Source organism: Atractosteus spatula, chromosome 28 (genome assembly GCF_055471065.1).
Source record: "Atractosteus spatula isolate fAtrSpa1 chromosome 28, fAtrSpa1.hap1, whole genome shotgun sequence".
NCBI classification, from domain to species: Eukaryota; Metazoa; Chordata; class Actinopteri; order Semionotiformes; family Lepisosteidae; genus Atractosteus; species Atractosteus spatula.
This window is the reverse complement of record NC_142733.1, coordinates 2,813,754-2,933,052: the sequence shown is the minus strand read 5'-3', so window position 1 is coordinate 2,933,052 and position 119,299 is coordinate 2,813,754. Positions and strand designations below refer to the sequence as shown.

At 54.0% G+C, this 119,299-nt stretch overlaps 6 protein-coding genes across 8 annotated transcripts; 3 read left to right on the top strand and 3 right to left on the bottom strand.

The window, feature by feature from the left end:
• Positions 1-724: 724 nt before the first annotated feature.
• LOC148813735 (protein unc-13 homolog A-like) lies at positions 725-61,208 on the bottom strand. Its single transcript, XM_088907911.1, has 44 exons — positions 60,848-61,208; positions 53,277-53,306; positions 52,369-52,468; positions 51,023-51,140; positions 50,419-50,542; positions 49,924-49,994; positions 49,603-49,657; positions 48,473-48,502; positions 48,008-48,221; positions 46,174-46,293; positions 44,804-45,436; positions 44,563-44,653; positions 42,083-42,129; positions 40,081-40,159; positions 35,070-35,075; positions 34,796-34,867; positions 34,399-34,618; positions 34,070-34,297; positions 33,516-33,657; positions 33,021-33,190; positions 32,809-32,924; positions 32,544-32,707; positions 32,017-32,167; positions 31,660-31,728; positions 31,238-31,327; positions 31,013-31,147; positions 29,916-30,049; positions 29,547-29,632; positions 28,938-29,064; positions 28,677-28,773; positions 28,421-28,564; positions 28,076-28,153; positions 27,895-27,972; positions 27,146-27,234; positions 26,903-27,055; positions 26,556-26,679; positions 17,730-17,759; positions 15,857-15,913; positions 15,683-15,763; positions 14,317-14,464; positions 11,080-11,136; positions 7,384-7,476; positions 6,422-6,581; positions 725-4,309 (listed from the first exon to the last, which is right to left on the bottom strand). The coding sequence occupies exons 1-44, from the start codon at positions 60,867-60,869 to the stop codon at positions 4,024-4,026; spliced, it is 5,319 nt and encodes a 1,772-aa protein (XP_088764037.1). The 5' UTR covers positions 60,870-61,208; the 3' UTR covers positions 725-4,023.
• A 2,653-nt stretch (positions 61,209-63,861) lies between these two features.
• On the bottom strand, positions 63,862-72,155 carry hmg20b (high mobility group 20B). Of its 3 annotated transcripts, none has more exons than XM_088907910.1 (10): positions 72,088-72,155; positions 69,461-69,513; positions 69,159-69,309; positions 68,881-69,084; positions 65,800-65,920; positions 65,611-65,666; positions 65,421-65,496; positions 64,962-65,177; positions 64,732-64,864; positions 63,862-64,636 (listed from the first exon to the last, which is right to left on the bottom strand). In XM_088907910.1, exons 2-10 carry the CDS (start codon positions 69,499-69,501, stop codon positions 64,624-64,626), a joined length of 1,011 nt encoding a protein of 336 aa, XP_088764036.1. In that variant the 5' UTR covers positions 69,502-69,513; positions 72,088-72,155; the 3' UTR covers positions 63,862-64,623. The 3 variants fall into 3 exon arrangements, with proteins under 3 accessions (XP_088764036.1, XP_088764034.1, XP_088764035.1); XM_088907908.1 differs by lacking the exon at positions 72,088-72,155 and adding an exon at positions 70,147-70,188; XM_088907909.1 differs by lacking the exons at positions 63,862-64,636; positions 72,088-72,155 and having other exon boundaries at positions 64,728-64,864; positions 69,461-70,171.
• Positions 72,156-72,182: 27 nt separating this feature from the next.
• LOC148813733 (BTB/POZ domain-containing protein 2-like) lies at positions 72,183-78,127 on the top strand. Its single transcript, XM_088907907.1, has 9 exons — positions 72,183-72,741; positions 73,150-73,269; positions 73,872-74,028; positions 74,369-74,474; positions 74,554-74,751; positions 75,081-75,273; positions 75,848-75,935; positions 76,065-76,211; positions 76,286-78,127. The coding sequence occupies exons 1-9, from the start codon at positions 72,200-72,202 to the stop codon at positions 76,445-76,447; spliced, it is 1,713 nt and encodes a 570-aa protein (XP_088764033.1). The 5' UTR covers positions 72,183-72,199; the 3' UTR covers positions 76,448-78,127.
• A 2,014-nt stretch (positions 78,128-80,141) lies between these two features.
• LOC148813732 (elongation factor 2b) lies at positions 80,142-88,419 on the bottom strand. Its single transcript, XM_088907906.1, has 13 exons — positions 88,318-88,419; positions 86,149-86,363; positions 85,689-85,870; positions 85,306-85,517; positions 84,908-85,086; positions 84,718-84,823; positions 84,041-84,293; positions 83,530-83,725; positions 83,050-83,416; positions 82,099-82,452; positions 81,310-81,492; positions 80,856-80,988; positions 80,142-80,537 (listed from the first exon to the last, which is right to left on the bottom strand). The coding sequence occupies exons 1-13, from the start codon at positions 88,318-88,320 to the stop codon at positions 80,344-80,346; spliced, it is 2,577 nt and encodes an 858-aa protein (XP_088764032.1). The 5' UTR covers positions 88,321-88,419; the 3' UTR covers positions 80,142-80,343.
• Positions 88,420-95,683: 7,264 nt separating this feature from the next.
• Positions 95,684-105,971, top strand: creb3l3a (cAMP responsive element binding protein 3 like 3a). Its single transcript, XM_088907356.1, has 10 exons — positions 95,684-95,825; positions 97,309-97,422; positions 97,771-98,044; positions 98,234-98,385; positions 98,745-98,855; positions 99,004-99,110; positions 103,686-103,754; positions 103,849-103,933; positions 104,051-104,147; positions 104,585-105,971. Exons 1-10 carry the CDS (start codon positions 95,805-95,807, stop codon positions 104,914-104,916), a joined length of 1,362 nt encoding a protein of 453 aa, XP_088763482.1. The 5' UTR covers positions 95,684-95,804; the 3' UTR covers positions 104,917-105,971.
• A 9,867-nt stretch (positions 105,972-115,838) lies between these two features.
• Positions 115,839-117,250, top strand: rxfp3.2a (relaxin family peptide receptor 3.2a). The gene has a single exon (XM_088907744.1). It carries the CDS (start codon positions 116,024-116,026, stop codon positions 117,248-117,250), a length of 1,227 nt encoding a protein of 408 aa, XP_088763870.1. The 5' UTR covers positions 115,839-116,023.
• The last annotated feature ends 2,049 nt before the right edge of the window (positions 117,251-119,299 follow it).

The window sequence follows — 119,299 nt, the reverse complement described above, 5'->3', positions numbered from 1 at the left end:
TTATACCCCCCTCCCCCCGCGCAGCCAGGCGTGAGGCGATCAGCTCCAATTACTCCCTGTGTCTGTGCTGGCGCGCGATTCAGTCGCGAGAACAAAAACCTGCGTGGAGCTGAGCCATTGCTCTCGGCCTGCACCTATCAAGGAGGAGTTCTCTTCAGCCGTAGTCGTCGTGCCGCAGGGATCGCGGCTTCTCTGATGCACTTGTCTGCTCGTCAGAAGACTATAACAGTTAAGGATCTGGGGTGTTCCTGTTCTGCAGCTGGGCAGCATAGCCCTGCTTATACTACCAGCGTTCTGCTGGGCCTCAGTTTACTGGTCTAGCCCTCCATTCCGCGGACTAGCTGGGTTATCACACGCACGGGCACCACTAAGCTTTGTCAAGATGGAACCGAATGCCTCAGCACAGTCGCCATATCAAAGTGTCTAACCAGTCGCTTTTAAGCCTCTCCCAAAATGGAGCCCAGAAACTATCCAGCTGTTAAGAGGGACTCATGTTTGGCAGAGCCTGGAGCCCCAGGTTCAGTTTTTAGGTTCAGGGGAACCTTCTGTCCCGTGTGGTTGCCCTGCTCTGCCCCGTACCTGAAGTGTGCTGCGTCGCAGTGGGGGGGGCCTAGCCAGGACCCCGCAGAGTCAGGGCGTCGGCGTGTCCACTCGATCTCGGCAGAGACAGGGGAGCGCGCGCGGGTTTGTGAAGAGAGAGAGAGAGAGAGACGCGGCCTTTCCCTTTTTGTTTTTCCACTATTTTTATTAGGATTGGAAGCAGATGCACAGCAAGACTGCACTCCCCCCCCCAGCCCCAGCCCCCCCCCCCCCGATGATGCCAATCATCCTCATCATGATAAGAAGAAGAACAACAATAATAATAAAAAAATTAGAAACATTTTCAGTATAAAAAAATTCTCTCATGCGCGTACCATTTGTACCACTACACATCCGTAATACATATATTTATATATTCACAAGGCTGAAAAAAATAAAAAATTAAAGGTCATTCTTTTAAAAAAAAGACGACAGTTGACTATCGACACCGCGGAGGCGTGCTGGCACAAGACGGTGTTTCCCATCATGCACTTCTTCTATATACAAGGGCTGCGTCGCTGCGCAGGTGTAGGCGTGTGTGTGTGTGTGTGGGGACACTTGCACCGAGCTCCTCCTGGCAGGGAGTCTCGAGGGCCTAGGGGGCGCCAGCGCTGTACTTGTGTGCGCGGCTGTGTCAGGGAGACGCTGGGTGGAGGGGGTTTGTGCTTGAGTGTGGGCGCAGCTCTCCGCACACACGCCGGAGGCTGTTGGGAAGGGTTTGGGGGGGGGGGGACTGGGGAGGGGGGTGTCTTTCCTTCATGTGGCATTCAGCACAGCCTGTCTCCAGCGTTCAGGGCTCTTACCTCTGGTGCCTGTTCTCTAGTGGCTGCACACTCTCGCTCAGCGGGCTGGGGGGGCAGCTGCAGCAGTCTGTGCAGATGGTACAATTCGTCAGATCTCAGGTCCGGTGAGGACAGACATCAACAGGGTGTTTAATAAATGCATAGAGTTCAGCTGAGAGAGACGGGCTGACCTTTCACCTTTGATCTTTGATGTTAGCGGAGGAGTGCCCGTATAGTTGAAGAGTAAGGTTGCTGAATGACATATACTGCCATCTTGTGAAAGCCAAGGCCGATAACATTTGAAATAAGAAACGTTGAAAGTCCCTTGTTAGGTTTCTGCGAGCAGCATTCTGCGGTTTTTTTCCCCAGCGTGTGGTGTTACTAGAGTGGATTAACATAGCCGAGCTGTGTGAACGTGCCCGCTCTGCTCGCAGAAGCCACAGGGTCGTGTGGCCTGCGTTTCTGCACCTTGGCACAATTAATCTTAGTGAGTTCATTGGTGGCTCAAAGGGAACTGCATGCTGCTTTTTTGTTGGGGGGGGGTCTCTTAACGTCAAAGGAGCTATAAGATGTTCCACAGGCCTGGAGCGAGGCAGTAAGGGAATAATCACCCCAGGTAAACCAGCGAAGGCTGGAAAAACTCCAACATTGGAGCCATCTCCTGTTTCAGCCTGGGAGTTGGGAAGCGCTGGCGTTAAACTGGTGCAGGTGCAGAAGCGATGAAGAGCGGATTCTGACTGGGATGGTGATTGTGAACCTGAGAAATCTCTGCAGCCCTATTACAGACTGGAGATGCACTCCCACAGGCTGACCGCAGTATGGCCCGGAGAATTCCTCCTCTCCGCTCTCGAAGGAGAAAGATGGCGAGACACCAGTCGTAGTGTGTGTATCGTTTCTATCCCCCCCCTTCCCAGGAGACTGTGCAGAGACTTTCCCTGGGTGTAAGACTGCTCCTGCGTGCAGCTGCCCCATCAGTACTCTGAGGAAAAGGACAGTTTTGGAGATTAAACCACCTACAACCTGGTCTCTGTTTTCACATAACGCAAACACCACAGTCCAAAACTCGACTTTAAAGCACTTGTGTTCCAGCAGTTGGACTGACGGAGTCGTGTTCGGGGCAGCGGGTGGTCACGCAGGCTGGCGGTGTCATCGGCTTGAGGTGGTGGCGCGAGCGCAGCTATACCGCCTGCTGGACCAGACCGCCGCTACTCTGCCTCAGTCTCTACGCTACGGGGCCAGAGCACGTGCTGCTGGCTTCCAGAGAAGCTGCAGTTCCCTCCGGTGTCCACCAGGGAGGCAGTCTTCAGCTCCCAGCTCAGAGTCCTCCAGTCCTCACTCCATCCTGTGCTTTCAATTTCCTGACGGCTGCCGGGTCTGGCGCTCTCGAAAGCCCGGCTGTGGCTGGCAGGGGGGGGGGGTTGGTGGATCAGAACCAAGAAGGCACTACGTCTGACGTAGCCCATTGTAGCCTGGTAGGGGGCGCTAGTTGTGCTTTTTTTTCCCCCCCCCCAAAAGAGTGAGACTGCAGTACAGAAATTAGTGGCCCCGATGGTGGGGCGCCCTTGCTGTTCTGGCAAGTTGTTGGGGTGCAGTCCCCCAGAACACAGCCGCTCACTGCAGCTGGATAGTCTCCACACCCTGCAGCCCCCATTTGTCTGGGAGGGTGGAACTCACTCATGCACACGTGAGGCATGTTTTCAGCTCAAAGGGACTCTTTCCGATTAGAAACGACATCGACGAACAATAAAGACACAGGTTTCCATCTCAACCAGCCTTGCTAGCTCTGGGCAGGGGGGGTGCGTCTGTAGACATACGTGTACGAAGAACACACATGCACAGAAGGACTCGAAGAGCCTCGGGCTGCCCGTGCACAAGGGGAGGGTGCGAAAAAGAATCACAGTGCTTGGAGGCGCCATTTCTTCATGCAGAACTTGCACAAGTTTTAAAGGAAACCTTTAAACCAAGGGTGGTGTGCCCCTGAACAGGCAGGCAATCAGACAGACACTAGATCGAAGGGACCTACAGACCAAACACATCCACATTAAAGTGTAAAAAAAAAAAGTCAAGAAGATCAAACAATAAAGAAACCAACTGGTAATTAGAATTGCCTTTTACCTATTCTTATTTTTTTAGAGTATCTTTTGAATAAAATGCCATTTCCGGGGATGGATCGTTATCTTCATGGCTATTGAGTTAAAGAACGTGCACAGCATGAGCCAGCCGCTCCTGGGACAGGAACAGGAAGTGTGAAAGGGCCTGGCAGCACAGGAGGCTGATGGGAAATGTAGTTTCGGAACCCCCTCGTGTCTTTCATTGTTTTGGTTTTTTTGTCACCTCCATTACTGCATAGCAGAGCCGGAATTTGCATAACCGTGGGGAGGGGGGGGGGGGGGAAGCGCTGTGCTCCCAGGAAAGCTCACCTGGTGCAGGTGGCAGGACACAAGGCAGCGAGGGGAGAGGGAGAGGAGGGAGAGGAGGGAGAGGAGCCGCTGTGCGGGCACTGCATGCAGCGTTCCTGCCTCTGGCGAGCGTACTCTGCTGACGTGATTTGTGTTTTTTTTTTGCTTTTCTTGAACCTTTTTCTAAAAAGTTGCGTCTTACGTCGTTGTGGCTGGAAATAGGAGCAGCTAGAAAACGTGTGTCCTTCCCTCTGGGGCGTGCTCTAGCTCCCCTCCTCCGCGGAGCGCGTGTCGGACTTGAGCTTGACGAACTCCTTGGCCACCTCGTCGTTGTTGCGCTGCGACAGGATGCGCAGCACGGTCAGGCCCGTCTCGTCCATGTGCACGCGGCGCGCCAGGGGCAGCCAGCAGGCCACGCTGCCCCGCGCCGCCAGGTCCTTCAGCTGCAGCACCGCCATGCCCACGGTGCGGTCCTCCCGGGCGAAGCAGTAGTCCTTCACGCACACCTGCAGCTCGTAGCACTCCGGGCCCGACTCGCTGCTCAGGGTGCTGGGGGAGAGCAAGGGGAAGCCGGGAGCTTCAGGCACATGCAGATCACTTCCAGCTCAGAGCACACAGCGCAACAGCACATCTCCACACTGCACTGACACACACACAACCACACTCACAACACGGAGACCCAGACACACAACCACACTCACAACACAGAGACACAGATACACAACCACACTCACAACACGGAGACACAACCACACTCACAACACAGACACACAACCACACTCACAACACGGAGACCCAGACACACAACCACACTCACAACACGGAGACCCAGACACACAACCACACTCACAACACAGAGACACAACCACACTCACAACACGGAGACCCAGACACACAACCACACTCACAACACAGAGACACAACCACACTCACAACACAGAGACACAGACACACAACCACACTCACAACACGGAGACCCAGACACACAACCACACTCACAACACAGAGACACAGATACACAACCACACTCACAACACGGAGACCCAGACACACAACCACACTCACAACACAGAGACACAGATACACAACCACACTCACAACACAGAGACACAACCACACTCACAACACGGAGACACAGACACACAACCACACTCACAACACAGAGACCCAGACACACAACCACACTCACAACACGGAGACCCAGACACACAACCACACTCACAACACAGAGACACAACCACACTCACAACACAGAGACACAGACACACAACCACACTCACAACACGGAGACCCAGACACACAACCACACTCACAACACAGAGACACAGATACACAACCACACTCACAACATGACCACACTCACAACACAGAGACACAACCACACTCACAACACAGAGACCCAGACACACAACCACACTCACAACACGGAGACCCAGACACACAACCACACTCACAACACAGAGACACAGATACACAACCACACTCACAACACGGAGACCCAGACACACAACCACACTCACAACACAGAGACACAGATACACAACCACACTCACAACACGGAGACCCAGACACACAACCACACTCACAACACAGAGACACAGATACACAACCACACTCAAAACACAGAGACACAGATACACAACCACACTCACAACACGGAGACCCAGACACACAACCACACTCACAACATGGAGACCCAGACACACAACCACACTCACAACACAGAGACACAGATACACAACCACACTCACAACACAGAGACCCAGACACACAACCACACTCACAACACAGAGACACAGATACACAACCACACTCACAACACGGAGACCCAGACACACAACCACACTCACAACACAGAGACACAGATACACAACCACACTCACAACACAGAGACACAGAGACACAACCACACTCACAACACGACCACACTCACAACACAGAGACACAACCACACTCACAACACAGAGACACAGACACACAACCACACTCACACACGACCACACTCACAACACAGAGACACAGATACACAACCACACTCACACACGACCACACTCACAACACAGAGACACACACACACCCACACTCACACACGACCACACTCACAACACGGAGACACAGACACAACCAAACTCACAACACAGAGACTCACACACAACCACACTCACAACACAGAGACACACACACACACACACACACACACACACACACACGACCACACTCACAACACAGAGACACACACACACACGACCACACTCACAACACAGAGACACACACACACGACCACACTCACAACACGGAGACACAGACACAACCACACTCACAACACAGAGACACACACACACACACACGACCACACTCATAACACAGAGACACACACACAACCACACTCACAACACAGAGACACAGACACACAATCACACTCACAGCACACAGAAACAGACACACAGCATCACTCACAGCACACACAACCTCTCTTGCAACACACAGACACAAAACCTCACTCACACCCCTCAGAAATAGACACACAACCTCACTCACAGCACACAGACACACAACCTCACTCACAGCACACAGAAACAGACACACAACCTCACTCACGACACACACACACACACACACACACACACACACACACACAGAACCTGAAACAATCCAACTCACAAGTTGAAGGTCTCGTTATACTTGGGCGCCCAGCTGTTGTTCTTGGACTTGGTGGCGAACTTCCTCTTCCTGTCGCTGAGGTGCGGCCCGACGATGTGCACCTCCACAAACGGGCGGAATATTCCGGAGGTCTGCCAGCGCAGGTCATTGGCTGCAACAACTGTGGGAGTGATTAGCAACACTCAGACTTGCTGCTGGGCGCTCCTGTGGGCTCTGCCCACGCTGGCACGCACACAGCTCTGGGGCTCCTCGGTTTCCCCTGTTTTGAGTGGGATCCTAGATCTACACTGCGCTCCCCTTGGGGCCCCCTGCACGGCCATCTTCCATTTTACTGGGGTCTTTTCATCAGCTGTTAATCACCAGGCACTGGACTATTCAATTAGACTCCGTGCTGCTCCCAACACCCTCTAGTTTAACTGCTGAATGATCTGCCTGCTGGCACTGGAGTATTCAAGCCCATCGACTCGATGAGGGCCCATTTCCAATAGACACTAAAACATGAACTCGAAGAGACACTGAACCCCTAACTCCCAGTCTTCCGATTAATAAGCACCATAACAGTCCGTCTGTCTCCTGATGTTAACATACAGGGTGCATTCAGGATTCACCCTGTGCCATCTGGACTCCTGCTTCACTGATCAGCGATGCCCAGCTCCTTCAGCTCCTAGCTCAGATGGCTCACCCTGTTGATCCGCAGTGCCTTCATCCTCAGTGAGTCTGGCAAACTGTCTAGACAATAGCCACCCATCCGGCACCTGTGCTACTCCTCCTACAGACACAAACTGTTATCTAGATCATCCCTCACTCGCTGATTCCTGCAGGCTTGGAGTCTGTTATGAAAAATCCCTGTCATTCACCCTCTCCTAACAGCCTGGTGTCTCGTTCCTCCTGTCTGTCCTTATAGGCTCCACAATCCAACCGGGACGATATGTTAATTGCTTCATCAGCCCAGACAGACTCACCCTTCACTGTGATCTTGTGCTCCCCAGTGTTGGGGTGGGTGAAGATCTCCACGTGGATCGACACTTCTCCCACAGGGTCGTCCACGCCTGAGCCTAACCAGGGGCGGGGGTCAGAAGGTCAGAGGTCAAGTCAGAGACAGGTACAGTAGGATATGTTGCTAGAATAGTCTCTCGGCCAATCGGAACACCTCCTTTCAATTAATGCCACCCACTCAGAGACAGGAAGGGGGCAGTGTCCTTCACTGATCCCTACTATGATTGCTATTGGAATTCAACTGCAGATTGTCAATATTTTAACGTCTTGAACTCCTTTTGGCTGGCGTCTCGCCCAGGGCGTGGCTGAGAGGAGGTGTCGTGAACCGTGATTGGCCGGTGACAGAATCATACAGTAGTCACGGCTATGGTTTGGGATCTTTGGAAACCGATATCATAAGATAGAGTGCAACCCGGAAACACAGGAGACAGCAATAATAATAGATTCAATGGATTAATCCATAGACTGCTGAGATCTGTTACAGCTTTCAAAGTAACGACTGTGGGACTGAGATTGATGTTCCGGCTGCCCAATCCATAGCCTTGATTTATTTCTGTTAGCCAATGGGAGCCTCACTAGGTGCAGAGCGAGGTGGGATGGTAAAAGGAGGAGGGGCTTGGGGGAAGGAGAGTCGAGTTCTGATTGGATGTTGGGGTTGACCTAGAGTTTTCCATAGGTTCACCAAAGCAGGCAAGCTAAAGGCAAAGTTAAAGTCACATGCTCAAACATATTCCAACCTCCCCCCCCTCCGCCCAGAGCAAGCACAGAGAGCAACAGCCAGCATCCAACATTCACTGCCCGGTCCACAGCCCGGCCCAGGTCCAGCAGAACTTCCTCGGGGCTCCTGCTGGAGTGAGAACAAACAGTCGCTCCTGGACCCTACAGCGCCAAGGACCCGAGAGCTACTAACTCACAGCTCAACAGTCCCAGAACCCCGACTCACAGCTGGTCTTCCCCAGTAGCTGACGAGAGTCTTGGGGTACGGCAGGCTGCAGGGGGGTGCTGTTGACCCCTGAAGGCTGCAGCTGAAGAGCAAGCCCCCGGGGGTTCAGGTGGCCTGGGCTAGGCCAGACCGGACCGCGGCCCGATGCTGCCGGCTCAGAGGGCCGGGGGGGTACACATGCAGAGGGGCCCAGAACGAGGGCCCGGAGTCAGGCAGCGGCTCAGGCTACCAGGAGGGGGGGATGGAGAGGGGCTGGGCAGCGTTCGAACCCTGCGGCAACACCCCGACTCCACGCTGACGAACCCAACACAAGGCCCCCTGCTTCCAGTCTGAGAACCTGCTGCCCGCAGCCCAATAAAAAACAGCTGATGCCCAAAGTACCAACAGCCGTTCCCAGACATCGTTAAGAAACTAAAATCCTACATCTCGGAGAGGCCCGACAGCCAATTAATCATTCAGAAACAGACTGACTGACTGAGCTACGGTGTACCACCTATTTAGCTACATTCTTAGGGGTTTTCTATTTCCATTCTGCAGAAACCTCAGGCCCTGAGCCATCAGCAGTCTCAAATGTTTCCTGTCTGAGTCTGGAGGAAACGAGCTGACTTGGCGTTTGTTGGGTATCTACGAGTCTGGTGGGGTCGATAGTCAGCCCCCCCCTCCCCTCCCCCCAGCTGCAGGCAGCGAGACAGCAAGTGGATTTGAAAATGACCCTGACTGCCATAGTCAGCTCTTCCAGCCGGCCCATCTTCTGATTAGGCTCCGGAGAACGGATCAATCAGGGCCGACAGCTGCAGGGCTCCGGGGTTAGTCCTCACACATCCGAAAGGAGCTATTTCACTAGCGATGGCTCACGTATCCCCCCCCTGAGGCTGAGTGGCCACCCCCACTGGCTTAGAAGATGCACTGCTGTACTGCTGGTGGAACGTGCAGTTTAACGATATTACACTCAATACATCAGCACGCAAACGTTTAGCTTGCCAGCAGGGGGCAGCGTGGCCTGTCACGCTGTGAGGCTGTTTGGCTGAGCTGCAGTCTTGTCCACTGCCAGGCCAGTAAATAACGGCCGGCTGGACCAGCCTTCCTCCCCTACGCTAATGGACTGAAAAGGGCCAGGACCCTGTGCCAGGGACAGAAAACATGATTTTGTCCAGTGACTCGGCTCCCTTTGATCGATTGTAATTTACGCTAAACGAGCTGTTCGAGCGACTCGGCCATGTTTGCCAGCAGGCCGGCTCTCTGGCCAGAGACCAGCAGGCGGTTCAGCTCCGGAAGGAGAATAAACAGCCGGGATTCTCCAGCCTCGTCCCGAAGGACCCGCTCCGCGAGCAGGCTCCAGACAAGACAGCTGCCTCTTCCCAGCAGTCCGCCGTTGTCTTAGTCCAGCAGATGTGACACTTGAAACAGGGTGTCTGCAGGGGCACATCTGGCCAGATTCAGTCCACAAGCTTTAACAATTAACCAGCAAGAGGCTGCTTTTAGAAACCCATGTAAAAATTTGAATTTTAAGTAGGTAGCTGGGTCAGCAGCTAATTGAATTTGATTTTGTTTTGGGGGGACACAGTTATCCAGCCAGCCCCAACAATATGACGCTCAGGGTGTGGGTATCTTCAGGAGACATGCGCTGGCGTGTACCTACAGCCTGTCAGGGTGTCCTGTCTTATGGTTCTCTGTTGTTTTAGGGTTCCAACACCCCCATCCCCAAGCTAAAAGAACAGAGCCCCGTACCCAGGGGGAACGTGGGCGCCCCCCTCCTGTCAGACTGAGCACACTCCTGCTTTCCCGTCATTCAGACATTCCGCACAATCCAGGCAACATCACTGTGCTTCCAAGGCCTGGAGAGGAACAGACCCTGAGAGAGCACGCCCTCGGCCAAGTGCAAGGTCCGCGACTCGCACACCCACACACACGGCTGGCTGTGCGGATGTGTACGGCACACAGGCGCACGCGAGCGTGGATCAAGCTCTGTGCGCCGCACAGGGACACAGCGCACAGAGCAGAGTTGTGGATGAGTGTGTGTGTGCATGTGTTCGTGTGTACAGTACGTGTGTGTGTCTGCGCGCATGTGTGCATGTGCGTGTTTTAGTACCAGCCTCTGTGTGTGTGCATGTCTCTCTGTGTTTGTGTGTCCTCTGTGTGTGTGTGTGTGCATGTCTCTCTGTGTTTGTGTGTCCTCTGCGTGTGTGTGCATGTCTCTCTGTGTTTGTGTGTCCTCTGCGTGTGTGTGCATGTCTCTCTGTGTTTGTGTGTCCTCTGTGTGTGTGTGCATGTCGCTTTGTGTTTGTGTGTCCTCTGTGTGTGTGTGTGTGTGTGTGTGTGTGTGCGCATGTCTCTCTGTGTCTGTGTGTCCTCTGTGTGTGTGTGCATGTCGCTTTGTGTTTGTGTGTGTGTGTGTGTGTGTGTGTGTGTGTGTGTGCGCGCATGTCTCTCTGTGTCTGTGTGTCCTCTGTGTGTGTGTGCATGTCCCTCTGTGTCTGTGTGTCCTCTGTGTGTGTGTGTGCATGTGTGCATGTCCCTCTGTTTGTGTGTCCTCTGCGTGTGTGTGCATGTCCCTCTGTGTTGGTGTGTCCTCTGCGTGTGTGTGCATGTCTCCCTGTGTTTGTGTGTCCTGTGCTTGTGTGTTTACTGTGTGTGCAGCGGAGTCTCAGGGAGGGTGCTGCTGGGCTGGTGGGGTCTGTGCTCTTGGAAGCCTGTTTTTTTTGGGTGCTTGCACACGTACCCTTTTCGGGGTACACATCCTCGCTAAGTGTGTACCTCACCCCCTTGCCTCCGTGCACTAGCAGGGAGGGGGGATGAGGGAGTGCCGGGAGGAGAGAAGAAAAAGAGGGAGAGAAGAAGGAGACATGAGAGAACAGAGAACGCGATGGCACACTTTCACAGCGACATCCTGCTCCACAGAGCAGAGCCAGTCAGGACAGGCCTCAGCCTTCCTTTGCTGTGTTTTAACTGGTCTCTGGTCACATAATTCTTACAGCTGAGCTCACATGTCCCAGAGAGCACACCTGTGCTGTGTATTTCAGCACTGAACAAAACACACCCAGAGCTCATCTGGTCTCTGAAGCAGCAGGCTTCAGTTATTGGACCAGGTGCCTGTGGACTAGCTGCCTCTTGACTGATGAAACAGGTCTGTGAGACTGTGCTGAGTCCAGGTCCCAACACAACAGAAAAATCCAGTTTTGAAATTAATTATCTCACATTCAAAATGTGTATACCTTCACTTATGACTTGAAAACAGTCCTCTGTAGTTTAATCCCAAGAAGTTACATCTATGACAAACTACATACAACAGCATAACGGGTCAAAATTACTTCACAGCGATGCCGAGTGGATCACATACAAATTCGCTGCTATTAACTCTCCAAGAACCTAAATTCATGTCAATTTAATTGTGTTTTGTTCAATATTCCACCCTTGAGAAGACATTGCAAAGTTTGGTTTGCTAAAAAGAGAAAAAGATTAAAATGATTGGACAGTCTCGATGATTACAGTACTATTACTCAACAAGAGTGATGGGGAAGAAGACTTCCTATCTGGAACAGCCTGGGATAGGCTCTGTGATTCACCTGGGACAGTCCATCTGACCCTGAGACACACCTGGGACAGTCCATCTAACCCTGCAACACACCTGGGACAGTCCATCTGACCTGAGACACACCTGGGGCAGTCCATCTAACCCTGCAACACACCTGGGACAGTCCATCTGACCTGAGACACACCTGGGACAGTCCATCTGACCCTGAGACACACCTGGGACAGTCCATCTAACCCTGCAACACACCTGGGACAGTCCATCTGACCTGAGACACACCTGGACAGTCCATCTGACCTGAGACACACCTGGGACAGTCCATCTAACCCTGAGACACACCTGGGACAGTCCATCTGACCTGAGACACACCTGGGACAGTCCATCTAACCCTGAAACACACTGGGGACAGTCCATCTAACCCTGAAACACACTGGGGACAGTCCATCTAACCCTGCAACACACCTGGGACAGTCCATCTGACCTGAGACATACCTGGGACAGTCCATCTGACCCTGAGACACACCTGGGACAGTCCATCTGACCTGAGACACACCTGGGACAGTCCATCTGACCCTGAGACACACCTGGGACAGTCCATCTGACCCTGAGACACACCTGGGACAGTCCAGCTGACCTGAGACACATCTGGGACAGTCCATCTAACCCTGAAACACACTGGGGACAGTCCGGCTGACCTGAGACACACCTGGGACAGTCCATCTGACCTGAGACACACCTGGGACAGTCCATCTGAGCCTGAGATACACCTGGGACAGTCCATCTGACCCTGAGACACACCTGGGACAGTCCATCTGAGCCTGAGATACACCTTGGACAGTCCATCTGACCTGAGACACACCTGGGACAGTCCATCTGACCCTGAGACACACCCGGGACAGTCCATCTAACCCTGCGACACACCTGGGACAGTCCATCTGACCCTGAGACACACCTGGGACAGTCCAGCTGACCTGAGACACACCTGGGGCAGTCCATCTAACCCTGAAACACACTGGGGACAGTCCATCTGACCTGAGACACACCTGGGACAGTCCATCTGACTCTGAGACACACCTGGGACAGTCCATCTAACCCTGCGACACACCTGGGACAGTCCATCTGACCCTGAGACACACCTGGGACAGTCCATCTGACCTGAGACACACCTGGGACAGTCCAGCTGACCTGAGACACACCTGGGACAGTCCATCTAACCCTGAAACACACTGGGGACAGTCCGGCTGACCTGAGACACACCTGGGACAGTCCATCTGACCTGAGACACACCTGGGACAGTCCATTTGAGCCTGAGACACACCTGGGACAGTCCATCTGACCCTGAGACACACCCGGGACAGTCCATCTAACCCTGCGACACACCTGGGACAGTCCAGCTGACCTGAGACACACCTGGGACAGTCCATCTGACTCTGAGACACACCTGGGACAGTCCATCTAACCCTGCGACACACCTGGGACAGTCCATCTGACCCTGAGACACACCTGGGACAGTCCATCTGACCTGAGACACACCTGGGACAGTCCATCTGACCCTGAGACACACCTGGGACAGTCCATCTAACCCTGCGACACACCTGGGACAGTCCATCTGACCCTGAGACACACCTGGGACAGTCCATCTGACCCTGAGACACACCTGGGACAGTCCAGCTGACCTGAGACACACCTGGGACAGTCCATCTAACCCTGCGACACACCTGGGACAGTCCAGCTGACCTGAGACACACCTGGGACAGTCCATCTAACCCTGAGACACACCTGGGACAGTCCATCTAACCCTGCGACACACCTGGGACAGTCCATCTGACCTGAGACACACCTGGGACAGTCCATCTAACCCTGAGATACACCTGGGACAGTCCATCTGACCCTGAGACACACCTGGGACAGTCCAGCTGACCTGAGACACACCTGGGACAGTCCATCTAACCCTGCGACACACCTGGGACAGTCCAGCTGACCTGAGACACACCTGGGACAGTCCATCTAACCCTGAGACACACCTGGGACAGTCCATCTAACCCTGCGACACACCTGGGACAGTCCATCTGACCTGAGACACACCTGGGACAGTCCATCTAACCCTGAGATACACCTGGGACAGTCCATCTGACCCTGAGACACACCTGGGACAGTCCAGCTGACCTGAGACACACCTGGGACAGTCCATCTAACCCTGAGACACACCTGGGACAGTCCGGTTGACCTGAGACACACCTGGGACAGTCCATCTGGCCCTGAGACACACCTGGGACAATCCAGCTGACCCTGAGACACACCTGGGACAGTCCAGCTGACCCTGAGACCCTAAAGGGAACCTACAGTCTGTCTCTACAAATCACAGCTCTGACACAGGAGCGTCAGTCTGCCAGAGACAGCAGCTCACAGAGAGGGGGTCCGGCTCACCCTGTGCGTTCTGGGACTGGACGAAGGTCTTGATGAGCGTGTCGGTGGCCTGTGTGTAGAGGGACAGGGCGTAACGCAGGGACTGCAGGTCAGGGCTCTTCTCCAGGAACGTCTTCTTCAGCCCCACGCCTCCTGCGTGGAAGTATTGCTGCAGACACAGAGCAGAGCAGACGAGTGCTGGAAGCCCTGCTAATTTCACTGCGTTTTCTCTCGCCAACAAAAAGGACACAACAGCTGCAGCAAAGTCCCGCAGGTGTTTCACTGTGAGCCTGTCAGCTGGCCACATTTCAGGTGGTGTGTCATGAATGGATTCAGCTGGTGGAGAACTGTCAGTGTGCCTGTCACTGTCAGTCACTGTTAGTGCGTCGCTATAAGTGTGCCAGTCACTGTCAGTCACTGTTAGACACTGCCAGTGTGCCTGTCACTGTCAGTCACTGTTAGTGCTTCACTATAAGTGTGCCAGTCACTGTCAGTCACTGTTAGACACTGCCAGTGTGCCTGTCACTGTCAGTCACTGTTAGTGCTTCACTATAAGTGTGCCAGTCACTGTCAGTCACTGTTAGACACTGCCAGTGTGCCTGTCACTGTCAGTCACTGTTAGACACTGCCAGTGTGCCTGTCACTGTCAGTCACTGTTAGTGCTTCACTATAAGTGTGCCAGTCACTGTCAGTCACTGTTAGACACTGTCAGTGTGCCAGTCACTGTAAGTCACTGTTAAACACTGTCAGTGTGCCAGTCACTGTAATCCACTGTTAGTCAGTGTGTCCTGTCACTGTAATCCACTGTTAATCAGTGTGTCAGTCACTGTTAGTCAGTGTGCCAGTCATTGTAATTTACTGTTAGTCAGTGTGTCAATCACTGTTAGTGTGCCAGTCACTGTCAGTCAGTGTGTAATTCACTGTTAGTTTCCAGTCACTGTCAGTCAGTGTGTCAATCACTGTTAGTGTGCCAGTCACTGTCAGTCAGTGTGTAATTCACTGTTAGTGTGCCAGTCACTGTCAGTCAGTGTGTCAATCACTGTTAGTGTGCCAGTCACTGTCAGTCAGTGTGTAATTCACTGTTAGTGTGCCAGTCACTGTCAGTCAGTGTGTAATTCACTGTTAGTGTGCCAGTCACTGTCAGTCAGTGTGTCAATCACTGTTAGTGTGCCAGTCACTGTCAGTCAGTGTGTAATTCACTGTTAGTGTGCCAGTCGCTGTCAGTGTGTCAATCACTGTTAGTGTGCCAGTCACTGTAAGTTACAATTAGTGTTCCAGTAATTGAAATTCACTGTTAATCAGTGCGTCACTGTCAGTCACTGTTAGTCAGTGTTAGTCAGAGTGCCAGTGTGCCAGTCATTCTGTCTCTCAGGTGTTGTGCTCATACCTTGATGGTGTCCAGCGCCAGCTCCACCACAGCACATTGCTTCGGAGAGAGAGACTTGGGCTCTTCCCGCACCATGTGGTCCTGAGAGAGAGAGAGCGAGCGTCTCTTTAGCATTTCTCACGCCGGGCAATACCGTGCTTCTACATTCATGTGAAAGAAACCAGTCTCCTGTACCTTGAGCTTGGACAGCTGACCCAGCTCCTTGGCGGCGTTAAAGATCAGCTGTGTGCCCTGGAGAGAGAGGTGAGCAGAGTGAAGGACTGTGATGCTGGGGCAGTGTGCTGCTCGGACTGGCACACAGACTGCATGCCACACAGCGCCACCAGGAGGTGACACTGGGAGAGTCGAGAGAAAGACATACACCCGCGCACTCACCCACACGTAGGCACAATCACACACAACACTAACCCACAAGTAAGCACAATCACACACACTCACCCACAAAATCATATACACACACTCACCCACACGTAGGCACAATCACACATACTCACCCACAAAATCACACACAACACTAACCCACAAGTAAGCACAATCACACACAATCACATACCAGGGCACTCAACAGGCCACACAATCACACATGTAGGCACACAAGGTTGTGCTTCCATTCTTGTACACATTGCCCACTGACTCTCATTTTATGTTTAATTACTAGTCTACACAGCAGGGTTCAAGTACAAAGAAGAACGTGCTTCTAAAGTCAGTGTTTCGTTTTTTAAAAAGTATCATGTGTCTTTGAGGTCCTGTTACTGTGTTTAGACAGACTCATCATGCATGCCACACATGCATACACACGCACTCACACACATGTTCACACATACGCACACTCATACTCATACACACGTTCACACGTTCACACGTTCACACTCACACACACACAAGTTCACACATTCACACGGGTTCACACACATACGCACTCACACACATGCACACACACATATACACAGATATACAATCACACACACATGTGTTCACACATACTCACACATGCACACACACACACGTTCACACATACACAATCACACACATACGTTCACACATACGCACACTCATACTCGTACACACGTTCACACATTCACACTCACACACACATACGCACTCACACACATATACATATACACAGATATACAATCACACACACACACACACGCGTTCACACATACTCACACATGCACACACACACGTTCACACATACACAATCACACACATACGTTCACACATACGCACACATGCATGCACACACGTACAAATGCACAAGTAAGCATGCACAGCACGCACACAGTCACACACACACTCACACGCGCACAGTTACCTGCCCCTCTCTCTCAGACAGCCCCTCCACACACACAGAGAGACAGACCACCAGCTAACCCGCACACAGGGCGTGCATACAGGCACAGAGCAGCAGGGGGCGCTGCGAACAGGAGAGGTTACAGAGGTCGGACGACAGCGTGGGCACACAGACGGGACACAGAGCTGGAGGAGCAGCTGACCGGGGCGCCTGACAGTGGGTCCGATGGGATGGTGGGATTCATGGATATATCACCTCATCAGGAGCCCTGCACACACTGGTGACCCTCTACATGTCAATCGATACGAAATCCTGAATCAACACGAGCAATACCTGCACGGGAAGCAAGGTCTTGATGCTGTTTGCATCTCAGGGGCAAATCTACAGTCAGTCAGGGTGGCCGACGGGCTCTGAGGACGGTCACTGAGTACTCCTGTCCCAGCCCAGACTGGTGTCTCTGTCAGACCTTGATGCCCTGACTCCTGGGCTTGATGACAGAGGTGGGGCGGGGCAGTTAGCAGAGAGAATCAGAATCAGACACCTGTCTGTCTCTCCCACCCTCAGAGCAAGCACGCTAGCAGTGTTCTTCTCATGTTTTAAATCAATTAACTACATACAGTGGCCAACTGTGTCCACCAGAATTCACCCAAAGGCCAGAGTAACAGAAGACACAGAGAAGAAAAGGAGGGACACAGAGAGAAAGGCAGATGGGGGGGGCGACAGGACACATTGAGCTACAATGTGAATTCTTACATCGCTGTGACACGCAAGCTTCACCCTGCCCTGCAAAGAGAGGACAATTAATGACATCACGGAGAGTCGACGAGCCCCGCCTCCAAGCCCTGATTGGCTGCCCGGGATCTGGCTGCCTGCTGCTTCACCACCTGTCCTCTGAGCTCCCGCAAGCCAGCTGGCACCGCGCTTTTCCACTGCGAGCCTGCTCGACCAATCAGCGCTGCCCACCGCGGGTTTCTCACACCTCATCGGGGTTTTTTTTTAATGGAAGTGCAAATGAAATATTTTACAGAACAGCGAAGAAACCCTCAAAATGCTTGCAGAGCAGCGGCTTACAATATCCCTCTGAGAAAGAAGAGATGCACTTCACTGCTTCTCTGTGCAGTTTCCTCATTACAGTCAAAGCAAGTGAACGCTGTGAAAATGAGGCTGTTGCTCTTCTGGAAGGAAGGGGGCTCTATTAACCCTTCAAGCACAACAGATCCTTTCTGAAGAGCCTGTCGGTCAGTCAGACAGGAGGTCAGACACCCAGACGCCCTGTCCCCTCGCTCATCAGTGCCCACAGCACTGCGTCGGCCTGAGACCACTGGGATGACTGGACATACTGCAAAGCAAGACGGCCCTCGCCCAGAGACATTTCCAACAGAGCAGAAACCAAGCCATATCGTTGTCTTAGCAAGCATTTCCAAACCTGTGTTGTAAACCAGTGCCTTAGCGAAATGCAAACCATCTCAATACGCCGGTCTTTCAAGTGGAATGCAAAAAAAAGACACTGGAATTCATCAGCAGGGAAATGTAAAGACCTTTAGCAGAGTGAGTAGTGGCGCCTTATTTACCCTCTGTAGAGAGACCAGGGGGTGTGGACCCCCCTCTGTAGAGAGACCAGGGGGTGTGGACCCCCCTCTGTAGAGAGACCAGGGGGTGTGGACCCCCCTCTGTAGAGAGACCAGGGGGTGTGGACCCCCTTGTGACCCTCTGTAGAGAGACCAGGGGGTGTGGACCCCCCTCTGTAGAGAGACCAGGGGGTGTGGACCCCCCTCTGTAGAGAGACCAGGGGGTGTGGACCCCCCTCTGTAGAGAGACCAGGGGGTGTGGACCCCCCTCTGTAGAGAGACCAGGGGGTGTGGACCCCCTTATGACCCTCTGTAGACCAACCTGGGGGTGTGGACCCCCCTCTGTAGAGAGACCAGGGGGTGTGGACCCCCTTGTGACCCTCTGTAGAGAGACCAGGGGGTGTGGACCCCCCTCTGTAGAGAGACCAGGGGGTGTGGACCCCCCTCTGTAGAGAGACCAGGGGGTGTGGACCCCCTTGTGACCCTCTGTAGAGAGACCAGGGGGTGTGGACCCCCCTCTGTAGAGAGACCAGGGGGTGTGGACCCCCTTGTGACCCTCTGTAGAGAGACCAGGGGGTGTGGACCCCCCTCTGTAGAGAGACCAGGGGGTGTGGACCCCCTTGTGACCCTCTGTAGAGAGACCAGGGGGTGTGGACCCCCCTCTGTAGAGAGACCAGGGGGTGTGGACCCCCTTGTGACCCTCTGTAGAGAGACCAGGGGGTGTGGACCCCCCTCTGTAGAGAGACCAGGGGGTGTGGACCCCCCTCTGTAGAGAGACCAGGGGGTGTGGACCCCCTTGTGACCCTCTGTAGAGAGACCAGGGGGTGTGGACCCCCCTCTGTAGAGAGACCAGGGGGTGTGGACCCCCCTCTGTAGAGAGACCAGGGGGTGTGGACCCCCTTGTGACCCTCTGTAGAGAGACCAGGGGGTGTGGACCCCCCTCTGTAGAGAGACCAGGGGGTGTGGACCCCCTTGTGACCCTCTGTAGAGAGACCAGGGGGTGTGGACCCCCTTGTGACCCTCTGTAGAGAGACCAGGGGGTGTGGACCCCCCTCTGTAGAGAGACCAGGGGGTGTGGACCCCCTTGTGACCCTCTGTAGAGAGACCAGGGGGTGTGGACCCCCCTCTGTAGAGAGACCAGGGGGTGTGGACCCCCTTGTGACCCTCTGTAGAGAGACCAGGGGGTGTGGACCCCCCTCTGTAGAGAGACCAGGGGGTGTGGACCCCCTTGTGACCCTCTGTAGAGAGACCAGGGGGTGTGGACCCCCCTCTGTAGAGAGACCAGGGGGTGTGGACCCCCTTGTGACCCTCTGTAGAGAGACCAGGGGGTGTGGACCCCCCTCTGTAGAGAGACCAGGGGGTGTGGACCCCCTTGTGACCCTCTGTAGAGAGACCAGGGGGTGTGGACCCCCTTGTGACCCTCTGTAGAGAGACCAGGGGGTGTGGACCCCCTTGTGACCCTCTGTAGAGAGACCAGGGGGTGTGGACCCCCCTCTGTAGAGAGACCAGGGGGTGTGGACCCCCCTCTGTAGAGAGACCAGGGGGTGTGGACCCCCTTGTGACCCTCTGTAGAGAGACCAGGGGGTGTGGACCCCCCTCTGTAGAGAGACCAGGGGGTGTGGACCCCCTTGTGACCCTCTGTAGAGAGACCAGGGGGTGTGGACCCCCCTCTGTAGAGAGACCAGGGGGTGTGGACCCCCTTGTGACCCTCTGTAGAGAGACCAGGGGGTGTGGACCCCCCTCTGTAGAGAGACCAGGGGGTGTGGACCCCCTTGTGACCCTCTGTAGAGAGACCAGGGGGTGTGGACCCCCCTCTGTAGAGAGACCAGGGGGTGTGGACCCCCCTCTGTAGAGAGACCAGGGGGTGTGGACCCCCTTGTGACCCTCTGTAGAGAGACCAGGGGGTGTGGACCCCCCTCTGTAGAGAGACCAGGGGGTGTGGACCCCCTTGTGACCCTCTGTAGAGAGACCAGGGGGTGTGGACCCCCTTGTGACCCTCTGTAGAGAGACCAGGGGGTGTGGACCCCCCTCTGTAGAGAGACCAGGGGGTGTGGACCCCCCTCTGTAGAGAGACCAGGGGGTGTGGACCCCCTTGTGACCCTCTGTAGAGAGACCAGGGGGTGTGGACCCCCTTGTGACCCTCTGTAGAGAGACCAGGGGGTGTGGACCCCCCTCTGTAGAGAGACCAGGGGGTGTGGACCCCCTTGTGACCCTCTGTAGAGAGACCAGGGGGTGTGGACCCCCCTCTGTAGAGAGACCAGGGGGTGTGGACCCCCTTGTGACCCTCTGTAGAGAGACCAGGGGGTGTGGACCCCCCTCTGTAGAGAGACCAGGGGGTGTGGACCCCCTTGTGACCCTCTGTAGAGAGACCAGGGGGTGTGGACCCCCTTGTGACCCTCTGTAGAGAGACCAGGGGGTGTGGACCCCCTTGTGACCCTCTGTAGAGAGACCAGGGGGTGTGGACCCCCCTCTGTAGAGAGACCAGGGGGTGTGGACCCCCCTCTGTAGAGAGACCAGGGGGTGTGGACCCCCTTGTGACCCTCTGTAGAGAGACCAGGGGGTGTGGACCCCCCTCTGTAGAGAGACCAGGGGGTGTGGACCCCCCTCTGTAGAGAGACCAGGGGGTGTGGACCCCCTTGTGACCCTCTGTAGAGAGACCAGGGGGTGTGGACCCCCCTCTGTAGAGAGACCAGGGGGTGTGGACCCCCTTGTGACCCTCTGTAGAGAGACCAGGGGGTGTGGACCCCCTTGTGACCCTCTGTAGAGAGACCAGGGGGTGTGGACCCCCTTGTGACCCTCTGTAGAGAGACCAGGGGGTGTGGACCCCCCTCTGTAGAGAGACCAGGGGGTGTGGACCCCCCTCTGTAGAGAGACCAGGGGGTGTGGACCCCCTTGTGACCCTCTGTAGAGAGACCAGGGGGTGTGGACCCCCTTGTGACCCTCTGTAGAGAGACCAGGGGGTGTGGACCCCCCTCTGTAGAGAGACCAGGGGGTGTGGACCCCCTTGTGACCCTCTGTAGAGAGACCAGGGGGTGTGGACCCCCCTCTGTAGAGAGACCAGGGGGTGTGGACCCCCTTGTGACCCTCTGTAGAGAGACCAGGGGGTGTGGACCCCCTTGTGACCCTCTGTAGAGAGACCAGGGGGTGTGGACCCCCTTGTGACCCTCTGTAGAGAGACCAGGGGGTGTGGACCCCCCTCTGTAGAGAGACCAGGGGGTGTGGACCCCCTTGTGACCCTCTGTAGAGAGACCAGGGGGTGTGGACCCCCTTGTGACCCTCTGTAGAGAGACCAGGGGGTGTGGACCCCCCTCTGTAGAGAGACCAGGGGGTGTGGACCCCCTTGTGACCCTCTGTAGAGAGACCAGGGGGTGTGGACCCCCTTGTGACCCTCTGTAGAGAGACCAGGGGGTGTGGACCCCCCTCTGTAGAGAGACCAGGGGGTGTGGACCCCCCTCTGTAGAGAGACCAGGGGGTGTGGACCCCCTTGTGACCCTCTGTAGAGAGACCAGGGGGTGTGGACCCCCCTCTGTAGAGAGACCAGGGGGTGTGGACCCCCTTGTGACCCTCTGTAGAGAGACCAGGGGGTGTGGACCCCCCTCTGTAGAGAGACCAGGGGGTGTGGACCCCCTTGTGACCCTCTGTAGAGAGACCAGGGGGTGTGGACCCCCCTCTGTAGAGAGACCAGGGGGTGTGGACCCCCTTGTGACCCTCTGTAGAGAGACCAGGGGGTGTGGACCCCCTTGTGACCCTCTGTAGAGAGACCAGGGGGTGTGGACCCCCCTCTGTAGAGAGACCAGGGGGTGTGGACCCCCCTCTGTAGAGAGACCAGGGGGTGTGGACCCCCTTGTGACCCTCTGTAGAGAGACCAGGGGGTGTGGACCCCCCTCTGTAGAGAGACCAGGGGGTGTGGACCCCCTTGTGACCCTCTGTAGAGAGACCAGGGGGTGTGGACCCCCTTGTGACCCTCTGTAGAGAGACCAGGGGGTGTGGACCCCCCTCTGTAGAGAGACCAGGGGGTTTGGACCCCCCTCTGTAGAGAGACCAGGGGGTGTGGACCCCCTTGTGACCCTCTGTAGAGAGACCAGGGGGTGTGGACCCCCTTGTGACCCTCTGTAGAGAGACCAGGGGGTGTGGACCCCCTTGTGACCCTCTGTAGAGAGACCAGGGGGTGTGGACCCCCCTCTGTAGAGAGACCAGGGGGTGTGGACCCCCCTCTGTAGAGAGACCAGGGGGTGTGGACCCCCTTGTGACCCTCTGTAGAGAGACCAGGGGGTGTGGACCCCCCTCTGTAGAGAGACCAGGGGGTTTGGACCCCTTATGACCCTCTGTAGAGAGACCAGGGGGTGTGGACCCCCCTCTGTAGAGAGACCAGGGGGTGTGGACCCCCCTCTGTAGAGAGACCAGGGGGTGTGGACCCCCTTGTGACCCTCTGTAGAGAGACCAGGGGGTGTGGACCCCCCTCTGTAGAGAGACCAGGGGGTGTGGACCCCCTTGTGACCCTCTGTAGAGAGACCAGGGGGTGTGGACCCCCCTCTGTAGAGAGACCAGGGGGTTTGGACCCCTTATGACCCTCTGTAGAGAGACCAGGGGGTTTGGACCCCTTATGACCCTCTGTAGACCAACCTGGGGGTGTGGACCCCCCTCTGTAGAGAGACCAGGGGGTGTGGACCCCCTTGTGACCCTCTGTAGAGAGACCAGGGGGTGTGGACCCCCCTCTGTAGAGAGACCAGGGGGTGTGGACCCCCTTGTGACCCTCTGTAGAGAGACCAGGGGGTGTGGACCCCCCTCTGTAGAGAGACCAGGGGGTGTGGACCCCCTTGTGACCCTCTGTAGAGAGACCAGGGGGTGTGGACCCCCCTCTGTAGAGAGACCAGGGGGTTTGGACCCCCTTGTGACCCTCTGTAGAGAGACCAGGGGGTGTGGACCCCTTATGACCCTCTGTAGACCAACCTGGGGGTGTGTGCCCCTTATTCGCCCTCCTTAAAGAAAGGAGGGTATGTACCCCTATTTGCCCTCTATGAAGAGCACGTAGAGGGACTGTACCCCTATTAAAGAGCAAGCTGGGGGTGTAAGTGCAGCAGGGCACAGGTGGCGCTGTTCGCGCCTGATAGCGAGGGCCCAGAAAGAGCCCCAGCGTGCTCAAGTGGACCCCAGAGACATGGGCAACACTGTCCTGGATGGGCGAGGAGGGAGCAGGGGGACAGGAGGGGGGTACCTCACATTGAACCCCAATGCCGCAGTGCTGATCACCGCAGCGGTGAACCAGGTGAGCACACAATGCAGAGACCGACACCACGGGGACAGACCGGGAGAGAGAGAGCGCCCCCTTCAGAGCGAGCGCGAGAAACAGAGAGAGCGGAGAGGGAGAGGGGGGCCGACTGGCTGGAGCAGTCAGGAATGCACCATGCAGCTGGGGGGAGGGGGCAGGTTCCCCCCCCAGAGAGAGGGAACGAGGCGGAGGGAGAGAGAGATGAGGGGGGTGGGTGGGGGAAGAAGCAGGGATGAGTGGACTGGGAGAGGAGGACAGCGGAGGAGAGGGGATGAGAGGAGGTTTAACTGGCGAGGGGGGTGGGCTGGGGCATTTGCAGAGAGGGGGGGTATTTGCAGCCACACACAACAAGGACTGACCGACTGCACCGAGGCACTGCGGACAGACAGACAGACACACAGAGTGCCGTACTTACAATCATCTGTGGAGTGCGGGCAGAGGCAGCGAGATGTGACAACCAGAGAGAAGGGTCAGTGACACAGCAAAGAGCCCCAGATCAGCCGCAGGCGGGGGAGGGGGGAGAGGGGGAGCGGCCGGCCCGTCTCCCCCCCCCTCGCTGCCGGCGCCCTGTCGCCGCTCCGCCCAGCCCGTCTTTAGAGCCCCTTCTCCACGCCGCGCAGTGAGCCCCCCAGGCTCACTGTCCGGCTGCCCGTCTGCAGCCAGGCAACATGGCTCTAAAGGGGGACAGCTGTAAAGGCCGAGCCCCGTGTCCGGCCCCCCTGACCACACTTTCGCCCTCCTTGCTGGTCACCGTCTGCCGCGCCCCCCCCGGTCTTCCTCCGACCCCCCTCACACCCCCAGCACAACCAGTCTGTCCCTGCCCTGCGGCCCACTGCTTCTCTACACTCTATGGAGCGCCCGATGTAGGAATCCAGCCACCAGGGCGGCGCTGTTGCGAGGCAAGCCAAAGAACCCCAAGACAACATCTCACCCATCCACCCCTGGAAGATCCTACCCAGTATAGTGTCATCTCCTGGAAGTCCTGGTTTCCCCTCGGCTAATGGGTAAGATCTGAATTAAACCCCCGTCCCCTGTAAGAAAACTACCCTCCAACCCGAGCCTTTCCCCAGGGACCTGGTATTTAGAATGAGCCTGTTATTATCCAGTACCTATTCCAGCTTTCTGACATTGTGATCTATAACAGAGACTCTTAATTGCAGACTTCCCCTCAAGTTCTCAGCATCTGAACGTACTGTATCTGCTGCTAACTGTCTCATCATTATATAGGTCTCTTTCCTTTACCATTGAACCGGCGGAGGAACACCTTAGCATTGCTGTAAGGGATGGTGACGCGGCAGCAGTGACCAGAGGAAGAGGGATACGAGAGTGTGAAAGCATGCCGGGACACCTTGAGGCTGAGGAGCATTCTCCGACAGGAAGCCTGAGCAGGAATTCACATTTAACTTCCTTGCAGTTTTTTGAAGCCCAAAATCAGGGAGAGATATGGGGCTCTTTTAAAAAAAAAAAAGAGAACAGAAATAAAAAGTAAAATAAATACCAGGGTGGTTTCTAATCCAGCTGTCACAGGTATAGTCTGGGATATTAAGTTGCAGTTCTCTCTTTTTCAAACTTATTTTTAGGATTAAACTCCTGCGGCCAAACTAATTTCTTGATTGTCTGTCTGCTATACCCGTGTGACTGCTGGACTGGAAGACAGCCTGTAGCTGGGGACACAATGACATGATGCGCTTCCTGTAAGGTGTGAGGGGAGGAATCGATCTGATGGTGCACACTTGAAGGGAAGGGGTCTCTCTGTACAATCTGAGGACTTTTGTCAGTGTTTGGGGGGGCGTGTGGGGGGTTTTGGGGGGGGGGGTTCAGAACTTGTTGGCTCATGAGTTTCCCCATCCACTGCCCTGAAGCTCCAGTTGTGCAATCTCAGGAGCGTGTGAGACGTCTGGATTTTTCGCTGTGGGTGTCTGTATCCTTCTGGGTTTTGCTTTTGCCTCGTTCAAAACTCAGAAAACAGGGGATTTAAAAGAACAAAGGAGAAAAAAAGTATTTAGAAGAGGTCTCCAGCTGGCAGATCCCGGAGAGGATCAGACTCGCTGCACAACGGGAGTCTGGTCTGGTTCCACCTGACTGCACTCCAGGCCCGGGCTCGGACACTGCCCGTCCTGGGAGCGAGGTGCAGGTGCTCTCTCCAGATCCCCCCCCCAGGGCCCGTGCACAGCCTGGGCAGTGCGCACGTGGTGGGGGCAGAGACGCCCTGCTCAGGCCGGCTCTCTCTGAGCGGGCCTGACACAGAGAGCCGAACACGAAGTGTGAGTGCCCACTGCCAGGGTCAGAGTGCGCCACGCAACCACAGACCCTCTGCCAGGGGGGGCCAATCGCCTGCGGAGGATGTGTGGAGGACTGTTACGCGCAACACTGACTCTGCAGACCATGACTCTGTCAGGACTGCAGCCGGGTCAAGCTCCAGCCTTGCAGAACCCTGATCTTGAGGAATGCTAAGCCGAAGACACTACTTTTTGCCACATTCACAGCTTTGCACGCGAGCAGCTTTTTCTACAGGAAGATGCTTGTTCTTCACTTAAACAAACCCTCTCTGGGAGCATCTGAAAACCTGCTGCTCCAGCCCCCTGTGAACACCTAGCGGGTCAGGTCGAGTCCAGGCAGGGGCTAGAGTTAGTGTTAGGAGTGGGGCTGACCCTGACTGGCCAGGTCACTCTGCGGGGTTTCTAAGGGGACGAATGGCAGAGGCGTGCTTGAGGGTATCCGTGTGCACTCGTCTGTGCTCACCGTCTGGTCTGTGAGGGGCGGCAGTACGATGGTCTTCTCCATGGTGTTCATCACCAGCTTCCACAGCTCCTTCAGCACACGTTTCAGCACAGTCTTCTCGCAGATCTTGGCAAACAGGGTCAGGCTGAGGGAGGCAGAGGAGAGACAGGAAAGGGGGAGACAGCAGATTGAAACCCCGCCTACAAAACTCACACTGGCGTTTCACCCAGGGAGAGCCTTGCACTCTCCGTGCTACAGCAAATGGGATCATCTTTAGTCGTCTCAACTCCCTCTGCAGGACTGTAACCTGTAACCTGTAACCTCTCGGCCCCTGAGTGTGTGACTGTGTATGCGCAGTCTGCCCTCACTTGCTGTCCAGGAAGTCCATGATGGGCTGCAGGACGTTGTCAGCGTCCTGGGCCACACTGCTGCAGGCGCTGGCCGGCACGTTGCCTGTACCCTTCACCTGGCTCAGGATATCGCCCATCTGCTTCACGCACTCCTCGATGTGGGGCTGGAAACTGGGATGGGGATGTAGAGCAGGAAGAGGGAGTGAGCAGGAGGAGCTGGAGAGAGCGCCGGCCTTGCGATCTCTGTCCCTCATCCCTCACCTGGTGGCAAAGACCCTGCTCAAGTCGTCCAACACGTTGTTGAGCTTCACCTGCAGCTCCTTCAGGATGTCGCTGGCCTCCACGTTCAGCTGCAACACAGACGCACAGAGGCCTTCAGAGACAGGCAGCCAGGAGGGATGACTGCACAGAGGACAGGCCTGGCTAGTCCAGCATAGCCCAGCCCAGCCCGGCCCAGCCCGGCCCAGCCTGGCCCAGCACAGTGCAGCCCAGCCCAGCACAGACCAGCCCAGCCCAGCCCAGTCCAGCCCAGCTTGGCCCAGCACAGTGCAGCCCAGTCCAGCACAGACCAGCCCAGTCCAGTACAGTCCAATGCAGCGGGCAGGTCTGGCCCAGCCCAGCTCGGCCCAGCACAGTCCAGCTCAGCCCAGCACAGTCCAGCCCAGCTAAGCACAGCTTGGTGCATCATAGTCCAACCCAGCCCAACCTGGCCCAGCTCAGCTCAGACCAGCACAGTCTAGCCTAGCTGGGTCCAGCACAGTACAATTCGGCCCAGCACAGTCCAGTCCAGCCCAGCCCAGCACAGCACAGCGGGCAGGCCCTGCCCAACACAGCACAGTACGGACCGGCCCAGCCTGGCCCAGCACAGCACAGCCCAGCACAGCCCAGCACAGCCCAGTTCAGCCCAGTTCAGCCCAGCCCAACCCAATCTGGCCCAGCCCAGCCCAGCCCAGCCCAACTCAACTCAACTCAACTCAACTCAGCCCAGCCCAGCCCAGAGCGACACTCACGTCTTTGCCTCCCATGGCCTCGAACATCTTCTCCAGCTGGACGCGCAGCTGCTGGATGTTGTTGATGAGGATGCAGGGCTGCGGAGACACAAGACGGCAAGCGGCCGTTACACCGCACGGCTCGGACTCGCCGCCTCGCCAAGTGCCGGCATCGCCGGGGGGCCACGAGATTGATACTCACCACTTTCTCCTTCGAGCAGTAGCTGGCGAAGTCCTTGGCGATGATGTCAGCATAGGAGAGCAGCACGTTGCTGATGGTCTGAGGGAGAGAACGGGGAGAAATAATCAGAAACAAACACCCAGTCATTTAGAAAGGATGGAGAGATCCTAAGGTCCAGAAGGAACCAGGGGATGAACTGTGGCTTTAATAGTGCAGAGTGACTGACCCCAGGACACCAGGTCCAGCTCTTTCTGATGCTGACACTGTTTGACACCGCAACAAGAAACTGTGCATTGTGGGTAAAAGGATGAGTGACGCATCTGACTAGGCCACACAGTGGGTGCTAGGGGTCACGCGGCGCCTCACCTTGGCGAATCGCCTCATGTAGTGCCCCACAATCTGGGGGTCCGGACACTCCAGCTTCTTAATGATCTCGAAGCTCTGGTTGAGCTGGGAGAAGACATCCACCACCGAGCAGGAGAACAGGGCGTGCTCCGAGGTTTGCTGGAACTGAAGGAGAAGGAAAGTGAAGTGAGTAGGGAGCAGGACAGGAGAGTGGGGACAGCAGGGAGGGAGAGAGAGAGGGAGGCAGGAAAGAGAGGTGTGGGGGCGTCGGCTTTACCCCATCCTTCTTGTCCCGCTCCAGCGCCCCGTGCAGGAAGTCCCGCGAGACTTCCTCGTTCTCATCCAGCCACTGGATCACAAACGGCTCGAACCACCTGTGAACAGGAGAGCATGATGGGATAGGATGGGGAGCCGGCCAATGACACGGCTGGCAGATCAAACCTTTCAAATGTGAGGAGTGGCCACCGCGGCCCAGTGAGGGCCATCCTACTCCCCAGGCAGTGGCGGCTCCTGTCCGCCAGCAGGGGGCGGTACTCACGTGGGGTACTCGGGCACGCGGCTCTTGAAGAAGGGCAGGTCCTTGACGTACTCGTTGTACAGCCACTTCACCTTGAAGTGCAGGTTCATGTAGTCGGCGCTCTTGCACAGGCGGTTCTTGTCGTGCTCTGAGATGGGAAGAGGCAGACAACACACAGGCACACACACAGACACACAGACACACACGCACGCACGCACGCACACATGCAAACACGCACGCACGCACGCACGCACATGCAGCCTGGTGAGCAACATCAGTAGAAACCTGATCTCCAATCTGAAGCTAACAGCTTAAACCACTCGCTAACCGACTATCATCCAAAGCCCGGATACTAAATAAAAACTCTGATTGGCCTTCCCTTCGCAAATCCTAGAAACCCCCCATCCCTGGTGGCCATTTTCCACTGCGCGGATGTAAGACCTCCAGCAAACAGGAAGCCAGCATACAGCACTGTCGTGGGAATTTTGGGCTTGGATACTGGTTCAATGTGGAGCCAAACTGGACCTCGGGCTACAACAACACCAAAAGAACTGACTCATCTGGTGAGAGGCAGAACAAACCCAAACCCCACGGCTCCCCCTAGTGGCAGGGCAGGAGCACTCCACTCACCCTCCATGGCATATTTCATGTCTTGAGCGAACAGGTTCCACATGACCTCAGCGCTGATCTTCCCCACGTTGAGCTCCTGGGGGAACCTGCAGAAAAGAGGGCGTTCCAGCTGAGCACAGGGACTGGGAAGATTCTCACTTACTGGTGTGAGTGGCTTTCAAACACCATGAGGTGACCATGACCATTGCATCCACAAGCAGCACACCATCTGTGACCTGGAGTTTCATCAGCTATGTAGTCTCCACCATTATTGATTCTGGCAAGTACGTTCATGCAAGTATAGTGATCTTACACTGAAGAGCAGCCATACTGTATAATGAATAAAGGAAACCATACAGGCCACGGCAAAGATGCCAGGGGTTAACTCACTGGTTGAGGCAGGGAGTGTAGGAGTTCTTGTCCTCCTCGATGATGGACACGATGAGCGTGATGAGTTTGGACCAGAAGTCCAGGTTTTTGATGCTGGGCCCCTGTTCCTCTGGGGGCAACTCCCCTTTCTTTGACTGTTGGGAGAACAGGCAAGGGACAGAGTCACCCACAGACTGTGCCTGGACACAGAGCGCAGAGAACGTGGCACAGCCAGAGTACAGGGGAAAAGCAGGGGTGAGACACGGTACACTGAAGCACAGCCACAGAGAGAGGGAGGAGAGAGAGGACAGAGAAGAGAAGACAACCCACCAACAAGACTCTGGCTCCAAATATTTAAAAGTGGCAGACCTGGCTGCCCAGAGAGGACAGGCTGTGCTCCCACTGCCAGCGGGGAGAAACAGAGACAGAGGTGCACTTCCTACTGCACTGTGACAGATATTCTGGGATTAGAGAAACATTCTTCCCTAAATTTACATAGCTAATCCCAGAATTCCCACACCTGCTAGAATCACAACAACTCCCAATCCTACTGGGAGAGGGAGGAGGGAACTCAGTTGAACTGGCAGCCCAGTATGTGATCTCCTGTCACAGCCTGATGAATAGTGAGCCTGTCTCCCAATAATGCTCCATATGTTTATATGTAAATATCTTATGATGTGTCTTTATTGTAAATGTCTGTAATTGTCTATAGATTTTTGTTTTATGTTAATTGTATTTGTTTTGCTTTGGTAACACTGATTGTACTCATTGGTCATGCCAATAAATTATCTTGAATTGATAAGTGAATTGAGAGAGAGGGAAGAGAGAGAGGAGAGAGGATAGAGAGAGGAGAGAGAGAAGACAGTGAAGGGAGAAAGGGAGGAGAGTGGAGAAATAGGGAGGAGGGAGAGGGAGGAGAGAGAGAGAGGAGAGAGAGAAGACAGGGAGGGGAGAAAGGGAGGAGAGTGGAGAAATAGGGAGGAGAGAGAGAAGTGAGAGTAAGAAGAGAGGGAGGAGAGAGATGGAGGGAAAAAGAGAGGAGAGAGATGGAGAGAGGAGAGAGGGAGGAGAAAGATGGAGAGAGAGAGGAGAGAGGGAGGAGAGAGAGGGAGGCTCACCGGGTCGCTCTGGTACTCTCGGCTGTACAGCTCGTGACAGTTGTTGAAGATGTACTCGTACGTGGAGTTCAGGCAGGCCTTGACACAGTCCTTCACCACCTGGCTGGCCCGGGGCGGGCTCTGCAACTCCTGAACCTGGGGCACGGAGAGGGAAAACTGTGAGAAAGGAGAGAATGGAGAGGAAGAGAGAGGAGGAGTGGAGAGGACTGGGGAGGAGAGGCTTACCTTCATTCTGAAGAAGGTGATGCTGGTGAGCAGGTCCACAGTGGACTTCAGATCCTGCAGCCTCTCTGGACTGCTGGCAGGGAAGTTGTTCTGTGCAAACAGACAGACAGGTGGACAGACATGGGTGCACACTGTCAGACAGAAGGCACAAAGTGAGCTGTGGTGGATCCAGTCTTAATTTTATAAACATAGCTCCTGCCTCCAACCCCAGTAAACCACAGCTCCCAGTGCCTAAACCACTGAACACTTGTCCCTGTGCGTGCTGTTAAAATCAGCCTCTGCAAAGGCTGCTGGGTCATTGATGGGCAAAGTCTTGGGAGCAGACTACTGAGCATCCTGGGATTGGCAGCGGGGAGGCAGGGGTGTTGGTTGAAGTAACTGTCCTGTGTTCAGAGAGTGTGTGACAGTGTGGTCAGCCTTACCCTGTACATCGAGAGGTCAATCCTCAAGGAATTGTGCAGCTGGTCCAGGAGTTTCACAAACCTCTCCTTCTGCACAGGACAAATTACACAAAACAATCAGTCAGCGCAGCATATATGACCACTGTGTTATTACACTCTTGCAGTAGGCAGATCCTGAAAAGTGAAGGGTTGTCTTTGTGAGTACAAAACCAGGCGGTTCATCACTCGCTTCTGGCTGGTTTGTATTTATACCTGTGTGTTTACACACTGTATATATCTAAATATGCTCATATGCATGTATTGTGGAGTTTGGTCCACTGCCTCTGTGACTATGGCTATGTGACTGTAAAGTTGAGGCAGCGAGGCAGTGGAACGTACCCCGAAATTGGAGGCAGAGAAGCGGTCAGAGGCAGAGACATTGGTGGAGGCGGTGGTGTGGGCGTAGTAGGCGTTGATGTTAGCGAGCAGCGTGCTCATCACCGCAGGCACGCCTGGGCACATGTACTTCGAGGACAGGCAGGCAAAGTGTCTGTGGGAAACAAGGAAAATACAGTTTGAACTGTAATCTGTGGACGAGGGTCCAGAAGTGCCTTCATATCCCTGAGGGCATCTCAAGAACTGCAAGCCTGTACGTCTGCTCAGGCCTGCACAGTGTCAGCAGCCTACGGTTTAGGATCCTTCTCATGGGCTCTCCCATAGGGGCACAGTCCAGGACCCAACAAGCTCAGAAGAAGCTCTTCTTGATCTGCACATTGAGCAAAGTGCACTTTAGGTTACACTTAGTGGGTGAAGAGATACTCCTATGATCCTGCAGACTTGATTCTTTACCTTGGCTGCCTTGTGCTCGTGACACCTGGTTACAAGATCCCAGAGCATCCATACTGTTTCCCTGACTCCACACTCACGTCATCGCCTGGTAGATGGACTCCACGCCGTAGCGCATGGCAAACTCATCCACGATCTCCTGCGCCGTCTCCTCATAGTAAACCTTCCAGGCATCATCCCCCTTGGCGTCTGGGATCCTCACCACACCAGTATTTTGAATGTCTGTCACGTAGTGGAACAGGTTCTGCACAGGGGGCACACAGGCAGAGAGGGAGAGAGGGCTGGTGGAAGAGTCTCACTGAGGCAGGCAGATCAGAGATGACTGTCTCAGTGATATGTGCTGACCTCGTGCAGACAAGTGTACTGTACGTGATACGGCGCCACCTTCTCCTCGCCCTTGATCTCCACGCTGATGTGCAGCCGGATTGCCCCCGACACTGCGGACTTGTCTGTGCGCTTGTCTGAGCAAGAGATGAGACACAGATTCATCGTCCACCCCTCCATCACCTGATCATTCCTCTCTCCCTGCCATCCCACCCCTCCTCCGTGTGACTGACCCAGATTGTACCAGACATCCATCTCTCCGCTCAGCGTCCGGACCTCGATGATGGTCTGACCCAGGAAGTCGTCGGACTCCCTCTTGAACCGCTGCTTCACTCGGGACTTAATGTCGTCGTCCTCATCCCACACTCGAACCTTGATCCGGTCCGAAGAGTTGTGGCATTCGCTGAGAAGACGCAGAGAGAGAAGATGAGAGGGCAAGAGACGAGAGTGGGGGGGGAGGGAAAGAAGGAAAGAGGAGAGAAAGAGAGAGCAGGGAATGCAAAGGTTTTCCAAAACTTCCGGACAAGAACTATGGGGTGACACCTAGCCAGCACCCAAAGAGCAGCGCTGTCACGTGGACCAAGAGCAAGCTGGCATGTTGCAAACCTGGATCTTTCAAGGCCTGCAGAGAAAGTCCACAGCCCAGCGCTGGGGATGATAATGGCTGCACTGCTGCAAAGGGTCACTTGCCTTTGGGGAGGGGCTGTTGTGCCCTGATCTGTACTCACAAGTGGAAGTTCTCCTCCCAGACAGGGTTCAGGTTCCCGTAGATGGTTTTGGTCCTCTTCTTGGTCTTGCCCACCTGCACGGTAACATAGGGGTCGCTGGAGCCCGTCTTGTCCTTGGCCTGTAGACCCTGGGCACAGACCACTGCAGGGGATGGGCAGAGGCGCCAGGAGGTTAGCGAGCTACTACTTACAAACCAAATGTAAGATTCCTATGGATGTAATGTAAATCAATCTAGCCTTCATCAACACACCATCATTTTCCTTACTTAAGGCCCCCCCCCCAATCCTGACATGGCCTCTCCTTCTGGGATTTATCCTCTCCTTCCTGGCATGGCTTTAGTCCAGACGTCTCAGCTGGTGCTTCCTCGACGGGTCCTTACTGCCTCTTGCCTTCAGCCCTACTTTCCTCCACTCTAACATCTCTCCCCCTCTCTCGTGCTGTCCCTCACTCTGCTCTTCTGTCAGGGAGTCCACCCCTCCTCCTCTCTCTGACTCGCGGACCACCCCTGACTCCCGACCCCCCTGTCTCCCTTCCCTCCCCTCCGCCTCCTCACCGGTGATGCTGATCTTCGCCGACCACTTGGAGGTGCCGTCCAGCACACTCTGCTTGATCTGCTTCATCTGCTGCGCGTGGGAGGCCTTGGGCACCCCGAACACCTCCTGGATCAACTCGAAGATCTCCGGCTTGTTCCGCTCCCGGATCTTCATCCGGTCCTTCAGGACCATGATGATGTTCTGGGTCCGGTCCTCGGCTCCGTGCTTGGAGCTCTTCTCCGCCGCCCCTGGGTGCGAGAGAGAGGGGGGATAAGGAAGTGAGCGAGAGGGAGCTGCGGACAGGGAAGAGCGCGAGACCGGAGTCTAGAGGTGTCTCTCTCTCTCTCACTCTGCAGGCAGTCGGCGTTGAGCAGGTCCTGGCACTTCTCGTGGCACTTCACCCCGCACTCCGTGCAGCGCATCCCCTGCCGCGCGATGCCCCACAGCAGCCCCTCGCACTCGTAGCAGTAGGTGGGCGTGGTGGCCGTCCACACCTCGAAGTTGTGCGGTGTGGTGCAGGAGATGGGGTAGATCAGGGCCTGTAGCGTCTTGCGGTACACGTGGTTCTTCTGCAGAGACACCATCACAAAGTCAGACGGACGGGCCATCATGCGTTCAGAAGTCCCGGGTCGCCATCAGGTACCCGGTTAGAATCGGGCTCACGGCCCGACGGCCAGACCTACCAACTCCCACGCAAAGGAGTCGGGTGAACGGATACAGTGTGGATTTCAGACAGACACACTCACCAGCTCCTCGTTGTTCAGTGTGCTGGAGGCCAGCGCTGAGGTGATGCCTGCCTTACGAGACTGGACCAGGGACTGCGGGGAGACAGAGAGAGTGTGCGCGAGAGGGTGTTGGAGTGAGCGCCTCACTTGTGCCACCCGTGAAGCTGCATCTCTCTTCAAATCCCAGACTGTGTTCATGCACTCCCATGAGGGAGCTGTCACGGTCAGCTCCGGGCTCGAAGCGACCGCTGTTACCAACCTGAGCAGTTCTACCGGAAGGTAAACGAGTACTCACCATTGCCTGGGGCCGGCCAGGAGGGGTGAGGAAGAAAAAACAGAAGCGTTAGACAAGCAAGCTCTATTCCTGCAGCTCAGACAAAACAACACCAACAACGACAGACAGGGAGAAACACAGGACAGCCGGAGAGTGTTAGGGAACGGGAGGAGAAAAAGAGACAACTGATGAAGGGAGGGGCAGGGACTGAGAAACAGATATACAGGAAGACAGAAGAGATACAGTGAGGAAAGGCGCAACTGAGAGAGAGGAGGAGAGAGGGGAGGGGGAGCAGGTGCCTTTCAGGCAGACTGCCCAGGCCTCAGACACGTTTACACTGGTATGTACCTGTAAGCATGGCATCATTACAGAACTTTATGTGTGATTTTTTTTACCGTTAAACTTTGTCTGAGACTGTCCACTACCAGGCTGCAGAACTCTAACTCTCCATGGCCCATATGACTAATTGGCATCGGGCAGTAAACGTGTCTGAGACTGCCAGGGCAAGGCAGCGAGAGGCTGGGGCCCCCTAGTGGTGGGAGGAGTGAAAGCTGGAGCCACAGTGCAGCAGCCCTGATCTACACTGTAAAAAGATAACTAAGCCTGGGGAAAATCACTTCTCGGCCGACCTACCACAATTTAGTATTCTGATAATTACGATATCTGTGACCATCCCTCTGTTTGTAAATAACCACTTTTGCCTGCTTGATTTTATTTCTTTGGAAAATGAAACTGGAATAATTTTACCTGAAGTTCCATGCTTCCTGGTGTTCCAGGCGAAAGAAAACAATATAAAAAAATCTGTAATGAACTAAATCAGTTGAGTCATTGGATAATTAAAAATAAGAGGGGTGGAGGGATAGGTGTGGCTCAAACTTCCCTGTCTCCCAGATCTACCAATCAGCAACAGCAGCGAGTCAGCCAATCAGAATCCACTCCCACTCCCAGCCAATAAGAGGTCTCTCTTGCTGCAGTGATCGATGATTCAGGGCGTGGCAACGCTGGAGTCCCTGCAGCGGGTGCGTTCCCTAAACTGACACCCCTGATCTGTGTGTGTTGAGCTGCTCTGTGAAAAGCACGCTCATAATCTAGGGATGCCTCAGCAGGACAATAAAAGGAATCATTTTAAATTTCCTGCATGGTTTGCTCATTTTTACAGCAGCTTTCTTCGCCTTGTCATGTTTCTCTGCAGTTTGTGTGGCAGCTGACTGTACCTCAATGCGATGCACTTCACAGTGATGCATTTCTTTTCTCTGTTAGCACGATTCCCCAGAAAGGATCTGTAAGGTAGGCACCCTGGTGTACAGGTCAGTGCTTCCCAATCTTGGCTATAAGTGGTACCATAGATTCTTTGAGTCACCTGTTGTCCTCACTCATAGAGCCTTGGGTACATCAGGAAGGGATTTGATAGAGGTGTCTGAGTCGTATACTACAGTGCTGTAGGGCCTGTAATAATAACACCCTGCTGGCTGGGTTGTGGTTCTGTCCAGAATGGATTCTGTTAGCACTGCAGGCGGGTCACTGGTGACGCACTGAAGCTTTACTTTTTTATAAATTTAGAATCACTAATTGGTTTTGTTACAGTACATCCACCTGATTTTGAAATCGTGAATTATGTGCTTTTCACACCTTGTTGCTCGGCTAAAAACCCCACGATCGCACTTTTGAGCCAATCATCTTTTAACACATCACATCCAGCTCCGCCCCATACTGGAAGAACAGCTCTGATTGGAGGAGAGGTGTCACTCACAGCACTGCGAGCCTGCAGGCCCCCAAGAGGCTGCAGGGATCACTGTGAGAGTAGAGTCCTCCCTGCAGACTGACCTCACCCCCAGCAGTGCTCAGGCAACTGTGCGCCACCACCTGGGGAATTGCTATCACAGTCCACTAGTGATAGGGCCCAGGCTCGAACCTACAACCACAGAGCTCAGCCTGTACTGGTTGAGCCACTAGGAGGCCGACACCGAAGACTTCTACCTCAGTGTTGGCTCTTCACGGGGCTTTTGTTTCTAAATTCGTTTACTGGTTCCTAGGATTTGAATTTTCAATTTATCTAAAACAACTGCCGTTAAAAGGATGTTTAAAATGAGATCCTGTAAACCGAAGAAGATGTAAAAGAAAATAATTCTTTCTTCAAAATCCCACAGCACAAACAAATCTTCTGTTATTTTTACTGTCACTTGTGCTGTGGAATTCAGACTTTATTGGTGTATATACAGTATAACTTAGTCTCTAAAAGTGGAAATGGGAATGGAAGCCACCAGAGAGCAGCCAATCGCACGATGTGCCACAAGTCACATGACAGAGAACAAAGTCACATAGGAAGAAAATCGCTGTCTCCTTCAGAGGGGCGTGGCCCTGCACTGCCCAGCCACACCCCGTATGGCCAGGCCATCCTCAGCCTGGCACTGCAGTTAACACAGGGGGGGCAAGGGCCCTCCTCCTGAAGAGACAGTACAGGAAAGCGCACAGAGACACAGAGGCAGAGAGAGAGGGACAGAGCGAGAGGAAGCTTGGGTTCCAGAGATCACACTGGTTTAGGGTTTGGCAGCACTCAAAATACAACAACTGACCCACTGCTTTCAAACATACAGCACATACGAAAAAATAAATAAATAAAAAGAAATCAAGGGGGTAAGACAAAACGCATAACATCTGGTTTCAAAACCCAGACTTAAGGGGGTGTGAGGAGGTGAGATACAACCCCACAGTCCTGCCCTGGAAGTGGGGAGTCCTGCACAGCTCAGGTCCTGGTTTGGCCTGTAGGTCTGACTGTGCAGCACAATAATTCCTGCCTTGCCCTGAGCAAGCAGGACCAGACGGAACAGGACAGAGCCAGGATTCCTCTACACTGGCTCATGATCTCCAGGCTCATGAGCTCTGGTGACCAGTACAGAAATGTGCAACTTCATAATCCTGTAACACACAAGGGGTCAATTGAGTTGTCATTCACTGTGACAGCCAGCATTTATCTGCATCGCTTTTTGCTGTTTTGACTTGCAAGATTTCCATGGCGACCAGCTGGAATCCAAACTTCCTGTCAGTGCTGCCCAGGCAGGAAGCCAGCATGCAGCGGGGGGGGGGGGGGGCGTGTCCACAGATGACTGTCGCTCGATAAAGGGGCGGCGCCCTTCTCATGGGCAGGTGGCACAGAGTTCTCATCAAAGTTAACGTTCGATCTCCTTCAATCAATTAATCAATTAAAGACAAATCGTTAACTTCGGCTTTTCCAGGAAGACTATGGAATTGATTTCTTGGGTGGTTTCTGTTTTTCTGTGGACATTATTTTCACTACGTCTTAAATATTGCTCTTGCTCCAATTTGGCTTATGCCAGATATGTGCTGACCCACGAGGAAATTGCTCGTAGCTGAGTGTTAATGCGTCACAGACACAGGCTGGATACTTGATCAGACACATGAGAGAGAACCGCAGTGTAACAGCTACTTCTATGAACGTATTGCATCATCCATATGTATTGGAATCTATAGTTCTAAGGTATTTACTAAGATCCATAAGGACATAAGAAAGATGACAAATGCGACGAGGCCTTTCGGACAATCTGGCCCATCGCGCTGCTAGTAAACAATTGAACTGCGGATCTCGCCTGGTCTTTTCTTCCAAGGAGCCCGAGGGTCAACAGCACAGTTGATTGTCCTGTTCCTGACCCCTACAACTCTTTGTGCTCAGTAGTCTCAGTTCTCACTGCCCCTTCCTGTGACTTGCATCCACCTGCTGACGCTGGAGAAGGCCAGGACAGCTCTGGGATTCTCCACCCTGCCTCTGTGCAGAGGTTATTGCCGGGAGCCAGCTGGATGGGATGGTAGCAGGCACGAAGGAGTATGAGAGGCGTGTGGCCTGGCTGTCTCAGGCTGGGGGAAGGGCTCGCTAGCAGAGTTTCTGTGGCCAGGGAGGCTGCCCTGCCCCTTTAAGCACAAGCTCCTCCTGTCCTGTGGTGAGCTCACCAGGTCGCTGACAAAGGGGAGGGACTTGCGGCGGGGCTTAATGTCGGGCATGCTGTCAATGCTACGCAGGAAATTAACCGCGGCTCCTCTGCTCACACCGCCACACAGCGCAAAACCCAAAACCAGAGAGACACACAGAAACATCCACAGGGTCAGAGAGCAGCGACACACAGCTCAGGAAACCAGGAGTCAGGAAAAGAAGAAAGAAAAACGATAAGGCAGATCCAGAAAAACCAACACGAAGCTAAAAAATAAAAACAGAAGGCGAGTGGGCGAGTCTCCCGACAGCAGCCGTTCCTGCAGAGGAGAGTCTGTGATCCAATCAGCCGGGAGGAGGGAGGGTCAGTGAGCCAATCAGGCGGGAGCGAGGAGAGTCTGTGAGCCAATCAGGTGGGAGGGAGGAGGTTCAGTGAGCCAATCAGGTGGAAGGGAGGGGAGTCAGTGAGCCAATCAGGTGGAAGGGAGGGGAGTCAGTGAGCCAATCAGAAAAAGAAAGAGGAGAGGGGGGTCGCTGGGTTCACAAGGAGCTCAGAAGGATGTGGAAATTTCAAGGGACACTTGAGAAGCCCTTGAGCCAATCTGAACACAAAAGGAGACATCAGTGAGTCAATCAGTAAGCAAGAGCAGAGGGTCACTGAACACACCAGTAATTACCGGCACCAGGGGGTGCCAGGATCCAACCAGGAGAGAGCTGAGAAGCCAATGATCTGACAATGAACTGAGTGGGACGAGCCATTCCAAAAAAAGGGGGGACAATTATCGTACAAAGCCAATCGAAAGAAGAGGAGGATTTAGTTAACCAATGCGGGCTGAAATGGTGTGGTCAGTAAGCTAATGAGAGGAAAAAGGAAAGAAAATCACAAACTGTAAGTTCAGAAAATGCACAGAGAGAGAAAGAGAGGTTGGTAGAGAGACCGCAGAAGGGACGAGAGTGTGGGAGAAATGAGATGAGCTTCAGTGAAGGGGGAGGTTAGTTTGGCACAGTAAGGACGGGCGCTTCTGGCTCCTAAGGGGAAGGATATTTTTTCAGGGTAAGAAGACGAGGGGGATGGGGTGTCATAGCTCTCACCAAGTCTCTAACTAGAGGGATGGCTTTCCTCTTTCGGAGGTCCGGCATGCTGTCTATGCTATATAGAGCACCGCCTGGCCTGTGGAGAAACAGCAACACCACCGTAAGGGACCCCAGACACCCCCCTGGGGCACTCAGACTGGGGTACAGGGACAACAAGAGCCCGCGTGAGTTATACAGCTTACAACATTTAACCCGTAGTAAAATGTTCTGGGGTAATAATAGATTGAACCAAGCCCCACGTTCAAGACAGATTTAAGGGGCAGACTTTGTAGGGGGAGGAGGATAACCCAACAAATACAAAACCCAAGAGATTTTCCACCTGAGCAACTTCCCCCAGATAACAGAGGCTTTAAGCAACACCTGACTCTGAAAAGAGTTTTAACAAGGAGATTTCAGACTTACCTGTGTGAGTAATATAGACAGATAGCACAGGGAAAGAATGAGTCAGCACCCTTTCCTCTTTCTCACACACATAACAGGGGAGGCTCCTCTTGCTGGATATGTCCTCATGACATTCCCACATAGTCGATACCTGGGTGCCTCAAAAGGAGCAGCTAATTGTTCCTGTAGGCAGTGTGTTATCAGAGGAAAGGAAACTCTCGTTCTCCGCGATTCGAAGATTAAGGCTGCCAAGACGTTACGACGCAGTTGGTGTGAGCAGTGGGATACTGCTCACAGCTCCATGGCAGATGAGCATTGCCTGTATCCAGATCCACCCAAGACTCAGCAATGGGTGTACCGGTGAGGGTGGGTTTATCTTGGGGGATCGGATCCAGTGGGGGTTATAACACCCTCCTGATTCATTCACAATTCAAGACAATTACATAATTCTTCAGGCCCCTGGGCAGAACATTTATGAGGGTCTGAGACAAGTTTCGCTTGTGATCAGCAGTGTCACAGCTGGAGAGAGAGACTGGGCTAACAGGTTTAGAGATACAAACATGCAAAATGGCTTTCCCTGTTGACATAGCTCTCGATGATCTTTACGAACAGCCGTCTAAGGACTTTAACGAAGTGTGCCAATGAGACAACGTAGTGAAACGTAGTCTCCTCAGCACTGCTACAGTGAGACAGGCTGGGAGAAGTCTTAAACCACCTCTTCCCATCTCTCAAGCAGCCTGCCTCCCTCTCTCTCACTCTCCCACGCACTCTTTCCTGCTCTCTGTCATGACACTACTGAGATCTGGGCATCGAGACAGGCAGCTGCCTCACAGCAGAGAACTGGAAGGCAGTGAGGAAGAAAGGGAGAGAGAACCGTGAGTGTGCATCGATCTGCTACTCTCTTACTCTACTACAGCAGCACAGCACTGACCACGGAGATGCAGCACTGAAAACATCACAACATTTCATCACCTCAAAATGAATCTGACAAATATAGATTTTTGTTTCAATTCCTCATGAGAGGAGAAAAAGACCAGCAATCTTAAACTGCATTTTGCATCTTTTGCTACAAGAGCTCACTGCATTTCAATAGCAAAGTATTACACACTTGTCCCGACTCTTCACAACAGCATGCTATAAACCCAGCTGTGTGTTTGGAAGCAATCAGACACCACCACTCATGCACACGTCTTTAAAAGAATTTCACAATGAACCCACAGACTACCAGTCAGAAGACACTCACTTTAGTGTGCATAGCTGCACCCCAGCTTTGCACTGTTCCAGTTACATCTCCAAATAACTGAACCAGACTGAGCAAAACCAGGGTCTGGCAGCTGGCACTTGGGGGTGCACTCCCTCAAAGATCAAGAGGGGTGACCGTCACCTGAACCGACAGACACACCATGAGCCTCATCATATATAACTATAAGATTCCCACCCCTTCTATGGGCACTTACAGGACAGGTCTCTGGGCATAATGAGCAGCAGGTAGCCTGGCTACAGTACTGTGCAGTACTGAATTCTACACTGTGCTGCGGTATTTCAACTTGTCTGTTGTTGATCCCAGACCTGTGGTACCCTACTGCCTGGAGATTTGGAAGTGAAAATGGAGACTTACCCGCCTTTAAACCACAGCGACTGAGAGCCAGCTCCCTCTCCTCGGGCCTGCAGAGAAAGAGACAGATCAGGGAGGGAGTGTCATTCCCCTAGACTGTTAGTGGCACTAGGGGGTCAGCACTTACAGTCTGACTGACTCTCTGACCTCAACCAGGAAGAACACTTTTCTTAGAGTGACAAATAGTGTGCTTCTGGCTGATCATAATAATAATTAATAATTGCTTACAATATAGCACTTTTCTGGACACTCCACTCAAAGCGCTTTACAGGTAATGGAGACTCCCCTTCAACACCACCAGTGTGCAGCCCCACCTGGATTATGCGACGGCAGCCATGGTGCGCCAGAACGCTCCCCACACACCAGCTCTCAGTGGGGAGGAGAGCAGAGTGATGAAGCCAGTTCAGAGATGGGGATTATTAGGAGGCCATGATTGGTTAGGGCCAATGGGAAACTTGGCCAGGACACTGGGGTAACACCCCTACTCTTTTCGAGAAACGCCCTGGGATTTTTTATGACCACAGAGAGTCAGGACCTCGGTTTTACATCTCATCCAAAGGATGGCGTCTGTTTACAGTATAGATTCTCCTCTTCCAGCAGATTCCTGATTACCGAATGGAACTGACTTTGCTTGTAACAAACCAACAGATCAGATCAATCCTGCTGAATATCCCAGCCTGGCAGTCTACTCAGTACTACAAACATTCTTTCAATATTTCTACTTACATTTACTTCTTTAAACCAACTGATTTTTACATTTCAGTGGGGACAGTTAACAGCAATTACAATCTCACTTTTGTACTTAATGAAACATGGCTTCTTTTTTGCAAAACAGCAGTTTCTTTTTTAATATCATGTGAAGCCTTTTGTTTAACCAAGAGCATAAACCCTGTATTTAAATCTCATTCACAGCACTGTTCCTTCCCCCAGCTGTGGGCGGGGAAAACATCCCAAAAGGCCAATCACACAGCCGTCAGCCTGGCTTGATGGCCCAATCAGCACACAGGGCCTCACACACACCCACCTGCCAGCCTGCTCCAGCGCCCGCCAATGACAGAGGACAACATGAAAATCGCTATGGAAACGTCAAAAAACTGGAAAAAAAAACAACAGAAGCGAAACAGAGATGGGGAAACAAAATGTTTTTAAAAAAAGGGATGAGAGACAAAAATGTGCATAAAAATAATAATGATAATAATTATATTAAAACAATAAGCACAACCAAATCAGAAGAAGAAGCAGGTGAGGCAGGGCAGTCAGGGGGGAGGAGGCCGAGCAGGAGGTGTATGAAGGGCCACAAACCCCAGATCGAGGACAAGATCTGAGACTGGAAAATCACAGCGGGGAGCCAGCTGCCCTGCTCCTCATCCTCAGCCGGCCAGCGTGCGGGCCGAGCGATCCCTCGCCTGCAGCCAGCGGGCACGTGTGAGAGTGAGCGGGCGAGCTGCAGGCCGCCTGGAGACAGAAGGACGACCGGGGGGCCGCAGAGGTGGGAGAGACAGAAACAGACCGGAGAGACCAGAAAAGACCGGAGAGATGGAAAGAGACTGGGGATACTGGAGATACTGGAGAGACTGAAGAGATCGGAGAGACCAGAAAAGTCCGGAGAGATGGATAGAGACTGGAGAGACCAGAGAGATGGATAGAGACTGGAGAGGGACCAGAGAGATGGATAGAGACTGGAGAGACCAGAGAGATGGATAGAGACTGGAGAGACCAGAGAGATAGATAGAGACTGGAGAGCGACCAGAGAGATAGATAGAGACTGGAGAGGGACCAGAGAGATAGATAGAGACTGGAGAGGGACCAGAGAGATGGATAGAGACTGGAGAGACTGGAGAGATGGATAGAGATTGGAGAGACCAGAGAGATGGATAGAGACTGGAGAGAGACCAGAGAGATGGATAGAGACTGGAGAGAGACCCGAGAGGTTGGAGAGAATAGAGATACTGGAGAGATGGATAGAGACTGGAGAGATTGGAGAGACCAGAGAGATGGATAGAGACTGGAGAGAGACCAGAGAGATGGATAGAGACTGGAGAGAGACCCGAGAGGTTGGAGAGACTAGAGATACTGGAGAGATGGATAGAGACTGGAGAGATTGGAGAGACCAGAGAGATGGATAGAGACTGGAGAGAGACCAGAGAGATGGATAGAGACTGGAGAGAGACCCGAGAGGTTGGAGAGACTAGAGATACTGGAGAGATGGATAGAGACTGGAGAGATTGGAGAGACCAGAGAGATGGATAGAGACTGGAGAGAGAACAGAGAGGTTGGAGAGACTGGAGAGACTGGAGAGATGGATAGAGACTGGAGAGATTGGAGAGATGGATAGAGACTGGAAAGACTGGAGAGACCAGAGAGATGGATAGAGACTGGAGAGACTGGAGAGGTAGGAGCAACAGAAGGGATGGGAGAGATCAGAGACGTGGGGGGAGATGGGAGAGACGGGAGCTGGGCTGGGCCTCGCGCGCCCGTCTTACCTCCTGCAGCTGCAGGCGGACCTTGTTGAAGACGCGGTGCCAGTTGGCCTTGGCTCTTGACGTAGAGTCCAGGGCCTCAGCCGCAGCGAAGCTGGGAGTGACAGGGGGGATAGGGAGGGAGCAGGGAGGGGGGAGGGACAGAGCTTTAAGACCTGTCAACACAAAGCACTGGAAAGCTTATTTCCCATATACACGCCCCTGTGTTCTCCAACGCTTTCCTGCGCTGGACCCATGGGCTCACCTGTCTGGCTTCTCTGGGGGGAAAGCGGGGGCACTCTGGGTGGCAGGGGGCTCTTCTTTGATGGGGGGAGCCTCAGCAGGGACTGGAGCCTGGGGTACCTGGGCGGGGGTCTGCGAGGCGGGGGCCGGGGCAGGGGGATGCTGTATCTGGGCCTGGGCCTGGGCCTGGTGGAGTGAGGCCTGTTTCTCCAGGGGCGGGCGGGGGGCGGCGGGGGTCTCGAGGGCCGGGGCGGGGGTGAAAGGCGGCTCGGGCTCCTCCCGGGGGGCGTCGGGGGGGTACAGGTCCTCGTCGTCTTCGTACAGCTCCTCCTCGTAGATCTCGTCCTCCTCCGGCTCGTAGAGCTCGGCCTCTTCCTCGTCGTACAGCGCCCCCTCCTCTCCGCCGTCCTTGGAGTAGCCGCCCTCGTCGCTGTACCCCTCCGCGGGCTCGTCGGGGTCCCAGTCCGGGGGCAAGGAGTCCTTGCCGTAGCTGACCGAGCTGTGGCAGGAGTGGTAGGAGTCCTCGGCCTCGGGTTCGTCGTACAGCTCCGAGCCCTGCAGGCTCTCCCCGTCGTCCGGCTCGAACTCCTCGCTCAGCTGGGAGCTGCCCTGGCTCAGCTCGGCCGAGGAGGCGTAGCGGCTGCTGCCTGTGGGGCTGCGCCCGGGGAGACAGAGGGCCAGAGGCGGGGGGGGGTCACGCGGAGACTCAGGCCTCCGCGTTGACCGCCACGCGCTCCCGGTTAGCAATCACTAATCATTCTTAAGAACGCACGAGACCCCCTACGCGAGAGAGGGCGTCTCTCTCCGGTCGCTTCAGAACAACCCGCTGGGGCCGCCCGCTGACCTGGCGACGGGATACAACTGGCCCACGCCAGGAGAAGCCCACAGCCCCCAGCCTCCACATTCCCAGTCTCGGTCCTTCCCGGTCTCCCAGCTTGTCGCAGTTGACCGAACCCTCCTTTCCCAGGTACACGTTCATTCCCGTATCATAACTTATTAAATTTCAGGAAAAAGAGAACAATGTCCAGCCCACCACCTCCTACCACCCAAAGAAAGGTCATCTGCAGGGTGCTTCGGAATAAAACATTTTATCATCGACCTCCAGCCCCTCAGATAAATCCGAAAAACACGAACAGTTACATGAATAAGTAAGTGGCTTTTGCATCTGCTACCAGCAGGAAGGAGGAGAGCACACATACAGATACAGGGAGAGCTATGGAGGCGGTCCAGTACTCGGACAGCGGGAGAGAGGTGGACACCGCGGGGACCAGCGCATGCACACAGCAGGGATGATGGGACACGTCCACCAACGACACCACAGCAGGACCGAGCCACAGGCTGGAGCAGCGGGGGGGGTGGGGGGTGGGGGGGGATCGCGGTGCGGTAACCCACCTATCAGAGAGTGAGTGCCTACTGTCTAGAGAGTACTGGCGGCTGGTCCGCCGGCTCGAACCCGAGGCCGACTCGAGATCGCTGCGGCCGTTGGTGGCGGAGTCTAAGCTACCATAGCGTCTGGCAGAGGGGGGGGAAGGCAGGAAAGGAGGAGCGTCAGTATGGACGGGCCACACGCACAACACGCGCAGCGCCAGCTGAGCGAGCTCTCGGCTGCACAGAGGCCCCTCTGTGAGCTCTGCGACAGCAGCGAGGGCCAGGGGCCCCGGGAGCTGAGTTCTGGGCATCTGGGGTCCAGTTCTCTGATCTGCTGAAGTGTGCGAGGAGCTGCAAAGCCAGTTTTTACTGGTAGACAGTTCTCCCTGTTTATAACAATCCTAAGAAGGAGCTGTAGTACTCCTGTAACCAAAGTAAGGCCGTTGTCTTGTTTTTATGAAGCGGGACATCTTGTTGGTCCTGGTTTACCACATTCAGCAGTGGTGACCCCTCCGACTGTATTGATCTACTCTTTCAGCTCAGCCCCAGGCAGCCCAGATGGTTCAGTGGACTGAGGCCCAGGGAGTCAATAACCCCACTGCCACAGCAGAGCTCCTGCTTGAGCACAGAGAACTGCTCGTCCCCTCTCTCGTCACCCTGAAGCCCGGAGACTCCATGCAGCAGAGAGCTTCACCGATCGCTGAGCGCATTCGTGTGAGCACTGCTTTCTGAGCACATGCACACACGCGCGCACGCACGCACGCACGCACGCACGCACGCACGCACGCACACACACGCGCGCAGAACAGTCCCGCACACACGCGCTCCGCCAGGGGTCTGGCCCTGGGTTTGTATACACAGTCAGGAAGGACTGCAGACTTGTATACAAACTGCAGAATCTCCACAGCACGTGTGTAGGTGCTCAGGGGACTGACAGGCTTGTGCACCATGTCCTTGGGATGCACAGGGCCTGAACGCCATGCAGGGGACTGATAGAGGCTGGATTCTGCAAGGGGCTTGTGTACAGCAGACACAGATTTCTGCAGAGCTTGAATACAATGTCCTTGTTCTCGATAGAATACGCCTGAACTGTTTTCTACAGGATTAGCATACAACAGAGGCCTCTATACATCTTATGTACAGTGTCAAGGGTTTCTATAGGGTCTGTTTACATGTCAGGAGCCTCTATATGGCCTGTGTCCGGTGTTGAGGATGTCTAATGGTCTTACGTACAGTGTAAGGGGTTTCTATAGTGTCATTCTCTGACACTGCAGTGGCACTTCAGAGACACTAGGAGTCAGCGTTCACAGTCTATGTTCTCAGGAGCCTCTGCATGGCCTGTATACAGTGTTGAGGGTCCCTATGGTGTCTACAGTGTCAGGGGCTTCTAGAAGGTACAGTGTCGGGGTGATTTCAGTAGAGGTTTACAAGCTGTGATGAAAAATTGTTACTTACAAGTTAAACCAACAACCAACAAAAAAGATTTCAGACCCTGTGTGACTGTGCAGCTGTCATCAGCAGTCACCTGCCCCTCCTCTCCGGAGGGCATCTCCATCCACTCAGGGACTTCGAAATACAACGACATCAAAAACACTGGATCAAATTAATATCAAATCCAAATCTTATAGAGGTTTACCATAGTAAATCTGCTGTTTTGGCAGTTTTACCATTCTTTTACCATGCCCATACCATACCAGGGCAGTACTCTGCCCTGGTACCCTTCATTGCCAGGCTGAGCCTTCTCTCTGTTGGGCTTAACTGCCTTGTTGTCAGCTTTTACCATGGTACACCACGGTAACATCTAGAGGGGAGGGTCAGCCGTCCAGGGGCAAAGGGAACTGGGTGTTGCTTGTGCTACCTCATCGCCCTCTGGTGGTCGGAGTAGTCCAGCTCACAGCTGTGCATGGAGTCGGTGTAGGAGTCGCGGGAGCTCTGGTGCTGGTGCCTCATGGGATACTGGTGGACCGAGGCGTTGGGCTGGGAGGTGGTGTAGTAAGGCGGCGGGATGCTGTTGCTGGTCTCGCTGCGGTAGTCGCTGTCCCTGTCATCCACGGCGCTGTCGGGGTCGTCGTCTGCCGAGAGAGACAGCGCGCGGCTCGTGAGACAGTGCCTCTGGGGCAGCTGCAGACACAGACCGACACCGCACCTCTGGGATAGGGAACATGCGCCCCAGGAGAGGATCCGGCTTCGGGCCTATGGGATCCTCAGGATGTTCTCTCGGAACAGACTCGTGTCAATACTGAAGGACTGACTGACACACTGACTGCCTAACAGCCCAGGGAGAAACTCTTCTGATGAACAAGGAGCAGAGAGAAACACTCACTCTGTTGGTCTCCCCACAGATTCCAGTTACCTGCAGAAAAAGAGAAGAACAGAGGAGACACAGTGGCAGACATCGGCACCTGAAGCACTGCCATCCCCCGTGTAACAAGAGCAACAAGTACTGTCAGAGACACAGCTCAGATTCCTCCAGGACACCTCCCTCTGAATTAGCGGCACCACATTTGTCCCATCAAAGGTATTCTAGTGAGCTAAGCAGGACAGGCTGCTGGGAATGAGATCTGCAGACAGCGAGAGAAACAGCTCAGATCAGCGCACCTACAGAGCTCTGCTCGATCCCTCCACCGCTGGCGTGGAATTGAAAGCAGAATCACGACCTTGCGGCGCTCCAGCGGGTCGATGTCACCGATGGAACACAGCCTGAGAAAATCAGGGAAAGACGCCCTGGCAGCCTGGCAGCCTGGCAGCCAGCCGCTGGCGGAGAGCCGCCTGGGACTCACCATGCCAGGCGCAAAGCTGGGACTGACCTGCGGCTCTTGGCCGGCTGTGTCTGCTCCGCTGCACCCCCCAGCCTCATCACGGGGGGGGAGGGGGGCAGGCGGGCAGCACCCCCATGTGGCTCAGCATTGGGAGATGGGCGCTCGGAATCCCGCCTACCAGCGGGTCCAGGAGAGACCCGATGGCATCGGCTTCATCACGGCGTCCTGACCATCTGAGTCCGGGGCTCGGCGTGCCTGGCCTCGTTACTTCGGTTTTATTCCCTGTCCCTGTTCCTGATCCCGGATTTTAACCGTGTTTGTCTTCTCTTGGATGGATCACCCGGTTTTGGACCCTGGACTACGCCCCGGATTTTCCCCTTGGACTGCCTGGACTTGTTTGCCATCGCCACGCCCCCCGAGCATCGGATCGCCGTCATCACGCCCCCCTGTCCGTCAACCCATCCTGATCCTCCCCGTCTCCTCCCCTGATGTCCTACTCCACTTACTTCCGGATTATACCGTCTGCATAGGGTCTCGAACTACGCTTCCCGGGAGCCTGGACCAGCTCCCGTTACACCACCAGCAGGCCAGGGTCTCCGCTGGCATTAATAATCTCCTGGCACAGGGGCGAGCTCTGGCCTGCCAGCACCCTCCCCGGACAGCAAGAGAGAGAGTGTGGAAGAGCGATACTCACAGCACTGTGTGCCCGGGACGGGGAGGGGCCTCTCCTGCACTTCCTGGTAGGTGTACTGATGATACCGACAGAGACAGAGAGAGACAGACACTGTGAGCCACAGGCAGCAGCAGCAGCAAACCAGTACAGGCTGAGCCCCTGGCAGGAGCAGGAGGAGACACAGGCCTAGCGCTGTGATCGTTTTGTGCTTTTCGCAGCTCATCGGACAGTAAGAATTACCAAAGGGAGCAGACCAAAGCCCTCCCCACGTGTCTTGGCATTGAAAGGCCTTGTAGGCAGAGAACTACCCGATTCTAGACAAGGGTGAAGAAACCAGCTCACATCCTGGTCTCTCATGGCGTTCAGCTGCTCCAGTTTTTTGGCCCAATAGCGTGCTTCCTCTTCTGGGATATCTGGACCACAGACAGGAACACAGGGAAATGTCAGAATGGTATAAAGAAGGAATGAAGCCCATCAGAGCTCACTCTTCTGCACACAGAGGGGCATTCTTTTACATACAGTCTTCCACAATGACCACTGTCCTCTATACTGAGCAACACTCTCATAGAGGTGACCACTGACCTCTACGCTGTCTTATACCACCTGTGTTTTTAATGTGTTGTATCCTGCTCTGATCTTTCCACTGAGTCCTGGGCTAATGTTTAAAACCCTCACAAGGAAGGACTTAGGAAGTCTTTTCCTCTGCAACCTGTCTGTCCAATCTATTGAACTACATTTTACTGTGTTTTGAGAAAAAACCTCCTTCTGCCCTATAATCAACATGACCTCAGACAACTACCGTCACACATGAGCAGCAGGGAAAAGCTCTGCACTTACCCAGTGGCAACTCGAAGCGCGTGTCCAGCAACACACGATGGAATGTAGGATCCTTCGTTCCACAGATTTCATTGTCTGCCATGATGACCTGGGAATCAAGGGTCAGCCACTCCCCTGGGCCTTCCTATTGGAAGAGAGAAAAACAGACACTCCCCTAAGCTTTTCTATTGGAGGGAGGAAAAAACAGACACTTCCCTAAGCTTTCCTATTGGAGGGGAGAAAAAAAGACACTCCCCTAAGCTTTTCTATTGGAGGGAGGAAAACAGACACTCCCCTAAGCTTTTCTATTGGAGGGAGGAAAAAACAGACACCCCCCTAAGCTTTCCTATTGGAGGGGAGAAAAAAAGACACTCCCCTAGCTTTTCTTTCGAAAGGAAGAAAAACACCCACATTTTTTAAGTCCTTGTGACAGAAGACTGCTTGTTTGTCACTGCACTTACACTGTACACTGCTGTAACATCAGCTTTCTGCACAGGTCTGTACAGAGAAGGAGCTCTTGAAACCAAAAAGCGACGATCAGGGCTGCTGGCTGGACTGGCAGACAAGCCGATGGACGGGAAAACAGGTCTCAGCGCCAGTGCGAGAGCACACAGGGGGACCGTACCTCGTTTGACTGCCTGATGTTGCGCAGGGGGATCCACACGGTACCGACCATGGTGTCCCAGATCAGGCCCTTGTTCCAGACCTCCACCGTCAGGCCCAGGTCTAACCTGTTGATCTCACTGCGGGGAGAGAGAGTGGGGACGCTGAGGCTGGATAGCAACGTGTTACTGCACCAAAAAAGTCAGGACCTATTTACACAGAAGGGCATTTACTGGAGTGATCTGAACCCACAGCTTCCCAGGCACAAGTCCTGGACACTAACCTCACTCAACACTGCCACCTACAGGGAGGCAGTGTGATGTAGCCGAGAGAGTGAGAGGCAGGAGTGGAAGAGTGACAATCACACACACATTCCAGTCCTTCACAGCCACTGGTCCCTGTTCTTCACTGCCGGGCTTTACTGAATTAATTATTGACCTAAGATGTTAAATCATCTGTTTTTGTAAGTCTTAATCAGTTGCTTATTGATAATCATCTGTGAAACCTGCAGGACTGCACCCCCCTCATGGCCCTGGTGCTATTGATAAAGCTCTCGCTGCGCCAGGACTCTCCACAGCTCTCCTCCGTCAGATCACACAGCCTCCAGGAGCTCACGTTCCAGCCCCTGTAAGGATGGGCTGGAAACAGGGAAGGAAGGCTTCCCTGCCAGCAGCCATATCACCCTGCAGCTCCCAGCTGGCAGCCCCACTGGAGCCCAGCAGGTGTGAGCCTGGTCAGTACCTGGAGGGGAGACTCCTGGGAAAGCTAAGGCTGCTGCTGGAAGAGGTGTGAGTGGGGACAGTAGGGGGCGCTCACCCTGCGGTCTGTGTGGGTCCTAATGCCCCAGTATAGTGACGGGGACACTGTACTGTAAACAGGCGCCGTCCTTCGGATGAGATGTAAAACCGAGGTCCTGACTCTCTGTGGTCATTAAGAATCCCAGGGTGTCTCTCAAAAAGAGTAGGGGTGTTACCCCAGTGTCCTGGCCAAATTTCCCCCTGGCCTTTACCCATCATGGCCTCCTGATAATCCTCATCTCTGAACTGGCTTCATCACTCTGCTCTCCTCACACTGATGACTGGTGTGAGGTGAGTGGACTGGTGCACTCTGGCTGCCATCACATCATCCAGGTGGGGCTGCACACTGGTGGGTGTGTGGGGGATCCCCATTACCTGTAAAGCGCTTTGAGTGGAGTGTCCAGAAAAGCAATTATTATTAAGGCTGGAGTAACGAACCATGGACTGGAGTGAGGAGTGAGGAGTGAGGAGTGAGGAGTGATGAACCGGAGTGAGGAGTGAGGAGTGATGAACCGGAGTGAGGAAACATAATGGCAACTTCATTTGTGAGACACAGGAGGCCTCAACTTACAACATGAAGTCCTGCTCCCAGCACGGCTGGCTCCCGCGAACCGCGATGGTGGTGCTCTTGACATTCTGCACCTTGAGAGACACGTACGTGTTGAATTTCTCTGCAGGAGAGAGAAGGACAGACAGAGGTGCTTTCAGAAGTTAGAACAGCAGAGTTTCTTTAGTTGTAAGAGCTTGGCTCAGAGTCTGACCAAGGCACTGCAGTTCCTCCATGTGTCAATTGCATTCAGGTGGCTGGGATTCCCACTGTGCACAAGGTGCACAATTGCAGCAGGGTCCCTGGGGGCAGCGGTGGGATAAGTCAGCCAGGGCTCTTCCTGAGAAACAGCCTCCTGGGATTGACAGAGCGCCTGCTGGCTTCGAGTGAGGTCATGAGAGACCGGCCATCTCCTCCAATCAGAGCCGTCTCTGTGGAGCTCACAGTGCATCACGTGACGAACGGCTCTGCAGGTGGGCGTGTCGCAGGAGCTCGCACAGGTGTCAGTGCGCGATGAGCTGCTGATTGCAAATTTCGTGGCTCAAGCGAAATATGTAATAAGCGAAAAATGATCAGCGTTCCCTCAATTATAAGTAACAACAGCAAAACAAGGATGCAAGGCGTCTTCTAGCAGTTAGGAATGAAACCAGGAAGCACGTCTGCAGACATGAGCGGCCCAGCTGTGCTGTGGAAACCAGCTCTCTGGGCACCTGTAGACAATGAGACTCTGGACAAACGTCTCACTAACAAAGTAATGAGAGGATTGGAAAAGTGTTCATCTCACTGGCGCCCCTATGCCTTGCGCTGATCACCAGATCTCACTGCCGGGATGGGGACGAGGTTAGCCAAACCCCATATTGTAGAAAAGGAATGAGAACGCTGTGACCTAACGCAGTAGACCATGCTGTGAAGGTGTGTTCTCAGCCACTCACCTTGGGGCCCATCTAGCTTGGCTTTCTTCACTGCAAAACAGAGAGAAAGAGAGTATCAGAGCAGGGACGCACTCATCTGGGCCCGCAAGCAGGCCGGATCCAGCACCTTGAAAGACTCCTACTGGACTGAGGGCAGGCGTCTGCTGCAGCACTGGGGCCAGGGCACAGCAGTCTGATCCGCTCCAGGTTTTACAGTGCTAACAATCAGACTCCCAGGGCACAACAGTCTGATCCAATCCGGGTTTTACAGTGCTAACAATCAGACTCCCAGGGCACAGCAGTCTGATCCAATCCGGGTTTTACAGTGCTAACAATCAGACTCCCAGGGCACAGCAGTCTGATCCAATCCGGGTTTTACAGTGCCAACAATCAGACTCCCAGGGCACAGTAGTCTGATCCAATCCAGGTTTTACAGTGCTAACAGTCAGACTCCCAGGGCACAGCAGTCTGATCCAATCCGGGTTTTACAGTGCCAACAATCAGACTCCCAGGGCACAGTAGTCTGATCCGCTCCAGGTTTTACAGTGCTAACAATCAGACTCCCAGGGCACAGCAGTCTGATCTGCTCCAGGTTTTACAGTGCTAACAATCAGACTCCCAGTGGGGCCCTACTGACAAAACCCTGCGTCCCCTTCACACCCTCAATCCAGGCCGGCAGCAGAGGGAGGGGCCGGGATTTCTGTTAACAGAGCCCCGCTTATAACAGCAGAACAAAAACTGTCAGTAATACCTGCAAACCCTCTCCATCCACTCCTCTCGCTAACTCGAGCAGATCAAAGGAGTCAGGAGAGAGAGAGAGCGAACTCCCACCTCCTTATCTCTCGGCACCTGGGAGCTTTCAGAGCTTAAATCCCAGAGCAGATGGAGCTGTGGGATGTCGGAGACAATGGGAAGCCAGATTGCAGCAGGAAAGCTTCCAGAGGAAAAGGCCTGATAGTCTTCAATGTGGAGAGGAAGGCAAATTGAATTGATCTTTTACAGAGCGTGCTCCTACTGCGCTGCGCTTCATGGCCCCAACGTCAGCAGTAATACTCCAGCAGGGAATTCATACTCCCAGCCCTGGGATTAGTCCCCTGCAATGGCTCCACATGCACTCCAACACATCCACAGATGAGCTCTCCAGTCTCTGACTATGTGAAAGAGAAGTCAGAGACTCCATTCAAGGTTTGTTCTGTACACTGTCTCTGGGCAGGGACAGCATTCAGACTCCCAGGGCACAGCAGTCTGATCCACTCCAGGTTTTACAGTGCTAACAATCAGACTCCCAGGGCACAGCAGTCTGATCCACTCCAGGTTTTACAGTGCTAGCAATCAGACTCCCAGGGCACAGCAGTCTGATCCACTCCAGGTTTTACAGTGCTAACAATCAGACTCCCAGGGCACAGCAGTCTGATCCAATCCAGGTTTTACAGTGCTAACAATCAGACTCCCAGGGCACAGCAGTCTGATCCACTCCAGGTTTTGAAGTATTGACTACTCAGACCTCTGCACACCATTTGAAGTTAAATGCAATCTACAGGGCGAAAGATCAAACAGTACATGTCATGAATGGAAAGGGGATTTTGTCTGTGCTATGAGCAGACTTTGAGCTGGCCAGCACTGGGGCGATGCTGCTCCCTCCCTCTTTCACTCCTCTGCCTCACTCCCACGCCCGGAGCTGCCATGTGATGTCTTTCACACACACGCTCTCTCTCTCTCGCTCGCTCGCTCGCTCGGTCTGCTCAGCGGAGCCAGCGAGTGAGGGAGCCAGCGAGCGAGCAGCGCGCCACATCTCCTGCCGCTAAAAATAACCGCCGGGCCACAGCAGAGGGCAGAGGAAAGTCCCCACCATCGGGCACAGGGGCAGCCGGCCCGGCTTCTCCCGGACCGGTCCCCTCCAGGAGCAAGAGCGCCCCCCTCCCCTGGGGACCCAGACCCCCTGGTTCTGCTCACATCAGCTCCTCTATATTTAGCCACACGAGGCCGGTGCTGTGATGGGCGTTTCCGGCGATGGGTTGAATCGAGCCCCTGGAGCGCTCGGCGAGCTGCCGGCGCAGGTCTCGGAACGCCACACCCCCCTCTCTGACAGAAAGAGCTGTTTCCACTGCTCCATCGCCACATTTCGGCTGCAGGGGGCTCTTGTGAAAACACAAGGATGGGTAAACGAGACCCATCTAGCTTGGAGACTCAACTTCATCAACATGGCCGGGTAGCTGGTTCCAGACTCCCAGAGCTCTTTGGGTAACCATCTCACCCTGCAGCTCCCAGCTGGCCGCCCACTGGAGCAGGTGTGAGCCTGGCCGGTACCTGGAGGGGAGACTCCTGGGAAAGCTAAGGCTGCTGCTGGGAGAGGTGTCAGTGGGGCCAGCAGGGGGCGCTCACCCTGCAGTCTGTGTGGGTCCTAATGCCCCAGTATAGTGACGGGGACACTAGACTGTAAAAAGGCGCCGTCCTTCGGATGAGACGTAAAACTGAGGTCCTGACTCTCTGTGGTCATTAAAAATCCCAGGGCGTTTCTCGAAAAGAGTAGGGGTGTTACCCCGGTGTCCTGGCCAAAATTCCCCCTGGACTTTACCCATCATGGCCTCCTAATAATCCCCATCTCTGAACTGGCTTCATCACTCTGCTCTCCTCCCCACTGAGAGCTGGTGTGTGGGGAGCAGACTGGCGCATCATCAAGGTGGGTGTGGAGGGGATCCCCATTACCTGTACAGCGCTTTCAGTGGAGTGTCCAGAAAAGCACTATAGAAGTGTAAGCAATTATTATTATTACTATTATTAAAGCACTGTCTTCCTGTTCTATTTCCATTTGAAATGAACTTCCACATAGTTACCTCATATCCTTCGGTTGCACAGTTCATTCTGAATCAGAGGCGTTGACTCTGTCTGACCGCTGTGCCCCGGGACTCTGATTGACAACACTGTAAAAGCTCGAATGGACCGGAATGCAGTGGGCATTCAATCTGTTCTCTGGACTGGCAAAGCTCAGTTATATATCTGAAATGACTGAATCTTGACTGTTTTCTTCTAAAAAACAAATCTGTGGAAGAACATTTTGGTTCAGTCTTATAATGACTACAGGCACAGTCAGCACAGCACAGTGCAGTAGCTGGGCCAACACACAAACCTTCAACAAGGAATTGCAGAACCAAATGACTAATCCCTGCTGCTCCAGCTTGATCACGACAGGCAGGATTAAAGTTGGTGCTCTCATTGTCCTTGTGTGCTTAGTAATGTACAAAGTGTTTAGTGTATGAAGCTACCACAACACAAACACAGAAGAGCCAGAAACATTGGACCAGGGAGAAGAATTAATATGCAACATGAAAACAACCTTTTTGTGACTCAATCTTAAACGTTCAACCCATCCAGCGACAGAAAGGCACTTGTTCCTGTCACTGGCCACCCCAGCCTGCGGGCCCATGCAGGCACAGGGTGAAGCCAGAGCACATGGAGAAAACCCACACAACCGTGTGGAGAACATGCACACTCCACACAGAAGCGCCACCCCCGTGAAAATCAGTTCCCAGGAGCCAAGAGCTGTGTCGAAGCAGCACTAACATCCCGGTCACGCATAATAAAAGTTTAAAAATATCTTTGGAAAAAAAAAGCTGCAAAGAATCACAGCTTTCTGGAGAGCGAGCTGCAGCACAGAACAGGTGCTGGAAACTCTCTCCTCTCGGGGGGGAGGCTTTACAGCCTGAGAGATGGAAGGGACTGGATTAGTGCAGCTTCATAATGAATCACTCTAATGGTGCAGGCCTGTGACACACCACAGTACACTGCCCATTGCCCAGTGCCCACCACCACACACTGCCCACCACCACATACTGCCCACTGCAACCCCCTGCCCACTGCCCAGTGCCACACACTGCACACTGCAACACACTGCCCATCGCCCAGTGCCACACACTGCCCACTGCCCACTGCCCACCGCCACACACTGCCCACTGCAACCCCCTGCCCACTGCCCAGTGCCACACACTGCACACTGCAACCCCCTGCCCACTGCCCAGTGCCACACACTGCCCACTGCAACACACTGCCCACCTCCCACTGCCCACTGCCCACCACCACACACTGCCCACTGCAACACACTGCCCAGTGCCCAGTGCCACACACTGCCCACCGCCACACACTGCCCACTGCAACACACTGCCCAGTGCCCAGTGCCACACACTGCCCACCGCCACACACTGCCCACTGCAACACACTGCCCACTGCAACACACTGCCCAGTGCCACACACTGCCCACCGCCACCCACTGCTTTCCACTTCCCAATGCCCACTTCCACACACTGCCCACTGCGTTCCGCTCCAGCTGTCCCGGTGGACAGCAGGACGGCAGGAATGACAGACAGAAAGAAGATGAGGATGAGGCTGGAACTCTGCCTGCTGACTGATGGCGACAGCATCAGTCTCAGACAGCAGCTCTCCCCTCAGCGCACAGAGCGGCACAGCCGCGCCCTGTGAACCGCCAGATCAAACACGGACAGCAGGAGCCCGCAGAGAGGAAGATGAACCCACCCGCGTGTTTTCTTGACTTACAGAGGCAATCGGCTCAGCCTGCTCCCGGCTCATCCGCTCGCTGACGTCACCGTGCTGCCGAGCGGCGCCGCGCGTCTCTCTCTCCGAGTGGGAGCCAGAGAAGGGAGGGGGGGGGGACTGTCACGGCTCCTCTCTCTGTTTTTGTGAATGAAAGACGGCCGCCGCCGCTCGGCTCAATTCACAACGCGGACACGGCGCCTAATCCCACAGTCCGGCTGCAGGGCCGCCAGCGGCCGAGACTCCCATTCAGAAAAACAACCCCCCCTGCAGCCACGCCCCCCACCGCACAGACCCCGCCCACTGAGGACCCGGCCTGCGGCCTGCACTACCGGCGCGGGGCTTCATTACACCGAAATAGAGGTGATGAGCAGGATGGTGGCAGCTGGATTTTTACAAGCATTTTTTTTTCAAGTACAGCCAGCTCCCCCCTCTGAATTCCTTTCCTCTTTTCCTCCTCCTCCTCCTCCTCTCCGACCCACTCAAGCGCCGCGCGACGGGAGCCGTGTCTTTATAGCGCCCCCCGTGGAGCGGGGGCTCGGCTCCGGCGATGCTGCTTGACAGAGCCCGGCTGGGGGGGGGGGGCGTGTGCCCGGGCGGAGTGGGGGGCACGCCGCCCAGGTCCGGCGATCACACGAAGCTGGGTGGGGGTGTCACGCTCTCCGGGGGGAGGTTTTGTAAATGCCAAAGGCTGCAGAGCCACTCCAAACCACGCCAGATACAGGATGCTCTAGTTGGAAAGAACTACCAACAGAACCGTACACGCCTAACGTGAATATATAAGTGCTAAAAAAGGGTTTCGGGCAGAGTAACTCACTAATCTCCCGGCTCGCAAAGGGGCAGTCTGCCCCGGACGTGCAGCGGTCGTACATGCCCTGCCCGTGCCTGAAGCTCACAAGGAAGGCGAGCGAGGTGACGAGGCCACTCAGCCCGTCTGGGTGCTACAGCCTGACAGCAGCCGGGGCTGCAGCGGTCCCACACTGACCCCGCCCTTGGCGTCACGAACGGGCCCCTGGACCATGAATGGGCCTGCCTGTGTCTTGATTCCTAGAGATTGCACCGTCCTTTATCACACCTCTGTGTTTTAATGCGTCTTACTCTGCTTTTACCATAGTATACCACAGCTCAGTCTCTTTTGTCTTTGGGCAGCGCGGGGAAAGACTGACAGGCGTAAAATTAGCACTGAATCCAAGTCAAGGCACCTGACATTAAATCTGTTGTATTTACTTAAAATCCTGAAAGATCTGACCCAGCCAACGACGCAGTTTAAGGGAAATTCCCTAACTGCACCTTGGGATCCACCTGGATGTGGCTGCCAGGGATCCCAGGATGAGCCGGCGGGAATCTCGGGTGTGACCGCACGCGTTCTCCTGCCGGCGAGGGGCTCGGGCTTGTACCCCGGTACGGCGGGGTGCGTTACTGGAGCAGTCTGACTGAGACCCCTCGATCTTTCAGTCACGACTTGACTTGCGATTTCAGGCTTGTTAAATATCTAGCTCGCCCGCACACGCACACGGCGGAGCTCCCTGGTCTTCGGGAACAGGTTTCCCTGCGCTTCCGTCTGGAGCGCGACTCTCGGCTTCCTCGCGCTCTGACACGCGGGTGAAACGCGTTTCAGCTCCATAAATAGCCTCGCGAGGACAGGGCTGCCCGCGGAACCTTCCTTACGCAACGCAAAGTCCGTCTGAACTGAGCGCCAGTACCTCTCTCACAGGCTCGGTTCCGTGACAGAACCCGCCGACGCCTGAACTGAGCGCCAGTACCTCTCTCACAGGCTCGGTTCCGTGACAGAACCCGCCGACGCCTGAACTGAGCGCCAGTACCTCTCTCACAGGCTCGGTTCCGTGACAGAACCCGCCGACGCCTGAACTGAGCGCCGGTACCCCTCTCACAGGCTCGGTTCCGTGACAGAACCCGCCGACGCCTGAACTGAGCGCCGGTACCTCTCTCACAGGCTCGGTTCCGTGACAGAACCCGCCGACGCCTGAACTGAGCGCCGGTACCCCTCTCACAGGCTCGGTTCGGTGAGCGAACAGTTGCCACAAAAGACACTGAAATATAATAATAGTTATAAACCTGTAGATTCTCCTCAAGACGTCTCAGTCTATAATACCGGGAAAACGATGGTTTCAGGCGGTTAAAAATATCCTATTCATAAACGAAACCAGATCGGGGACCCCTGATTCCCGTCATGGCAATAGGAACCCCGGAGGGCGTGATCGTGCTGACTGCGAGAAGGAGACGGTTCGGGTAGGAGCCAGAGGGACGGCAGCGATATCAGTGACGACTGGACCCGACCGGAAACCGACAACACCCCCAGGATTCCCTCCCGAGCAAGCCCGGCGCAGGCGCGCGCTCAGCGCTCCAGGGAGCGGCGGAGCCCGGCGTCGCCGAACCGGGGCTTCTGTCTGCCCGAACGAGCCCGGGACCTGGCGGCGCGACACACGGACGGACCGATCCACAGCGTGGGACGTTCAGAACCAACCCACCCCAGAAAGCCAACCGGTGCCGCAAGCGTCCTCCCGGGTCCCTTCAGAACATTTCTCTGCTAATAATAACATTAATAATACTACGCCCCCCCCCCCCTACGTACGCTAACGCTAAAAGAAACCACATCGCCATGTCCCTGGACCCGGAGTTCGCGCATAATTCTGCATCTCACTTCATACACCCATTACAATATTGAGATCAGAGCCCTCGGTGTTTTCGAGTCAGAGTACTTAAATAAATACGAAATAATTAAGGTCACATCAGCGCGATGGAGCCGACCGTCGAAATCCCCCGTCCTGTGAACAGCGCACAGGAGCGCCGGTGATTCTCCTGCTGGGCTGGACTTCAGCGCTGTTACAGCCCGTCTTTTACAGACAAACATTCACATCGCGCCGCGCCAGAGAGGGCAAACAGGGCTGAAAGTCTGAAGAAAACACAAGCGACGGTCGGCGATTATCTTTCTGCTTTCGAGCAATTAACCTCGGCCGGGCGAGTTTATGTAATGGACAGCCAGGGGCTGCGGGCGAGATATAAAACCCCAGCCGCCCGGCTCTCACCTCCGACACACAGCAGTGACATCGCCTGTTCCTCCGCTGATCGCAGCCGGCTGTCCGCTCCAGGGGCTCCACGGGCTCCCCGCTTCGGTCGGGAGTCCAGATGGCAGGGATTTCGTGAGAGGGCGTGTGTGTTAAAGCCCTGTAATGTATTTATATACACGGATGCCCCGTTATTGCAACAGTGTCCGAGTCCGAGTCCGAGTCCGAGCAGCGTCGAGATTTATGCAGCCTCTCGCCTCTCGCTCTCTCTCTCTCGCTGTTTCGATTCCTCGCTCTCAGTCTCAGCCTCTCTCTCTCTCTCTCGCCTCAGCTCGCCGCTCTCCGGCTCACAGCCATCTTGTTCAGCACCGCCAGCTCGGAGGACAGCTCCTGACGTGACGTCACGCCGCGCTGATGAGAGGCAGCAGGCGGCGCGGGACAGCTGACCCGGGCTCGCGGCGCCGAGCACTTGCGTTTCTTAAAGGCGCACGCTGCAAGCAGAAACATGAATTAAATGACTAAAACCACCATTGATTAATATGAAAACCGGTGCACCGCTTTCTCGTAAAATATCGAATCCCCTGATTTATAAAGCAGCATTACCACCTTGTGGTGGAGCTATGCACGGCCGGGCTGGGGTCAGTGCTGGGGTGGGAGACCAGGTTGCAGCAGTAAGTAGCGCTGGTGGACCAGTAGGTGGCGCTGTTCCCTCTGGACCAGCTTTTACCAGCAGAATTTGCACCAGTATTGTGACCGATGAGACTGCAGCACTCAGATGGGAAATGAAACTGAGGTTCTATCTGGTCATCACTGATCCCATAGCTGGATGTAAAAGACGGTGTTAACCCTAGTGTCCTGGCTAAACTCCCCCCCCGGACCTGGACAGTCTGGCCCCCTGAACTCTAGTGGTGAAACAGCTGGGCACACACCCACACTAGTGCACTATTGCACATGTCCTCTGTGCTGTAGAGGGGCTGGAGCCCCTGTACGTCCTGCTCTCGTGATTAGCAGTGAAGACACAGGCCATCCAAGCAGCAGAAGCAGTGTGACGTCAGTATCGTGTGGCTGGCTGTGACATCCCCACTGAAGGAAATTAGACACATCAGCTTTGACCTCTTCAAAGATCTTTCTTTTTATATATTATACACACACACAGTCACTTTTAGTGTGTGTCAGCAGCGTTCTAAATCCATGAGTAAGAGGATTTACCTTTGCAAAGGAATTCTGGTGCATAAAGCGTTGTCAGTACTTCACTATATAAATAAAACTGTCAGATCTGGTCCAGATGTCCGGCGTAAGATCCGCAAGGCCGATTAATAGTCTGGTGACTCACCGAGCTTCCCGGAGATGCGCCACTTATAATTCAAGGGGGGGGGGGGGGGGGAGTAAGAGGAAACAGGGAGCAGGGAGAAAGGGGAAAAGCACAAGACAGAGCAGCCAAAAGGAAAGATTTTTTCTGTCTATTTCATCAAGCACCCTGCAGCAGGTAAACCCTGGAGCGGAGCAGAGGTGCTGTGCATTGGGAGCCTGATCTTCAGCCCTGAAATGGGACAAAATACAACTACAGGAGCCCACTGGAGGAAAAAAAAATTATGACATTTTCATTAAATTACATTTTCTGAATGGGAGCTGTCGAAGGTTCGGCGGCCATTTCTATGTAAAACTCACAGTAATCACAGGGGCTGCTCTGATTGGCTGGCGTGGCCATGGTGGGTGGGCTTTCCTTTGTGAGAGTCCGATCTAATGGCTTCCCAGGGCCATCAGTCATACCTTGAGCACCATCCCACTGGTGATCAGGAATTCTCTGGTGTTTGCGAGGCATCCGATGAGCCCAGTGTGCACACACCTCCCTGTTCGGGGGTCCCAAGGGTCATTCCAGCAGAGCAACAACTATTGATTATCGATAGTCAATTACAGATTAAGTGTGAAACGAAAACGTGGACTTTGTTATACGAGCCTACTACAGTATAGTACTTTGCTGAGGCAGTTTGTGGTTCCAGTGTCTTTTATATATTAAAAGATCAACCATGATTCTTATCCTTGAGGCCCCATTTTTTGTGTACTGTTCTGGTTTGTTCTTTGTGTGTTCTGGACTGTGAGTAACTCTTCTTAGTGCACTTCTCACTGTACTTAATTTATTGTATTATTATTGTATCATTCGTTACTGTTGCTGTGTTGTCTGTGTTAAGCTGCTGTTGCACTGTAATTTCCCTCACGGGATCAATAAAGTATCTATCTATCATGTCGTTGTGATACTTTGATCAAGCTTAATTAACCACAATCATTTCCTGAAGTAGGTCTGGGTAGGCCACTTCATGCCGTCCACAGCTCTGAAACTGGTGGAGATTTCAATCTGCCAGGAATGCTAAATAGTTATTTAAACTGTGCCATTTTGCCAATAATAAACAAATGTCACAGTCACCCTCAGCAGGAACAGAGAGCAGGAGGCAGAGCGGCCTGCGCAGGCGGGTTCCTCGCGGGGTCCCCCAGAGTGGCTCGCGCAGGTGGGCTCCTCCCGGGGTCCCCCAGGGCGGCCCGCGCAGGCGGGCTCCTCTCCCTGCAGGACCTTGGGGCCTCGCCCTCACTGGGGCGCCCTGACCTGAGCACACCAGTCCCAGAGGGACAGACAGCGTCTCTCCCTCCTGCACACACACACCACAACTACTGGTGAATGCCTGCACGGCCGGCTGCTTCTCACAATAGGCTGTAAGCAGCTGTGCACGCAGACCCGTGGGACTGTGCCTCAGGTGCACCCCCAAACTAGGAGAGCCCCAGTGCTGGGCCCTCTGACCCGGTCCACGTCTTGTGCAGATACCCTGCACGCCCACAGCAGGAAAGAACAGTCCAGCATCCCTCCACAAGTCACCTCCTCCTCCAGGAACAGCAAGCTCACACACAGCTGCCTGGCCGAAACGACGTCCTCCCCTCTCACACACTTGAAGATGCACAGCTGCCGCTGGGCTGGGCTGATCTGGTCGGTGAGAGGGGCGAGGGCTCCCCCTGGCGGCCACTACCAGGAAGCACTCGACTTCAGAGTCAGTCATTAAACGTATTTAATTTTCATCAGAATTGATTTTACACCACTTGATTTCAGATGGTCATCCATTTATAAAGGTTTAAACAAAACAAAAAGACATGCAAGCGTTTACCGTTATATTGGAAGAATGCCTCCTCCTCCCCTTACCCCTTGCACCGCAAAGCGATGTAAATTCACCCACACCAACAGAAATTAAAAATCTAATGCATATCAAGGCCTGGGACTTCCCTTCTGTACAGGAAGCGCTCGTCGTCTCCTCGCTCCTGAAGGCCTGCAGCCCAACTGGACTGACAGCAGCGCTCCCAGCACACACACACCGTCCTCCAGCCTGCTGGGCAAGTCTGCACGAGCCTCCTCCTGCCCCCAGGTCTCCCCCCCTGCCCCCCACAATACCCCCTGGAGTAAAACAGCAGCTCGCTGGGTCTCGGCTCCGCCCGTGACCCCCCCCTCTCTCGCAGCTGCTGGGGCTAAGGGCCCGGTGCAGAGAGGGAGGGAGGGACAGGGGTGGAACTGGACAGCAGCGTGCGTGACCCCCCCACCCACCCCCCCCTGCAGAGTTCCAGCTGCCCTGGTGCTGCACTGATCGCCCCCCCTCCCCCCGGCGAGGGCCTGCCAGACCCTACTCTCCCTCCCGGAGATCCTCCGTTCCCCTGGTGACCCCGGCCCCAGGAGGCGGGGGGGCGTGCGGTGGGTCGGCTCCGGCCTCTCCGCTGCAGCGGGTCGGGCTGGTACTCGGCGGCGCCCAGCCGGTCGGCGCTACTCACAGCTTCTCACTGAGGGCACAGACAGGGCAGGAGGTGATGGGCAGGCGGGGGGGGGGGGGGTCAGGGGTGTGGGCTATCGGCCGAAGGCGCAGGCTCACTCTCACCTGTCGAAATGCGCCAGGATGTCCTGCAGCTGGGCGATGAGGGTGCGGTGCTCGTGGGGGCTGCTCTCCAGCACGCTGCACAGCCGGCTCATGTATGCATCGAGCGTCCCGAAAGAGGGGGTCTCCCCTGAGCCTGCGGGGGTGGGGTGGGGAGGGAGAAGGTCAGAGGGGGAGCCAGGCCACATGCACCGACCTGACCCCGGCGGCGGGGCAGGGAGGGGCGGACCGACCTGGCAGGGGCACGGCGGACAGGCTGGTGGCCAGCGTGTGTTTGATGGCCAGCAGGTGTCGCTGCAGGGCCTGCGTGCGCCTCTCGTCCTGCCCCAGCTCCGCCTCCAGCCGCTCCTTGGCGCCGTGCATGTCGGCGATGTGCTTCTGCAGCGCGGCGTTCTGCTCCTCGAACTCCATGTTCGCCTTCCGCAGGCGCCGCAGCTCCGCCTCGCGGGCTGGGGGGGGGGACAGAGACACAGACTCCCGCTGCTTAGCAGGCTGATCCACTCCGGGTTTTACAAGCTACCGACGAAGCTGCAACACGACAGATTTATTTGAACTCCATGCAGATCCAGTCACAGTGTGGTAACAAGCAGGAAGCTCCCCGCAGCTACCGATGTGTTGTAGTGTGTGACGCTCTCAATAATAATTCCTTCACTCTCTGTGCCCTCAGCTTTGCTAGTCCACAGGAACCATACCTTTGTTCTGGTCCAGAAACTCCTCTGTAAATATCGGCACATCAAACTTCCAGAACCTGTCGGACAGCTCCGCGCCCTGAAGGACAGAGGAAACTGGCTCAGTCTCCCTCCTTCTCTCCCCACCACCTCCCCCTCTGTGTTGCCCTCTCTGGGTCCCCACCTCCCCCTCTTCCACACCCTTCATATTCACCTTGTGCCCTGTGGGTCCGGAGCCTGTGGCGTTGATGATTACAGATGCTGACTCTTCTGGAAAAGACAAGCAGACAGAGGGAAGCAACTCGTTTTCCCAGCTCCCGCTGAGCTCCGGGCCCAAGCCAGGTGACCCGGCCGGACAGGAGGAGGAATATCACGAGCCAGCCCTGCAGGGATAGCCACCGACCTCGTTTGACCTTCTTGTCCTGGATCTTGGCAGCGCTGAGCCGGAACGCCTCGCTCTGCTGGTACTCCTTCAGCTCCCGGACGTACTGCTGCTTCTCCCGCTCAGCCTCGTCCAGGTACCGCTGGGCGCAGAGGGGCGGACAGAGAGCAGCGAGAGGGAACGCAAATCCAAGTCAACCAAACCACACTACTTCACCCACTGGGACACACAATACAAACAGGGACGCTACAGAACCCTAAACAGACAATACACACTGAGCAGGGTGAGACACAGCAAGGAGCAACAGACCCTGACCACAGCCTGGCCATAGAAACTGGGCGACACAGGCAGACCTGGCTGCCCAGAGAGGACAGGCTGTGCTCCCACTGCCAGCGGGGAGAAATAGAGACAGAGGTGCACTTCCTACTGCACTGTGACAGATATGATGGAATTAGAGAAACATTCTTCCCCAAATGTACAAATCTAATCCCTGAATTCCCACACCTGCCAGAATCACAACAGCTCCCAATTCTACTGGGAGAGGGAGGAGGGAACTCAGTTGAACTGGCAGCCCAGTATGTGATCTCCTGTCACAGCCTGAGGAACACTGGGCCTGTCTCCCAATGATGTTCTATGTGCTGTATGTAAATGTCCATAGATGTTGTATTTTCTGTATATGCTTTGGCAACACTGAAATTCAGTGGTCATGCCAATAAAGCTGTCTGAATTGAAATGAAACTGATCAGAGACAGCACAGAGTGCAGACAGAGGCAGAGACAGCACAGAGCGCAGACAGAGAGACAGAGGCAGCACAGAGCGCAGAAACACCAGAAAAGCACTACGAGAACTATCAAACCAAAAACACAATGCAGTGAGATGGTAAAACACCACAAACACACTCTCAAGAAGAAAACTCTCAGAAATCAAGGAGTCAATAAATCGAAATTATTTCTGGAAAAAATGAAATCATTTAAATAAATCAAACCCAGAAGAATTAGCCATCAGTTGGATCAGTCTGAAAAACCTATTTTATGAAAAAATTGAAAATATCTGAATTGGCTATAAAAGACAACCAAAACCCCTTAGACTCCCAGATCACAGAACAGGAGCTGCTCCAAGACAAACTCCAGACCCTCAGACCACGAAAGGCCTGTGGCCAAGACGAAGTGGACAACGAGATGCTGAGACACAGCAGCTCGAAGCTGCAGCAGGCCCTGCTCAAACTCTTCAAACTCGTCCTGAGAGCTGGCTGGTTCCCTGAGCCCAAGAATCAACAGCTGATCACATCCATCTATAAGAGTGGAGACAGACTTGACCCTAATAACTGGAGCACTGAAGCAACCTGGGAAAGGTAGTGTGTAATACCATGAATACCCGATTGTCTGCTTTATTGATTGCAAAAAAGCTTTTGACTTAATTTGGCACAAAGGATTCTTTTACAAACTCCTTCAAAGTAGTTAGGAGATCAACTCTACGACGTAATTAAGTCGATGTACTCGAAGAACAAGTGTGCAGTGAAAATCGGAAACAAAAGGACAGAATTCGTCACTCAGGGTCGTGGGGTCAGACAGGGCTGCAGCCTGAACCCAACACTGTTCAATATCTATAAACAAGTCTATCAATGTTCAATTTCATCAATGAGTTAGCAGATATGTCGGAACAGTCTGCAGCTCCTGGTCTCACACTACAATACACACAGATCAAGTTCCTGCTCTATGCAGATGCCCTGGTCCTGCTGTCGCCCAAAGAACAGGACTTGCAGCAGAACCTGGCACTGCTGGAGCAGTACCGATAGACCTTCATGCTGACAGGCAATCTGGACAAGACCAGAATTGTGGTTTTCTACAAGAAGGCTCTACAACATCAACCCCCCTATAAAGATTTTGCTGCGAATACTTGAAAGTGTAATCCAACCAATTGTAATATAAGACAGTGAGGTGTGGGGTCTCCTCATAGACCAGGAGTACACTTAATGGGACAAACACCCCATAGAAACTCTGCACGTGGAGATCTGTAGAAACATCATCCATGTGCAGAGAAAAAAAAGAGTAATAAAGTATTGGCAATAATTAAAAAGCAGCAACCAAAACCCCTACCACAACAAGGCCCTGCTGAGCCAAGAGCTGAGCCTAACAAAGAGCCCTCTGAGCCAGCTGGTCCTGAGGGTCACTGACCTGAGCCACACCGACACCAGCCAGCCTCAGGACAGCACTGCTAGAGCACCTCAACTCAGACTCAACCACATCACAGCACAGATCAAACAGCGATTTCTCACACACTGGGACACTCACACACAAACTGGAATGCTACAGAATCCTAAATAGACAATACACACTACCTGAATATTTGACCAACATAAGTAACAGCAAAAAGAAACAGACCCTGACAGTACAGGCTCGGTGACCACAGCCTGGCCATAGAAACTGGGCGACACAGGCAGACCTGGCTGCCCAGAGAGGACAGGCTGTGCTCCCACTGCCAGCGGGGAGAAATGGAGACAGAGGTGCACTTCCTACTGCACTGTGACAGATACTCTGGGATTAGAGAAACATTCTTCCCGAAATTTACAAATCTAATCCCAAAATTTTCACAACTGCCACAATCACAACAACTCCCGATCCTACTGGGAGAGTTGAACTGGCAGCCCAGTATGTGATCTCGTCAAACCCTGAGGAACAGTGAGCCTGTCTCCCAATAATGCTCCATATGTTTACACATAAATATCTTATGATGTGTCTGTATTGGAAATGTCTGTAATTGTCTGTAGACTTTTTTATGTTAATTTTCTTTTGCTTTTACACTGATTTTAGTCATTGGTCATGCCAACAAAGCATCTTGAATTGAAATTGAATTGAGAGACAGAGACCAGAAGACAGCACAGAGCACAGCCAGAGACCCCGAGACCACGCAGAGCACAGCCAGAGAGACAGACCGAGGGAGACGGAGACACACAGAGACAGAGCAGAGCACAGCCAGAGAGACAGACCGAGGGAGACGGAGACCAGAGACAGCGCAGAGACAGCACAGAGACAGCACAGAGACAGCACAGAGACAGACAGCTCAGCTCAGCCGCCCCGCGTGGCACCCCGCCCACATGCTCACCTGCTTCTCCTGGGGGGCCAGGCGGCTCCACTCGGCGCCCAGCCTCTTGGTGATCTCGGGGAAGGGCAGGTCGGGGTGCTGCGCCCGGATCTGCTCCCGCCGCTCGTTCAGGAAGCGCACGTACCCCGTCACCGGCGCCTTCGGCCCGTTCGGCAGCACCTTCTTCCTCTTCTTGCCCTTGGGCCAGCCACGCTTCTTCACGGGCTGGGGGGAGAGAGGGGTCAGTGTGTCTGCCCCGGGGCGGTCAGTCACGAGCGCGCCCGGCAGTCCGTCCTGACCTCCTCCTCGGGGGCGCGGCCCGGCTGGCCGGCGGCTGGTCCCTCGCTTTCGGGGGGGTTGTGGGCACGATGGGTCCCCACCTCCGTCTGCTCCAGCTTCACCCCGCCAGCGATAAACACCCCCCCATTCATGGCAGAGCTCCGCGAGGGGCTGGGGAAGAGGGGGGTGGGGGGGGGAGAGGGATTACCAACCGAGACACACCTGAGGATCTGAAACGACTCAACCCAAGGAAGAGACAGAGCTGCCCCTGCCCTCACCCCAAGCTCTCACCCCACCTTTGCCCCAACTCCTGCATACTCACTCAGTGGCGCCGCCCTGCTGGTGCTTAGTGTTCTGAGACATCCCTGCACCTGTCTGGAGAGAACAGACACAGTCACAAACACAGAGCCCCCCCCCCACACACACACACACACACACACACACACACACACACACACGTCCACTCAGGGACAGTCAGGCCGCAACACGGAGCTGCCGAACGGACCCCCGACCGCCAGAGGTGAGGAGGTCAGACCCGCACAGTCTTCTCGCTAGAAAGCCGCTCCCTCCGCCCACAGAACGGCGCCCGACCAGCAAACACCCCAATTTTAAACAACATCGCGACTGCGCCCCAAACGGTTCCGCGCTGGTCCCAATTATAATAATTAAGGTAGACAGGGTACAGAGGCTCAAATATGAAAGGCAGAATCCATCACGAACTTGTTATATAACTTAAATATAAATTAGTCACAGCAGTTTGTATCTTTTTTTCTCCATCTGCTACAGCACGGCCCCCCTCACGGTGGAGTTATAATAACCAGGCTTTTAACAAAAGAGCACATAATCCTACGCTTCGTCTATCTCTCACGGCTAAAACCGAACCTGTGAGGCCCTACAGCGGGTCTCAGCTCGGCCGCTCGAAGTTTTACAAGTTCTCTATGGAGAAACCACGTTTTTTTTCCACACAGATAATTCAATAAAACACGGGGAAAAAAACTTCACAGTTACCTCTCGACAACCCACAGCTTCTCGCTATCCGCCCTCTCAACCAAACTCCGGGAAGGCAATTATCATACCGCCCTGAGCCATTCCATTGGCTCTCCCGGATATCCGAAACTCTGATTGGCTCTGAGGGTCCGCGGAAGGCGGGGTGTCTGCCTCTTATAAAAAGTAATCGGGAAGCCTGGATTGGGCAAGAGCGATTAAGCACGCGTTCTATTGGGTAATATGGGTGTCAGTCACGGAAAAGGTTCACCATATGGTTTGTCTTTTTTTGTTTTGGGTCTTGAGAATTGCGAAATGTGATTTTATAACAAATACATTTTTACATTAAATAGGATTTCAACTTCTGGTTGAGATTATTTTTTCTTTTGTTTTTGCGACATAGAAATTTATTTGGTAATAAAGTTATATGCTCTCAGTGCGTATGCAGGTTCTCAATTCTAATATTTAAACCTGAGATTTTCTTGAAACAAAGTCAATAAAACTTTTCTAAGAGTAAAATGTATCCCTACATTTTTGTTTTCACGTAACACAAAACGGTAATATTTTAGCCCCACTTTACATATACAATGTATATATTATCCAGTATATAAATATGTCCATAATCCCAGTCCTGGAGGTCAGTGTGTCTGCAGGCTGTCCAGTCCTGGTCCTGGAGGGGTCAGTGTGTCTGCAGGGTGTCCAGTCCTGGTCCTGGAGGGTCAGTGTGTCTGCAGGGTGTCCAGTCCTGGACCTGGAGGGGTCAGTGTGTCTGCAGGGTGTCCGGTCTTGGTCCTGGAGGGGTCAGTGTGTCTGCAGGGTGTCCAGTCCTGGTCCTGGAGGGTCAGTGTGTCCGCAGGGTGTCCAGTCCTGGTCCTGGAGGGGTCAGTGTGTCTGCAGGGTGTCCGGTCCTGATCCTGGAGGGGTCAGTGTGTCTGCAGGGTGTCCGGTCTTGGTCCTGGAGGGGTCAGTGTGTCTGCAGGGTGTCCAGTCATGGTCTTGGAGGGGTCAGTGTGTCTGCAGGGTGTCCAGTCCTGGTCCTGGAGGGTCAGTGTGTCTGCAGGGTGTCCAGTCCTGGTCCTGGAGGGGTCAGTGTGTCTGCAGGGTGTCCAGTCCTGGTCCTGGAGGGGTCAGTGTGTCTGCAGGGTGTCCAGTCCTGGTCCTGGAGGGTCAGTGTGTCTGCAGGGTTTTCCAGTCCTGGTCCTGGAGGGGTCTGTGAGTCTGCAGGGTGTCCGGTCCTGGTCCTGGAGGGGTCAGTGTGTCTGCAGGGTGTCCAGTCCTGGTCCTGGAGGGGTCAGTGAGTCTGCAGTGTGTCTGCAGGCTGTCCAGTCCACTAGGTGTCTAACACTGTGGACCCCTGCTCTGAACCCCAGGAGGGAGGCTGTGACTTGCCCCAGTCGGTGCTCTGGGGTGCTCTGCTGGGTGACTTGCCCCAGTCGGTGCTCTGCTGGGTGACGGAGGGTTTGGCCTGGGGTGACCAGGCCGGCAGTGTGAGCTCAGCCACACCACTTCCCAGCTACTGAACCTGGATCCAGCCATTACAGTGCTCTTCCCTTACATTCAGAACTGACCCTTCATTGTTCAGTCAACCCAGATTACTTCTGTAATTAAAGAGTACCGAAGGACTTGCAAGGCTATCCAGGGCTCAGCAGGAGCTTCCTCGCTCTCCAGAGGAGTTGGGCCAGGGCAGGAGCGCTGTGTCACCACCATCCCACCCTCTTCAACTGTGCAGCCTGCTCCTGGCTTCCCTTCCAAAGCAACGTGTATTTTAATCCTAAATTTGCTCTGAACACCAGAATCACTAGACCTCTCTGTGGTACAGCCCGCTCCTGCCCTGATATCCGAGTCCACCGTCACTCCCGAGGTAACAACCTCTGCATAAAAATTACACGATGACGATGCAGAGCGTGAATTTGACAGGAGGGTGTTGTTGCACTAAACGCCGAGAAATATTTAATCTCATCAAACCAAGGCACGGCGTCTGGCTTGCGAGCAGATCCCTGGCCACCCCCCTAGCCCGCCGCTGTCCTCTCTCCCCGGCGATGCGCTCCGACTCCGATCCCAGCCGTGCAGTGCGGCGATGCGCTGCTGCGCCTGTCTCTTCCATTCCAAGATGGCTGCGGGTGGGAGCGGCGGTGGAGCTCCGTGTCTGAATTTCTCCAACCCCGGACCCCTCGGCAATGTGCAGTCGAACAACAGCGCTCAGGCCTCGGCCAACAGCGCCGGGGCATCGCCGGGGCCTGCGGGAGGGGTGCAGGGAGCGGGCGGGCACTGCAATCCTCAGCCGGGCCCCGGCGCAGGCGGCGGTGCCGCAGTTGGCGCTACCCCGGCGACGCAGAACGCTTCCTCGCAGGGCGGCTCGGCTCAGGGCGCCGGCGCTGCGGCCGCGGCCGCCGGGGAGACGGCAGCCGCAGTCTCGGCCTCGGTCACGCCGTCCTCGCTGCCCTCGGCTCCTGCAGCGGCCGCCGCCGTGCTGGTGTACCGGGAGCCCGTGTACAACTGGCAGGCAACGAAGAGCACGGTGAAGGAGAGATTCGCCTTCTTGTTCAACAACGAAGTCCTGAGCGACGTGCATTTCTTGGTCGGGAAGGGCATGGGGGTACAGCGCATACCTGCGCACAGGTGAGCCGGCTGCGACATGCAGCACAGACGGTGACTGCGCTTTAAAAATATATTGTATGATAATCACGGCAGAACTCTGCGTCTTGCGTACGGATGTTTTGCTGTGATTATTATGCGCAGTATTTTAGCTAAAGGACCGGACATTTCTTTTAAAAAAGCGTTCTGTGGCAGATCATGTTGACAGTTATATACTATTATTATAAAGACTGCCTGTGTTCTGGGTGAGGACCATGCTGAGGTCTGTGCACACACGCAGACTCCAGGGCAGAAATAGTCCGAGCTGCAGGTGAGACTGTAGACAGTGGAGAATGACACGAATGTCCGAAACAGGACCCGACCCGACCAGCTGTCAGGTGTGGCGCGTGTTTCTGCAGGACATTTTCGGATTCCCCTGTGTGTCTGTGGCAGGTTTGTGCTGGCCGTGGGCAGCGCCGTGTTTGATGCCATGTTCAACGGGGGAATGGCCACCACTTCCACTGAGATCGAGCTGCCGGACGTCGAACCCGCCGCCTTCCTAGCGCTGCTCAAGTGAGACTCGGTCACCCCAGCCCTCTCGCTGTCCGCCTGTCTGCCCCTGCGTCAGTGACTGTGTGTCTCTGCCCCTGTGTCAGTGACTGTTTGTCTCGCCCCCTGTGTGTCTCTGCCCCTGTGTCAGTGACTGTGTGTCTCGCGCCCTGTGTGTCTCTGCCCCTGTGTCAGTGACTGTTTGTCTCGCGCCCTGTGTGTCTCTGCCCCTGTGTCAGTGACTGTCTCGCGCCCTGTGTGTCTCTGCCCCTGTGTCAGTGACTGTTTGTCTCGCGCCCTGTGTGTCTCTGCCCCTGCTCCAGCCCACGCCAGTGTCTCTGCCCCTGCCCCTGCCCTTGTCTCCGTTCCTGCCCCTGGCTCTGCTCCAGCTCACACTCCTGCCCCTGACCCTGGCCTTGAAGTCTAGAGCTCTAGTGTTATCCTCGCTGCACTGCCTGTGCCAGGCATGATCTCTGCGCTGCATGTGCCAGGCATGATCTCTGCGCTGCGTGTGCCAGGCATAATCTCTGCATTGCGTGTACCAGGCATGATCTCTGCGCTGCGTGTGCCAGGCGTGTTCTCTGCTCTGGGTGATCCAAGTGTGTTCCCTGCGCTGTGTGTGCCAGGTTCCTGTACTCAGACGAGGTGCAGATCGGGCCGGAGACGGTGATGACAACACTCTACACGGCCAAGAAATACGCGGTGCCGGCGCTGGAGACTCACTGTGTGGAGTTCCTGAAGAAGAACCTGCGCGCCGACAACGCCTTCATGCTGCTCACGCAGGTACAGCACAGCGCGTGGCCCTCTGAGCGCCTGCACGGAATACGGTGAAACAGCAAGATTGTAAAATTCTCATTTTGGGGGGGGGGGTGGTTGTTGTTCTGATGTGGGCAGAGGCAGTGGCTGCTCACTTAATTTTCTTAAACTTTAGTGGCTTGGCAGTCGGGCCTCGGTGTCCCGTTGCTCTGTGAGCGCCGAGTCATGTCTTGGTGCTCTGTTGCTCTGTGAGCGCTGAGTCATGTCTTGGTCCCCCATTGCTCTGTGAGCGCTGTGTCAGGCCTCACTGCTGTGCTCCGTTCTGGTACCCTGTGTCGATGAGCTGTGTTGCTGTGTTGTGCTGCAGGCCCGGCTGTTCGACGAGCCCCAACTGGCCAGCCTGTGTCTGGAGAACATTGACAAGAACACCGCCGACGCCATCGCGGCCGAGGGCTTCACCGACATCGACCTGGGTAAGACCCGGTCTGCCTGCGGCGCCACAGGTGGCCGCGCCGCGGGTGAGTGACTCCGGCTCCCTCTCGCCTCCCGCAGACACGCTGGTGGCGGTGCTGGAGCGGGACACGCTGGGCGTCCGGGAGGTGCGGCTGTTCGGGGCGGTGGTGCGCTGGGCCGAGGCGGAGGCCCAGCGGCAGCAGCTCCAGCCGACGCCGGAGAACAAGCGCCGCGTGCTGGGCAAGTCCCTCTCGCTCATCCGCTTCCCGCTGATGACCATCGAGGAATTCGCCGCTGGTACGCCTGCCCGCTGCCGGCCCCTGGTCCCGTTTCCGCCGTGCTTCCTCCGAGACGGGCTGGAGAGCTTCAGCACCAGAGAGGAAGGACCTCTCTGGTCTCCACATTGTGTGGCCTTGTTTATCCGTACAGCTGTTTGTGAATTAATACAGTAAATCAGTAATTTACCTTATTGCATCATGGGAAGACAATGATAAAGAATACCCAGGAGATGAGTGAGTTCTCATGCTATTGATCAATCGATCAATCAAGTTCTCAAGTACTGGTTTCTTGTAGCTGGTCGACCCACCTGTCTCTCTGCTTCGTTCCCTGACTCTGTCCTTGCCCAGGTCCGGCCCAGTCCGGCATCCTGATGGACCGGGAGGTGGTCAGCCTGTTCCTGCACTTCACGGTCAACCCCAAGCCACGGGTGGACTTCATCGACCGGCCGCGCTGCTGCCTGCGCGGGAAAGAGTGCAGCATCACGCGCTTCGGCCAGGTGGAGAGCCGCTGGGGCTACAGCGGGACCAGCGACCGCATCCGGTGAGCTAGACTGGGGCTCCTGTGCCACAGGGCTGTCCCAAATCCTGCTGCCCTCTGACCCCTCCCTCCTTCTGGGGCTCCTGTGCCACAGGGCTGTCCCAAATCCTGCTGCCCTCTGACCCCTCCCTCCTTCTGGGGCTCCTGTGCCACAGGGCTGTCCCGAATCCTGCTGCCCTCTGACCCCTTCCTCCTTCTGGGGCTCCTGTGCCACAGGGCTGTCCCGAATCCTGCTGCCCTCTCACCCCTCCCTCCTTCTGGGGCTCGTCTGCCGTAGGGCTGTCCCGAATCCTGCTGCCCTCTCACCCCTCCCTCCTTCTGGGGCTCCTGTGCCACAGGGCTGTCCCGAATCCTGCTGCCCTCTCACCCCTCCCTCCTTCTGGGGCTCCTGTGCCGCAGGACTGCCCTGAATCCTGCTGCCCTCTGACCCCTTCCTCCTTCTGGGGCTCTTGTGCCGCAGGGCTGCCCCAAATCCTGCTGCCCTCTCACCCCTCCCTCCTTCTGGGGCTCCTGTACCGCAGGGCTGCCCCGAATCGTACTGCCCTCTGACCTCTCCCTCCCTCTGTCCCTCTCTCAGGTTCTCGGTGAATCGCCGGATATTCGTCGTGGGGTTCGGGCTCTACGGGTCGATCCACGGACCCACGGATTACCAGGTCAACATCCAGGTCCGGCTGAGTCCCTGGTATCTTGTGATGAAGGGGAGGGAGGGGATGAGGTTCTGGGCTCGAATGTCAAAGCAGAGTGCAGCTCCGCTGCTCTGTAACCTCTGTTTCTTCCTGTGCGTGTACCCCCAGATCATCCACACGGACAGTAACACCGTCCTGGGTCAGAACGACACCGGGTTCAGCTGCGATGGCTCAGCCAACACCTTCCGGGTCATGTTCAAGGAGCCTGTCGAGATCCTGCCCAACGTCAACTACACTGCCTGCGCCACGCTCAAGGTGTGTGTGGGCATCCCGGGGGGCTGATTCTGTGGGCGTCCACGGAGGGGTTCTGACCCAGATCTCTCTCCCAGGGCCCGGACTCCCACTACGGCACCAAGGGGCTGCGGAAGGTGACCCACGAGTCGCCGTCGACCGGCACCAAGACCTGCTTCACGTTCTGCTACGCCGCAGGAAACAACAACGGCACCTCGGTGGAGGACGGACAGCTGCCGGAGGTTATCTTCTACACATAGTGACCCCTGACCTCCGGGGTCACCTCTTCAACAATGACCCCTGGCCTCTGAGGTCCTCACAATGTAGTGACTCTTGACCTGTGAGGTGGTCACCTAGACACAATGACTTTTGACCTCTGCAGGTTAAATCTGTGCACGACACACATGAATACATGATGACCTTTGACCTTAGAGGTCATTTTCTCTGGCTAGAGTGGTGAGGGGTGGAGGGGGTGTGGGGTCACCGTTTACAGCTAATACAGCTGCTGGGTGGAAGACTGAGGGGTTATCTTCTTGCAGTTGTGACCTCTGGGGTTAGAGGTCATCTAGAAACCCTGACTGACCGGCACAGATGTTGGAGTGAGGGTGGGGGGGGGGTCTGGGGACTCTCCTGTGATCATAGTGAACCCCAAAGGCTGCAGTCTTGCTGCTACTAGCAGCCTCTCAAGTGAGCTGGTCACTCTGTCACTGTGTTGTTCTGCATGTGACCGTCAGAGGGAAACTTGAGTTCAGCTGAGCCCCACCTGTGCAGTTACCCTAGATCATAGAGGGGGTCCCCTATTCCCCCTTGTCCTTGGCATCTTGAGTTAACACAGGTGTTCATTTTCACAGTTTTCTTTGCCTGAGCATCTACACACACAGTGTGCCCTGGGGTGTGAAGACACTGGGCTTGAAATTTTTAAATCAGACCCACAGATCCAGAACCTTAACTTTTAAATGAAGTAAAAGGGTCCATAGAACCCATTCTACTCCTGACCATGGGTTTTGCCCGGGAGGAGGGCGTTCGGTTATCTCAGTAGCAGAACAAGTGGGTCCAGCTCAGTCTCCAGCAGAGAGGCCCGTTGGCGCTGCTGGGGTTCGAGCCGAGGGGCTGTGGCCCGTGGGGGTTTTGTTGTCGTGAGCGCCCAGGGAAGGCCCGTGAAACGATCTGCTTCTGCCCCCAGCACAAGGGAGCAAGTGGGACGCCGACCTGCGTGGCGCGGTGTGGCTCTGCCTGCTGGGCTCTGCTAACCACGCCCGTGTTCTGATGAGCTCATCTGCAAACGTGAGAGCCGCACGCGCAGGAGGGACACAGAACTCCCCCCAGCCACCACAGGCTCCAGTGTTTTTTTCAGAGGGGCTCTGAATGACTGAATTGAATGTGTCAGTTGCTTTATTAAGGAAAGTTAACATCCTCTCCAGATCCCTTTCCTTGACTGTTTAAAAGCCTTCTGTCAAACCTGCAGGATGGGCCTGGACTCCCCACCACAGAGACTAAAACTACATAATGACAACGTACATGAGCAGGCAGTTAAATTAGCTGAGCTGGATTCTGGTTCGTCTGGTGGGTGAGAGTTTTGGGGTAAGAGGAGCAGTCTTGCACACCTGTGCTGCAGGTAGCTCAGGTGGTGTTGTGCATGCCATGATGAGAGATTTAGATACATCTATACTCTGCTTTATGTGTACTACTCCATTTTTATGCATCAAGCAGCCTTCTTGCGGAAGAATATTGAATTCTCTTCATTAGTACTTGAGAATGTTTTTTTTTTAGTCGATCCAAAGCTCGCAGCTTAATGGTAGAAACTGACAATCTCACTTTCTCCTGAATGTGTAAGAAATGTTTGTGTGCTGTTTGAGTTATGTAATTGTCCTTTGTAAATGCTTTATGTGTGCTCAGTCAAAACTGTAAATATTCACTGCAAATATTAAAAAGTTACCTGGTGACTGGTTATCCAAGTGCTGAAACCTCACGTAGCAAGAGATGAGTCTCTCGTGGTAGGAGAGTCTCATCTTTCTCCAGCCCAGAGAGACCCCTGTAGCTGCAGATTTGTGTTCTGCTGGGCCCATAATCACCAGGGCAGGCCGATGCCAGTGTGTGATCTGTTTCCCGGTTTTGCTTTCTTTCTGTTCTGCACATTCCTTAGGGAAAAACACTCCTCTAAGTCAGTGGTTCCCAATCCTGGTCCTGCTGTTTTTCATACCATTCCAGCATCATTAGATAATTATCTCCAGCTCCCAGCTGGCAGCTCACTGCAGCCCAGCAGGTGTGAGCCTGGTCAGTACCTGGAGGGAGACTCCTGGGAAAGCGGAGGTTGCTGCTGGAAGAGGTGTTAGTGAGACCAGCAGGGGGTGCTCACCCTGCAGTCTGTGTGGGTCCTAATGCCCCAGTATCGTGACGGGGACACTGTACTGTAAAAAGGCGCCGTCCTTCAGCCAAGATGTAAAACCGAAGTCCTGACTCTCTGTGGTCATTAAAAATCCTGGGGTGTCTCTCAAAAAGAGGAGTGTTACCCCAGTGTCCTGGCCAAATTTCCCCCTGGCCTTTACCCATCATGGCCTCCTAATAATCCCCATCTCTGAACTGGCTCCCTCACTCTGCTCTCCTCCTCACTGAGAGCTGGTGTGTGGGGAGCAGACTGGTGCATCATCCAGGTGAGTGTGGAGGGGATCCCCATTACCTCTGAAGAGCTCTGAGTGGAGTGTCTAGAAAAAGCACTATGTAAGTAAACAATTATTGAAGACCTAATTAATCAAAAGTTTCTTCGAATTGAATACTTGCTCTTTGTTTTCTGGGATTTTATTTCTTTTACAAAATACAACAGTTAAAGCTCCAACGTTTCTTAGCTGGGAACTGTTCAGACTCATCTTCCTCTTATTAAAGGTCAACAGCAGTCCCAATTTCACAGATCAGTCACTAAATCCTGGAAGCAAAAATTAATTGACGCTATAGAAAATTTTAAAAACTTTGCATTAAGCACAGAATCATAACCTTTGTGAAAGTAGCGTGAGCTGCCGTGTCGTTGCAAAGCCCTGGTCTCGAGAACCTCACCAGCATTGTTGCCTTGTTCTGAATCAATATGGTGCTGGGCATACCTGCAAACTGTCTATTTAGTGCTGTAAATAGTGTGTACATTTTCCTTTTATTGTGGTTTGAAATGCACTCGTCAATGCGGATTCTAATCCTGAGATAGAGTTGCAGTTCCCCATTAAGTCAATGAAAGAGGTTTGATTGTGTAACCAAGGGATCAGCTGGACTAGGCCACAGGAACGATCACACCCAGAAGTTACAAAAATAAAGTCCTATAGAACATTAAAACAGGATGTTTTAAGTTGACTCCTGCTGTAATTATATTGGACTAGTAGGGAGTGTTTTTTCACACATCTACCAGATGGTGCTCTTCAAGCATGTGGATCAAATATCCAACTACAGTGTAAGCGAGCAATGGGCCTTTAGCCCAGCGCTTATAGACAGCCTAGCATCCAGCAACCCATTGTGGAGAGATGGTAGAGCATAAATTATAACATAAGTTAAGGCTTCTGGCACTTGTTGTCCCTTGCACACTTAAGAAACCATAGCCCCATATCCACCCTCTCCACACACATCATCAAACCTGTTTTTACGGCTGTTTCGATTAACCCATCCCTCAATTCACAAACACCCAGTTTCTTCACCCCTGAAGCCACCACCAACATCACAAGATCTCTCAACAGCCTCCTCGCATCAGTAGTTTTAAACTCCTGCACTGATGGATTCGGTGCTCTGGTAGGGGCAGTCATGTCTGTTTCCTAGATGTGGCACAATTCAAAACTTCTACACACACAAGGAGCCAGTTGTTTGTAAATCGAGGGGTGTATTTCCCCACACCAGGATGGAAACCCAGACCTCTGCTCACAACCTGACACCCTCAAAAGCTCTGGGTAAGATCTTAAGAAAAAGACCAGAGAACATCTCCAGTTTTTATGTTCATTTATTGTTTATTTTTTTCTCCATAATTTGTTTTATGTAGCCGTTGAGTTCGTCTGGATTTCTCCATTTTGGCAAGTCAAGTGTCTGTGATGCTCGCGGTGGTCTGTACAGTCCTGGCCCTCACCCAGGCGCAGTGGAGGAAGATGAAGGGGGCAGGGGAGGTGGGGTGGGGGGTGCCGGGGGGGGGTCATTACAGTTTGTCCAGGAAGTTGTCCAGAGCTGGGATGCCCTCCTTCAGCCCCTTGCGCTTGCGTGTCTCGGCCACGACCTGGGCGGGCTTGCTGGTGGCCTCGTAGGGGTCCCCGGGCAGCACCTGCCAGTGGTCGAACACGCACTGCGGGAAGGCCTGGCCTCCGGTGTTGGAGCGCAGGTCGGCGGTGAAGCCTGGGAAAAACACACGGTGTCAGGAGTGTCGGGCTTGTCTGTCACGGGCTGAGCCGAGGACACTGGAATAAATCTGAACCTGCTCCCAGGGTACCAGCCCTACATTTGCAGTTACTACACCTATCTAGTGCAAACGGACAAAGACATTGGAACAAATAAAGATTGTAAGGGCTCCATAGCTGAGATATGGACACTAGTTAGGTATTCTGGGACGATGCTGCAGAGAGATCTCTAGCTGGCCTTGCAGTCAGAGCATCACTACCTGGGGCAATGGCTAACCGTCTCAAAGTGCATCCAAAGATCAGCATCAACACTCACCGAAGGACTCGTTGACGGGCAGGTAGGCCTTGACGATGAACATGGGCGTCCCTGCCACCTGCGACTCCTCAAACACGTGGCCTCTCTTCCTGTTCAGCACACCATAGATTCCGCCCACAACCTGCTCAGGGCACTGCGATTGGACAGAACAGAAATTCAATCCCAACGCTCTCGGCAGGCAGAGAGCCCCGCCCATACAGGACCTGTCGGACTGGGGGGCAGCAGAGCAGATTTACAGCAGGGCTACTCAAGTCAAAACGACTTCAGACCAGTATCCGAGAACGTCAACAAAACACAAAGCAGCCTGGCTGCAGACAGGAAAGCAGTGTTGAATATTTTCTAACACTTCTGCCTTTTAAAGCAGAAGTGACTAACAAGGAGGTTGATTGGCCCAACAGGATTTCACAGGCAAAGTGACTAAAAACTAGACGGGTAAGAATGCGATCAGACTCACCTGGATCTCCACCAGGTAGATGGGCTCCATGAGGCGGGGCTGGGCGGTCAGCTGGCAGGCGTACAGCACGCGGCGGGCTGTGGGGATGATTTGGCCGCCGCCGCGGTGGATGGCGTCCGTGTGGAGGGTCACGTCGTGGATGTCGAAGCGCACAGCGCGCATGTTCTCCTCGCACAGGGCGCCCTGCCGCGGGGGGGAGGAGGGGCTTAGTCACATGGCCAAGAGCCCCACCAGCCTCATTCACAGACGAGGTCTCTGGTCTCGGTTCTGGAGAACCTAACCCAGTAGGTCAGCACTCTCGGAACAAGCCTCCTGAATGTCAACTCCTAACGCTGGTGCATCAGGTAGACTGTTCAGCCCTCGGGAACCCGAGTCCTTGACTGAAGGACACTCGGGTTTTACTCCCAAAGCTCCAATTACCATCAACCGACCACAACTCGACAGTGCCGCGTCGTTAGAAGCTGTACGATTTGTCACGTATAAAACTAGATGGGACCAGATCGGATCACTCTCACGAACATCGCCACAGCACTGACCAGCAACAGGAAAAACTACAAACTGGCAGCATCTGTGAACCCCCTACTACCAGGTCCCAAGCTCCTCGCAGAACCTTACAGTGGCTTGGACAGAGCGTCTAAAAGCTGGACGGCCAGGTTTCTTATTCTTAAATCCCTGGATTAGCTGCTCAAGTGACAAAAATCATTCCAGGTCTTCTAAAGCTAAATTAGAGTGACCTACAGGTTCCCCCTGGGACCGGAGCCATTAGCCCACCTCCCCAATCCCTCTTACCTCCTTGGTAGCCCACTGGAACCCAGCCACCACACTGTCCTTGATCTCATTCAGGTACTGCACTCCCTTGGTCACGTCCACCAGCACGTTGGGCCCGGTGCCATCGGGCCCGAAGCACCAGATCTTACGGGCCTCGCCCACATCCCACTCGTACTTGTCGGCCAGGTAGCGGGCCCGCGCCTTCAGCTCCTGGCGCGCGGTAACGTCGCCCTTCTCGATGTCCTCGGCCAGCCCCTCGGGGAAGGGGCGGGCGCGCATGTACAGGCGGTTGTGCTTGTTGGGGGACTTGGACAGGCACATCTGGTTGGACTCCTCGCTCACCGTCTCTCTGTAAGACACCACGGGGTCCGATTTCTGCAGGGGGAGAGAGAGGGAGAGGATGAGTCAGGACTGATGCACACCACCGCCGGCAGAGCTCGGGCACACGGCTGTGCGCTTCGGAACAGGCCTGCAGGGACCTCGCCCCCCCCCAGTGACCCGGCAGGCTGCAGTACAAGCTGGGCCTCCGCGCAAGAGTGTTGGCCGATAAGGCCCGTCTTCGGCAGCGATGGTACTGCGGACCGGACAGGACAGTTCATCGCACCACAGCGACCAGCAGGGGTCGCTCTCCCTGTATCTGCAGGCCCATGATACCGACCACCGCACCGTCACCATCTCTCCCAGAGCCTGCTGGGGATTGTAGCACGCAAAGGGTTCTGCAGGCTAGCAGGTTAGCTCAGCACAAGGCAGAGGCCTGGAGCAGATAGTGCCTCCTGCTCTATACCACCAGAAGAATGCAGTCTCTGCAGAATCCAGCACCCAGGCCTTACTGCGTAGCTCTCCGTTGCAAGCAGCAGCTCAATTCTGTACAGGCCTGCAGCTGTGTTTAAAGTGACGATACAAACTCGGGCAGAACAGCAGCCGAGTGCTAGACCACGGTCAGCAGTAAAACCCGCCACGCCCCAGCCGTACCTTCAGTGGAATGCAGGCGTGGTCCTCCTCCAGGTCCTTGAGGCAGATCTCCAGGTGCAGCTCTCCAGCGCCGGCGATGATGTGCTCGCCAGACTCCTCGATGATGCACTGCACCATGGGGTCGGACTTGGCCAGGCGCTTCAGCCCCTCCACCAGCTTGGGCAGGTCAGCGGGGTTCTTGGCCTCCACGGCGACGCGCACCACGGGGCTCACGCTGAACTTCATCACGCGCATGTTGTGCGCCTGCTCGAAGGTGGTGATGGTCCCCGTCTTCACCAGGAACTGGTCTACGCCGACCAGCCCCACGATGTTGCCGCAGGGTACGTCCTCGATGGGCTCCACGTACCGGCCCATCATCAGGATGGTCCTGAGAGGAGCACAGGAGAGGCCGGTCAGACCCGACGCGCCAGCCCAGAACCAGGAGCCTCAGGGGCAGTCTCCTGAGCCCACCAGGCCCGGCCACCCCCAACCGGTACTGACCTCTGAATGGGTTTGAGGTAGAGGTCCTCCTTCTTTCCTGGGGTGTAGTTTGGTCCCATGATCCGGACCTTGAGGCCGGTGGAGACGCAGCCAGAGAACACTCTGCCGAAGGCGTAGAATCGTCCCTTGTCAGAAGTCGGCACCATCTTGGAGATGTACATCATGAGAGGGGCCTTGGGGTCGCAGTTCTTAATGCCTGAGAGAGGAAAGACCGTTACTGACTGGAAAGTACTGGGGGTTAGAGCACAGTATCTCCACAGCCTGGACATGCTCTTAGAAATAAGCAGGGCTCATCCAGCAAAAAAAGCAGCTAAAAGGATCTAGTGGGACTTCATAGGAACAACAAAAGCTCATCACTTCAAGGTAAGCTATCCCCTGAAGTCAGGAAAACATCCACACAGCACCGCAGGGCAATAAACGATCATATCGCATTGAGCAACCGAGGCACCAATACGTCCCAACAGCAGCAGCAACAGCAGCAATACCCCCCCCCAGTGCTCACGATCCCTACCCATGGCGGCCTCGTCGTCGCCAGGCCCCTCGTACAGCAGCTCGCAGCGGTACTTCTGGGCGGTGACGGGCGAGGGCAGGTGGATGGTGATCATCTGCAGCAGCGCTTCTCCCGCCGGCAGCCAGCGGCGCATCACGGCCTTCAGCAGCTGCTTGCCCTCCTTGTCCTTGTCCTCGTTGTCCAGCTTGATGTCCAGCTTCTCGATCAGCTTCGCCGTCTCCTCCTTCTTGAAGTTCATGATGGCGTCGAACACCTGGAGGAGCACGAGGCAGGCGTTACCATGCAAACCCCAAAACAACTGGCCAACACCAGATTGTGTCGCTGCAAGACCTAGGAACTACAATCGCCAAGCTGCTATACAAAATCCCTCAACTACACCTAACGGGAATCAAAGCTGTGAAAACTGAGTAGCTTCGCTCCTTCTAGACCGCAGAGCACACAGCTGTGTGCTGCTGCGATTGTGGGGCCCTGCGCTGCCATGCAGTCAGACTAAAGTCTCTCATCACCAGCCAGTCAGGTCAAAGTGAAGAATGTTTCAGGTCATCACTTGCAGGCAAGAGCGTTCAGCTGACAGGATCTCCCTCTTCTGCCAGGGCTACAAGTCTGGAAGAGCTCCCCACTAGAATACAGGAGCTGGGGCATCCCCGGCCTCACAGAGCCCCCCACAGGCTGCTCACCTTGAAGATGGGGTCCAGGATGAGCTGTGCAAAGGTGCGGGGCAGCTTCTTGCCGTCTGGGGAGTTGGCGGTCTTGCTGAATTTCCCGGTAGCTGGGTCAAAATACCTACAGACAGGGGAACAGTTACTCAGAGCCCTGAAGCGGAGGCTTGGTGTTTATCCAGAACTCGGGAACCTCGATAACACACACCTGTCTCCCCACAGTTTCTTCATCATGTCCTCCACCTTCTTGGCCCTCTCGGCCGGCGCCAGCTGGGCATCACCCTTGGCAGCGAACTTAGCCACATACATCTCTGCAAACTGCTTCAGGGTGAAGGCCCAGCCGTGCAGACCAGAGCCGAACCCCACGGTACCGATCACTGGGTCAATCTGAGTGGTGGAGGAGGAAGAGAGAAGCATGAGTTTTCAAAATACAAACCTCCCAGTATCCCATCTTGCACCAGCTTGATCCAAACCTGCCTCCAACTGCAAGCCAAAGGCTCAGTGTTGTGCTCTACCAGCAAGCCAAACCTCTACAGCCCCTGGGGGCGGAGACTATAGAACGCCCTCACAACGCCCCCCGGGCAGTCTACATTCCCAGCACCTCACCATGATGTTGCCCATGGGCCCGGTCTCGTCCTCCCCGTAGGTGGAGATGATGACGTTGACGTTCTCCACAATGCGCTGGAAGGTCTGGTACAGCTCCTCCGGCTCCAGCTGCAGCTCCAGCAGGGCCCGGTCCATCTTGTTCATCATCAGAACCGGCTTGATCCGCTCGGCGATGGCCTGCCTCAGCACCGTCTCGGTCTGCACGCACACACCTGGCCAGGGAGGGAGTGCAACGGCTCAGCATCCTGCAAGGCCAAGCTACAAAACCCTCAGAACTACACCAAACTCACTACACAGCCACCCAGTGTACGAAATCACCCACTAGGCATCGAGCATAACAGTGCATCAAACTGATCAGCGCCCGCCGGTGGCTCCTCTCGTACCGGAGACGCAGTCCACGACCACCAGGGCACCGTCAGTGACGCGCAGGGCGGCGGTGACCTCCGAGGAGAAGTCCACGTGCCCGGGGGAGTCGATCAGGTTGATGAGGAAGCCGGAGCCGTCCTTGCACTGCTTGATGAAGGCCAAGTCGTTGTCGCTCAGCTCGTAGTACATGGAGATGGCACTGCGCAGGGAGGGAGAGAGCAGCCCATCAGTCAAACAGCAGTGCTGTAACGCTTCTGAAAAAGCTCGACGAGGCGCTCCCAGCTCCTGTTGTGCACTAGCCAGGCGTCTCTGCTGAACAGACAGCGATGTGTACAGCAGTCGAGTGCGACTGTGGCCGTCAAACACCCTCTTTCCAGCCGCACCGGGGACTGAACCGCATCGCCCCCGGGACGTTAAATTATCAAGGTGACCACAGCAGTAACAAGGCCAGACCCCCGTCGCCACGGCGACACTCACGTGGACTTGATGGTGATGCAGCGCTCCTGCTCGTCCTTGCGGGTGTCGGTGAAGCGCGTCTCGCCGGCGCGGGCCGAGGCGATGATCCCCGCCTTGGACACCAGCGAGTCGGTCAGGGTGGACTTGCCGTGGTCGACGTGGGCGATCACAGACATGTTCCGGATGTTGGACTTCTTGTCCATGATGGCGCGGATCTGGTCTACGGTGAAGTTCACCTGGGGGGGGGGGCGGACAGGACCGTCAGGCAGAACAGCACAGACCGGACCTGCACCTTGGGCAGAACTGGGCTTGACGAGGCCAGGAGGACCTCGGTGAGCTACAGCGCCGCAGTCTAACGGACATCCCTTACCAGGCTACGGGCATGAGGCACAGGCGTGAGCCGCAGGCTAGGAAGCAAGCACTGCGCACCCCTGTGTGACTAACACCTCAGCCTGTTTTTACCAGTCAGAGAGACAGCAGGGAGCACATTCACCGATAATTACTGTCCCAATTAAGAGAGCTGCTCTCGAGTTCAGCAGATTTTCCTCCATCATTCCTAACCTCCCTGAACACCCTTGGCCGAGGACTCGTTCTAGTTAACAGGCTCACTCCTGCTAATCAGGGTCCGCGGGGATGCTGTTGCCGATGGAAACCACAGCTGGCCCACCCTTGACGCCCACACCCTGGTCAGTCTCACCAGTGCCACAACTGGAGGAATTCGAGTGGGCCTTCCCTGCCAATCCGGACCAAGTCCATCTGACCCGAGGGACCAGGCTTTCCACGTGACCTTTCGGCTCCCGTTTTAAACCCCCCTCACTACGAGACCCCAAACCCCCGGCCTGCTGAGAGGCGACTGGACCCCAACACGGCCCTCACAGGAGCGTTAAGAGGGCCACGCCGCGGGATCAGGCGGCTCCGCTGGCTCGGAGCCGCAGTTACACGGTCCTGTAAGGACTAACACCCCCCCTAACGCGGCAGAAACCGTGGGCGCCTGACAATGGTGGGGCCCAGCGCCACCCCGCGCACAATAGCGGACTCCTGACGCTGCAGGAACCGGTGCTCAGCGCCGCAATGGGGAGGGGGGGGGGGGGGGGGGGGTTCTGCAGCACCGCGGAGGGGCTCAGTCTTTGTCTGAGCCTGACGTAATAGCGGCTCGCTGTCTGCGGGCTGAACGACCGCGTACAAGCTCATCGACCTCTGCGGAGGTGATTATCGAGGCCGTCACCTCACCCACCGCCCCTACACCGGAGGAAAACCCTTATCCTTCCCGTCTGCAAGCGTACAGGCTCAGCCCCGGTGCGGCCTAACTAAACGTTATGATTGCGCATCATCAGGACAAGAGCCAAAAACGGGCCTGTAGCTAACGGGCATTTAAATCGACTTCACTCTCTTATTTTGGGGCCGCCCTCGCGCGCCCATTGAAGCGTACCGACTCGGGCCTCCCCTCCCTTGCTGCAGCCGGCATCGAGTTGAACTCCTCCCCGCTCGCCGGTTCCGCTCTAACGGCTGAGCGCCGCACTCGAGCGCCGAGGCTCCGCCAGCGGGCCACGTGGATACACGGCCCGAGCCGGGGGCAGCCGGGCACAGGCGCGGCCGGTCTCACCCCATAGAACCGGCTTCGCTCCATTTAAAACACGAGAGAGCTCCATAATACAGACATTTTACGTAAAAAAATGAACTATTTGAATTGACGTCACCGGCTTCAAGCAGAGGCTGGGCACCGAGAAGACACGATGACTGACCCAGCCGGCTGCCCATGACAAAGCCGGCGGCCGTTAATCCCAGCACAGACCGAGGAGCCGCCCTGTCTCCCCGCCTCCCAGCGGGGCTCCCGGGGCCGGACTCCCCTCCGCGCAACAACAAACAGAAAAACACGCACAATCGCCCCCGCAGGGTCCGGCGCTCAGCGCATTTTCACTGCCAGGAAATCAGACAGGAGCGCCTGACAGAGCGGGGTCTCGGCGCCGCTCCCTCTCGCCCCGGACACGGGCAGCGGGTGGCGGGGACTCTTCCCGGCCGAGCCGGGGCTCAGCAGCTGCCATCTTGCCGCCTCTACCCGCCGACTCCGCTCCCTGTCCATCACCCCGCGGCCACGGACCCCGAGCCGCGCCCGGCCCCCATACCCGGCCCAGCAGGAGCGGCGGGCAGCAGGGCGCCCGGCCCCTAGCTCCAGACCGCGCTGTCACTCACCATGTTGGCGGATGGTCTCGGATTCTTGATACGGACAAAGATGCGGGGAGAGATACGCTGCCCACCACGGTCGCGGATAGGCAGGGAAGAGAGAGCTGACGTCAACAAGCACGCTTTTATACTGCCGGCGCCACGTGACCGGCGTGCTCAGCGTGCCCGAGCGTGCGCAACGTGGAACTCCCCCCCCCCTCGGGTAGCGCGGGCGTGACTCACGCTGCCTGCCTGTGGGCAATGACACGAGGGACATTATCGTGACTCGTGGCAGACCAGTCACACCCTTCGCGGAAAAATATTGCGAGGAGGCGAGATAAAGACACAGATGTAACACAGCCAGATGGAGCTGCTTTCAGAGAAAGCGTAGGGCTAAAGACTATAGTAGTTCAAGGAGGGAGCTGCGTCAGCAGGCGTAGGCCGCGAAGGAAGAAGTAAAGGTTTATTCCTGCTGAAAAGAGAAGAAAAGACACACAACATTTCGGTTGTGAAGCCTTCTTCGGGTGCGATACGGACAAGGATGGGGGGTTAAAGACTGTGATATACTGTAATGTATATCGCTATATATGTCCAGATCTTGAATCGTAATGAAGATCAGTATTAGTCTTGAACAGAATATTATTTTGTGTATAAACTGCCCCTAGCGGTAGAGAATACGGCACTTACAATTACTTAACTGAGGTGGAAGAAGATCTTTATAAATGCTTTAAAAGTGTATATGGAGACATAGAAAAGTTGAGATCGAAGGGATATTATACTCATCCAGGTCTTCTGCCAGCACCTCTTTGATCCAGGATGTCACCCAGCTGTTTCTTTCAGCAAGCCGGGGTATCGGCTTCGCTTGTTCCACCCTCCCACAGCCCTCTGTGTAAAGAAGGGCCTCGGGGCCTGTTCCGAATGCCCCCCCCTGTAGTTTTCATCTGTGTGGTCGTGTTTCCCTGCAGCGCCGACTCGGAAGAAGTCCGCGCCTCTGAGGCTCCGGCGAGCTCGGTTGCCTACAGACCCGCTGTAAAACCCCGCAGGACTCCGTTTGAATAATTAGGGATCAATTATGTTCCAGCTATTGAGGCTAGGAAGTTGCTCTGGCAAAACGTTTTTATTTCTCTTTACTTTCTAGTGTGAGGACACCCACCACTGTCCCTGTCCCTGTCCCTGTCCCCAAGAGACCCAGAGTCAGCTGCCTGAATGACTGCCGCCCCACTGCACTCACATCAGTTATCATGAAGCGCTTCGCGCGGCTGGTCAGAGCATCCACCACCTCCTCACTGCCTGACACCCCAGACCCACTGCAGTCTGCGTATCGCCAGGACAGGTCAACAGAAGATGCTATTGCCACTGCCCTCCATGCTGCCCTCTCACACCTGGATCAGAAAGGAACATGTGTGAGAATGCTGTTTGTTGATTACAGCTCAGCATTCAGTACCATAGTGCCCTCAAAGCTGGTCATCAAGCTCCAGGACCTGGGACTGAACACCTCCCTCTGTAATTGGATCCTGGACTTCTTGACGGAACGTCCGCAGGTGGTGAAGGTGGGCACCAGCATATCCTCTACCCTGACTCGAAACACTGGAGCCCCCCAAGGCTGCGTGCTTAGTCCTGTCCTCTACTCCTTATTTACCCATGACTGTGTCACCAGGCATCACTCAAACTCCATCATTAAGTTTGCGGACGATACAACAGTCATCGGCCTGATCACAGATGGTGAGGAGTCTGCATACAGGGAGGAGGTTGAAACCCTGGCAGCATGGTGCCAGGAGAACAGCCTCTCTCTGAACATCAGTAAGACTAAGGAGATGATTGTGGATTATAGAAAACACCAGGGAGGAGATCACACACCTATCTACATCAATGAGACTGCAGTGGAGAGGGTCAGCAGCTTTAAGTTCCTGGGAGTTAACATCTCAGAGGACTTAACCTGGACCCACCACACCAACACCGTGGTCAAAACAGCACAGCAGCGCCTGTTCTTTCTCCTCAGGCTAAAGAAGTTCAGCATGCCGTAACATATCCAGGCCAGCTTCTACAGGTGCACTATTGAGAGCATCCCGACTGGCTGCATCACTGCCTGGTCTGGGAGCTGCTCCGCATGGGATCGCAAAGTACCACAGAGGGTGGTGAAGTCAGCGCAGCTTATCACCAGCTGTGAGCTACCAAGCCTCCAGGAGATCTACTCAGCTAGATGTCTGAAGAAGGCCAGGTCCATTCTCAAGGACCCCAGTCATCCCAGTCACAAACTGTTTTCCCTCCTACCGTCTGGTAAACAGTATCGAAGCATTCGGTCCAAGTCCAACAGATTACGGCACAGCTTCTACCTCCAGGCAATAAGACTGCTAAATAGCCAACCTGCAGCTCCTTCAGCAAATGACCTGTAATGGCTACATGGACATGCAGTTTTCACTGTATTCAGCACACTGCACTACTTGGACATAATGTACTGCATACACCCTGGACACATCACAGCTCTATTTATATTGAATTCTGCCCGAGTTTATTTTATTCCATTTCTATTGCACTATTATTATGTAACCTTGTTTTGTAACTTTAACTTTGTGATTTTTATCACGTCCAACATCTGCGTGTCGCAGTTGCGAAATCTGCCGCTGTGAAGGAAACGTGTGGAGCGCATGCGCGACAGACCCCTGTTCTCCAGCAGGTGGCAGCACGAGTCCGGGGGATCAACACTGAGCTGCGCAAGCGCGGATCTGTCCGGGCTCCGCAGCTCCGCAGCGCTGCGCTCGGCTGGGCGGCTGGGCGGCCGGGCGGAGGCGGTGAGCCGCCGCGGGGACCCACATACGCGTGGCGCCTCGGTAGGTCAACATATACAGCTTGTAGGTTAACATACAGACTGGTGCTCTGTGTGTTAAATTCTGTCTTAACTCCCTTTGCCCAGGGTGAATCCTCAGCAAATAATATTCATGTCTGTTAATTAACTGGTAATCTGGTTCTGAATGAGAGCACAGAAACTACATCAGAATCACTGAAAAGAAATTAAACCCTTTCTCTTCCTCTATCTCACAAGCCCTCTGACTCTTCTTTCTCTCGTTGCCAACTATAATCTCCTGCTTCTGGGTTTTTTTCCCTTTAATTCCAGTGTATCCGATTTCCAGACTTCCACTAAAACTTCGCCCAGGGGATAGAATGAACAAGAAGCTCGTTTTCCCTCTTTATTTCTGAAGCTATATGTAGTTTTTTCAAAAGTTGCTAAATACACCAGATTGGTTTCAAACACACACTAATGGAAACTAAAAAAGTTAGAGCTCAGAAAGAAATCAGGTGTTGTAGAACTTGGAGAACAGGAGGAGGCAGGTGTTCCAGGTGTTATTGGTGCGGGATGAGGCATGTGTTCTAGGTGTTATCGGTGAGGGAGGGGTAGGTGTTCCAGGTGTTATCAGTGAGGGGGGGTGTGTGTGTTCCAGGTGTTATTAGCGAGGGGAGGGTGTGTGTTCTAGGTGTTATCGATGAGGGAGGAGGCAGGTGTTCTAGGTGTTATTGATGGGGGGGGTGTTCTAGGTGTTATTAGTAAGGGAGGATGAGGCGGGTGTTCTAGGTGTTATCGGTGAGGGAGGGGGTAGGTGTTCCAGGTGTTATCAGTGAGGGGAGGGTGTGTGTTCCAGGTGATATCAGCGAGGGGAGGGTGTGTGTTCTAGGTGTTATCGGTGAGGGAGGAGGCATGTGTTCTAGGTGTTATCTGTGAGGGAGGAGGCAGGTGTTCCAGGTGTTATTGGGGCAGGAGGAGGCAGGTGTTCTAGGTGTTATTGGCGAGGGAGGAGGCAGGTGTTCCAGGTGTTATTGGGGCAGGAGGAGGCAGGTGTTCTAGGTGTTATCAGACCTGTCCGGGTGCAGGGTGCAGATGTTGCAATGGCAGCTTCACTCCCAACAGCAAGAAATCAGCTGACATCTTATCTGCTGCCGGCTGGTCACACACACATACACACACCACATACACCACACACACACACTCTCCCTTTCTGCACTTTGACCTTCTACTCATCAGATAAACAGCAATTACTGTGAAATAATTATAATGATGTAAGAATTATCAGCTTCGTCATAATTACTGTTAGTACCATGCCAGTCTCGCTATCTCCCCCGAGACACTCTGTCCATGAGATCAGAAAGGAGGAGGGGGAGGGGAGGAGGACAGGTACAGAGTGAAAGCGATAAGGCAAGCGAGGCTAACAGAGAGAGAGGAGGGGAGGACAGATGGAGGAAGAAATAGAAGGAGGAAATCAAGGAGGAAAAGGAAATGTCATAAATATTCTCAAACATGGGACAAGGATTCTTTACTAAAATATCAATTTCCCTCCCACATTTCTCAATATTGACAGACTCAGAACGAACAACAGGCTGTTATCGTCTGGGAGATAATCAGTTACCCAGTGTGTGACTCCCTGTCCCACTGAGCCCACAGGGAGAGCTCTGCCAGTGTGTGACTCCCTGTCCCACTGAGCCCACAGGGGGAGGTCTGCCAGTTTGTGACTCCCTGTCCCACTGAGCCCACAGGGAGAGCTCTGCCAGTGTGTGACTCCCTGTCCCACTGAGCCCACAGGGAGAGCTCTGCCAGTGTGTGACTCCCTGTCCCACTGAGCCCACAGGGAGAGCTCTGCCAGTGTGTGACTCCCCACTGAGCCCACAGGGAGAGCTCTGCCAGTGTGTGACTCCCCACTGAGCCCACAGGGAGAGCTCTGCCAGTTTGTGACTCCCTGTCCCACTGAGCCCAGAGGGAGAGCTCTGCCAGTGTGTGACTCCCCACTGAGCCCACAGGGAGAGCTCTGCCAGTGTGTGACTCCCTGTCCCACTGAGCCCACAGGGAGAGCTCTGCCAGTGTGTGACTCCCCACTGAGCCCACAGGGAGAGCTCTGCCAGTGTGTGACTCCCTGTCCCACTGAGCCCACAGGGAGAGCTCTGCCAGTGTGTGACTCCCTGTCCCACTGAGCCCAGAGGGAGAGCTCTGCCAGTGTGTGACTCCCTGTCCCACTGAGCCCAGAGGGAGAGCTCTGCCAGTGTGTGACTCCCCACTGAGCCCACAGGGAGAGCTCTGCCAGTGTGTGACTCCCTGTCCCACTGAGCCCACAGGGAGAGCTCTGCCAGTGTGTGACTCCCTGTCCCACTGAGCCCACAGGGAGAGCTCTGCCAGTGTGTGACTCCCTGTCCCACTGAGCTCACAGGGAGAGCTCTGCCAGTGTGTGACTCCCTGTCCCACTGAGCCCACAGGGAGAGCTCTGCCAGTGTGTGACTCCCTGTCCCACTGAGCCCACAGGGAGAGCTCTGCCAGTGTGTGACTCCCTGTCCCACTGAGCCCACAGGGAGAGCTCTGCCAGTGTGTGACTCCCTGTCCCACTGAGCTCACAGGGAGAGCTCTGCCAGTGTGTGACTCCCCACTGAGCCCACAGGGAGAGCTCTGCCAGTGTGGGGCCGCCTATCTCAGCCTGAGAGCCAGAGAGGATGGGTAAATTCAGGGAATGAGAGGAAGAGAGAGAGGTCCACCAGGAGGAGACGAGAGACAGGGAGAGATCGAAGGAGAGAAGCGGGGTGTGGGGGAGAGACAGAACAGAGGCAGAAGAGGGAGGCTGACACGGGAGGAGATGAAACAGCAGCACAGAAGAGGCTGTCCTTGTTACCCTGGCCTTGAAGTGACAGGGAGGTGGGGAGGCACACAGCACCAGCTCAGCCTGAACCTTCACCTCTGGCAGAAACAGCCAAATCTAGGAGGTCTGAGGCTCCACCAGGAGGTCCCAATGTAGATGCATAACAGTTACACCTGGTTAAGCACTCAGACCTACCCGATCAGCTTGCCGCAAAACTAAGCACGTGAAGGTCAGACCTCATTGTTGTGTTACGTTAGTTTATCTTGCTGACAAGCTCGGAAACAGAGCTATAAAGGAGCCACAGCCTTCATTTTTATATTGACTTGTTTTGGCAAGCATGGCCTTAAAGCACCGGGACATTTGCAAGAACATACGTTCCTAATCTAATCTCATCTGGAGAAGGGCTGTGGGAGAGCCTGCTTTCAGGACAGCAGGTGAGGTATTGTACAGCTGAGAGGCTGAAGGAAAGAGAGAGACGAGCTGCCATCATGGTGTCTAATGAGGGCGGTTTCACACTCGCCTTCCCCCTGGGCTGCAGTTCTCCTGTGTTGGGCTTTACGCAACACAGCAACACAACATTGTTTAGATTTTCAGTTTATCTCACCACCTACCTGCCTGAGACATATTGACAGAAGGATCTAGATTAGGAGTCACCAGACTCTGACCCCCGATGACCCCAGACTGGCAGGTGCACTGGGGCAGCTGGAGATCCAGGAGGAAAACAGGTTAACTGATCTAATTAAGCTTTGCCTGGCACAGTTGAACTCTTCCCCGCTCTTCTGAGGCTGCTGGTGATTTCAAGAGGTTTAGAGATTCTGCTGGGGTATATCTTACACTGGCAGGCTAAAAGAGCTCAATCTTTTTCATCTTGAACAGAGAAAACTGCAACTGGGCCTGACTGAAGCCTTCACAATCCTCACTGGCATTTAAAAACGCACCGTATTGGTCTTCAAACTCACTTCACTTCAAACTTCAAACTTAAAACCTCACCGTAGAGTCGATTTAAACTCCCGTTAGCTCCAGGCCCATTTTTGGCTCTGCACCAAAAAATACCAAGAGGACACAAGGGGTAACTATAGGAAACGGCATTTAAAACTGAGAGCAGGAGACAGTTCTTTACACAGAGGGTTGTGGGAGTCTGGAACAAGCTGCCCAACCACGCTGTTGAAGCTGATACCCTGGCTTCTTTCACTTGAGATCCTTGGATTAATTAGGTAAACAGCAACCAGCGATTCTAATAGTATCATCTGTCCTTGTTACCTTTATTGCATTGTTACAATTCACTATGCTCAGCTTGAACAGCCCAACAACGATATTCCTTGGAGTTCCCCTCTCTATTTGTCTTAGAACTGTTCACCCCCATCGTATATGTTTGTTGTGTAATTACACAGCTTAATATGTGTTTGTGCAACTGCTGATAGTGAGAGTTCACAGTGCTGTCTGCGGAAGGGATGATTCTCCTTATAAAGTGATGGTGTTTTTTTATTTACTGAAACTGTGTGAAAGGTCACAGGTGCCCCCCTTCTTCCTCCCTACCTTATATCCACTGGTTGGTTTTTTCTGGGAAGGATGCACTTCGGACCTTAGTAATTACAGCCAGACTGGGAAGGGGGAGGGGCCTAAACTGATGTCAACCCTTCTGAGCCACCTCAGTGGTCCAGGATGCTCTGTCTGTCAAGGAGTGTTGCTAGGGAGTGACCAATCAGAGAGTGAGTGTCGGTCAGTCTCTTAATGACATGCCCAGTGCTGTGTTGGAGTTTAAACTTTGTCCTACAGGTGAGCTGAGAGAGAAAACGCAGCAACATCCAGAACTGCTCCAAAACATACAGGTGAAAGAACTAACCTCACAGCTATTGAATTGTTTTAAATTAAAAGTTCCTGAGCCAGTGTCACGCAAGGACTGGACAAATGACGCTGGAAGCAGAAAAGGTAAAACTTTTGTCAACTTTTTAGTGCTTCCTCTGAACAGCTTTGGTTGTTTTGCACTTTTTCTGTCTTCTCTGAATGTCAGTGTAGCAGAGCAATCCTGCCTCCCAGTCCAAAGTTCGGGACACTGAGTGTCGAGATTTACTCACTGACTGTGCATTGGTACATGTATTTATATTTGTGTATCTGAGTTTTAGATATAAAAAGACACATGTCAATACAGCAAAGCTCTCTCAGTGCAGTGTTAATGTACTGGAGTGTCCAGTCAGTGTGTCTGTATTAACCCCTCTCTCTCAGTGCAGTGTTAATGTACTGGAGTGTCCAGTCAGTGTGTCTGTATTAACCCCTCTCTCTCAGTGCAGTGTTAATGTACTGGAGTGTCCAGTCAGTGTGTCTGTATTAACCCCTCTCTCTCTCAGTGCAGTGTTAATGTACTGGAGTGTCCAGTCAGTGTGTCTGTATTAACCCCTCTCTCTCAGTGCAGTGTTAATGTACTGGAGTGTCCAGTCAGTCGGTGTGTCTGTATTAACCCCTCTCTCTCTCAGTGCAGTGTTAATGTACTGGAGTGTCCAGTCAGTGTGTCTGTATTAACTCTTCTCTCAGTGCAGTGTTAATGTACTGGAGTGTCCAGTCAGTGTGTCTGTATTAACCCCTCTCTCCCTCAGTGCAGTGTTAATGTACTGGAGTGTCCAGTCAGTGTGTCTGTATTAACCCCTCTCTCTCTCAGTGCAGTGTTAATGTACTGGAGTGTCCAGTCAGTGTGACTGTATTAACCCCTCTCTCTCTCAGTGCAGTGTTAATGTACTGGAGTGTCCAGTCAGTGTGTCTGTATTAACTCCCCTCTCTCTCAGTGCAGTGTTAATGTACTGGAGTGTCCAGTCAGTGTGTCTGTATTAACCCCTCTCTCTCAGTGCAGTGTTAATGTACTGGAGTGTCCAGTCAGTGTGACTGTATTAACCCCTCTCTCTCTCAGTGCAGTGTTAATGTACTGGAGTGTCCAGTCAGTGTGACTATATTAACTCCCCTCTCTCTCAGTGCAGTGTTAATGGACTGGAGTGTCCAGTCAGTGTGTCTGTATTAACCCCTCTCTCTCTCTGTGGAGTGTTAATGGACTGGAGTGTCCAGTCAGTGTGTCTGTATTAACCCCTCTCTCTCTCAGTGCAGTGTTAATGTACTGGAGTGTCCAGTCAGTGTGTCTGTATTAACCCTTCTCTCTCAGTGCAGTGTTAATGTACTGGAGTGTCCAGTCAGTGTGTCTGTATTAACCCCTCTCTCTCAGTGCAGTGTTAATGTACTGGAGTGTCCAGTCAGTGTGTCTGTATTAACCCCTCTCTCTCAGTGCAGTGTTAATGTACTAGACTATAGAGTCTAGCTTAGTCTAGTTAATGGACTATAGAGTTCAGTCAGTCAATGTGTCTGTATGACCCTTCTGTCTCTCTGCAGTCTTGATGTATTAAGTGTGCCTGTATTAACCCGTCTCACTCAGGCTTATGATGGGATGGAGCTGTTGGACCTGCTCTTCGATCAGAATGATGGGATTTTGCGTCATGAGGGCTTTGGGCAACACAACTGCCCAAGCTGGCCAACTACAGAGCACAGTGTGAGTGACTTCACCACTGTTCAGTCCATGTGCACGGTCCAGTCTCTCTCAACTTCTCCCATCTCTCTGCGTCTCTTACAGCTCTGTATCCTTACAGCTTCCATTTACCACTGACCTTGTGACTCTACATCTGTTCACACTTCTTTATATGCATGCCCTCTTTACTAGACAGTACAGTGGTTTGATTTCCTTTAATATTACAACTTCCTGCAAAAATATCGCACATAAGAAAATGTCATCTGGAATACCGTGACTTCTTCACGAGGACTATGGGCAGTCCCAGGACCTTGTTGGATCTCCCACACTTTAACGAGCTCCCTGCTGCCCTGCCTTTGTGTCTGTGTGCAGTTGCTGAGCCCTGCGGAGGGGAGCGACGAGTTTCTCAGTGCTCTGCTCAGCGGCAGTGACTCCGTCTCTGGCTCCCCCCTGTGGTCGCCAGCTGCCAGTGACAGCGGGATCAGCGAGGACCCGCAGTCTGACCAGCTGGACAGCCCCCCGCCGTGCCGACCCCCAGACAGCCCCCACCTCAAGCCCCCCTACCCGCCTGTGGCCCCAACATCTCAACACCCCCCCCCAGCCCTGCCGCTGGACTCCCAGGAGCCTGACGTCTCCATTGACCTCGGTAAGACAGCGCTGGAGCCCGTTTGCCTGAGTGCAACCTTTGTAAATGTTTTGCTAATTGTTATTTCCTTGGCAACACTGTAACTCATCAGACACGCCAATCAAGCTCTTTCAGTCTGAGTAACTCTGTAGGAGCCCCTGAGCTGGGGGAACAGTGTGCAGTCTCTAACCACAGAATGTGTTACCACAGGGGGCTGGGAGTCAGGGTTTTTCGTGGAGAGACCCTCCAACGGCTCCCACCTGGGTGAGGACCAGAAAGCCCACGGCATCCAGAGAATTCAGATGTTATCCAATTTCCCACTGACCGTCAAGGACCTGCTGCTGTCCAGCAGCTCTGAGCCGGTGAGGGTGCCCTGTTATTGGATCTGGAGGCAGAATTTGCATCATATTTTATTCTGGGCAGGACATGAGAATGGGGGTGAGGCAGTCAGTGGGGTGTGCAGGTTGTGGGTGGGAGAAGCCAAGTCACTATGGTGGCACAGACATGGGCGAGGGTAGCGTTGAGAGATATGAAGGGTCGGGACTGCGGAACTGTGCCTGCTACAGGTGTCCCATTCTTGTGTGTTTCTCTCTCTCCGCCAGCTTATAACTCAACTCTCTCTTGATTCGCACAGTATTTACTCTCACCCTCTCTCCCCTCACTTTTTCCACCTTGCTCTCTCCCAATCCGATCCCTCCATCCCCACTCCTCTCCTTCCCAGCCCCAGCAGCAATCCCAGCAGCCCTTCCAGGAGCTGGTCCTCAACGAGGACGAGAAGAAGCTGCTGGCCAAGGAGGGCGTGAGTCTGCCCAGCCAGCTGCCTCTGACCAAGGTACTGAACACAGCGATGCATGCTGGGACAGGGGCGCTGGCCCACGCTGCCCTGTGAGGAAGCGCTCCACCTGCCGTGCACCATTCCCGGCTGATCCCGCCCGTACTGATCTCTCTTCCCCCCACTCCTGCCCCCCTCTCTGTCTCAGTATGAAGAGCGCATCCTGAAGAAGATTCGGAGGAAGATCCGAAACAAGCAGTCTGCCCAGGAGAGCCGAAAGAAGAAGAAGGAATACATTGATGGCTTGGAGAGCAGGTGCAGGCAGACCGACAGAGAGACAGACTAACAGACACACAGACTGAGAGACAGACAGGTTCACAGAGAAAGACTAACAGACACACAGACTGAGAGACAGACAGGTTCACAGAGACAGACTAACAGACACACAGACTGAGAGACAGACAGGTTCACAGAGACAGACTAACAGACACACAGACTGAGAGACAGACAGGTTCACAGTGAGACAGACTAACAGACACACAGACTGAGAGACAGACAGGTTCACAGAGACAGACTAACAGACACACAGACTGAGAGACAGACAGGTTCACAGAGACAGACTAACAGACACACAGACTGAGAGACAGACAGGTTCACAGAGACAGACTAACAGACACACAGACTGAGAGACAGACAGGTTCACAGAGACAGACTAACAGACACACAGACTGAGAGACAGACAGGTTCACAGAGAAAGACTAACAGACACACAGACTGAGAGACAGTCAGGTTCACAGAGAAAGACTAACAGACACACAGACCAAGAGACAGACAGGTTCACAGAGACAGACTAACAGACACACAGACTGAGAGACAGACAGGTTCACAGAGACAGACTAACAGACACACAGACTGAGAGACAGACAGGTTCACAGAGAGACAGACTAACAGACACACAGACTGAGAGACAGTCAGGTTCACAGAGAAAGACTAACAGACACACAGACTGAGAGACAGACAGGTTCACAGAGACAGACTAACAGACACACAGACTGAGAGACAGTCAGGTTCACAGAGAAAGACTAACAGACACACAGACTGAGAGACAGACAGGTTCACAGAGAAAGACTAACAGACACACAGACTGAAAGACAGACAGGTTCACAGAGACAGACTAACAGACACACAGACTGAGAGACAGTCAGGTTCACAGAGACAGACTAACAGACACACAGACTGAGAGACAGACAGGTTCACAGAGAAAGACTAACAGACACACAGACTGAGAGACAGACAGGTTCACAGAGAAAGACTAACAGACACACAGACTGAGAGACAGACAGGTTCACAGAGACAGACTAACAGACACACAGACTGAGAGACAGACAGGTTCACAGAGACAGACTAACAGACACACAGACTGAGAGACAGACAGGTTCACAGAGACAGACTAACAGACACACAGACCGAGAGACAGACAGGTTCACAGAGACAGACTAACAGACACACAGACTGAGAGACAGACAGGTTCACAGAGACAGACTAACAGACACACAGACTGAGAGACAGACAGGTTCACAGAGAGACAGACTAACAGACAGACTGAGAGACAGTCAGGTTCACAGAGAAAGACTAACAGACACACAGACTGAGAGACAGACAGGTTCACAGAGACAGACTAACAGACACACAGACTGAGAGACAGTCAGGTTCACAGAGAAAGACTAACAGACACACAGACTGAGAGACAGACAGGTTCACAGAGAAAGACTAACAGACACACAGACTGAGAGACAGACAGGTTCACAGAGACAGACTAACAGACACACAGACTGAGAGACAGACAGGTTCACAGAGACAGACTAACAGACACACAGACCGAGAGACAGTCAGGTTCACAGAGAAAGACTAACAGACACACAGACCGAGAGACAGACAGGTTCACAGAGACAGACTAACAGACACACAGACTGAGAGACAGTCAGGTTCACAGAGACAGACTAACAGACACACAGACTGAGAGACAGTCAGGTTCACAGAGAAAGACTAACAGACACACAGACCAAGAGACAGACAGGTTCACAGAGACAGACTAACAGACACACAGACTGAGAGACAGACAGGTTCACAGAGACAGACTAACAGACACACAGACTGAGAGACAGACAGGTTCACAGAGAGACAGACTAACAGACACACAGACTGAGAGACAGTCAGGTTCACAGAGAAAGACTAACAGACACACAGACTGAGAGACAGACAGGTTCACAGAGACAGACTAACAGACACACAGACTGAGAGACAGTCAGGTTCACAGAGAAAGACTAACAGACACACAGACTGAGAGACAGACAGGTTCACAGAGAAAGACTAACAGACACACAGACTGAAAGACAGACAGGTTCACAGAGACAGACTAACAGACACACAGACTGAGAGACAGACAGGTTCACAGAGAAAGACTAACAGACACACAGACTGAGAGACAGACAGGTTCACAGAGAAAGACTAACAGACACACAGACTGAAAGACAGACAGGTTCACAGAGACAGACTAACAGACACACAGACTGAGAGACAGACAGGTTCACAGAGAGACAGACTAACAGACACAGACTGAGAGACAGTCAGGTTCACAGAGAAAGACTAACAGACACACAGACTGAGAGACAGTCAGGTTCACAGAGACAGACTAACAGACACACAGACTGAGAGACAGACAGGTTCACAGAGACAGACTAACAGACACACAGACTGAGAGACAGACAGGTTCACAGTGAGACAGACTAACAGACACACAGACTGAGAGACAGACAGGTTCACAGAGACAGACTAACAGACACACAGACTGAGAGACAGACAGGTTCACAGAGACAGACTAACAGACACACAGACTGAGAGACAGTCAGGTTCACAGAGAAAGACTAACAGACACACAGACTGAGAGACAGACAGGTTCACAGAGAAAGACTAACAGACACACAGACTGAAAGACAGACAGGTTCACAGAGACAGACTAACAGACACACAGACTGAGAGACAGTCAGGTTCACAGAGAGACAGACTAACAGACACAGACTGAGAGACAGTCAGGTTCACAGAGAAAGACTAACAGACACACAGACTGAGAGACAGTCAGGTTCACAGAGACAGACTAACAGACACACAGACTGAGAGACAGACAGGTTCACAGTGAGACAGACTAACAGACACACAGACTGAGAGACAGACAGGTTCACAGTGAGACAGACTAACAGACACACAGACTGAGAGACAGACAGGTTCACAGAGACAGACTAACAGACACACAGACTGAGAGACAGTCAGGTTCACAGAGACAGACTAACAGACACACAGACTGAGAGACAGACAGGTTCACAGTGAGACAGACTAACAGACACACAGACTGAGAGACAGACAGGTTCACAGAGAAAGACTAACAGACACACAGACTGAGAGACAGACAGGTTCACAGAGACAGACTAACAGACACACAGACCGAGAGACAGACAGGTTCACAGAGACAGACTAACAGACACACAGACTGAGAGACAGACAGGTTCACAGAGACAGACTAACAGACACACAGACTGAGAGACAGACAGGTTCACAGAGAGACAGACTAACAGACACACAGACTGAGAGACAGTCAGGTTCACAGAGACAGACTAACAGACACACAGACTGAGAGACAGACAGGTTCACAGAGAGACAGACTAACAGACACACAGACTGAGAGACAGTCAGGTTCACAGAGAAAGACTAACAGACACACAGACTGAGAGACAGACAGGTTCACAGAGACAGACTAACAGACACACAGACTGAGAGACAGTCAGGTTCACAGAGAAAGACTAACAGACACACAGACTGAGAGACAGACAGGTTCACAGAGAAAGACTAACAGACACACAGACTGAAAGACAGACAGGTTCACAGAGACAGACTAACAGACACACAGACTGAGAGACAGACAGGTTCACAGAGAAAGACTAACAGACACACAGACTGAGAGACAGACAGGTTCACAGAGAAAGACTAACAGACACACAGACTGAAAGACAGACAGGTTCACAGAGACAGACTAACAGACACACAGACTGAGAGACAGACAGGTTCACAGAGAAAGACTAACAGACACACAGACTGAGAGACAGAGAGGTTCACAGAGACAGACTAACAGACACACAGACCAAGAGACAGACAGGTTCACAGAGACAGACTAACAGACACACAGACCAAGAGACAGACAGGTTCACAGAGACAGACTAACAGACACACAGACCGAGAGACAGACAGGTTCACAGAGACAGACTAACAGACACAGACCGAGAGACAGACAGGTTCACAGAGAGATAGACTAACAGACACACAGACTGGGAGACAGACAGGTTCACAGAGAGAGACTAACAGACACACAGACTGAGAGACAGACAGGTTCACAGAGAGACAGACAGGTTTACAGAGAGACAGACTAACAGACAGGTTAACAGAGAGACAGACAGGTTCACAGAGAGACAGAGTAACAGACACACAGACTGAGAGACAGACAGGTTCACAGAGAATCTAACAGTTTCACAAACAGAGACTGCCAGAGATCAATATTCATAGAGTTAGACAGTATCACAGGGAGATGGACATAAAGATGGAGAGACAGACTGCCAGAGAGAGAGAGGTTCAAAAAGAGACAGGACTCAGGCAAAGTCAAGTAAAGAGACCTATAAGTTTCAGGATAGTCTGAGAGCTTTGCTGACTACAGAAGCATCTGAAGTGGGAATTCTCTCCCCTTCCCCTGAGTGGCATAAAATTAAAATGCAGTACAACCCAATTAAAATCAGATTAGGGTAATGAAGGTATTTAATACCTGCTTTCATCTGTTATTTTATGCAGGATGGCAGCTTGCAGTGCCCAGAACCAGGAGCTACAGAGGAAAGTGTTTCAACTGGAGAAACGCAACTCGTAAGACAACTTCATGAGACATGTCACAGGAAATGACGTTATCTCGTCTCGGCAGAAAACTGGGACACTTACCAGCTTGCTCCCCCTCTCTCAGGTCTCTGATGGAGCAGTTGCGCAGACTGCAGACACTGGTTATGAGCAGCTCCAACAAGACGGCCCAGACTGGCACTTGCATTATGGTGAGACACAGACACTGAACCCTTTTCCTCCCCGTGTTCCTGTAAAAATAAAAGGTGAATAAACATATCCCTGTGTTTCTTTCCCTACCTTCTTCCTTGCTCCTCCCCTCTGTCCAGGTGCTCCTGCTGTCTTTCTCCCTCATCCTGTTCCCCTGCCTGCGCCCCTTCTCCGGCAGCACCGTGAGCCAGGAGGGAGACTTCAGCCCCGTGAGAGGTCAGCCTGCCCCTCCCTGTCACGCCTGGCCCAGTTGACACCTCCGAGTGCTGTTGCGTGTCCATACCACAGAAATCAATATGGCACAGACTGATGCTGATTAACACTGCAGAGATTCAAACTACTGCAGATTAGTACAGCAATATTCTGCCTCAATGAATAATGTAAAAACCAATGGCATTAACATTTCAAATGTTCTGCTACACATTAATACTGGAAGATCAGGATAACAGAAGCAATAACGGACTGCCTGCTGCATGGTGCTATGTGACAATATGATTCTGGACTGAAATAAACAAAATGCCCTCAGCAGGGAATGCAGATAACACTCCCGAGACCCTGTGCGAATCCTGATAGTTCCTGATTATTCACTCTTTCTCTGTCCCCTAACCTTTGACGTTTCTCGGTCTCATATCGCCCTCTGTTGCCCCCTGCAGTTCAGTCACGGTCACTGCATGACGTGGAGTCCTCTCGGGTATCCCACGCCGTAGCTCATGACCGCGCCCACTCCGCGCCAGAGCCAGGCAGAGCAGCTCCCAAGCCCTCAGGGGAGGAGGGGGGGAAGGTGATGTCACTGTTCGGCAAGCTGAGCCAGGGGAATGGTCTCCCTTTCGCTGACTTTGCCTCCGCCCACGTCAACCACACCCACGACGTGGAGGAGCGGGGCCATCACCAGGGCGACCCCATCACGGGCCACGTTGCCACGGTGAGCTGGACTGAGCATCATGGGGGAAAGACGCCCCTCCCTAATCACGCCGATGAGATGTGAGGAGACAAGAGAGCACCTCCTCACATCTCATTTATAAATATACTGATGTTGCTTTTGTGTTGTTAATATTATTTTTTATCTGCTAAGCTTCTTGTTTTTTATTATTTTTTTTTATTAATATCTGTTAAAGTTGCAGCGAGATATCATCCCGGTGCCCGTTTCACTGAAAATCTTCAAAGAAAATCCAAATATATGATCAGACGAGCAACCAATTAGAATTGTCATGTTAACATTGTTTGCATCTAGGTGTCAAGCAAAAAATCAGCCTGTAAATGAAAGGAAGTAGCTGAATGCAGGAAGAAATGAGGAATTTTCTTCATGCTGTGAAAAATGCTGATCTAGCTCTTCGAGAGTTTGCGAGCAGAGCATATTTCAAAGTCGAAGTTGCTTTGTGCTTGCCTTGAATGAACTTGTGCCTGTTGATGTGGAGCATTCACACAAGGTCTGATGAGGAAGAGAGGCAGAGAGGGTGGATGGAGAGAGGGAGAGGAAAGGAGCTCTTTTTTGTCAAACACAGTCAACGTATGGCACCATCAGTTCATCTCTTCTCAACAGGTCAAAATCCCATCCTTCGCTGTCCAGCTCTGCTTCTTTGTGAATTCAAATTTAAAACACACCAATGAATGCATGTGTTCGTGAGACGGGTTTAGTCCGTTTACAATAATACTACACACTCGTAACAAAAACACACAATCAGATACAAGTTAATGAATATGTGCCAGTTAATTCAATTAACATAACACTGTCATTTCTTACAGAACGATGGGAGTTAATTACTGTAGTTTAGTGAAGTTTGGGCCAATATGGTTAACACAGGTGCAAGAGTGCCTTAACAGCTGAACAGCTTCTCTTTCTCCTGTGAGCTCCAGGTTCAATGTTAATGACACCTGTATGAGATTGTGGGTATATGGTGTTGATAGGGAACAAAGGTTTTCACTGTTTAAATATTTAAAAGTTGTTTTTTTAAATACCTTTTTTTTCATCCTACAGAATTTAAGTGTCCTGTACTTATTTTTTTTTTTTAATTGTGAAAACAAAAATAAAAAAAATCCCCATTCAAAGTTTCGTTTTTCTTCTGGTGCTGTTTGAGAATTAGGGTTGTGAATGATGGGTAATGAAGTGCTTTGACAAAAGGAGTCTGCTGATGTCTCTTGTTGTCTCTCCTATGCTATTGGCCTTAAGTACGGTGTGTGGTGAGTCCACTGGTGCAAGAGATCCACAACGTGACCATCTGGGCAACAGGCCTCACGCGATTTTGGACGACAAGACCAACAGTGTGCTGGGCAACAGTGCCCACAATGTGCTGGACATCAGGACTGCCAATGTACTGGACATCAGTGCCCACAATGGGCATGGCAGTGCAGTGGCTCTGTGGCTCTGCTGCTAAGGATCTGCACCTGTGGCTGGAAGGTTTCTGGTTCGTATCCTGTGGCCGGCAGAGGAATCAGCGTGAACTGAGCATTCAGCTATAGCTGCCACTCTGCCTGTGATCAGCGCACAAGGACCAGTCATTAATCATCCTTCCGCCTGGCCAGTAACTGCCGGCTTTAATCTGCGGAGGCACGGGGCTCTTTGATTCGAGAAGTCCCTGGGGCTCCTGGAGACTGCAGCTCTCAAATTCAATTCTCAGATCACTAAAAGAAGGAGAGAGGGAGAGAGGCTGTCAAGTAGAGAAGCTGTTCTGACTTTCTTTTTGATCTGTGAATTGTTTTTCTCTGATGGACAAATCTGACCCAGATAAACAGGCAGTGTTGTATCCACTCTCCCCAACCTCTGATCTCCGAGCAGTTTTTCGTTCTTTCCCTCGTTTTTGACAAAGTTCAGTAAAAGTTTTTAACAGGCCTTCAAACTGCTGCTTTCGCTATATTCCCCAGCTGAGCTGTCTGAGCAGCTGAGCTGCTGAGCTGCGAAGCTCCAATTACTGTATTAAAACTTAATTGCATTAACGGAGTCTTTAATTAGACCACTCTAAACTATTGCAGCTCTGGAACTATTTCAGATTTCCAGGTACTGGTCTGGACTTGCCGAGCAGTTGGACAACTGGCAGAGCACTAGCAGGGAGTAGATGGGTACAGTCTAGCCAGTGGCATCAGTGTCTGTTTGATCTTATGAGTTCTCACTGCTGATAGTGACAAACAGCAAAAATAGCACAAATAAGCCGCTTGGCTCTTTAAAAAACAAAATGGGGCCAGATCTGGAAACCGCTTTCTTCACAAATAATTCCATAGTGGTCTGTGGTCAAGAGATGCCCATCACAGATGACCTCAATCTGACGTGAGAGACAAAAAATGATCAGACTGTGTTTTATTACGGCAGAGTTCAGCAGGCAGGTAACTGGCCCACCTCTTGAGGAGCCCCAGTGCTCAAGGACAGTTCAATATGGGCCAATAACAGCTGCTATCCACATCCGACAGCAGCATGTGGGTCTGGCCTCTGGGCCACGTTCACTGCACTGGGAATCTGCCTCAGAATCTGATTGTGATTGAAGGGGAGCGAGCCGAAGGTGCAGAGGGCTCACTAGAGACTCTTACAAACCAGCTCCGCAAAGCAGAACGCAGCTGCTGGTAGTACGTTAAAATATTAATCAAAGCTCTGTACCGCGGCACACAGCGAATCTGGGGGAAAGGTTAAGGTGAGGACACTGAATTATTTGAAAAACCCACACACCCTCAAAGCTGGGAAACATGTTCAATTCTAAATACCGTGCTGGTCTGACAAATTGAACAAGCATTGCCAAAGACACCTGACAATCTAGAAAAAGACATTCAGAGAAAAACTGTTTCCCATTTTCCTGTCTGCTACTGTCTTCTGTCTCTTTCACTGGTCTGTTTTCGTGTGGACCAGCAAGCGGAGGAGGCTATTCTCTGAGCTCGGCAAGGTAGGAGTTCTGGTCACTGCTATTCTTGTATTGATCTCTTCTGTATATTGATTAGCAGTGAGCATTGGCCTAATTCAGCCCTGTGTTGTGATTTTCTCTGCACATGAAGGATGCTTTTATAAATCTAGTGTGCAGGCCTCAGGCTGGGTTTTTGTCCAGTTTTGTGTAGTCCTGGTCTGGATCCCACACTTCAGTGCAGTACCATGCAACAGGATGGATTACTTAAAAAATCAGACCAAGATTTTTGCGGGAAGGTTGATATTGTACATCCTCTTCTCCCTGTTACTGCCCCCTCTCTCTGTTACTGCCCCCTCTCTCCTCTCTCTGTTACTGCCCCCCTCTCCTTTTAGTGCCCCCTCTCTACTCTCTCTGTTACTGCCCCTCTCTCCTCTCTCTGTTACTGCCCCCTCTCTCCTCTCTCTGTTACTGCCCCCTCTCTCCTCTCTCTGTTACTGCCCCTCTCTCCTCTCTCTGTTACTGCCCCTCTCTCCTCTCTCCGTTACTGCCCCCTCTCTCCTCTCTCTGTTACTGCCCCTCTCTCCTCCCTCTGTTACTGCCCCTCTCTCCTCCCTCACTGTTACTGCCCCCCTCTCTCCTCCCTCACTGTTACTGCCTCTCTCTCCTCTCTCTGTTACTGCCCCTCTCTCCTCCCTCACTGTTACTGCCCCTCTCTCTCCTCTCTCTGTTACTGCCCCCCTCTCTCCTCCCTCACTGTTACTGCCCCTCTCTCCTCCCTCTCTGTTACTGCCCCTCTCTCCTCCCTCACTGTTACTGCCCCTCTCTCCTCCCTCTCTGTTACTGCCCCCTCTCTCCTCCCTCACTGTTACTGCCCCTCTCTCCTCCCTCACTGTTACTGCCCGCTCTCTCCTCTCTGTTACTATCTGCATTTCCATCTCTCTCTCCGATAGTCTCTGACACTCTCACTCTCATTGTGTTCACCTCTGTATCTCTGACTGTCTCTCAAATGCAGATTCAAAGAGCTTTATTGGCATGTCTGATGAATTAGTGTTTGCAAAAGCTGATAAATATAATTAACACAACATTTACAGACATGTGCAGTAAAGCATTTAGGGACATTTAGGAACATCAAAGAAGCGTTTGACAGACTCACAGGTTCCCAGGTTTTCTCTGTGCTTCTGTCCTTCTGTTCATTGTCTCTGTGTGCTTGGAAATGCCTCAGTGTCTTTGTGTCTAACTTTGTGAGTTTCTCATATAGCAGAAAGTGCAGCACGTTTGCTGCCTCTCCCCGCTGGCAGTGGGAGCACAGCCTGTCGTCTCTGGGTACCCAAGTCTGTCTGTGTCGTTCAGTTTCTATGGTCAGGCTGTGGTCACTGTAGCTGTCCTTTCTGGGCAGCCACCTCACCCAGTTATGTCCAGCTTCTATGGCCAGGCTGTGGTCACTGAGCCTGCATTTCATCTGGGTGTCAGTCTTCTTGTCTTTCCTCACCCTGGTCAGATACTTGGTCAGTGTGTATTGTCTTTTTTTAAGACGTGATAGCGTCCAGGGATGGGGCAGTGTTATTCGGTTTGTGTTGTGATGGTGCTGACTCTGATCTGGGGTGTCGAAGCAGTGCTGTCCTGAGGCTGGCTGGTGTCGGCTTCAGGACCAGCTGGCTGAGGAGTCTCTTCTCTGGGTTTAGCTTTGAGGCAGCAGAGGATCTAGTCATTTCCAACACCTCTTGCAAGCTCAGTAATATAGATACAGAAACAGTGTTGGCCCTGACCAATAGCTTTGTCCTTTAATTTCCAGTTTTCACTCCACACTTGTATTCTTGGTACATTGATTTAATTATTTTGTACAGTTTACCTCCTGCACTACTCTGAAGAAGTTTGTAAAACACTCATGCCAAATTGGTGAGACAAATTCTTTTTAATATCCATAAAACACTTTTTTATGAATAGATGTGTTTATAAGAGTGTACAGGGTGTAAATGGTGGGGGTGGAGGGGATCCCCATTACCTGTAAAGCACTTTAACTGGAGTGTCCAGAAAAGTGCTATATAAGTGTAAGCAATTATTATTACTATTAATTAAATGTGATGGGTTGTGTGGTAGTCTGGTGGAAAGCATGGATTTAAGTCAGGACACTGTGCTCAGCAAGGAGTAAGGCCTGTACTCAGGCATTATGTTCCAAAACACCTTCCCCAGGCCAGTACTACTACTCCTCCCACAGAACAGCCCGGGTGTTTGTTGGAATCTGTCTCTGTCAGTCAGTCTGTTTGGATCTCTGCCTCCCTGTTTGTCTGTATCTCTGTCTCTGCTTCTTCTGTGCTCCTGTTTCTCTCTGCCTCCCTGTTTGTCTGTATCTGTCTGTTTCTTCTGTGCTCCTGTTTCTCTCTGCCTCCCTGTTTGTCTGTATCTGTCTGTGTTTCTTCTGTGCTCCTGTCTCTCTCTGCCTCCTTGTGCTTCTATCGCTGTCTCTGCTTGCTGCCTCCCGGATTGTCTTCCTGTATCTCCGTCTGTACCGATGCTTCTTTTTGCCTCCCTGTGTGTGTGCAGGGCCTGACACAGATGCTCACACAGAAGGCAGAGGTTTCTAACAAAGGGTTCTGAAATGCTGCAGGGAAAACCAGACCGTTTCTGATGCAGATGCTAATGCTTCCTCCACTCATCCATTGAATGTTTAACCATTCAGTGTGGTTTATTCTGTCTTGGGAAATTAATTTCAGCGCTGTTTCCAGCACTCTGCCAGCCTCACAGATGAGGCTAGGAGACGACACTATAGATGTGTAATTCTGAACTGATTGATTGTTTCTCTCGTTCAAGGAATCACCCCAGAATTGTGCGGGTAAAGCCCCTGTCCTGATGGAAACCACAAAGACAAAGGGAGGTGAAGGACTGAATCTGAAATCATGAATATTGGCCAAGAGAAGGTAAAAAGCCAAGTCCATCCGCCAGCCTTAGCCTCTCTCCCCTCTGAGGTCACCCATAATTCACTGCCTCGCTAATACAAGCCAGGAGGAGAAAAAAACGTCTTCCTTTTAACGACTCACGCAGATGATATTCAGCACTTAACTGCAGGCTACCGTTCTGAGGGAACAGAGAGGAGGTGAGAGGGACGAAGGACAGCGAGCAGTGCGGCCCTCAGCTTGCCGGACTCACTGGCAGGCCGCATGGCACGCAGACAGACCTGCGGGCACTGTGCCCATAATCAGCGTGGGGACATTCATATCCCCCTCGTCTCTCCGGCTCCGCCTCCCGTACCGCTTCTCCGAGGGCGGTGTTCACATGCTAGTCACGATCGTGAGGGAGCACAATAAATTCAAGCTTGCACACACTGACCCACTTACGCACAAACATGTGCTCATTAACTGATACATAGACAGGTACAGAGGGTGCAGAGAGGGAGTCATAGAGAGAGGAGAGTGGGGCAGTAGAGGACAGTGGGGCAGTAGTGGAGAGTGGGGGCAGCAGAGGACAGTGGGGCAGTAGAGGACAGTGGGGCAGTAGTGGAGAGTGGGGCAGTAGTGGAGAGTGGGGGCAGTAGAGGACAGTGGGGCAGTAGAGGACAGTGGGGCAGTAGTGGAGAGTGGGGGCAGCAGAGGACAGTGGGGCAGTAGTGGAGAGTGGGGGCAGTAGAGGACAGTGGGGCAGTAGAGGACAGTGGGGCAGTAGTGGAGAGTGGGGGCAGCAGAGGACAGTGGGGCAGTAGTGGAGAGTGGGGGCAGTAGAGGACAGTGGGGCAGTAGTGGAGAGTGGGGGCAGTAGAGGACAGTGGAGCAGTAGAGGAGAGTGGGGCAGTAGTGGAGAGTGGGGGCAGTAGAGGACAGTGGGGCAGTAGTGGAGAGTGGGGGCAGTAGAGGACAGTGGAGCAGTAGAGGAGAGTGGGGCAGTAGTGGAGAATGGGGGCAGTAGAGGACAGTGGAGCAGTAGAGGAGAGTGGGGCAGTAGTGGAGAGTGGGGGCAGTAGTGGAGAGTGGGGGCAGTAGAGGACAGTGGGGCAGTAGTAATTGACAAGGGACACATTATACTTTTAGTCAACACAACAAACTGTCAGTTTACCTTTGGCAACAATATTCTGTGCATCCTCCTGTAGCCCGACCAGGGAAGGAAGAATACTGCACTCCTTCCATGGAAACAGCAGGAAAACTGATGCTGGAGTAACAGTATGTTTATATTGAGGAAGTGGGTGCCTTGTACTGTCTTAAATCCACTACTGGCATGCTTTCTGGGCTCTAACCTAGTCACTGAGAAGAGCCAGCAGCATCACCACCCTATAGCTGGGGGCGGTGCAGTGGCTTTGTGACTAAGGATCTGCGCCTGTGGCTGGAAGGTTGCCGGTTTGTATCCAGCGGCCGGCAGAGGAATCCTACTCTGTTGGGCCCCTGAGCAAGGCCCTTAACCCCAGCTGCTCCAGGGGTGCTGTATAAATGGCTGACCCTGCGCTCTGACCCCCAGCTTCTCTCCCTGTCTGTGTCTCATGGAGAGCAAGCTGGGGTATGTGAAAAGACAAATTCCTAATACTGTACAATAAATTGTACATGGCCAATAAAGTGATCTTATCTGATCTCCAAAGCTAAGCAAGGATAAGCCAGGATGGGAGACTTCTAAGAAAACTAAGCCTCTGTTTCAAGTGGTGCAGGTGAACCAGTAGGCGGTGGAGTTACTGGCACACAGCGGCTGCTGCACTTTAGCTGGGGCAGTCGTGGAGTAGTGGTTCCATCTCAAATTTAAGGCTTTGCTTTGTGCATTTTATATTATTTTTATTAGCAAACAGTCAAGGGTTAATCTCTTTCTGCAGTTTGAGCTGAGCAGGCTGTGTCACGAATGGTGTGAGGAACTCTATGCAGGTCGGGTAGTGAACGAATCCAACAGGGCAAGACGCAGTCGGAGTCAGGAAGGCAGGAAGGGTCGTTTCCAGGAGGCTGGAGAGAGGGATCGCAAAATGGTTTCGAGGGTGAAGAGCTCAGGAAAACTGTAGACTGTTCAACACCAATCGGTGAAGTGAGGGTTGAGGAGGTTTAAACTGAAGGTGTTGTGAGAAGTGAGAGACGAGATAGGATGATTCGATTGTGCGTTGTCGTTTTCGGAAATTGCATCGGGCTGGTGTCTGATTGGCTCGTGGGAACACGCCGGCTTTTGTCAGAATTAGGTGACTGATTATGTGAGAGCGTGACAGGCTGGGTGAGCCAGAGGAAAGGAGCTCGACGGAACTGGTTCTGAGAAGCCCTGCCTGTGAGCACAGTAAACGCACAGGAAGGGACAGAGGCCCTGGCAGCAGTGTGCCTCTAGTGGCCATGGCGGGAACAACACGAGCTGTACAGGGGGTACACAGAGAGCAAACCTCCGGAAGAGATCCTGCAGCACAGTACAGCAGGTCAGAAACACTGTAGTAATGCACTCAGTCTCAGCGATTCGATCCAGTGTGGATTACTGTAGTTAAGAAAGTGAAAAAACCTTGAAGTACTGAAAACATCTGATGACCTGCAGAGGGGTAAGAAAGGGGAAAGAGATGGAGAGGAGTGGGGAAGGAAGAGTTAATTCTGTATTTTTTAAAGCCAAACAGGAGAGCTGTTATACCCCCAGGAGTGTGTCCTGCTCGCCTGAGTGATCTGAGTACATGTTGTGTTCTTCTGGCTGATTCATAATTCAGCTGGATCGCCCCCAATCTGGAAAGGACACCCCTCGTTTGAAATCGAAATGTGGAAGAAAGAGGGTGGCGGAGAGAGGGAGGGGGAGAGGCAGTATAGACGCTGAGAGGAGGAGGGAGGAAGAGGGAGGAACACAGAGAGGGTGAGAACGGAAAAGAGAAAAGAGGGAGGGAGGGGATCGCTGCCCTACTCACCTCTCCATCTCTCTGTCCTCTGTCTTCCTTAAATTCCCTCTTCCTTTCTCCCTCCCTGCTCTCATTCCTTCTCTCCATCAGTTCCTGTCTTTCTGTCCCTCACCTCTCTCTCCGCCTCTCTCCCGCTGTTTTCCGGAGCTCTCCCTCGCTCTCTCCCCGCCTCTCTCCGCTGAACCCATTAGGTAGGTCTCCCGGTGATAATGGTGAATTTTGCAGAAACCACTGAAGCGAGAGCTGGTGCTGCTCACGTCGCCGCCAGTCACACGCGAGAATCACACAGCCGCCGGACAGCACACGCCTCCATCCGCCTGGGGAATAGCAACCTTATTTTTAACTTTAAAAAACACAAACATCCTGTACACGCACAGAGAGAGCCTGGCAGCCTGAGAGACCCCCCCCCCCCCGGGATTAAAAGACTTAATTCGGCCACTTTTTTACAGCGGCTGCCGATCGTGGGAGCTGCAGATTGTAAACATCAGAAAACATCAAGATCGCACGAAGTAACATGTCTCCGGGCTGCTCTGGCAGATATGTTTATGTAAAGGCGGACACATGTATCGGACATTTTTGAAGATTTCGTGGAGCCCAAGGCGGGCAATTATTTTGCGAAGGGCGGAGGACAAAGACACGTTTCGTGTAATTATAGGCGGAAACGCCCTGCGCTTGGCAAGCCGGTGATAGAACAAGAGCCCGTTTACACCACCTGCGATTACACCTCGGTAAACCCCTCGACCGCACTGCTCCGCTCCGCCCCGGATCTGTTATTCGTATGAATTCAGTTCACAATCCGATGGAAGATCGCGCGCGGGTCGACGCCGATCCGGGCTCGAGCGCTCCGGGCGCAGGTTGGCGCCTCTTTCTGGTCTCGGCCAATCAGAGGCGGCCGCCGGTGACCGGCCAGCGCGTGGCGAGGGGCGAGCGAGGGGACAGGCGGGCGGCGCGCGCGCGTGAGCGAGACTCTGCACGAGCCTGTCGTTAGGTGAGGTGAATTTGCGCGGCAGAATGTTTTAGGTTTGCTTTTCTTACGAGTCTTAAGTATGATCTCTTATTTAATATTAATATCGTCACTACACAGATATGGCGGTTTTCTGGACACTCCACTCAGAGCTCTTCACGGGTAATGGGGATCCCCTCCACACCCACCCGGATGATGCGCCAGTCCGCTCCCCCACACACCAGCTCTCAGTGGGGAGGAGAGCGGAAGCGCCCTGGGATTTTAATTGTTCTTTCTCAAGGAAAATACAGTACAAATAAATCCAACACGCAAACCGTCAAGAGGGTGGCGCGACACTGGGTACGAATTCTGCCCTGGGTTGTCAGTTAGAGCACCGAAATCTGAGAATCTGGAGATTCGGCCTTGTCTTTTGTCCTATATTAATTCTTGATCATTTGTATAAATTAGGAATAATTATTATCGTATAGTCTATCCAGCCTCTGCGTCCTGATGCGGTGGGAGCGCGCTCCCCTCTCCGGCCTCGCGCCTCTTTCTGCTCCGTGTGCCAGTACTTCAGTTGGGGGACGTTAAATATGTATATCTATCATTTATTAAAAAAGACCTCACTTCCGAAGTATAATTTTGCCCTGTATTTTGCGACGTCTCTTTCTTTTCACGAAGTTAATAATTTATGGATATTTATTCGGGCCAATTAAAGAAATGCAGATTCCGAGTGGAGAAGCTGTTGAGTCTTTTTTCCCTGGGGGATTTGCGCTTGAACTTTAAATTCACTTTTTTTCCTCGCAAAAAAAAAAGGAAAAACGGCTCAACTCCCCCGTCCCCCCTCTCTCTGTGTCTTTGAAGAACAAGATTGTCTATATTTAATTTTGTTAGAGCAGAAACCTCAGGATTGAAGATTACTTCAAAGACTCTCTGGTCGCAAAGTCTGCCTCGGTTTGCGTTTCAAGCTTATTAACCTTGAGGTTTATGTATTAATCTTGCTTTCGTTGTCACCTTCATCGTCAGTTGAGTTCTGCGGAAACGCCAATACAATTAACACGCGCTACAGGCGAGATCAAGGCGTTAACCAATCGCGCGCGTAAGGACGCACGCACGCGGCCGCTCAGGCAGGTTGACTGAACCGGGGGGCCGGAACAGGGCTCGAGCGCGGGCAACTGAGCCGCGCTCCCGAGCCGCGAGCGTGCCCGCGCGCGCGCTCACGAGGCGGGGTATAAAGCGGCGGTGGCGGCGCTCCGGAGCTCAGTCGCGCAGCAGCCGCTGCCAGAGAGACGGGCAGACGGGCACGACGCTGGGAGGGGGACCTGTGGACGAGTTCAGGCAAAGGAGAAACGCAGCTGCAAGTCAGACGCGGGCTGGACTCCGAGAGGGGGACGCTGCTTCCTTCACCTGGTGCCCTCGCTCTGGTTTTGGGGGCTCGGCAGCCTCCGTGCGCCCCTCTCCGCCCGCGGTTCCGGATTCCCGCCCGGCCATGGACCCTGAGCCCTGAGACATGCAGAGGAGCCGAGCTGCGCCCAGCAACAGCACCCTGCTCCCCGGGCTGGGCCTGTGCGGGCCGGCACTGGAGGAGACCCTGGGCCTGGCCAACCGCAGCGGGCCTGCCGCGGGCAACCAGACGCTGAGGTGCTGGCTACACCTGCTGTCGCGCGGGATGGAGTGGGAGCTGCCCGGCGAGGGGGCGAGCGCCGGGCTGCGGGTGGCCATGGCGATGGTGTACGCGCTGGTGTGCGCGCTGGGGCTGGCGGGCAACCTGCTGGCGCTGTACCTGCTGCGCTCGCGGCACCGGCGCAAGCGCTCCTCGCTCACCTGCTTCGTCATGGGCCTGGCGCTCACCGACCTGCAGTTCGTGCTCACGCTGCCCTTCTGGGCTGTGGACACCGCGCTGGACTTCCGCTGGCCCTTCGGCAAGGTCATGTGCAAGCTCGTCAGCTCCGTGACCACCATGAACATGTACGCCAGCGTCTTCTTCCTCGCCGCCATGAGCGTGGCCCGCTACTGCTCGGTGGCGTCCGCCGTGAGGATGCGCGGCCGGCCGGCAGGCCCGGCCACCGCCCGCTGGGCCAGCCTGGGCATCTGGGTGGCCTCGCTGGCCGCCACGCTGCCCCACACCATCTACTCGACCACGGTGCAGGTGTCGGACGAGGAGCTGTGCCTGGTGCGCTTCCCGGACTCCGGCTGGGACCCGCAGCTCCTGCTGGGGCTGTACCAGATGCAGAAGGTGCTGCTGGGCTTTGTCATCCCGCTGGTGGTCATCTCCGTGTGCTACCTGCTGCTGCTGCGCTTCGTGCTGGTCCCCCGCGCGAGCAGGACCGCCGGCGAGCCGGGGGGCGGGCCGGCCGGCGGAGGGGGGGCCAGCCCGCACCTGCGGCGCCGCTCCAAGGTGACCAAGTCGGTGGCCATCGTGGTGCTGGCCTTCTTCGTGTGCTGGCTGCCCAACCAGGTGCTGACGCTGTGGGGCGCGCTGATCAAGTTCGACCTGCTGCCCTTCAGCAAGGCCTTCTACAACGCGCAGGCCTACGCCTTCCCGCTCAGCGTGTGCCTGGCGCACGCCAACAGCTGCCTCAACCCCGTGCTGTACTGCCTGGTGCGCCGCGAGTTCCGCGCCGGCCTGGTGCGCCTGCTGCAGCGGGCCCCGCCCCCTCCCGGCCTGGCGCCGCGCCGCAAGAGGGTGGCCGAGGCGCCGCCCCCCGCGCCGTCCCAGGAGAAGGAGAGGCCCTGACCCCTGACCCTTGGGCCAGTGCCGACAAGCTGTTGGACCCCCGGACCGATGTCTCTGTACCGAGGGCAAACGGGAACAGACTCACTCCGCGGGCTCTTCCTCATCTTCCTCCTTCTCACCCTTCACTGCTCTTCATCTTCCTCACCTGCTCTTCCTCCTCCCCTGCCCAGCCTGCATGCTGACGGGAGGTCCAGCCGGAGAACCGGCTGGCTTTTCCTTCCTCTCCTCGTCTCGTGTGGAGAAACGCTCCTGCCAAGGGACAGCCTGTCCACCCACGGATTCCAGCGCGCGGGCACGAGGAGTCAGAGGTGGCCTGTCCGGGAGAGGTAGTGTTTAAACAGCATCAAAAAACAATTTTTTTCTCTTCTAAAAACCCGATTTTCCCGCCTGGTGGCTCTCGGACCCAGCGAGCGAGATGGACGGTTCACCCAGGTGACGCACTGGCAGGGTCCCGCGACCCCAACACTTCAGGTCCCGCCTGGAGCGGGGGGGGTCAGCACTGCTCCCTCGTGCTGCGGGGGCTCTTATCAGCAGAGAGACGCGGCTCGTGCTGTCCGGTGCTTAAAACATCAAAGGCTGACTGACGTGCGCAGTTACGCACCAGCAGTGCTGAGCGCCGCGGGCCGCCGGGGGGGCCCGGGGGGGGGGGGCAGACGGGGAGCGGGGAGTCGGCTGTGCCTGGAAAACACAGTGGAGCTGTCGCGCCGCGCCAGGACGGCCACGGACACCAGTGGCACTGTCGCGTCACTGTGGAGCTTCCAGCGCTCCTGCGTGTTCTTGCGACTGTCGTGTCGGACACCGAAACACTCAGCAGCCCGCGCGCCACTCTGACACCGAACCTTCCGAGCCGTCTGGCGCGAGGGGAGAGCTCTCCACGGTTCGTGACATCACGCGCTTCGGGTCTGTAAATAAAACGGTCGTGAAACGTGAAGTAGCAAATCGCTGCTCACAGTATTAAACGTATGAACTTTTGTTGAAGTTTTGCAAAATCGCGAGTGTAAATACTGCTGTGACGTTGAAATATAAGCTTTTTGTTTTCTCTCGGTAGAGGTGGGGGGTACACAGCCACATTCCAATAACCGTCCGGCTGTGTCAGTTTTGATGTTAAACAGGTCTCGGCAGCGCTGCTGTGAGGGAGGACTCCTGTCTGGCTTTAGCGCAGGGCTGCCTGTGTTCAGTTTTATCTTCCTGCGGGGGCAGGCGGGGGCGCGCGCGGGTCCGAGCGGGTAGCATCTTGCGCTCGAGACACCGGCTGCCCGCACGCGCGCCCCTGCGTCCCCCTCCCGCCGGGCTTGACCCTGTACACGCGCCACGGCTCGCGCGGCAGCTCCCCCTCCACCGAGATGAAGACGAAGACGCCGTAATTACAGGAGTCGCAGCAGGAAAGGGAGTGTGCGGTAGAACAGGGCTATTGGCGGACAGGAGGCCGACGTTCAAGAGCAGTGTGAACAGCACGCTCTGTAAATGCACCTTCAGGAAGTTTATTCTAAACCTCGGACTCTCTCCAGCTGAGGCCTCAGGCACAGGCTCACTGGTTCTAATGCTCTCTCTAAAGCGTAGTTTTCAATTTGCTTTCAGCTCTTAACCGCTGGGAGAGGACTGGGAGTTTGAATCACTTACCGAGGTTCAGAACTGCACTGGCTCAGGCGCATTACTGGACAGGTATCCAGTCTGACCACAGCAGAGGGACTGTGGGTCTGTGCAACTGCGCCCCCCCCCCACTGCCTGCTCCCACAGACGGAGGGCCTGCGGAGAGCTCACGAGCCAGAGCCACAGGTCCTGGAGCCGAGGAGCTGTCGGCAGGGGCAGGGCTTGGACATACTGCTCACTCAAGTAATGGAACCATTGATAGATCTAAAACAGGTGCGATTTACACTCTTGAATTGTCTTCAGTCCGTAAACAGGTCGTACTTTGCCTTTTAACTCTCGTGTATCTTAACTAACATAAAATCTCCAACCTTTGAGCAGAAAAAACTTTCAAACACAGAGAGCTGCTCTCTCACCAGTTTCCTACGGGGTGGTCATCCCCCCCAGAGCCAATCACAGGGG

Bases quoted from the DNA above. Each gene is read 5' to 3' on its own strand.
- LOC148813735 (XM_088907911.1), bottom strand. From the start codon at position 60,869: ATGTCACTGCTGTGTGTCGGAG. The intron at 44,654-44,803 runs GTGAGCCCATGG...TGTCACTCCCAG, and splicing joins CCCCCAGAGAAGCCAGACAG to CTTCGCTGCGGCTGAGGCCC. The intron at 34,298-34,398 runs GTGAGAGAGAGA...TCTCGCACCCAG, and splicing joins CAACGCCGACTGCCTGCAGA to GGGCGGCGGAGAAGAGCTCC.
- hmg20b (XM_088907910.1), bottom strand. From the start codon at position 69,501: ATGTCTCAGAACACTAAGCACCAGCAGGGCGGCGCCACTGA. The intron at 69,310-69,460 runs GTGAGTATGCAG...CCTCTTCCCCAG, and splicing joins CAGCAGGGCGGCGCCACTGA to CCCCTCGCGGAGCTCTGCCA. The intron at 65,497-65,610 runs GTGAATATGAAG...TCTGTCCTTCAG, and splicing joins CCGGACCCACAGGGCACAAG to GGCGCGGAGCTGTCCGACAG.
- LOC148813733 (XM_088907907.1), top strand. From the start codon at position 72,200: ATGCGCTGCTGCGCCTGTCTCTTCCATTCCAAGATGGCTGCGGGTGGG. The intron at 72,742-73,149 runs GTGAGCCGGCTG...TGTCTGTGGCAG, and splicing joins CAGCGCATACCTGCGCACAG to GTTTGTGCTGGCCGTGGGCA. The intron at 75,936-76,064 runs GTCCGGCTGAGT...GTGTACCCCCAG, and splicing joins ATTACCAGGTCAACATCCAG to ATCATCCACACGGACAGTAA.
- LOC148813732 (XM_088907906.1), bottom strand. The intron at 85,087-85,305 runs GTGAGGTGCTGG...TCCACCACTCAG, and splicing joins GGCCCATGGGCAACATCATG to ATTGACCCAGTGATCGGTAC. The intron at 83,726-84,040 runs GTAGGGATCGTG...TTCCTCTCTCAG, and splicing joins CGACGACGAGGCCGCCATGG to GCATTAAGAACTGCGACCCC.
- creb3l3a (XM_088907356.1), top strand. From the start codon at position 95,805: ATGACGCTGGAAGCAGAAAAG. The intron at 95,826-97,308 runs GTAAAACTTTTG...CGTCTCACTCAG, and splicing joins TGACGCTGGAAGCAGAAAAG to GCTTATGATGGGATGGAGCT. The intron at 97,423-97,770 runs GTGAGTGACTTC...GTCTGTGTGCAG, and splicing joins GGCCAACTACAGAGCACAGT to TTGCTGAGCCCTGCGGAGGG.
- rxfp3.2a (XM_088907744.1), top strand. From the start codon at position 116,024: ATGCAGAGGAGCCGAGCTGCGCCCAGCAACAGCACCCTGCTCCCCGGG.